Genomic DNA, 143,029 nt, shown 5'->3' with positions numbered 1-143,029 from the left:
GGAGCACTCCCCATATGTCTCCAATCAGTCACTGACCACTGGACATGTGGTGGTTAATTGAGCGGATTTCAAAGCACAGTCATGATGCTGTTGTCTTTCAGGAGCTGTTGGCCATGAGGACCCAGGGACATGTCAGGGGAAATGAGTGGGAAGGATAAAAATGACATAATCTGCTGCTTGCTTGTCCAGGTTCCTGGGACACAGGGAGCTCATAAAAGTGGGCAGAGCTGCAGAGAGACAGCTGTGCCCAGGAGCAGATCTCGTGCACAGCACAGCCTGCAGGTGACAGAAGGTGAGGAGAGAAATTGGAGAGAGCTTGCAGGATGTGTGTGGTGTGAGCGGGCTGTGAACTCACTGCAGGAGCATTGCTCACAGACCATGACAAGGTAAGTCTCACAGCTGACCATGAGCTGCTTTTAATTAAGGGGTAACTATAACTGGGACATCCCATAGGAGATCTGACTGCAGGCACTGCATGTTTCTTTACTGTGGAAAAAGCTTTCTGCTCCAGCTGAGACGGGTGCCCAGGGCTGTCCTGCAGAGCAGGGTCCCTGCTGTGCCCCAGGGGCTGTGTGCCGGGTATGGGACTCTGCCGCCTGCCAGGCTCAGCACTCAGCCTGCCCGGGGAGCTGCCCAGGGTGCTGCAGGGAGACGTGTGGGGTAAGGAGCCCCCGGCAGGGTTTGTGCTGCCACAGCTGCTGCCTGGGGCAGGGGATCACAGCTCCACTGCATAACTGAATGTTTCTGAGGGCACTTTGCAAGAGGAGAGCCAAGGCAGGGGGTTTCCATTTCCTGTTCTGAGGCAAAGAGGTTTGGAGTCAGAAATCTAAAAGGGGCAATAAGAGTTCTGAGAATTTTTCATCAATCAATTGCTTGTTTTGTGAACACTCACACATGATGTGCTTTCAGTCTCCCCTTTCTCGAAGGATGGAATTATCTTCATTTTCTGTAGGCATGAATAATTCACTTATCCTACAAACAGGCAGCATTTTCTAACTGAAACTGAATGCCACAGAAGCTCGGGTAGGGGGCTCTAAGAGCACTTGGGGTAAAGATATGAGACATGAAACAGATGAAAATATCCAGGGAGAAGGGATAAGATAATAAGAGGAAGGTTAGAGCTCCATATGCTGCTTCTGCTTAAGGAATGCTGATCTACATGAAATTAAATGCAAGTAATGGTGCTAAATGTACACTGTTGTAGGAGAATTAAAACATTTCATAGTATAGCAGGAGGAGTGTGTCTGAGAATGGTCTGGACTTGTCATTATCTTCTGCACTCTGAGCAGGACTCCAAGCCCAACAACAGCAGATGCCCAACAGCAGCTCCATCAGTGAGTTCCTCCTGCTGCCGTTGGCAGACACGCGGCAGCTGCAGCTCCTGCACTTCTGGCTCTTCCTGGGCATCTACCTGGCTGCCCTCCTGGGCAACGGCCTCATCAGCACAGCCGTAGCCTGCGACCGCCGCCTGCACACCCCCATGTACTTCTTCCTCCTCAACCTGGCCCTCCTCGACCTGGGCAGCATCTCCACCACTCTCCCCAAAGCCATGGCCAACGCCCTCTGGGACACCAGGGCCATCTCCTACACAGGATGTGCTGCACAGCTCTTTTTCTTTTCCTTCTTCATGTCAGCAGAGTATTCCCTTCTCACCATCATGTCCTATGACCGCTATGTTGCCATCTGCAAGCCCCTGCACTACGGGACCTTGATGGACAGCAGAGCTTGTGCCACCATGGCAGCAGCTGCCTGGGGCACTGGGGTTCTCAATTCCCTGCTGCACACTGCCAGTACTTTTTCACTGCCTCTCTGCCAAGGCAATGTTGTCAACCAGTTTTTCTGTGAAATTCCCCAGATCCTCAAGCTCTCCTGCTCAGAATCAAATCTCAGGGAAGTTGTGTTTCTCATTTTTACTATCAGTTTAGACGTAGGCTGCTATGTTTTCATAGTTGTGTCCTATGTGCAGATCTTCGTGGCTGTGCTGAGGATGCCCTCTGAGCAGGGACGGCGCAAAGCCTTCTCCACGTGCCTCCCTCACCTGGCCGTGGTCTCCCTGTTTCTCAGCACTGGTGCTTTTGCCTACCTGAAGCCCCCCTCCATTCCCTCCCCACTCCTGGATCTGACAGTGGCACTTCTGTACTCAGTGGTTCCTCCAACACTGAACCCTATTATCTACAGCATGAGGAACAGGGAGATCAAGCACGCTCTCAGGAAGGTGTTGCAATACTCACTATTCCCGCTTCAATAAAGTGCACATCTTCATCGCATGATTCCCAGTGATGGTTCTTCATCTTTTATGCATCTTTGATTGATTGATTATGTGAGATATAGCAACGTGCAAAAAAATGTTATTGAACTTATAAATAAAAATTTGTTTCACTTCTTTCACACCTACTATCCATTTTCTCACTCCAAGAGCTCATGTAAACATGGAACCAGATTCCCCGAATAGGTTAAGAGATAAATAAATAGCGTTCAAAATACGCTTTTCCTTAGCTCTTCTCTTATCCAACTTTGTCTGGATTTGGGGAAGGTACAGCCACAGATAGAAGCACAACTAGTTTTTTTCATTCCTCCTCTCTTTACACTGATACAGTGCACAGAGGATTCGAGTCCTCTCATTTCTACAGGTCTGAAGGTCTTGTGTGTCTCACAGCAGTCCCGTCGTCTCTACAGCAGCACTCAGTGGTTTGCTTAATTTTCTTATCTCAATACTTGGAACAGCTACAGGACCTGTAGCATAAGTGACCGCAGAGCTCCTTATGAGGGGTGGAGTGACAGTGGGATCTGTCCAGAGCTTGGAGCAACTGCAGGATGTGTAGCAAAAACTTGGAGCTATTGCAGGGACTGTGCCAGGAGTTGCAGAGGCTGCAGCAATGTCAGCAGATCCAGCTCTCTTCCCCTTGAAGATGCTGAATAGTGTTGAACACAGCTCAGTAGGTGTGGGCCAGGCCCTGGCACACTGCAGTCATTTGGGCCTTTTTAGGATTACCAGTGCCACAGCAGACCTGTCTCCAATATTCTACCAGTTTATCAGGATCCTGCAGTTGCTCGGAGATGAAGTTCCAAAGCCCTGGGGGTGCCCACCACTCCAGGCAGCTGCCCAGACTGTCCCACACCCCCTGCCATGCAGAGCCTTCTCACCTTGGGGCAGATCTCTCACTGATATTCCTGAATAATTGTTTAACCTCAATCCTAGAATCATAGAATCACCAAGGCTGGAAAAGGCCTGAAAGATCATCCAATCCAACCGTTCACCTATTACCAATAGCTCCCACTTAACCATGTCCCTCAACACAATATCCAGTCTCTCCTTGAATACCCCTGGTCTCCCAGAGACGACAGTGTAAAATGTGTAATTCCTAATCATACCAACAATATTACTTCCAAAACCCAAAGATGTCCAAAGAGCTGAATGTGCACAAAACTTCACTTTGCCAATTTTATCGTGGTACAAACCAAGGTCAAACAGCATAGCAAAATAAATACCCTAATCCAGCATCCAGAGTTGACAAATGATGCAGCAGGGAAAACAAGCAGCAAGCAAGGAGCTGTGAAATGCAGCTTCATGAGAAGACTCAGCAAGCTTCACAAATAGGGAAACTATCAGCACCATGGCCTGCACATCTCCAACTCCCACAAAGCCCTGTCCACTCTGGACAGATGTGCTGTTACCACAACCCTTGGAGCCTCACATCAGGCACCAAAATGACTGTGGTTGTTGAACCCAACATGTGGCTCAGCAGCTCACAGTGCTTTGTGCACTGCCCCATTCCCAGTGGGATGGGGATGAGAACTGGGAAAAAGAGTACAACTTCTGGGTTGTAACAAAGCAGTTTACTAAGAGAGATAAAAGGAGAGGAGTAATAGTAATCACTATATATCCGTTGATATAGAATCGTATGTAACAACTGATGCACAAGCACTTGCTCAGCACCACCAGACTGATGCTCAGCTGGGCCCTGAGCAGTGAAGAGACTGAGATGAACTCCCACCCCTTTCAATACAATTTCTGCTTGCTGTCAGCTGATAGAGAACGTCCCTTTGGCCACTATCAGTCAGCTGTCCTCACTCTGTTCCCTCCCAGCTCCATGTGCCCTCCACTGACCATGGCCTTGGCTCTGTACAACACTGCTTAGCAGCAGCTGTAAACATCAGAGTGTTATCAATGGTTTTCTCCTAGAACCAAAACACTGCACCACAGCAGACAGTCTGAAGAAAACAATTCCATCCCAGCTGTAACTCAGATTCCTGCCTGTCCCCTCTTCTTGTTCTTCCTGATCAGGAAGCAAGGAACAGAATCTGCCGCTCTCCTCTCTGAGCCCTTTCCATCAGTTCTCAGCTGGCTCCTCTGCCATCCCCAGGCAGAGCTCAGTGCCCTCTCATGGATGGCAGCAGCCTTTTCTCTTCTTCCTTGCCCATCCGTCATGCAGAATCTGTACCCCATTTGCTACAGTACAGAGCTGAGAATCAACCCACCGTGTCTCTGTGAACCAAACAAGACCCTAGGCCTGCAAAGGCACAGAGATTTGGAGTTCGCTGAGTGAATGTTTGTGGTCCTCTCATTAGTGTAAGGATTCTTCAGAAAGCATCCCCTTCCAGAAGCATGCTTTGATTTAGCCTGTCTGGGTCTTGCATCTACACTGTGGTACTGATGTTCAGGGCCTTGCTCAGAATCAGCAGCCTGCATGAAAGGAAAAGCTCTGTGGTTTTCTCTTGATTTGTCCCGTTTATTTCCCATGCTACCCGCACTGGTCTACAGGCACTTTAGGGCAGCAGTAGGTTGGGGTTACCCCCAGAGGGTACACAGTAAGATTTAGGACGGGGTATTGGCAACAAGACTTTCTCTGAGGAATCCTCACACAATCCTATAGAACAACTCAGAGGCTTTCCATTCAATCTCCAACAGCAACAATATCCCTCAGCCCTTCTCTGTCACATCCAATTTCCCACCCTTCCCCATTTGGACCTGGTTTAAAGCCCTATAATCAATCAGTGCAGGAGCATTTCAGATGGGGTCATGGAGGAGGCAGACTGCCATTCTTGGGGTGGCCATTTTCCCAGGAGGGCATGGTGGGAGGGCTTTGTCCCATCTGGTTCCACCAACACTTGCATCCACCCAGCAGAAGGCTGTGCCCTCTGTGTCCCACTTGAACTCTGCATGGAGCTTACAGTTGGCAGTGACATGGCTGAGAAGCTCTGGGCATGGATTAAGGGACAGGGAATTAATGTGCCTTCCTAACTTCCTCCCTGCATGCCTTAGCAACTTCCTTGTAATCTCCCCAAGTACCCAGCCCCTTCTTCCAGAGGACGGAGATTCTCTTTTTCTTCCTGAGTCTCAATAGTTTTTCCCAGTTCATCTGCACTGGTCTTCTTCCCCTATGGCTCACCTTATGGCATTCAGGGACAGCCTGATCTCGTGCCTTTAAGATTTCCATCTTGAGGAGTGTCCAGGCTTCCTGGACCCCTTTACCCGTAAGGAGCGACTCCCAAGGGACCTGTGCTACAAGTGTCCTGAACAGGTCAAAGTCCGCCCTCTAGAAGTTCAGGATAGTAGTTTTGCTAGTCACCCTTCTGACATCTCCAAGAATAGAGAATTCTACCATTTCATGGCCACTCTGCCCAAGACAGTCCCCAACCTTCTCAACTCCTACCAGTCCTTCACTGTTAGTGAAGAGCAGGTCTAGCAAGGAACCACCCCTGGTAGGACTTCATACCAGCTGTGTAAGGAAGCTGTCTTGCATGCAATCTATAAACCTCTTGGACTGATTCCTCTGCTATTTATTATATTCCCAGCATATATCAGAGAAGTTGTAGTCTCCCAAGAAAATGAGTGCTGGCAATCTTGCGACTTCAGTAAGCTGCTCATAGAATGCCTCACCCATCAATTAGGCGGTCTATAAGAAACCTTTAGCAAGATGTCACACTTACAGGCCTTTCCCCCGATCCTTACAAACATGCACTTCATTCTGAAGCCCAAGCTCTTCAACATCAAAACTCTCTTTAATATAAAGGGCCACACCACCACCCTTCCTTCCTCCTCTATCCCTTCTGAAGAGCTTGTAACCATCCATCACAGCACTCCAGTCATGGCAGTGGTCCCACCATGGGTCGGTAATAGCAACTAGGTCATGGTTTGTCAGATGCACAGTTGCTTCCAGCTCCTCTTGCTTGTTGACCAAGCTGCGTGCGTTGGTGTAGACGCACTTCAGCTGAGGCATCTGCCTCTCTCCCAGCTCAAACAGCATTTCCCTAGGCTTATCTCTGGTAAGCCCTGTTTTGTCCACTCCCCCATCGTAGCTAGTTTAAAGCTCTTTCGATAAGCCCCGCTACCGTCTATGCTAGGATTCACTTCCCCCTTTGAGACAGTTGGGTTCCATTCATGGATAACAGACCATGGGCCAAGTAAACTGTCCTGTGATCAAAGAACTCAAAGTTTCTGGCTCAGTACCAACCTCTGAGACAATTGTTCATTGCTTTGCTTTCCAAGCCTGCTCTGTGTCCCTCACTGCCACTGAAGGTATAGAACAAAAAATCACTTGATCTCCCACTTTGTGAACTAAATGGCCTAAATTCCTGAAATCTCTTTTTATAGTTTGTAGTCTTATCTAAGAAATTTCATCACTGCCCACCTAAACTATGAGTAGTGGAAAATAATCAGTGGACCTAGCCAGCATTGGGAGTTTCCTCATTATGTCCCTGACCTGAAACCAAGAAGGCAGCAGACTTACTGACAACTGGGGTCCAGTCTGCAAATGGGGCCCTCTATTCCTCTGAGAAGGGAGTCACCCACCACGGCCACCCTTCTTTCTTTCATGGCAGAGGAAGTCACAAGGCTTGGTAGTGACTGCCTTGCATTAGGTTTCCTCCTAGGCAGATCCTCCATTGCCTCCCCATTCTTATCTCCTTCAGATTTCAGAGTGTCAAACCTGTTGCTTAGATGGATCAGGGGTCGAGGGCTAGGCAGGCATGGGGGGGCTCCTGTGATGTTGAGTTGGGACTCTCTTCCAACCCTTCTCATCAGTCAGGTCTGTCTGACTGTGACAGGGCAGGGAGTCAACCACTTTTCTGGGGGTATCTGCCTGGCAGCCTTCCCTCGGGGATGCCAGCAAGTCACTCCACCAGCCCATCTCCCGATCACACTCCCTGATGGTAAACTGTGAGTAAAACCTTGAGTAAAGTGAGAGTTCACCTAGACAAAAGTATGAGTAGAAACATGGACTGACGTGAGGGTAAACCCAGAGTAAACCCAGGATCCCATCCATTGGGCATGCACAGCCTCTGAGGGCAACTTTTTCCAGTGTTGCTGTGTAAAAATATAGGTTCCTCACATCTAACCTATGTCTCCCCTTTTTAATTTAAATCCGTTTCCATTTGTCCTGTTATCAACAGACCATCCCATCCTTATTCTAGCGTTAGGCATCTCATCCTCAGATGGAAACCCTGGGGCTGAATTGGGATCAGTTTTTCAAAGAACCACAGGAGCTACAAGTTCACCTAGCTGAGTTCAGATGTGCACAGTGAGGTGTCTGTGTGTGAGTCCCTCATCTGAATCCTTGGTTTTTATTCCACAGGGACTGCACTACTCATACACAGTCTCTCAGTGATGCCCAAGGTGCCTTGGGTGATCCTAGTTTTGTGCTAGTGCTTGTAAACTGTGACGGAAAATCTATGAGATAGACACCTCCTTCTGGAGCATCAGCTGAGGGCCAGAAGGGAGGTATTCTTGGCCATCCTAAATACCACCTCAGCCACGTGCTTAGGGCACCCATTGTGTCTTTTGCACCTGACCCCATGGAGTATGTAGTGATATTCAGCTTATCAAAAGGATGAGCTCAGAACAGAAGAGGCAGATCTTCCTCTCTGCTCCATCTGTGGCATAGTCTGGATTTCAAGGCATTGCAAAGCTATGGCACATCTATGTTCTTGCACTGATGACACTTTAGCATGCTCTGGGCTCGCATTTCAATGGCATCTAATAAGTCTAGGGTCATACCTGTTGACAGGAAGCTGGCAAATGTTGTCTCATTGTAAGGAAGAGCAAGAAAGATGACACGGGCAACTATGGACCTGTCAGTCTCACTACAGTGCTTGGTAAAATTATGGAGAAAATGATGGTGGGAGTTATGGAAAAACAACTGAAGGACAGGTCACAGACAACACAAGATACAGAGGGGAAGGTCCTATTTAATTTCAGGTCTTTTTATGACACCTTTATCCATTGAGCTGAACAAGGGAAGGCAGTTGATGTAATCCTTGAGGATTTCAGTAGAGCTTTTGATACTATTTCTCCAGCACCCTTCTGGACAGAAATTCCTGCATACAGCTAGACAGAAACAGAACGTGGTGTGTTGTAATACAAGAAGAATTTTACAGAGCAGCAGCCATGGATTGAGATAAGGAGTTCACAGAGCAGCAGCTGCGGAGCAGGATAAACAGCATGAGAACAAAGGACATCTCTAGGAAAAGAATGAATGGCTCGTGGCTTTGAAGGGGGGTTCTAGGGTTGTTATTGCAGTAGCTTTCCTCCAATTAGCGTGTGTGATTTTTGGACACCCTTGTCTGTCTCCTATAAAAGTCTGGCTTTCGGGCAATAAATTGATGCAGCTATATGTAACTATATTGGTGTTTCTCTGTTTGACCCAGCACGCTGACATTTTGCCTTTCAGGTTCACCAGCAGTGGTGGGTGAGCAGTTGGCCAGTAGTTCTGTCCCAAAGGATTATAGTCAGTGGGTTCCATTGGGCTGGTAGATGGTCACTGTCAGAGCTCCCCAGGGTTCCATTTTAGGGCCATGAAATTTCCTTTCATGTTTATGCAGATGACTTGCATGCAGGACTAGAAGATGTTCTGAGCAAGTTTGCTGATGAGACCAGATGAGGAGGTGTTGTTGCCTCCACTGAGGGTGGAGAGGACTTGCAGAGAGATGTGGACAAGTCAGAGAAGTTGGTACCAGGTACTAAGCACCAAGTGCATAAAGTATAACAAGAACAAGTGCCTGATTGTGCACCTGGGTATGGGCAACCCTGGACATAAACACTGTCTGTATATGGGACACATGAGAGACGTCTGACTGAAAAGGATTGGGGGTCCTGCTCAACATAAAATTTTAAGTGAGTCAGCAGTGTGCCCAGCCAGCCAAGAAGGCCAACAGTCCCCTAAAGTGCATCAAGCAATTTATTGCCAGCTGGGTGGGAGAAAGGTTTGTCCCTCTTTGCTCTGCATTGCTACTGCCTCACCTGGAGCACTGGGTGCACTTCTGGGCAATGCAGAACATAAAGAACATCAAACTATGGGAGAGTGTGCACAGGAGGGCACTGGAACTGAGAGATCTGAAGTTCAGAGTTTCACTGGGATTGACTGCTTGTTCAGACTGGGCCCTTCTCACACCCCACATCCTGTGATGAGACACAGGGCACATGTGGGATATGAACTTTAACAGCATCCTTGCACCACATGCAAATGCTTTTCCCAGTGCTTCAGTGTTCCACCACCCATTGCTTTCAACATAGTTTTCAACACCCCATTGTATCTTTTAATTTTACCAGAAGCTGGTGCATGGTAGGGGATATGATAAATCCACTCAATGCCATGAACTTTGGCCCAAGTATTTATTAAGGGAATTTTTGAAATGTGTCCCATTATGAGACTCAGTTCTTTCTGAGGTGTCATGTCTCTATAGGACTTGTTTCTAACAACCCAATATTGTGTTTCTGGCAGTAGCATGGGGTACTGCGTATGTTTCAAGCCACCCAGTGGTTGCTTCCCCCATGGTAAGCACAAAACGCTTATCATTATGAGATCCTGGCAAGGTGACATCATTCACCTGTCACTCCTCCCCATATTTATACTTTTGCCTTGGCCTTCCCCCCAGAGAGGCTTCATATTCTTGGCTTGTTTAATTATGGCACATGATTCACAGTCATGAATAACCAGTGCAATAGCATCCATAGTTAAGTCCACCCCTCAGTCTCTAGCCCAATTATATGTTATGTCCATTCCTTGATGGCCTGAGGTCTCATGGAACCATCAAGCTTGAAATAATTCACTCTTGTTCTGCCAGTCCAAGTCTATTTGAGCCACCTCAATTCTGGCAGCTCGACCTACCTGATGGTTGTTTTGTTGTTCTGCAATAGCCCGACTCTTGGGCAAGTGTGCATCCACGTGACACACCTTTACAATCATATCTTTTTTTTGAGCAGTTATGTTTTTCTACAGTTCAGCAGCCCAAATAGGTTTACACCTCCGTTGCCAGTTATTTTGTTCCCACTGCTGTAACAACCCCCATAAGGCATTTGCCACCATCCATGAGTCAGTATAAAGATAAAGCATTGGCCACCTCTCCCGTTCAGCCACATCTAAGGTCAGCTGGACAGCTTTTACCTCTGCAAACTGACTTGATTCTCCTTTACCTTCAGTGGCCTCTGCGACCTGTCGTGTGGGGCTCCAAACAGCAGCTTTCCATCTCCGATGCTTCCCTACAATATGAAATGATCCATCAGTGAAAAGAGCATATTTCTTTTCATTTTCTGGTAGTTCGATGTATGGTGGGGCCGCTTTAGCACATGACACCTCTTCTCCTGGTGATGTTCCAAACTTTTTATCTTCAGTCCAGTTCATGATCACTTCTAAAATTCCTGGACGATTGAGGTTCCCCATCCGCGCTTGTTGTCTAATCAGTGCAATCCACTTGCTCCAGGTGGCATCGGTAGCATGATGGGTGGAGAGAACCTCCCCTTTCAACATCCGGTTCATCATTGACAGTCGAGGTGCCAGAAAGAGCTGCATTTCAGTACCAGCTACTTCGGAAGCAGCCCGAGCCCCCTCATACGCGGCTAAGATCTCCTTCTCAGTTGGAGTGTAGCACTCTTCAGACCCCTTGTACGCTCAGCTCCAGAATCCCAGGGGTCGGCCTTGGGTCCCTCCTGAGGCTCTTTGCCACAAACTCCAAGTGGGACCTTTCTCTCCAGCAGCAGTATAGAGGATGTTCTTTACATCCTGTCCAGTCCGTACTGGCCCCAGGTCCATGGCACAGGCTATCTCCTGTTTAATCTGTTCAAAAGCCTGCTGCTGCTCTGGGCCCTATGCAAAATCATTCTTCTTCTGCATCACCTGATAAAGGGGGCTTACAATGAGGCTGTAGTTTGGAATGTGCATCCTCCAAAAGCCCACTGCACCCAGGAAAGATTGTGTCTCTTTCTTGCTAGTTGGTGGAGACATGGCAGTGATTTTGTCAATCACTGTTGGGATGTGATGACATCCATCCTGCCACTTTATACCTAAGAACTGAATTTCCTGGGCAGGCCCTTTTACTTTGCTTCACTTAATAGCAAAACTGGCTCATAGAAGAATTTGAATTATTTGCTCTCCAGCACAGCAGCACTCAGTGGGGGTGTGACCTCATTCAGGCCACGGTAGTCTACTGTCAGCCTCCATTCTCCACTGGCTTTACGCACTGGCCATATGGAGCTGTTAAAAGGTGAGTGAGTTTTACTGATCACTCCCTGATTCTCCAACTGGCGAATCAAATCATGAATGGGGAGCAAGGAATCCCTGTTGGTGCGATACTGCCGTCTGTGCACTGTCTTTGTAGCAATCGGTACCTGCTGCTCTTTTATTTTTACTCGTAGCAGCCTCACAACAGACGGGTCCTCTGACAGGCCAGGCAAAACAGACAGCTGCTTAATGTTGTCCATATCTACAGCAGCGATTCCAAAGGCCCAGTGATACCCCTTAGTATCCTTGAAATGCCCTCTTCTGAGGTATCCTCAATACCAAGTATGAACGGAAACCCTGGACCACTCACATAGGATGTTTTTTCCAGTCTTTACCAGTGAGGCTTATTTCAGCCTCCAACACAGTCAATTCTTGAGAGATATCCAGAAATATGGATTGATTCTGTCCCTTCATGACTGGAGGGCATTAGGGTGCACTGTGCACCAGTATCCACCAGTGCCTTATATTTCTGTGGTTCTGATGTGCTAGGCCATCAAATCCACACAGTCCAATAAACTCTATTATCCCTTCCACTCCCTTGAATGAGGGCAGGGCCCCTCTATTGGTTACCTGTGATAACTGGAGCAGCCGTACTGGTGGTTGGACTGTTTTGTAGTTCCCTCACCCGTGCTCATAGTACAGGAGTAGGCTGGTCATGCCACTTCCTCGTGTCTTCTCTGTGGTCACGTAGGTAACACCACAAGGAAACACACAGTGCAATTTACTGTTGTTCCTTGCTCAATCTGGAAAGCGCTTGTGTCTAATAGCTGAGAATTTTAATGATACACATGAAGGCTTTATGGTCGTTAATTTCTTTACGATCTCTCGCCTTCAACTGAAGCAGCAGCTAGGCCAATTACCAAGTGACACCAAGGAGATGAAGTGGCAAAATGGCGATTTATTGAAACAGACACATCCTTATATAACCTACGCCTTTTTGTCTACACCCACTGTATTACACTAAGATTCTTCCAGAATATGGGGAAGGGCCTGTCACATCACAACAAGCTACCGTCCCAGCTGTCCCAACAGCGAAGCAACCAGGTAACAAGAGATTCATTCTGGTGCCGTGTGAACTCCTTTCTTACGCCTTCGATTTCAGTCATCTTCAGGGATCGACAAACAGTAACAGAGATTTCCTCCTCATCACTCTCTTCTTCATGACACTTTTCCTTTTTCCTTTCTCGGTACTTATCCAGACCTGTCACCTGGATCTTCTGTTGCCTCCTCCTCCACTTCTTTTTTCCGTTCTAGACGTGAGGACACCCATTTCCATTTCTTGCCTTCCACAAGGGCAACTGATATTGTTACTGGTGCCTCCTGTGACTGATCAAAATTGACTTGGGGATTTCCCTTTTTGGCTAGAACCTCAGCTCGGAAATTCTCTCTTTTCGGAACAGTGTTATATAGAGCACGGTAAGCACAAGCCAAGCCCCAAATAAGTCATACCCCCTTAGATCTATCTAGGCTGCGCCATCCCTGACTCAAATACTGGCTTAGTTTCTCGGGATCCCACAGGTGTTCAAGAGTTAAATCCCATGACATTGCGGGCCCCCATGTGTTGGCGAACCTGAAGGCAAAAGTCGGCGTTCTAGGACAAACAACCACACACCAATATAGTTAAATATAGCTGTGTCCATCTATTGCCTGAAGAGCCGTACTTTTATAGCAAACAAACAAGGGTGTTCAAAAATCACACGTACTAATTGGAAGAAAGCTTCTGCAATAAGAACCCTAAAACCCCGCTTCAAAGCCACGAGCCTTTCACTCTTTTGCTAGAGGTGTCCTTGGTTCTCATGCTGTTTATCCTGCTCTGCAGCTGCTGCTCTGTAAAGTGCTTATCTTGATCCATGGCTGCTGCTCTGTAAAATTCTTCTTGTATTACAACAGAATGGCAGTTCCCTGGGGTCTCCAGCACACCCCCAGCCAGCTGGCAAATGCCACTGAGGACCTTTAGGAAAGACATGCCCTGGGTAGTGACAATGTTCACTGGACAACTGTGAGCCCCACAATGGGTCTCGTACCTGTGTGCCATCTTCTGAACACCAGTAGCACGGTGTAGATGCAAGGCCCAGCCAGGCAAAATCAAAACATGCTTCTGGAAGGGGATCCTTTCTGAAGAGTCGTTACACTAATGAGAGGACCACAAACATTCACTCAGCGAACTCCAAATCTCTGTGCCTTTGCAGGCCTAGGGTCTTGTTTGGTTCACAGAGACATGGTGGGTTGATTCTCAGCTCTGTACTGTAGCAAATGGGGTACAGATTCTGCATGACGGATGGGCAAGGAAGAAGAGAAAAGGCTGCTGCCATCCATGAGAGGGCACTGAGCTCTGCCTGGGGATGGCAGAGGAGCCAGCTGAGAACTGATGGAAAGGGCTCAGAGAGGAGAGCGGCAGATTCTGTTCCTTGCTTCCTGATCAGGAAGAACAAGAAGAGGGGACAGGCAGGAATCTGAGTTACAGCTGGAATGGAATTGTTTTCTTCAGACTGTCTGCTGTGGTGCAGTGTTTTGGTTCTAGGAGAAAACCATTGATAACACTCTGATGTTTACAGCTGCTGCTAAGCAGTGTTGTACAGAGCCAAGGCCATGGTCAGTGGAGGGCACATGGAGCTGGGAGGGAACAGAGTGAGGACAGCTGACTGATAGTGGCCAAAGGGACGTTCTCTATCAGCTGACAGCAAGCAGAAATTGTATTGAAAGGGGTGGGAGTTCATCTCAGTCTCTTCACTGCCCAGGGTCCAGCTGAGCATCAGTCTGGTGGTGCTGAGCAAGTGCTTGTGCATCAGTTGTTACATACAATTCCATATCAACGGATATATAGTGATAACTATTACTCCACTTCTTTTATCTCTCTTAGTAAACTGCTTTGTTACATCCCAGAAGTTGTACTCTTTTTCCCAGTTCTCATCCCCATCCCACTGGGAATTGGGCAGTGCACAAAGCACTGTGTGCTGCTGAGCCACATGTTGGGTTCAACAACCACTGTCATTTTGGTGCCTGATGTGAGGCTCCAAGGGTTGAGATAGCAGCACATCTGTCCAGAGCGGACAGGGCTTTGTGGGAGCTGGAGAAGTGCAGGCCATGGTGCTGATATGTGTGGATGTGCTCCCTATGTGTGGAGCTTGTTGAGTCTTCTCATGAAGCTTCACTGCACAGCTCCTTACTTGGTGCTTGGATGCTGCATTAGGGTATTTATTTTGCTATGCTGTTTGACCTCAGTTTGTACCACGATAAAATTGGCAGCTGACAAAGTGAAGTTTTGTGCACATTCAGCTCTGCGGTCATCTTTGGGTTTTGGAAGTAATATTGTCCATATGATTAGGAATTACACAATTTACATTGTCGCCTCTGTGAGTCCGGGGGTGTACTGGATATTGTGTTGAGGGACATGGTTTAGTGGGAGCTATAGGTAATAGGTGAACGGTTGGACTGGATGATCTTTTAGGCCTTTTCCAACCTTGGTGATTCTATGAATCTATGATTGAGGTTAAACAATTATTCAGGAATATCAGTGAGAGATCTGCCCCAAGGTGAGAAGGCTCTGCATGGCAGAGGGTGTGGGACGGTCTGGGCAGCTGCCTGGAGTGGTGGGCACCCCCAGGGCTTTGGAACTTCATCTCCGAGCAACTGCAGGATCCTGATAAACTGGTAGAATATTGGGGGCAGGTCTGCTGTGGCACTGGTAACCCCCAAGAGGCACAAATGACTGCAGTGTGCCAGATCCAGAGAGCTGGATCTGCTGACAGTGCTGCAGCCTCTGCAACTCCTGGCACAGACCATGCAGCAGCTCCAAGGTTTTGCTACACGTCCTGCAGTTGCTCCAAGCTCTGGGCAGATCCCTCTGTCACTCCACCCCTCATAATGAGCTCTGCAGTTACTCCTGCTACGGGTCCTGTAGCTGTTCCAAGTATGGTAATAAGAAAATGGTACAAATTCCTCCCAAGGGAGGAAGTACAGCCCTGCGGTGGCTCCAACCCCTCCAATGAGCCCAGTGGCTGCTCCAACATAGTCACAGGTCCTGTGGTGGTTCCAGCTCTGGCAATGAACTCTGAGGTCACTTCAACTCCTGCAACAGCCCAACAGCCACTTCAGCTCCTACAGTGAACCCTGTGGCTGTTAAAACCCCTGCAACTAATCCTGGACTTGCAGACAGATGCGCATAGGGATTAGTTCATATATGTTTGCAACTGCATATGTTGTATATGTGTGAAAATACACTAAATATATTATATATGTATAAATACATTTGTCATAATTATTATCCTTTTCTTTTTCTCTTTGTCTCAACCCATAAACCTTAAACCACAGCACTGCCTTGAGATGCTTACGGATCTCCTTGGGACTATTCAATCTGATCTGGTCACACAGTGAAGAGCACCTGAAGATCTCAAGGTTTTCTCAGGGAGCAGCTCCTGAGGTATATTCCTTACACCAGCTTTGGAAGAGGCCTCCCTCCAGTTCTCTGGTCCTGCTCTAAAGGGGCCCTCTTGTTATGGCAGTGCCAGCAAGGAGACCAGCTCTGACAGACCTGTTCATATTGCCGGCTACTGACTGCAGCCCTGGATTGCTGCTGTAGAGGCAACAGGACTGTTGTGAGACACACAAGACCTTCAGGACTGCACAAATGAGAGGACTCAAGAGCACTGCAGCACTGGTAAGAGCACATGAATGAAAAGAGCACGTTGAGCTGCTGTCTGTGGCTGTACCTCCCCAAATCCAGGCAAAGTAGGAAGAAAGAAAATCTAAGTAAGTCTATTTTGAAAGCTTTTTAGGTATCTTATAACATATTCAGGGAATCTGGTTCCATGTTTACATGAGTTCTTGGAGTGAGAAAATGGAAATCAGGTAGGAAAGAATTTAAATACATTTTTATTTATAAGTTCAATAACATTTTTTTTTTGCACATTCCTATATCTCACATAATCAAACAGACAAAGATGCATAAAACATAAAGAACCACCACTGGGAATCCTATTGAGGAAGTTGTGCATTTTATTGTAGCTGGAATAGTGCTTATTGCAACACCTTCCTGAAAGCGTGCTTGATCTCCCTGTTCCTCATGCTGTAGATAATAGGGTTTAGTGTTGGAGGAACCACTGCATACAGAAGTGCCACTGTCAGATCCAGGAGTGGGGAGGAAATGGACGGGGGCTTCAGGTAGGCAAAAGCACCAGTGCTGAGAAACAGGGAGACCACAGCCAGGTGAGGGAGGCACATGGAGAAGGCTTTGTGCCGTCCCTGCTCAGAGGGCATCCTCAGCACAGCCATGAAGATGTGCACATAGGACACAACTCTGAAAACAAAGCAACCAAAGCCTAAACTGACACCAAAAAAGAGAAATACAAATTCCATGAGGTAGGAGCCAGAGCAGGAGAGCTTGAGGATCTGTGGGATTTCACAGAAAAACTGGTTGACAACATTGCCTTGGCAGAGAGGCAGTGAAAACGTACTGGCAGTGTGCAGCAGGGAATAGAGAACCCCAGTGCCCCAGGCAGCTGCTGCCATGGTGGCACAAGCTCTGCTGTCCATCAAGGTCCCGTAGTGCAGGGGCTTGCAGATGGCAACGTAGCGGTCATAGGACATGATGGTGAGAAGGGAATACTCTGCTGAGAGGAAGAAGGAAAAGAAAAAGAGCTGTGCAGCACATCCTGTGTAGGAGATGGCCCTGGTGTCCCAGAGGGCGTTGGCCATGGCTTTGGGGAGAGTGGTGGAGATGCAGCCCAGGTCGAGGAGGGCCAGGTTGAGGAGGAAGAAGTACATGGGGGTGTGCAGGCGGCGGTCGCAGGCTACGGCTGTGCTGATGAGGCCGTTGCCCAGGAGGGCAGCCAGGTAGATGCCCAGGAAGAGCCAGAAGTGCAGGAGCTGCAGCTGCCGCGTGTCTGCCAACGGCAGCAGGAGGAACTCGCTGATGGAGCTGCTGTTGGGCATCTGCTGTTGTTGGGCTTGGAGTCCTGCTCAGAGTGCAGAAGATAATGACAAGTCCAGACCATTCTCAGACACACTCCTCCTGCTATAATATGAAATGTTTTTATTCTCTTACAACAGTGTACATTTAGCACCATTACTTGCATTTAATTTCATGTATTTCAGCATTCCTTAAGCAGAAGCAGCATATGGAGCTCTAACCTTCCTTTTATTTTCTTATGCCTTCTCCCTGGATATTTTCATCTGTTTCATGTCTCATATCTTTACCCCAAGTGCTCTTAGAGCCCCCTACCCGAGCTTCTGTGGCATTCAGTTTCAGTTAGAAAATGCTGCCTGTTTGTAGGATAAGTGAATTATTCATGCCTACAGAAAATGATGATAATTCCATCCTTCGAGAAAGGGGAGACTGAAAGCACATCATGTGTGAGTGTTCACAAAACAAGCAATTGATTGATGAAAAATTCTCAGAACTCTTATTGCCCCTTTTAGATTTCTGACTCCAAACCTCTTTGCCTCAGAACAGGAAATGGAAACCCCCTGCCTTGGCTCTCCTCTTGCAAAGTGCCCTCAGAAACATTCCGTTGTGCAGTGGAGTTGTGATCCCCTGCCCCAGGCAGCAGCTGTGGCAGCACAAGCCCTGCCGGGGGGCTCCTTCCCCCCACCCGTCTCCCTGCAGCACCCTGGGCAGCTCCCCGGGCAGGCTGAGTGCTGAGCCTGGCAGGCGGCAGAGTCCCATACCCGGCACACAGCCCCTGGGGCACAGCAGGGACCCTGCTCTGCAGGACAGCCCTGGGCACCCGCCTGCAGCCCCGGCTGCACAGCCTGCAGCCGTGCTGGGACATGCAGCCCTCAGGGCTGTGATTTCATACTGCAGTATGGAAGCCCTCAGCTGGAGCAGAAGGCTTTTTCCACAGTAAAGAAACATGCAGTGCCTGCATCCAGATCTCCTATGGGATGTCCCAAATTAAGTTGACCCTCTATGAAAAGCAGCTCATGGTCTGCAGTGAGACTTACCCTGTCATGGTCTGTGAGCAATGCTCCTGCAGTGAGCTCACAGCCCGCTCACACCACACACATCCTGCAAGCTCTCTTCAGTTTCTCTCCTCTCCTTCTATCACCTGCAGGCTGTGCTGTGCACAAGAGCTGCTCCTGGGCACAGCTGTCTCTCTGCAGCCCTGCACACTTTTATGAGCTCCCTGTGTCCCAGGAGCCTGGACAGGCAAGCAGCAGATTATGTCATTTTTATCTTTCCGACTTGTCTCCCCTGACATGTCCCTGGGTCCTCATGGCCAACAGCTCCTGAAAGACAACAGCATCATGACTGTGCTTTGAAATTCGCTCAATTAACCACCACATGTCCAGTGGTCAGTGACTGATTGGAGACATATGGGGAGTGCTCCCAGAGATCGTTTGATGAAACAATAAGGGCAACCAGACAAGGAAGGCAAGGTTTGGACTTTCCCTGTGCAGGGCAGTGATCCAGCTGAGGCAGTGCAGGAGTCTCATCCCTTGACAGAAATCCTGGAGCTGAAATGGGATTCAGCTCCCTACACACCCACAGGAGCTGGGATTCCTCTGGTTCAGTTCAGAAGAGCACAAGGAGTTGCCTGCATGTGAGCTCCTGCTCTGAGTCCTCGGACCTTCAGCTGGGAGGCAGCTGCTCACACACAGACACTGGGTGATGCCCAAGGTGCCTGGGCTGCTCCTGATGTGTGCCAGTGCTTGTAAACCATGTGGGAAATCCCTGAGATAGACAGCTCCTTCCTGGGCATCAGCCGAGGGCCAGAGAGGGGATAGCACTGGCTGTCTGGTGAATTCACTCACAGCTGCAAGAGCAGCACAGGGCCTTCAGGAAAGCCATGCCCATGGTGTGACCATGTTGCTGTGTCAACTCCAAGGCCCACGATCAGTCTAATGTTTGTGTGCCACCTTCTGCACACTGATACCATAGATTAGCTATCCAGTCAGGCTATGTCCAGTGATGCTTTCCAATTAGGATGTTTACTTCTGTGGTTTTGCACTAATGCAAACACCAACACACAAGAAGCTAGAAATCTTGATAGAGCTGCAGGCCTGAGCTCCTGTTTGGATCATGGGGACACAGTTTAATGGCTTCCACAACTGCACTGTAGCACAAGGGGGATACCGAGTCTTTAGGATGGATGGGCGAGGAGATAAAGAAGGGTGAATGCCCTCTGTGAGAGTGCACTGAGCTCTGCCTGGGGATGGAAGAGCAGACAGGTCAGAGCTAATGGAAATGGCAAACAGAGGAGACCATCAGTGTCTTTTCCTGTCTTCCTGATCAGGGAGAGTAAATGGAAGGTGCCCTCTGCAGACAAATGGGAATCTGATGTTGTCTGTCCCTTGTCCCATTTGGTGGCCTTTGTCACTCCATTATCTGCGGCAGGGACAGCACAGCAGGGCATGTGGCATCCAGCAGATCCCTGGAGAGCACAGATGGCAGCTTCTTGACCAAGCAGTGGAGGAACCAAAGAGGAGAGGTGCTCTGCTGGATCTCATACTCTCCGGCATGGAAGGACTTGTGGGAACTGCGAAGGTGAAAGGGGCATCAGGCCACGTGCAAGATGCAAATGTATCTCTTTTTATTTATTTTGAGGCTGTAAGCTTAATAGTTGATCATAAATGTCAATAAAACTGAAACAAATAATTGAAGACAAAGATGGAAATCATTGAAATTGTGTTAACCCTTCTCAACATGAAAAATTCTCATGAGTCTTGTTCCATTTTAAGTTGTAAATATGAATCTTTGAGGTGATTTGATGTCTTTTTTTTTCTTTTACTGAAACTACAATGTTTTCCAGAACTGTGTTCGCTGGACACAAATGTCTTCAGATTCAGAGACACAGACAGCGGTGCCAGTGCCAATGCCCTGTGACTATAGCCCGGTGCCCAGCACTACTCTTCCCTGCTGCCTATTTGATGTGTCTCATCCTCCAAGTTTTTTCAGCTCTCCTAAAGAAATGGCCATGGTTAAGGGCATGTTTTCAGCATGCCATTTGGGCACAAACTACTCCCACTGCCCTCCAGATTTCTCCATCCCTTGCTCTTTGTTCAGTCAGATACCTCCCAATTATCTGTCTGATTTCTGACTTTCAGGGGGATTACTGGAATTTGTTCCATCTCCCCAATGTCTGAGAATCAGTGAGAATGTGTTAACCCGTCTCAATGTGTGAAATACTCACAAGTCCTGATCAATTTTAAGTTGATACCTCTCAACTACCTGGCTGATCTATCCCAGGGAGATTACTGGAATTTGCTCTATCTACCAGAGTCTGATGGCCTCTGTTGTCAACTACTTCACTGTGATTCAATCTATCCTATCCTACCTCAGAATAAATCATTTCTTTTAAAAGTATTCCATATGAAAGACAAACTTCAATAGATGCAGCTTGAACATGGCATGCAGTTGATCACTGTGTTTTACTGTTCATTCAATTGCATCACCTTTCTTTCCATTTGCTGGCCAGATAAAAAAGAGAAATCTTTCCTTTTCCATGTGTAGCTGGTTCTCTGAGGAAAGCCAGTGGGAGTTGGTGCAAAGCAGTTTTAACACTGAGCGGATGAATGCAGAGGAGAAGAGTGATGTGAAGAAAAGTGATGCAAGTCCCATAGGTCCATTGTGAGCAGAAATTGGGTGGGGAGGTTGAGAAGGACCTTTGTCAACACAGTAACAGTACAGAACTCATTGGGACATCCTGGATTGGTATCAGTTGCACAGTGCTGCTTTAATGTCTTCTTTAAACCCAACTATAAATAAATAGACAATAAATTTATACTGGATTCTTTAATCTCTCTCCAGATATCCCTCCTTTTTCCTGAACAAGTTCTGATAACCTGAAGAAGATAACAAGATGGCATAAGGCACAGGAGATTCTTTAGGTTATAATGGTCCCAGGGTGCATTTGATGCTGAGTTCATCAGCCTCTAGTGCAGAGAGAAGTTTGCACAAAGTGCTCAACAAGACAAAGTCAGAAGTAACAGTGAAGTTTCTTGGAGTATTAATGGGCCCGCTGAGGAACATTACCAAGTAAGCTTCCCAAGGGACTTGTTAGAGAAGATAACTGGAAGCCATGACTACAGGCAGGCAAAGGCACTGGCATGCTAAGAAACCTCTCCTTTGCCTTACAAAGCAGACAGGTCAAGCCCTGATTGCAAGACCAGTGGTAGAGAGGTCCTGTATGTCATGTTGGCTCTGGGCATTTCCTGGGGCAATGTGTTGGAATTTTGTATGATGTTAAATGAAAGACATGGGGACAGAAGATCCCAGGCTCTACATGTGGTGCAAGGACGCTGTGAGGTTCATGTCCCATATGAGACCTATGTTTCATTGCAGGATGTGAGCAGGGATGTGAGAAGGGCCCAGTCTGAACAAGCAGCCAATCCCTGTGAAACTCTGAACTTCAGATCTCTCGGTTTCAGTGCCCTCCTTTGCACATTCTCCCAGAGTTTGAAGTCCTTTATGTTCTGTGGTGCCCAGAACATAGTGAGGCAGTAGCAATGCAGAGCAGAGGGACAACCCTTTCCCTCACCCAGCTGGCAATAAGTTGCTTCATGCACTCCAGGGGACTGTTGTCTTTCCTGGCTGCCTTGGCACACTGCTGACTCACATTCAGTGTGATGCTGACCAGCACCCCAACCCTTTCCAGTCAGAATCCTCTCCAGTGTCCCATATCCAGTCAGTGTGTATGTCCAGCATTGCCCCTACCCAGGTGCACAATCAGGCACTTGTTTTTGTTATACTTTATGCACTTGGTGCTTAGTACCAACTGGTACCCACTTCTCTGACTTGTCCACATCTCTCTGCAAGTCCTCTCCACCCTCAGTGGAGGCAACAGCACCTCCTCATCTGGTCTCATCAGCAAACTTGCTCAGAACGTCTTCTAGTCCTGCATTCAAGTCATCTGCATAAACATGAAAGGAAAGTGGCCCCAAAATGGAACCCTGGGGACCCCGACAGTGACCATCTACCAGCCTGATGGAAAAAACTGACTATAATCCTTTGGGACTGACCTACTGGCCAACTGCTCACCCACCACATTGTGTTTCTGTCTAGCCATATGCAGAACATTCTGTCCAGAAGGTTGTTGTGAGAAACAGTATCAAAATCTCCACTGAAATCCTCAAGGATTACATCAACTGGCTTCCCTTGGTCAACTAAACGGATAACTGTGTCACAAAATGAGCTTAAATTAAACAGGACCTTTGCCTCACAAACTTGTGTTGGCTGCGACCAATGACAGAATTGTCCTTCAGCTGTTTTTCCACAACTCCCACCATCATTTTCTCCATAATTTTACCAGGCTCTAGACTGACAGGTCCATAATTGCCCATGTCATCTTTCTTGCTCTTCCTTACAATGAGACAACATTTGCCAGCTTCCTGTCAGCTGGCATGACCCTAGACTTCTTTAGATGCAATTGAAATGACAGCCCAGAGCACACTAAGTTTTCATCATTGAAAGAAAGTAGATGTGCCATAGCTTTGCAATGCCTTGAACTCCAGAGTATGCCACAGATGGAGCAGAGGGGAAGATTTGCCTCTTCTGTAGTGAACTCATTCTTTTGGTAAGCAGAATAACACTACCTGATACATGAGGACTGTGTCTCTGCTCTGCTCTGCTCAGCTCACTGGGCAGCAGTCTGGCAGGGTGTTGCTCTCATGTCAATGCAGGTAAACTCACTTTAATCCTTTTTCCTCTGTAAATGCTTCCTCTATTTCTATGCTCAGATACACTTCCACATTCCCTCAACTACACTTTCATATATCATTAACAATTACACTTTCTTATACCATCAAAACAGTTTGTCAAAACGTACAGTTCTTCAGTTCACATAAACTCCCTTAATACAGTCTGTATTCTTCAGTTATAAACACTGTGCCACAGAACCAGCACTGATTGAACCACCTCCCTCACACACTTCCTCGCAAGCAGTACATAGTATTACATAAATGGGTTGACACTCATTGGTCGGGTGGAATGTACACCTCTCCTCAGGACAATCTTACTAATCTACAGAGTACAAACTCCTGTCTTCTTACATACAAGCAGAAAGTACTTATGAGTGGACACACAACACAGTCTTTCACTTTGTCCGTGTCTGGCCATTTCCCTCACAGGAGGAAGGAAACATGGATCGGGACTCGGCACTCACCCTGCAGCTGTTCTGTGTCTCACTCACACCACTCTCACTCTGACATTTAGATCAAAAACCATGGTTTATTCATACTACACAATGCTGACAACGTTTTCTAGCTGGAATCTTAATAACACTCATACTCTGGTCGACCAGTTGCAAACGTTAATGTTTTTCCCAGAGTCGGCTTGACACACGGTACCAAACACTTAAAGCAGATGATAATATTGAACATACAACCTATAACCCCCGTGATTACAACTTGGAGAACCCAGGCTACCATTTGACAGGCTATCCACTATATCCCATACCCGTAGGAGAGACCAACCTAGGTCCCTCCTATTGTCACCCACACAATAGAGAGAGTACTTGTTCTTGTTTCCATTCATATGACATACAGTTCCCTTTCATAGGAACTCACCCAAGGAGTCTTCCTACCCAGCTGGCAACCAAAGCCATGAGCTCACCTCCCTGGGAGCAGCACGTATGGCTGTAAACTGTGTAGGATGTCTCCTCAAGACATATGGGCTCCACTTACCATACACATACCTGGTCCACCTATGGGTGGTCCTTGTCTGTCCCTGCAGTGATCAGGTGAGGAAGGGAGTCCTTCAGAGAAATCTCAGGGTGCGCCAAAAGTGTCTCCCTCTCAGCTGGTCCTGCAGCGAACAGAGCTGGTCCCACCTGGGCCGCCAAATTGACTACAGGAATTGAACTCTATAACCTCTATAACTGATACAGTCTCCCATGACATCCTTATAACAAAGCTGAGGAAGTATGGGATAGGTGATTGGACAGTGAAGTGGGTCGAGAATTGGCTGACTGGCAGAGTGCAGAGTGTTGTCGTTGGCGGTGCAGTGTCTGGCTGAGGGCCTGTAACTAGCGGCATCCCCCAGGGGTCTGTGCTCAGTCCGGTCTTGTTCAACATCTTCATCAATGACCACCCTCAGCAAGTTTGCTGATGACACGAAGTTGGGAGGATTGGCTGACACACCTGAAGGCTGTGCTGCCATTCAGCGAGACCTAGACAGGCTGGAGAGCCGGGCAGTAAGAAACCGGATGAGGTTTAACAAAAGCAAGTGTAGAGTCTTGCACCTAGGGAGAAATAATTGCATGCACCGGTACAGGCTGGGGGAAGAGCTGCTGGGGAGGAGCTCTGCTGAGAGGGACCTGGGCGTCCTGGTGGACGACAGATTAACCATGAGCCAGCAGTGTGCCCTTGTAGCCAAAAAAGCCAATGGCATCCTGGGGTGCATTAAAAAGAGCGTGTCCAGCAGGTCGAAGGAGGTGATCCTCCCCCTCTACTCTGCCCTGGTGAGGCCTCATCTGGAATATTGTGTCCAGTTCTGGGCTCCCCAGTAAAAAAAAGACAGGGATCTCTTAGAAAGAGTCCAGCAGAGGGCCACTAAGATGGTGAAGGGCCTGGAGCATCTCCCCAATGAGGAGAGACTGAGGGAACTGGGTCTGTTTAGCCTTGAGAAAAGAAGGCTGAGAGGGGACAGGATCCAGGTTCTATAAATATTTGAGGTGTGGGGGGCAAAGTGTTGAGGCCAGACTCTTTTCAGCAGTGTGTGGAGACGGGACAAGGGGAAACAGACAGAAACTGCACCATAGGAAGTTCTGCACTAATGTGTGCAATAACTTCTTTACGGTGAGAGTGACAGAGCACTGGAACAGGCTGCCTAGGGTGGTTGTGGAATCTCCTTCTCTGGAGATATTCAAGACCTGCCTGGATGCTGAGCTGTGCAACGTGGTGTAGGGAACCTGCTTTGGCAGGGGGCTGGACTCAGTGGTCTCTGGAGGTCCCTTCCAACCCCTACAATTCTGTGATTCTGTGAATATCATGGAGTTGTTTGGATGGGGAAAGACTACCCCTTTGAATGACCTTTTGTCAGGGCATGTCCTGGGATTCCTAGGATCCTCAAAATGCAGCACTGCTTCTGTCACTGAAAAATGGGGCCCTGTGTGGGACGGAGGGAGGGTCCATGAGTCCCTGGCCCACCTGACTGAGTATTTCCATGGTCTTAGCAAAGACATACTTACAACTTGAGAATGACAGTTAGCTGTGTTCATGGTGGCATGGTGTCATGGTTTTGTAATTTTGTAATTTTGCTATCAGTATTCCACATCATAACATCATGTCAAGTATGGATACTTCTGTTGAATGTGCAGTCCACAGAAGAAGACTACATATCCCAGAGAACAACAGGAGTAACAATAAGTCACGGGACCAGGACTCTATATAATCTCGTTCCCAGGCTGGAGTGCCCTCCTTCTTCTCTCGAACTTCTCGGAGAGTGGGAAGCATTCCAGCCGTGTCACCTAGAGTTCACAGTAGGCCTCTCGGTTTTCGGAGACTCTCTCTCTCTCTGTTTCGTTCGATTTTGTTAGCCTTAATTATATTATATTGTGTTATCTTGTATTTCGATATCATATTTAGTAAAATAAGTTTTTCCTCCTTAGATTGTCGCTGTTTTATCCCACTCCCCTTTTCCCCCTCCTTTCCGGGCCCCGGGGGGGGGGCGTGGGGTGGCTTCCCCTGTCACGGGCATAGGTAAAACTAAGTAACCCGTGACAGATTTTTTGGTGGAGAATGCGGGCATAGAGCTTTTTAGCTTTTAGAACAACTCTCTCTTTGCTCTTAAAGAGCTTCGTTACGGGAGTGTTGGGAGTGTTATCTTTCCGTAGCTGCTCACGGAGAACGTGACCTTGAAATACCAGACAAATTGTCAACATTAAGGGCTGCTGCACATTCTCAGCACTGCTATCTAACTTTTGTGTAGAAAACAAAGGGATTTCTTTCTCCCTTAGAGCAAAGCTAGCTAGCTCTGACTTTTACAGAGCCTGCCAGCTATGAATCCACTCTTCATCCCAGTTGCTCTGTTTAAGGGATTGAAAGCAATTATGATCTTCTTAAAGTATTGGTCAACTATTAACACCATAATTTGGTGTTGTGGAATTGTGCAGATATATAGCCTAATAAGGTGGATACTGATGGAGACACCTGCCTGGTACTTTTACGAGATGTGGTATGGTCAGAATTTTGGCATTTACACCCCAGATGGAATTGTGAATCTTACAAACACTTGCATCCCAGATGGAACAGGCAATTTTACAAATACTTGCATCCCAGATGGAACAGGCAATTTTACAAACACCACCATGTTTAATTCATTGTACAGGCTAAAAAGACCCTTTTTTATTTAGGTTGTACTCTCAGATTTCCACACGCTTTTCAATAACTGAGATAGGGTTCATGCTTGCATTCATGTTATCACTATCAATGCATGCATATATGTTCCTATGCATTCGTTCTATGCGGAAGTCTCCTCCAGAACCAGAGAATGATGACTGGCAGGGAATATGGAAAGGTTTAGGAAAAGTCTTAGAAGCATGGGGACCCGCAGTGTCATGGGATTTCACTCTTGAACACCTAAGGGACCCTAAGAAATTAAGTGAGTATTTGGGTCAGAGATCTAAGGAGGTAAACCTTATGTGGGGTTTGGCTTATGCATACCGTGCTTTGTATCATACTATTCTGGAGAGAGAGAGTTTCCGATCTGAGATTCAAGCCCAAGTTAATTCTGATCAGTCACAGGAGGCATCAGTAGCAATATCAGTTGCCCCTGTGGAAGGCAAGAAATGGAAACGGGTGTCCATGCGTCTAGAACGAAAAGAAGGAGAAGCACAGGGGGGGGCAGCAGAAGACCCAGGTGCCGGGCATGGAGCAGTACCGAAAAAAGCAAAGGCAAAAACCAAGAGGCATGAAGAAGAGACTGATGATGAGGAGGAAATCACCTATTGTCGACCTCTGAAGCTGACTGAAATCCAAGGCTCAAGAAAGGAGTTCACACGGCGTCAAGATGAAGGTATCCTTGCTTGGTTGCTTCGCTGCTGGGACAACGGGGCCAACAGCTTGTCTCTAGATGGTAATGAAGCTCGCCAACTAGGAAGCATTGCCCAAGATGCAGGTATCGACAGAGGGATTAGCAGATGTTCGGATGGAGCTGCTACTCTCTGGTTGCGGCTGTTAGAAGCCGTGAGAGAAAGGTACCCCTATAAGGATGCTTTGAAGCCTAAATTTGATAGTTGGAATACCGTCCAAAAAGGTATTCAACGCCTGAGGGAATTGGCCATGGCAAAAATGTTGTACAGCCCTGATCCAAGCGAACTTGACCCTGAGAGAGTGAGGGCCGATCCTGACATGTGGCAGAAAATCACAAGTACAGCACCAGAGAGAATTGCACAGTCATTGGTATCAGGATCTAAAGGGTTCGTGGACAGATGGCCCCGAGTTGTTGAGCTGATTATAATGCTTCAAACCACCGATCAGCAGCTCCCCCAACTGCATGCCGCAGTTTCTGCCATCTCACGGCTAGAAAACCGAGTAGATGAAATGTGCAAGAAATTGTTTCCATCAACTAATTGTAATGATCCCGTAATAGTATCAGAAACAACTGATGAAGGTCAATCCTCGTACGGGCCACCAGGTCTAATGAAGGATCTGATCAAACTAGTCCAGTCCTACTCCCCACCTGCATCATCAAAAGTCTCAGCTGTTAAACGCACACGCTTCCCAGCTCGAGCAAAGAACAACAGTACGATTGCACCGCGTGTTTCCATGTGGCACTACCTACGTGACCGTGGAGAAGACATGAGGAAGTGGCATGATCAGCCTACGTCTGCACTACGAGCACGGGTGAAAGAACTACTAGACATACCAACCACCAGTGGAGTTGCTCCAGTCATCACAGGTAACCAATAGAGGGGCCCTGCCCTCAGTCAGGGGAGGGAAAGGGATAATAGAGTTTATTGGACTGTGTGGATTCGATGGCCTGGCACATCAGAACCACAGGAATATAAGGCGCTGGTGGATACCGGTGCACAGTGCACCCTAATGCCCTCCAGTCATGAAGGGACAGAATCAATCCATATTTCTGGAGTGACTGGGGGCTCTCAAGAATTGACTGTGCTGGAGGCTGAAATAAGCCTCACTGGCAAAGACTGGCAAAAACATCCTATTGTGACTGGCCCAGGGGCTCCATGTATACTGGGTATTGATTACCTCAGAAGGGGGCATTTCAAGGATCCTAAGGGGTATCGATGGGCCTTTGGGATAGCTGCTGTAGATATGGACAACATTAAGCAGCTGTCTGTTTTGCCTGGCCTGTCAGAGGACCCGTCTGTTGTGGGGCTGCTACGAGTAAAAGAGCAGCAGGTACCGATTGCTACAAAGACAGTGCACAGACGGCAGTATCGCACCAACAGGGATTCCTTGCTCCCCATTCATGATTTGATTCGCCAGTTGGAGAATCAGGGAGTGATCAGTAAAACTCACTCACCTTTTAACAGTCCCATATGGCCAGTGCGTAAAGCCAGTGGAGAATGGAGGCTGACAGTAGACTACTGTGGCCTGAATGAGGTCACACCCCCATTGAGCGCTGCTGTGCCGGACATGTTGGAACTCCAGTACGAGCTGGAGTCAAAAGCAGCCAAATGGTATGCCACCATTGACATTGCCAATGCCTTCTTTTCTATTCCTTTGGCCGCAGAATGCAAGCCACAGTTTGCCTTCACCTGGAGGGGCATTCAGTATACTTGGAACCGTTTGCCCCAGGGGTGGAAACACAGCCCAACCATTTGCCATGGGTTGGTCCAAACTGTACTGGAACAGGGTGGTGCTCCTGAACACCTGCAGAACATTGATGACATTGTTGTGTGGGGCGATACAGCAGAAGAAGTTTTCACAAAAGGAGAGCAGATAATCCGGATTCTTCTACAAGCCGGCTTTGCTATTAAGCGAAGCAAAGTAAAAGGACCTGCCCAGGAAATTCAGTTCTTAGGTATAAAGTGGCAGGATGGACGTCGTCACATCCCAGCAGATGTGATCGACAAAATCACTGCCATGTCTCCACCAACTAGCAAGAAAGAGACACAATCTTTCCTGGGTGCAGTGGGCTTTTGGAGGATGCACATTCCAAACTACAGCCTCATTGTAAGCCCCCTTTATCAGGTAACGCGGAAGAAGAATGATTTTGCATGGGGCCCTGAGCAGCAGCAGGCTTTTGAACAGATTAAACAAGAGATAGCCCGTGCTGTAGCCCTGGGGCCAGTACGGACTGGACAGGATGTAAAGAACATCCTCTATACTGCTGCTGGAGAGAAAGGCCCCACTTGGAGTTTGTGGCAAAGAGCCTCAGGAGAGACCCGAGGCCGACCCCTGGGATTCTGGAGTCGATCATATAAGGGGTCTGAAGAGTGCTACACTCCAACTGAGAAGGAGATCTTAGCCGCGTATGAGGGGGTTCGGGCTGCTTCCGAAGTAGTCGGGACTGAAACACAGCTCCTTTTGGCACCTCGACTGCCAGTGCTGAACTGGATGTTCAAAGGACAGGTTCCCTCCACCCATCATGCTACCGATGTCACCTGGAGCAAGTGGATTACGCTGATTACACAGCGAGCGCGAATGGGAAACCTCAATCGTCCAGGAATCCTAGAGGTAATCATGGACTGGCCTGAAGATAAAAGGTTTGGAACATCACCAGCAGAAGAGGTATCACGTGCTAAAGAGGCCCCACCATACAACGAATTACCAGAAAATGAAAAGAAATATGCCCTATTCACTGACGGATCATGTCGCATTGTAGGGAAGCATCGCAAATGGAAAGCTGCTGTGTGGAGCCCCACACGACAGGTTGCAGAGGCCACTGAAGGTAAGGGAGAATCAAGTCAGTTTGCAGAGGTAAAAGCTGTCCAGCTGGCCTTAGATGTTGCTGAACGGGAGAGGTGGCCAATGCTGTATCTTTATACTGACTCATGGATGGTAGCAAATGCCTTATGGGGGTGGTTACAGCGGTGGGAACAAAATAACTGGCAACGGAGGAGAAAATCTGTTTGGGCCGCTGAACTATGGAAGGACATTGCTGCCCGAACAAAGAATATGGTTGTAAAGGTGCGTCATGTGGATGCACATGTGCCCAAAAGTCGGGCTACTGAAGAACAACAAAACAACCATCAGGTAGATAAAGCTGCTAGAATTGAGGTGGCTCAAATCGACTTGGATTGGCAGAATAAGGGCGAATTATTTCTAGCTCGATGGGCTCATGAGACCTCAGGCCATCAAGGAAGAGACGCAACATATAAGTGGGCCAGAGACCGAGGGGTGGACTTAACCATGGACGCTATTGCGCAGATTATTCATGATTGTGAAACATGTGCCATAATTAAACAAGCCAGAAGGATGAAACCTCTCTGGGAGGAAGGGCGATGGCAAAAGTATAAATATGGGGAGGCGTGGCAGGTTGATTATATCACCTTGCCACGATCTCGCAGTGGTAAGTGTTATGTACTCACTATGGTAGAGGCAACCACTGGGTGGCTTGAAACATACGCAGTACCCCATGCAACTGCTCGAAACACCATATTAGGTCTTGAGAAACAAGTCCTGTGGCGACATGGCACCCCAGAAAGAATTGAATCTGATAATGGGACACATTTCAAAAATTCTCTTATAAATACTTGGGCCAAAGATCATGGCATTGAGTGGATTTATCATATTCCCTACCATGCACCAGCTTCTGGTAAAATTGAACGATATAATGGGTTGTTGAAAACTATGTTGAAAGCAATGGGTGGTGGAACATTTAAGCACTGGGAGAAGAATCTGGCAGAAGCCACTTGGTTGGTCAATACTAGAGGATCTGTCAATCGTGATGGTCCTAGTCAATCTAGCCCCCTACACACTGTAGAAGGAGATAAGGTCCCTGTTATACATGTAAAGAACATGTTGGGAAAAGCTGTTTGGGTCCTTCCAGCTTCTGGAAAGGGCAAACCTATCCGTGGAACTGTCTTTGCCCAGGGACCTGGGTGCACTTGGTGGGTAATGCAGAAGGATGGGGATGTTCAATGTGTGCCACAAGGGAATTTAATGCTGGGGGAGTGCAGTCAATAATTTTATGTATCTATATATATATATATGTTTGCATGTGTAGTGTATTTTAGTTATTATAGTTGTACATTTAGTTATGTTACATGCAATTCTACTATTTAGCTATCACAATTTTACATACGTGTATATATATGTATATATATGTATATATTAACCATGATGTAATAATGTAGAATAAGGGGTGGAATGTCATGGTTTTGTAATTTTGTAATTTTGCTATCAGTATTCCACATCATAACATCATGTCAAGTATGGATACTTCTGTTGAATGTGCAGTCCACAGAAGAAGACTACATATCCCAGAGAACAACAGGAGTAACAATAAGTCACGGGACCAGGACTCTATATAATCTCGTTCCCAGGCTGGAGTGCCCTCCTTCTTCTCTCGAACTTCTCGGAGAGTGGGAAGCATTCCAGCCGTGTCACCTAGAGTTCACAGTAGGCCTCTCGGTTTTCGGAGACTCTCTCTCTCTCTGTTTCGTTCGATTTTGTTAGCCTTAATTATATTATATTGTGTTATCTTGTATTTCGATATCATATTTAGTAAAATAAGTTTTTCCTCCTTAGATTGTCGCTGTTTTATCCCACTCCCCTTTTCCCCCTCCTTTCCGGGCCCCGGGGGGGGGGCGTGGGGTGGCTTCCCCTGTCACGGGCATAGGTAAAACTAAGTAACCCGTGACACATGGCCACTTTTAATGGCCTTGAACTGTCTGAACATAACTGAAGAGGCTCAGGCTGATGCAAATCAGCTATTGAATGATAGTGTTGAAAAACTGGAAAGACAGGTGGCAGTTTTGATGGGGAAAAAACCTAATTCAATCATTCTCCTATGGAAGATCAGGAACATCTCTCTGGAAGACCATGGGGACCCTGTACAAGGGAATCTGTATAAAATGGACTCTGTAAATGAAGGCACTAAAAGGTCAGATTTTGAGGTTCCATTTGGACTAGATCTATTTGAGATCTGACTGATTGTAACCCAAAAATGAAAAAAAAAAAAAAAAAAATGCAGGATAGGCTGGTGGGAGTGCCCTGACCAGTATCCAACCCCCCAAACCCTGCTGCCCATAATACAGCAGCTGAACTGATGGATATAGTACAGTGGTTTAGACAGAAACCAAGAGAGCATGCCAGCATAGCTGCTCTGGTTATGGGACATGGAGGCAGAAAGCGCTGTGGTGAATGGACTGGAAATTTCAAAACTGACATCCATTACTACTCACCCTGCCCTCAGGCAAAGACTGTATGCTCTGTCCAACATAATGAGGATAGCCATTTGATCAGTGAATGATTTATGGCTGTGTGTCATATAACATGGCCAAATAAGAATGACATACCATTAAATATCAGCCTGTGGTCCTCTATGGAGGACTAACAAAATTATATTAGAGAATTAGGCATGAAAGAGGCAATCTATGAAGATGATTTTGAGAGCCCAGTCAATAAATTTTTCATCAGGAACGAGGGATCTCATCCTACAGCCATCACCTTTACATCAGTATGGGTCTATGTTATCCATACTGAACCCCCCAGTGGCCCTCAGGTGCTGTAATACAACAGGCTGCCCAATTGATGGGGAGACAAGAGTGCCTACGGCCAGATGCAGGCTCTGAATGGTGGTGGAAAGGTCTGAGAAAGGCAGAGAACCATCTGCTGCCATGACTTAGGCGTCCAGCCCCTAAGGTAATCCAGTCTGGACCCATTAGGGTCTTGAGACAACAAATGTTTAAAGACCAGATTAGAGCAGGAGTTCAGTTTAAAAAGATCGATGGACAGCATAATCAGGAAAAAATATCTGTTAAACAGGCCCAAGCACTGAGTATTTATAGTCCAACCTTTTCAGCCAAACTAGATGTGAATGTAACTCAAGAAGGGTCTGGATGGGGGCTCTGGCAGAGCCAGAGTTCTTTGTGAACCCCTATGAGGTTTTGGCCACAGGTTTGGCATGGAGCAGAATAAAGATACATCACAGTTGAAAAGCATTTATTGGCTACCTATTCTACACTACAGGTGGTAGAACCAGTAGCTCAGATTTCAGAGGTTATCGTTAAACAACAAGGCCAGTCCAGGGGTGGGTAAAAGATCTAACACACATCTCTATGATGGGGGTGGCCCAATCACAAGCAGTGGTGCGCTCAGTTGTTCTGCTTGCCTGCTCCTCAAGGAGTTAAGAGAAATCTATGCCTGTTGCGTGTTCGAGTGCATGCGCAATGCCATGTGGAGGGCTTATCACAATAAAGATTGGCGGATTTGCTGCGTAGACCGGTCAGAACTCAGATCTGCGTTGTGCTTCCTGTGGCACCAAACGCCCAACAGTGGCAGTTCCGTGTATTGGCCAGCAGGTGGCAGCAGAGACCACGGAAAGAACGTCTGCAGGACAGACCCTGGGGATCCGTTCTCTTTTGATTATAGGGGAAGAACACAAAGATGGAAGAGGAGGGAAGGGGGAAAAAAAAAAGAAAAAAAGAAAAAACCAAACCACAGCAAACAAATAAAAACTTCTCCAAACGTAGCAAACTTGAATGTCTGTCAATAAATAAATGAGTAATTGAATTGATGTCCGTTTCAGACAGTCCCCTGTAGAATCAGGGTAAGGGTTAAGATTAGAGTTACATTGCAGGTTAATGCTGTTATCTTTACAGCTCCTGTGAGGGTTGGGGTCTGGGTCAGGTGTTTAAAAAATGAAATGAAAAAAGAATTAAAAAAATATATTGAAAGCTTCAGATTTCCTTAATCTTTGTGGGAATCATATAATGTGCAACTCAGATCTACCTCTTCGTACCTCTTTTGTGGTGTAGGGAACCTGCTTTGGCAGGGGGACTGGACTCAGTGGTCTCTGGAGGTCCCTTCCAACCCCTACAATTCTGTGATTCTGTGAATATCATGGAGTTGTTTGGATGGGGAAAGACTACCCCTTTGAATGACCTTTTGTCAGGGCATGTCCTGGGATTCCTAGGATCCTCAAAATGCAGCACTGCTTCAGTCACTGAAAAATGGGGCCCTGTGTGGGACGGAGGGAGGGTCCATGAGTCCCTGGCCCACCTGACTGAGTATTTCCATGGTCTTAGCAAAGACATACTTACAACTTGAGAATGACAGTTAGCTGTGTTCTTGGTGGCATGGCCACTTTTAATGGCCTTGAACTGTCTGAACATAACTGAAGAGGCTCAGGCTGATGCAAATCAGCTATTGAATGATAGTGTTGAAAAATTGGAAAGACAGGTGGCAGTTTTGATGGGAAAAAACCTAATTCAATCATTCTCCTATGGAAGATCAGTAACAACTGTCTGGAGGACCATGGGGGCCCTGTACAAGGGAATCTGTATAAAATGGACTCTGTAAATGAAGGCACTAAAAGGTCAGATTTTGAGCTTCCATTTGGACTAGATCTATTTGAGATCTGACTGATTGTAACCCAAAAATGAAAAAAAAAATAAAAAAAAAATGCAGGATAGGCTGGTGGGAGTGCCCTGACCAGTGTCCACCCCCCAAACCCTGCTGCCCATAATACAGCAGCTGAACTGATGGATATAGTACAGTGGTTTAGACAGAAACCAAGAGAGCATGCCAGCATAGCTGCTCTGGTTATGGGATATGGAGGCAGAAAGTGCTATGGTGAATGGACTGGAAATTTCAAAACTGACATCCATTACTACTAACCCTGCCCTCAGGCAAAGACTTTATGCTCTTGTCTGGAGGGCTTATCGCAATAAAGATTGGCGGATTTGCTGCGTAGACCGGTCAGAACTCAGATCTGCGTTGTGCTTCCTGCGGCACCAAACGCCCAACAGTGGCAGTTCCGCTTATTGGCCAGCAGGTGGCAGCAGAGACCACGGAAAGAACGTCTGCGGGACAAACCCTGGGGATCCGTTCTTTTGATTATAGGGGAAGAACACAAAGATGGAAGAGGAGGGAAGGGGGAAAAAAAAAAGAAAAAAAAAAAATCAAACCACAGCAAACAAATAAAAACTTCTCCAAACGTAGCAAACGTGAATGTCTGTCAATAAATTAATGAGTAATTAAATTGATATCCCTTTCCCGCCCCCCCCCCCCCCCCCCCCAACTTCTGAGATGAAAAAAAAACACTTCTTTTAGAAGAAAACAGAGTAGTAACAACTTCTGTACCTACATTCACCACTCTGAGATCCTGTCTGGGTCTCCCAAGGCTTGTAAATAACCACTGGGTCGGTTCTGATGTCGCGTGATTTGTTGTCAGTTCTCTCATGGTTCTCCGGTCAGTTCTCCGGTGCCAGGATCTGCCACAGGGCATTCTGACCACGGGCATCATGTTTCTACGCTGCCGCCTGCATTGAACAGGCAATGGGACTGCCCAGCATGTGCAAGGCAGCACCTCTTTCACACCACCAGAATGTTTAAGGCTGTTGGGATTGTTGTTAGCGTCCCATTAACACTGAGGCTAGAGATACCCTTAGGATTGACATTACTATTAGCATTACTTTGATGGTGCCCTATCTGGGTCATTTCCAGGGGATGTCAGGAGTAAGGCACAGTGTCAGGAGAAAAAGAACAGACTCTGTTACTTTATAAACGTGATAATAGAGAGAGTTCATTGGAAAAAATACAACTCTTAAATAATGCAAAGCATGCTTCTGATTGGATGCAGGCATCATCTGGGCTCTGATTAATATTACTCTTAAGGTAAAGATTATTGTTACCATAATGATTTTTTTTTTGGATTATGATCAGGGTTAAGGTTCCTTTTGCTACAAACTTCTAGCATCATTTTTGTTGTTGCATTTGGAGTTAGGGACGATTTTAGAATCAGGGTAAGGGTTAGGATTAGAGTTACATTGCTGGTTAATGCTGTTATCTTTACAGCTCCTGTGAGGGTTGGGGTCTGGGTCAGGTGTTTAAAAATGAAATGAAAAAAGAATTAAAAAAATATATTGAAAGCTTCAGATTTCCTTAATCTTTGTGGGAATCATATAATGTGCAACTCAGATCTACCTCTTCGTGCAGTGACTGCCTGTAAATTTGCTGGAGCCTAATATAATATGGCCTTGTGCTTTCCACTAACTCACCTTCATTTCATTTTCATTACATTTGCTTGGTAGTCAGATTTTGGTGTGTGGATATTTTAAAACAATCTAACTGACATTAGCAAAAAATTAAAAATAAAATTAAAAAAAATGCACAACAGCATCGTATCAATTTTTATAGATAAGATAAAGAAGAGCAGTTTCCCTTAGTTTTCTGTGCCTCTTTACTTTCTTACCCTCTCCCCTTGTGTGAGAAACTCTCAAAGTCAAAGATTTCTAGTTAGGCAAAGATGGCAGCGATAGCAGCAGTGCTTATTCATTATTGCAATACTGCGCGCACATCCCCTATTGGCAAGGGAGAAACTGCACACCAGTCAGTGAAATCAATTCTGTTCTGTGCCCTAAACCCACTGCAGGTGATGCTCTCATGGCTCTCATTGGTTGAGCATCTCAGGCTCACAGACTCCTCGAGACTGTGGCTAGGATTCATTTCCATAGAAGGTCAATTACCAACCTCTTGTTTTTAGGTCTGCCTTGTACTTTTCTGCGGACAGAGAAGGGCAATGTTTCCAAAAGTCAGTACATTCATTCTGTCCTGTGCTGGGCTCTACCCACCCTGTATTTATCTTGTGCTTGTCTCAATTCTCCCCATGTCAGAATGCCCCCAGTCTGAACTTAATTCTGTTCAGCAACTTTCTTGGTGGAAAAACTACTTATACAGCTGTTTTACAAGAGGGTTATACATTCAGTTAGGGCCTACACTATGTACTGAAAATACTGGAAACTTCCACTGCAAAAACACAATCTACCTCTCCCATCTGTGCAGCCTTGCAGACCCAGAGCATGCCAGGTTATTTCTGCTTTCATAGCATTTGCATGCTGTAGGGTGAGCAAAAGGTTCTGCTGCTTGATTCTTCTGCAAGAGCTGCCTACCGGCAAATGGTTGCAGGGATGGAGGATGTGACAGAAAGCATTTGTCTCCACAAGAGCAGAGTTACATTCAGTGCAGAGTGTGAGAGTCAGGTTGGTGTGGAAAAGCACTGACACGCTGGGGATGATGCAGTGCTCACATGTCTAACACTCACAGACATTACTGTCAGAAGGATGGTGCTGTGTTGTGCTTCTACCTTAGGCAGCCCCTGGAGAAATGCTGTGGCACACAGAACACCTTTGTATTGCACTGACTGCTGCCATGCAGCATGGATTTAACACACCAAATCCAGAGGAGCACGACTGCATCTAACTGCCCTGAGAAAAACTACTGTAGCTGAAGAGATGAGGAGGCAGCTGCTCATCTGCAGAACAAGCAGTACTGCCAGACACTGGGCCAGGTGAGCACCTCCTGCTGCAGCGTGATGATGACAGGGCTGGAGATGATCTGCAAAGCCAGCTTAAAAGTGGGAGACGTGAGTCAACATGGCAGGAGGACAGAGGTGTTAGGGAGCAGCCAAGGCATCAAAGAGTATCAGAAGGCTTTGAAAAGTATCACAAAGCAACAGCCAGGAAGACAGGGATTATCATGAGCAGCAACCTGGATGCTAGAGATTATTTGCTCCCATACAAAATGGTAGAGATCTTGCTGCAGACATCCCAAAGCCAGGCAAAATGGGAACCCAGAGCTCTGCCTGCACGAACCCCACAGCCATAGCATTGCAAGCTGAGCTGCCTTGCTGTTTGTTGCATTCATCCCAATCCCTGTGAATGAAGACTCAGAATGCAGTCGAGGCGATGACTGAGCATGAGAGTGACTTTATTCAATAAAAGACAGGAGGGCTTGAGAGGTCAAGGGTGAAGATGGGACTCCTCTTGTCAAGATGAGAGTGGCTCAGAGCTGGTGCTGCTGCCTGGTGCCTGGGACTGGCAGCCTGACTCTAAGTCCCCATCTAAGATGCTCAGCTTCACCTCACTGATGCTGCCCTGCTCCTGCATGGTGGTGCTGCTGCTGGGACACTCGGGCTGTGCTTGGGATGGGCAGCACTGCAAAGGCGCTGGGTCACAATCCAGGCAGGTGACTGCTGTGTCTGGCAGGCTCAGGTCAGGAGCTTCAGCAGAGCCAGGAGATATGAGAGCATGAACGTGGATGAGCCCCTTGTGTCCATCACTGTTACCATGTGGAAGGCTGTCATCCGAATTGCAGCGATTTGTGCTTAAGAAGAACTCTCCATTGATGGAAACACACTGCACATCACTACTTGGTTTGGATCTTTGGGGTTGACAAGGGCTCGAATCACCTAGGAAGGCATAGAAACACAAGGGTTAGTGTCAAACGTTTGCAAGTTGAATCATGAAAGAGGTTGTTGATACTTGGTAATAGAGTGGCGGCAGGAAGAAGCAAATAGGCTTGAAGCAACAGAGCCACTGTCTTGAAAGTGATCCTCATGCAGGTCCAGCTCGTGTGTTGTTTCACTGTAATCCGCTTCTTTGGGTCTACCTAGTGGGCAGCAGCACTCGAGCTGTTACTGATATCATTGAAAAGAACTGGAGACAATTGTTCTATTCCTAAGAGCTTCAAGATGCCTAGAAGCACAAATAGAAACCAGCAGTATTTCATCACTTCACCAAAAGGAAGGTCAAACACCTGAGCTGTGAAGAGCAGTTACAGAACCTATGCATAAGATCACACCAGACATACTTTGTTCTAACAACAGTTATGGCACATAGTCCATTTCCTTCAATATTCCCAAAATGAAATGATGTGGAGCATTACAGGGAAAGAAACACTGCACACAGACACTATGACCCTGATTATACTCAAGCAGCAGACTTAAAACAAGTCAGAGTTTTAGATTCCAGGATATTGCAGGACCTATCGTGTGAAATTCAGTTACACAACAGTGCCTAGGTGCCTGCGTTTCAAGCAACTTTCAGATCACAGCCATGTAAAATAAAAACAAATTCAGTGCAGAAATAGCAATCCTGTACCTTAATACTCATGAGATTATCCATTTTTTACAGCACTCTGACTAAGTTCTAAAACTTGCTCATCCCAGTTCACTTCAACAAGTTCCACCAGTTCAAGCAACGCAGTTCTGAGGTCCTATGTATGTTATGCAGATAGAATTGAACAGTGCAGAAATAATCTCTGACAGCTTTAAGAGCTCCATTCTGCTTACAAACTCTCAGTCCAAAATTATTCGCAGTTTTAAGGAAATGAACACCTGAAGCAGTTGGATCATCTGCCATTTGCCGCATTCTGCTTCTTGGCATCATGATTAGCACAAAGGGTTTTCTGCTGTCCTGCAGAGATGGACAAAGTCCTGCTTACAAATGGACCAAGTTCCAGTGTACAGCAGAGATTTTACCAGACTAAAAAGCCACGTCATTCAATTCATTTGCTCAGGTTGTTATGCACTCAGAAAGGAAACAGAACTAACTGTTGAATTCTGAAGGTAATCTGTGGGGTCCTGTAGAGAGTGTTTTTTACAGCTAGTTAGCTGAGAAGGGTCGTAAACACGGTGCGGTTAATCAAGCAGCCATAACACCTGCAAGGACAGTGAGAACATCAGTATGCCTTATGATGGTGAGAAACTAGCCATGGTTCTGGGAACTCAGCAAGGGAGTATCTTTCAGTTGATAACAACAAGCTGTTAAGATACTCGGGGATGGTATGTAATTGGGAACCAATGATGAGCTCCACTTTTGCAATATGTATGAGCTAATTATCCGTATTATAAAGGTACACGCAGCCAAGGAATAAACGAGATTCACTGATCATGTCAATGACAGGTGTGGTCGTCTGCTTTTCTCCCGCCGTTCTGCAACATCGTTGTTGTTTAGTGTCACTGGGTTCGTTAAACTGCTGTTCATTCTCAGATCATTGGTTTTTTTCATTTTTTCCCTCCTAGACCCACTCGCAATCTTACTTCCCTTCCCCTCTCAGCCGCGCCGCGCCGCGCTGTTAGAGAGGGGAGGTTCTTTGTTCCTTCTCTCCCTGGGTTTGTTCCCACTGTCACCGAGTGAGCTCTAGAGAGAACTCCGTGACACAAACTCATTGCAAAGTCTAAGCTAGAAGAAGCGTCACCTCAGTGTATCCCAGAAAAAGAACAGCGTTGAGATTTTAATTGGTTTTGGTTTTTTGTTTTATTGGGGGTGGGTTGTTTTTTGTTGGTTTTTTAGGGTTTTTTTTTTTTTTTTTGTCTTTTTTTTGGGGGGGAGGGGGGTTGGGGGGGGGAGGGGTATAGGGGTGCGAGGGGAAGGGAGAGGGAGGGGACAGTTGTTTGGTTGTTTTTAATATACAATAAAGTTATGCAGTTCTGCTGTCAGTCGCCTCAGAGAGTTCCCGAAGGAGCTCAACCACGTTCTGCTCAACATCGAGTTGTTCCATTGAGTGGAGCAGTGGTAGTCTTGCAGATGGAGCAATGCAGGAATTCTGACAGGATCTCCAGGTGTATCCAGTTCATCATCTGAAAGCTCCGCAACCAAATTGGAAGGGACCAGTCCTCTTGTGCCATCTGTCAGCTCTCCCTGAAACCAGCCATTCTCACCCACATCTCCAAAGACATTACGTTTTGTCCGGCAGTCAGAGGATGCTCGTTTTCTGGGTCCTCATTAGGACCCTCAACAGGAATGTAGCTGTGTCGAGCTAAGAATCTTCAAACTGCTGGTGATACCTGTCCTGGAGTATGCAGGATGAAGGACAAAAGCTCTGCTCTCACATTCAGGGCCATCCTCTGACAGAAGGCAGCACTCAGGACTGTTCCCAAGGATCTCTTTCATGACTTTGAGTTCAAGCTCCTGGTTTTCCAGATGACCTTGAAGACTTCGGGCCTCTTCAATGGCAGAATGGAACGGACTGGAGCTATTACGGAGATTCTTGTTTGACTGGGTCAGAGTCTGTCTCGTTGCCTTCCCCAGCTCCATCTGCTGCTTCTGCTGCTCTCTTTTCCCTCTTGCGTGCTCTGTGAGAATGAGTTTCAGAAAGCACTACTCACTGACAGGAAATAAGGGGAAACTTGAAAGACTTTGCAACCTAAGTCCTGGCAGTGTACTGCCAGCGGCTGATTTGGCCATCCAGGATCCTGGCACCACAAATGCTTCATTGCCAAATGCAGCAATAAGGTGTTCTGGGGAAAGGCCAACTCACAGGTAGTTTTTGAGCACCCATATCACAGTACCAACAGCCAGCACCAGCGCAGGCAGCAGCATCACTGAGACCGTCATCGGAATGCGGCGCTTCCGCACAGATCTGTGAGCAGCATCCTCTGTGCTTTTGCCTGTGTTCATCCCTGGAAGAAATGAGACAATGTCCCACGTTACCTTCAGCTGCGCTACAGATAATCTCTCAGTGTGCTTCATGGACCCAAGAGGTCATTTTGTCAGTGGGTGCCTCCGTCTCTGGTGCCGAAGCACCGGAGGACAAGAAGGATTGCTTCCACCTCTCGTTGGGTATGGAGAGGCTGCACAGGCACTACCCGTGTCCTCCTCTGGGCCGAGAGCTGGGGCTGTACTCTGGGGTCTGGGCTTGGTCCGTGGGGAGAGCTACAGAGCAGAATCCCTCACACTTTTCCCGGCATGTGTGTCCTGAGCTCCCCCTGTGGGACGCCCCCCAGGCTGAAGGTCAGGCTTCAGCCAGCACAGGGCACATCCAGAGCCATCCCAGGGGAGAAACACTCCTGCAGGCTCCTACCACACAAGACCCTGCTCATCACCCTCAGGTGGCTTCGTTCCAAAAGGGCAAACTCTGCGATCTGGGAGCGGTGGGAACTGAGCAGGGTCACAGAGGTCTGCAAGTACCTTCCCTGGCACATTGCTGGAACAACTCTCCACACCCCACGAAGGCCAGCCATTTTCAGAGAGCCACCCCTGGCTTCTTTTACATGTGCTCTATGCTCACATGCTCAGGTCTGGCTGCTGACCTGGTGTGCAAGAGCTGGCAGCAAGAGCCTGCAGGCACGCAGTGACTCTGGTTCGTGACACCGTATGATCATAGGACAGAAATTACCTGGCATGCCGGTTGGTGCTGCCTGCATTCCTCTGTCCGGGACGGGCAGTGTGGGATATCCGCCTTCCTGCAGCACATCCGGGACGGGCAGTGTAGGATATCCGCCTTCCTGGAGTGCATCCCTCTCACTTTGTTGGTCCGTTCCTTTAGAAAGAAAGCAGGGCAGTAGGATTGGGATGTCACGTGCCCTCATCGAAAACTGAGCTTCTCCAATCCCGAGCTCAGGTAAAGTCCAGGCCCCCCCCCAAGTACACTGTGAGCCCCTCTGTTACCCAAGGGCATTTGGGCCCTCCCAGCTATTGGACAATGCTGACTCCCTCACACCTCTTGAGAAATCAGCTCCTGTGCAAGGCCCTCACATACTGTGCTGTCACCAGCCCGTCACAGCCAGGTAGCTGCAGGCTGAAATCCAAGATCTAACACACAGTCCAAGCCTTCAGAATTAGCATCTCCACCTCATTTCCAGCATTAGCAAAGGCAGCCAACCCTGCTTAGGACGCTCCTCCTGCCTTGAACTTGCTCAGCTGCACGGAGGGCTTTGGATGAACAGAAGCACAGCGCTTGCCACTTTGCCACTTGCTGCCATCTGGGTGCCAATGACTGCACAAAGCAGCTCTGACAAGTAATGGTTGTGCTGGGGGAGCAGCTGCCTCTGGGTCTTGGCTGGATGCAGACCATCTGGCAGCAGACCAGCTCTGGTGCTTGACAGCACCTGCAAGGTGATACATGGAACACGGCTGCAGCACGGCTCTGACCCATCCCTTCCTGCTGTGCAGGCTACAGCCTGCCCACACCTCTATATCACACCTCAGCTTCCCAGGTCCCACAGTGAACAGACTGAAGTATACCCACCACGCTCTGCCTTCTCCATTTCCTTCAGCAGTCGCTTCAGGAGACGGGATGAGCCCTGAGAGTATTTTCCTCGATTGGATTCATCCTCTTCTCTTTCCGGACCTTAACAGAATGTATGAAGTTAAATATCATGTGCATGAAGATCTGAAGATCAGCGGCGAGTCAGCCAAGTCAGTGAAGACAGAGTACTCACTGCTGGGATTCCAGCTGGGCTCCAGCACAGGAGGAAACCGATGACCGGGCAAGGCCCACACTGGGGGCACTTCTGCAACCAAAGACCCATGAAAAGTTTTAGTCACACACTACAGCATCAACTGAGTAGCAGAGCATACAGGGGACAGGGCCTGCAGACACAAGTGTGATCAGACACAGGTGAGGAGAGCTTCCGGCACATGTGGGGGCCTCCTTTTCCCTGAGTGACCTGTAGGGTCTGGCGGTGGTTGGGGAATGCCACAGCCCAAATACAAAGGTCTGGGCTCCCTCAGCTGCAGAGGGGCAGCGGTAACCTTCCCACTGAAATGTTGCAGCTCTCCGAGAGAAAAAATACTCATGGCTCATCTGTGCAAACCCTTCCGGGCACAAACAGGCTTGGAAGACCTGGAGAGGATCTCCAGTAAAATTGCACCCAGGTAAACCATGAGAGCATGAACGTTTCAGCCTCCAAGGAAACAGACACTCACAACTTACCCCTGGGTTGTCCCCCAGGCACAGGCATGAAGTCCGGATCCAAAGGAGCATCCGGAAAGGGAGCACGAAGCTCATCATCTAGAATCAAGAACAGATGAGAGAAGTTCCCACTTATATGCACTATATGGTGTGATCTCCTTCTCCCTCAGTAACTGGATGTGGAGAATAACTCAGGTCATGATTTCCAAAGTTGCAGGGTGGACGGGATGACCCGTAGGCTGGCACCTGGCAGCGTATGCAGTGCTCTCTCCGGGCCACGTGCCACATCTCTCACAGATTACGTGGAAGAAGATGCCCATCACCCCCTACCCAGCAACACCCCCATGGAAGGCAGGCCCCAGGCAAGTGTACTACAGGGCCGTGGGGACACAGCCTGACTTCTTGCTCCCAGCGCTGCTCAGTTTGGGTCCCATCTCTACCCACTCACCTGCTCCCCGTGCTCGCCACGGAGCAGCACAGCTCTCCTGAAAACTCATGGCCACCAATAGGAGGAAGAGGACAAGGCGGGCAGGGTCCATGGCCGCCCCCACACTTGCACCACGCTTCCAACACCACCGCTGCAGCCACAGTGAGTGTCGCACTGAGCCAAGCCTGCGGCCAGGCCTTGTGAGCTCATGACGGAGCTCAGCACAGTCATAGGATGGGGCATTGTGACCTCACATCTCTGTGATTCCGGGTGGCGGCTCCCCGCAGGCTGCTGCTCTTGTGATGCACTGCACCAGGGCTGTGTGGGGCTGGTGCTTACATCATAGAAATGCAGAATCATAGAATGGCTTGGCTTGCAAGGGACAGTGAAGAACTCAGAACCCCAGCCCCACTGCCTCGGGCAGAGATGCCACCCACAGAGTCTTGCTGCCCAGAGCTCCATCCAGCCTGGCCTTGAACACCTCCAGGGATGGAGCATCCACAACTTTGCTTGGCAAACTTTTGCAGAGCTTCAACAACCCCAAGAAGGCATTATTTCCAGCCTGGTGCACCACCTCAGGCCACAGAGGTAGTGACGCAATATGCACAGGTTATCCACGCGTGTGAAACGTGCTGCAATTAAGCAAGCCAAGCGGATAAATCCTCTCCAGTGTGGAGGATGATGGCTGAAATACAAACACGGAGAAGCTGACCTTCCCACAGACCCGCCAAGTCAAGTGTCACGTGCTTACATTTTTGTTGATAGATCTGCAGTTTCATCTTTTTTTTGATGGCTAAGGAAATCCCCTTTCCTGCACCAAGTGTATTTCCCACGTGTAACGTGCTTCCAAGTCTGATTTTAGTAGCAGATATTGAAGGCTTGCTAGTTGGCACCTCCCATCCCCAAAGTCCCAGTGAACTCACCCACTGCTGGCAACTGGATGCTTGGTGGCGAGAGAACCATCACCTATAGGATCCCACCTGGGTTTCCAGAAACTGTTGCACCTTTGGATACATGGCGATAAATACTGTGTCCATACAACACCCTCATTGAATCAGAGCCTGCCACCTTCCCTACAACCAGGCAAAGGGCGCAAAGGAAGCTGAACTGCTGAACCAGGCACCAATGGGGCTTACGTGTTTGCATCAAAAGACAAAATACCAAGCAGAGAGCATGGGAATCAGATGTTGTTTCTGGAGCAGAATTAAGATTAAAAAAATTGATTTCACAGTCTGACATCAACCCTCCTCCACCCCTCCCATTCCCCCCCCCAGCGCACCCCTCCCTTCCTTCCCTCTTTGTTTAACAAAGACTTTGAATAAAATCATCATATCAATACTACAATTGCTGGCCTGGGATTATTATCACCTCTTTCGGGTTCCTGGACAGGAGAGGTGCACCCCACTGATTTCAGCGGTCCTGCCTGGGTGGTGAGGTGACTTCACAGAATCACAGAATCACAGAATCACAGAATCACAGAATTGTAGGGGTTGGAAGGGACCTCTAGAGATCATCGAGTCCAACCCCCCTGCCAAAGCAGGCTCCCTACACCACGTTGCACAGCTCGGCATCCAGGCGGGTCTTAAATATCTCCAGAGAAGGAGACTCCACCACCTCCCTGGGCAGCCTGTTCCAGTGCTCTGTCACCCTCACTGTAAAGAAGTTCTTGTACACATTCGTGTGGAACTTCCTATGCTGTACTTTCATCCCATTACCCCTAGTCCTATCCCCACGCACTACTGAAAAGAGACCAGCCTCACCACTATGGCTCCCACACCTCAAATATTTATAGACCTGGATCAAGTCCCCTCTCAGCCTTCTTTTTTCAAGGCTAAACAGACCCAGTTCCCTAAGTCTCTCCTCATAGGGGAGATGCTCCAGGCCCTTCACCATCTTAGTGGCCCTCCGCCGGACTCTTTCCAAGAGATCCCTGTCTTTTTTGTACTGGGGAGCCATGAACTGGACACAATATTCCAGATGAGGCCTCACCAGGGCAGAGTAGAGGGGGAGGATCACCTCCTTTGACCTGCTGGACACGCTCTTTTTAATGCACCCCAGGATGCCATTGGCTTTTTTGGCCACAAGGGCACACTGCTGGCTCATGGTCAATCTGTCGTCCACCAGGACGCTCAGGTCCCTCTCTGCAGAGCTCCTCTCCAGCAGGTCTTCCCCCAGCCTGTACTGGTGCATGCAATTATTTCTACCCAGGTGCAAGACTCTACACTTGCTTTTGTTAAACCTCATCCGGTTTCTTACTGCCCAGCTCTCCAGCCTGTCCAGGTCTCGCTGAATGGCATCACAGCCTTCAGGTGTATCAGCCAATCCTCCCAACTTCGTGTCATCAGCAAACTTGCTGAGGGTGGTCACTATCCCCTCATCAAGGTCGTTGATGAAGATGTTGAACAAGACCGGACCCAGCACAGACCCCTGGGGGACGCCGCTAGTTACAGGCCTCCAGCCAGACACCGCACCACCAACGACAACCCTCTGCACTCTGCCAGTCAGCCAATTCTCGACCCACTTCACCGTCCACTCATCTATCCCATACTTCCTCAGCTTTGTTATAAGGATGTCATGGGGGACAGTATCAAAAGCCTTACTGAAATCAAGGTAGACTACATCTACCGCCCCGCCCCCTGTCCACCCAGCTAGTGACATCTTCATAAAAGGCCACCAGGTTGGTCGAGCATGACCTCCCCTTGGTGAACCCATGCTGAGGACTGCTGATAACCTCCTTATCACCCAGTTGTCTGGAGATGGCATCCAGAACAAGCTGTTCCATCACCTTCCCTGGGACAGAGGTGAGGCTGACCGGCCTATAGTTACCCGGGTCTTCCTTCTTGCCCTTTTTGAAGACTGGACTGACACTGGCCGTCCTCCAGTCTTCAGGCACCTCCCCAGTTCTCCAAGACCTCTGATAGATTACAGAGAGCGGCTCAGCAACGACCTCCGCCAGCTCTCTCAGCACCCGCGGATGCACCCCATCAGGTCCCATGGATTTATGGACCTTAATGTTTCCTAGGCACTCACAGACCACCTCTTCCCCGACTAAAGGGAAATCTCCCATTCCCCGGACTCTCTCATCAACCTCCAGGGTCTGGGATTGCTGAGGGAGAGTCCTTTCACTAAAGACAGAAGCAGATGACCCTGCGGGGTAAAAGCCCACAAAAGGCAAACCACAATTAGTACCGAGACCCTGTTGCTTTTGTTGTAGAAAATACAGCGGTTTAAATGTGATAATGATCCAGATTAGAGAAACAATAGGGTTGTGTTACCTCCGCTTTAACATGTTAACTTTACAAAATTTGTTTTTGAACATTTGCTCCCCCTCCTCGTGTGTGTAGGAACATAAGGGAAAGAGATACCTAAGAAAATCTCTTAGGATGTACATTGGCATATCAGAGGGATATTGCTGGGGAACCGGGAGGGACTCTAAGCAAGAACACCCTCATCTAATAATGTAATCATTGGTGGTTAGTATATAAGTTGGAGGACGGGTTAAAATGATCCCAAAACCAGGAAAAAGGATAGGGAAAAGATGTTTAAATATTGTGTTAGATATGGCCTAGAGATCCACTACAGGGAAAATCAATATTTGGCCAAAATATGGATCTGATGAAGGTTGGGTTTGTCAGATCTCGAATTTATATGTAAAGAACAAAACCCCTTTTCAAAGGAGGAATCAGAATATGCTGCCTGTTGGATACAAGAAATCAGCCTGTTATTAGTAAAAAGAAAAAGGCCCGGACCAGGAAGGAGAGGAATTAGAAAAAGGAACTAATCAATGGGACCCTCCTGAGAATCTCCCCCCCATATAACCCCAATGTAGCACAAAGGGAGACAGGCACTGCCCCAGTAAGAGGAAATGGTAAAGCACACAGGGACATTTCACAGAAAAGAGGGGCATGCTGGGCTCAGGAGAGAATTAAAACAATGTAAAAGGGACATAAAAATTTCTCCTTTCCCAGACACTAGCTGTACCAGCACCTCAGTGTACCCCTTATGGGAGGTCCCATTGGGACAAGGACAAATATGCTATGTAAACTCCCCACTCACTAGTGGAGAAATTAGAAATTTTAAGAAGGAAATGAAATCTTTAATTGAAGATTCTATAAGAGTAGCAGAACAATTAGATCAATTTCTGGGGCTTTCAAAACTTTGGTCCCATCAGGACCCCCTGGTAAATATAAAAGTGGGACCTGAGGGGGAAGAAGTTGTGGTTTTAGTTGATACTGGGACAGCTCGTTCATCACTGGCCCGTAAGGTGTCAGGACTCAAATTAACAAATGAGGCCTTAAAGATAACAGGGGTAGAGAGAACTGGGATGACAGTACCACTTTTTGAGAATACTGTATTAAAACTAGGGGATAAAGATGAAATTGGGAATCAAGAAAAACATGAAATAAGGCCATAAAGATAAGGGTGGAACAGCCCAAGGAACTGAATGATATGGATTGCTAAGGGAAAGTTATATGGTATTAAGGGTGTTTGTGGAAACTGAAAAATTGTACTGTTTGATCTGTGGGTTTTGAAGGGAATGGGACAAACTGCTTTGATGGTATAAGAAAGTGTAATTGCTATTGGTATACAGAAAGTATAATTGAGGGTGTGTCAAAGTGTAACTGAAGGTACAAATAGTGAAATTGTGTACAAAGGAAAAAGGGTTAAAGAGAAAGTGAGTTTATGTGTGCTGGTATGAGAGCAACCCCCTGTATTGTTTCCCCCCCCGCCCCTTGCAAGAACTCTTGGAGTGAGAGAGAGCCGGGTACAGAGACTGTTGCTGTAAGCAGCAAAGGGGGGAGGTGGGGAGGAGGGGGCAATGGAAGTGAGAATAGCCTTCATGTGCAGAGATGTAGGAAACCTGAAATCCCAGTGTTAGCACTGGACACCTGGAGAGAAGGAGGTGAAACTGAAATAGGATGTTAGTAGTTTTTGTAATGATGAGAGTTTGGAAAGTGAGAAAGTTTGGGACAGACACAGGCTGGAGGAGTAAGGACTGGCAAGGTATAACAGGGATGTCAGGACTGAAAAGAGGTGAACGATATGAAAACAAAACAAAACTGATTGACAAACAGATAGTAAGGGAATTGGTGATAATAACAGCTGTTACTGTTGTGGTGCCAGAATAGGGCCGTAGGACCCAGAGATCCCCTCAGGGAGAGGTGGGGGGAGTGGGGGCTTGAAGTGCCCAGGGAGGGCTCCGCCCCACTGAAAGGAAAGCAGTGTGCAAACTGCAACGGGAAATTGCATCTAGGGAAGCAGGATAAAGAGATTTATTTTCTGGTGGATATGGGTGCTTCTTACTACTCATAGATGGCTTTGTAACAGTAATAGAAGCTACTGCCCAACAAGAAAAGGTTTACGGTTTTTTTTGGATTAATTAAATATAAACTAAGTAGGAATACAGAAATTCTTGTACCTGCCAGGTTGCTCTGGCAAGAAATTTAATAAAACTGGAGCTAAGGGTCCAACAATATTGACTGTTTAAAAACTGTAAGTCTGGCATTAGCACAAATGGGGAAAAACAATGTTGTACCCCAGGAGTCACAGCAATATCAAACATGATGCACTTAGGGGTGTGGGCATCAGGGCCAAACATGAAGCCCTGAATAGAAGTTAAAAGCAAGAGATTGCCCAGTCAGGGTAAAGTGGTACCCTATAAGGATACATAACTGTAGAAGGATAGAAGACTTTCTGGAGTTTGGACTCCAATTTTGCAAAAATTTTTGATAGCAAGTGCTGTAGTTTGGTACAACACTTGAAGGCAAGTAATAGAATTGTTGAATGCATACACTCAGTGGTGGCAAATCCATGCACTTTATTAACCCAGTTAAGGAATGAATAGGTGGAGTTTACCTTCTGGATTTGAAGGATGTTTCTTCTGCCTGCTTTCTGTATCATGGCTTTACAAGTCGGTGTGCAGGTTTGGAGGAGCTCTCCCCCTTGCACCCGGCGCTGCGCAACGCTGGAATAAACATACCTGCTTTACAACCCATCTCTGGATTATAGAGTTTGATTCCGCAAGTCACCTAAACATTTGTGGTTGGTTTTTCTTTTCCCTAAACAAAGCAACCTGTTTTCTGCACTTGCTGTGCCTTATGAAAATGCACAGGAATTAGGCAAGCCTGAGACTCACCAAACACCACATGTGACATTTTGTAAAAGGTCAGTTTTGCAGCAGAGAACCACATATAATTATACCAAGTGTGCAACTACTTTTCCCATGCAGCAGCAGGCAGCAATGAGGCTGTTCTCATAATAAAAATACCATTTGAAAAGTAGTGTAATTAAGTGTATATCATGATGTACCCAGTAGCAACGAGAGCTCTGTTAACAGCTTCTGGAACAAGTAGATCACTCCCATCCCCTGCAATGACTTTGCCTCCAATATCGCATGGCTGATAAATTGCAGTCTTCTGGATATGAAATATTTGCAAGTAATTTGCAAACTGCAGCTAATCAGAACCGTCTTCCATATTGTCACCAACCACTTCAGGCAGCATTGTTCCATTTTGACATCTGGCTATGAGGCATTCATGCACGGCATTCACATACATAGGTCAATAAATAGGAGGGAGGGTGATTTCAAGTACTTATGCTTCCATCAGTTTCTTCTGTGTACCTGTGCAGTAGCTGCCCATCTCACCTGGTAGGTACGAATGCTGTTTTCTACTCCAGGTCAATAAAAGCCTCCATGTTGACATCCACATGCAGATTTGTCCAGCTAACACCATGGAGAAAAGCTTCTAAAAGTCAGTTCAAGTTTTTAATGAGATTGCTGAGCATAAAACGACATGATTCCCATGATTTTTCACAGATTGTTTTCTGCAAACCTGGATCTCACAAGCCTACAAGCAAGGAGAAAGCTTATCGGCACAGCAACAAATAGTACGATTGTGGGTTTTTTTAAATACAATCAGTATATTGTTCTATCACCAGCTGCTTTTAAGGCAATTCACTCCCATCAGTATTTGGGATATTAGAATTCCCCCCAAATGTATTGGGTTTATTTTTCTAAGTTTATTAATTTAAAGCTGAATTTGCACAAGTGAGGGAAAGCACCTTTCTTCCACACTGAGGAATTGGCACCATCTTCTCTCCAAAGAAAATTCTTTAAAAAGGCCCAAAAATTAAGTATACATAAATATTAATGTGTATTCATGCTCTTCTCTCTGCCAGAGTTCTGCTAAGTACACCAGTCACGTGGAAAAAGCAAGCCAGGCCATCCTGAACAAGTATAGTTATTACTGCACAATGGGTAAATAGCAATCAGTCCTAGAGATACTGTTCCTATACAGGGGAGGCAAGACAAAAATAAATAAACCCTTAACCACAATAAAATCCAAACCCAGTTTAAGAAAGCTTGTATTTATTTCAGCCTCAGTGGAGTCAGTTTGAAACTGTCAGAGAGACACTGTACACCTATATACAAATTTAAGAACACAACGGAGTAACTGTTACTGTTTATTAACAACCAGTTTTAATAATACGATAAAAGTATGTCCTGAGAAAGGGGAACAAACATGCTTCTTCAAGGTTTTTTAGCTGTTCTGGATCTCAGCCGTCGCTTGATGATCAGATGATCACTTTCCTTCTTTTGTTCCTCAGATTCCTGAAGAAAACATTTCAAAAGTTACTCATCTTTTCACACAAGACTGACAAGCTCTTCTTGACCCACGCAAACATATTTCTTCCCCTAAATGGATTTCAGAATGGAATTTGCTTATTATATTTTATTCAGAAAACTATGGGATACCGAGATCATTTTAATGCAGCTTAATCACAAGGAACAAATATGGAGAATGTACAAAATCCTGTTTATCTTAAAAAAGCACACACATCTGAGGAAAGCCTGAAGGCAGCTTTCATTTTGAAATACTTGTTTTCAAAAGAGTATTATAATACTTGTTTTGTGAAACATGAAGCGTTCAGAAAACATTTTTAGCCTCAATCCCTGTAGCTATGACTTGCCCAGAATTTCAGTTCTCGGTTCAGTTCCATGTTCTCAGAACTACAGTGAGAGAAGAAATTGTCTCATCTTCTTCATCCTCTAACAAAAAAAATAACATTTTGGTTTCTGCCCCTATCATTCGTCAAATCATCAAAAAATTCAGAGGGATATTACAGTATGGGCAAATGATCACTATGCTGAACAGAAAAAGGACTCTAATATAATTAAAAGATGCAGTTCCAACAGAGCAAGAATGTTCTTAGCACAATAGCTGCCGACAGAGTCATGAAACTGGCACATCAGATCCTTGCAAGTTGGCTTAGACAGGAGATCATAGTTTAAGCATACCTAAAAAGCTGTCTAAGTTGTGCTCTAGAAAAGCGTGTAGTAGAATAATCCCACTTCGACACACTGAAATTATCTATGACTCCAAATTAGAAGACATCTCCGTGATTGCTACATCACCTACTTAGTAAACTGTAAGCCAGCCAAACACAGAGATCTTTGAGGACAAAATAAAACAGAACAGCAGGAAGACCAACAAGAATGACTTGGTAGAATAAAGAAATACCTCAGTACTTTCAACCTCCTCCTGCAAATAGATGAAACCTCCAGTCTGTTTGGACTCCTTAGTAGTTTATTTTAAGCCAAGACTACAGTATAATCGGTTACCGAAGAAGCAGGTATATCTAGAGGGCCAGAAACGACAGTGGAATACAGCTTCCTTTTGGATCGTTTTGGCTTGGTCTCTCCTTCTTCGAGACTTTCAGGTTCGTTTGATTTAGGAGAACTTACTGCTGACATCAGCTTCTTGGCTAGAAGAAATTTTTTTTGATACGTAAACCAATCAACTTACTGGTTTTGTGAGTCTTTAAATCACTGAATGCAAAAAAAGCTTCGTAACAAACTTGGTTTATAAATGACACATAAAATTTAAGTGAAAATACTCAGAAATTGTATTTGTTCATCGAGGTTCTTTATTGCTTCTATAGCTGAAACTGTTTATAGGTTCAGGTACGGCAGATTAAAGCACGCATTAAAATGGAGTATGAAAGACAATCATGGCTCAGAAGTCGCTGGAAGTCAGAAACTTCAGCAGGAGTTAAACAACAGGCCTAACTTTTGTGCTGACAGAAGCACAAGACAGAACCAACTTTCTCTGTATACTTGTAGGTTTTCACAAATGTAATAATGAATCTCTGAAGAGACGAATAAATGCATTTACTTCATAAATCAAAGGACAACATAACATGGCAGACAAGTTCTCTAAGAACACATACATTAATAGCCTACAGCAGAAACAAGCCATTCTACAATGTCTAGAAAACATGGAATAAAACTTATTCTACACCAACCTTTAGAGTGTATAATAGAAGGAGAGCTTTGAATAAAATCTCCAACTTTTTGCAGTGTTTCATCCTTCTTTTTAGTCAGTCTTGAAGCATGTACTCGCTTTCTCAGGAAGTAGTCTTTTCCGGATTTCTGTTCAACAGAGATGTGAACATCTGAAACAAGAGCATTGTTTAAACTTCATTTTAGTTCAACGTTATTTTAAGTTGACATTTTGAGCTTTACTACTGACACCTCTGTTCATTATGCTGATGATACCACAACGGCAAGTAATGTAGACAATTTTACACCCTTTAGGGAGTTGTCAAAATCTCAGCTATTTCAATGCATACGTTCCTTAAAGTTTCTTAATAAGGCAGTAGTTTCTTTAAAAGTAGCTCCCAAGCTGTGGAGTTGTTTCTTACATAAGCTGTTCTAATTACATAAAATAAACAAACATACAAAACAGAAGACAACAGATGGGAAAAATCTACTACTCATACTCTGACCATGCCAAGGATACTGCTATCACATGTGAACATCTGTTTTTAATAACTGCCATGCATATTAATGATATGAACCTTAGTTTAATACAAGGGCTTCACTTACAAAAGCACACGATAATACACTAAAGCTTCTCTTCTCAACTATTCAATGTGCAATATCCTTCCCTCCAAATCATTACACAGTACAGCCATTACACGCTCTGGGGACAGACTGACTTGCCCTTTGGTTAGCTTATGGAATTTAATAGGAAGAGCTCATAAGCATGTAAGATTCCCATTCAGGTATACACATAAGGATAAGACACTGCTTCTTTTGTGTGACCACACAATTACAGGAAGTCCCAAGCTAGCTTCAAAACTAGAACAAAAACCAACCATTTTCTCATCACTTGCAGAGGGTGAATTAAAAGCCATGACAGATTTTGTATTTTTCGTGTTCTCACTTTTCACAAAATCCTGGGAAAATAAGACAAGTTTCAGCCATGATTCTTTTGGAAAGAACAATTGATGTCACAAAAGTGAACACTTTAAACACTTTTGCTAATAGTAGGGAAGTATTTGCTAGTGGTAACTATTCCACTGTAAATCAAATAATAAATAAGCATTCAATTATAAAAACAGGACATTAATATATCAGTATTAGACATCTCATGATGTCTAAAAAGCTGATTTATGTCTACAGGTTTCAAAGAAAATACACAATGAAGTTAAGAGAAATTCCCTTCTCTTAAACCATTATCACTGAGCTTGGCTATTAGTTTTGTTCATTAAAGCAGTTCATTGATTAAATTCTTCAACTACTTTACTGAGGTAGAAATAGCATTTTTTTAATGCTTAAATGAGAATGGTAAAAAGGCATCAGATATTTTGTTTTCTGTTGGGTCTAGGTCATACCTCATCCATGTCATCACTTCTTTTCTTTTTTGCCTTAGGCATTTTCACTCCTAAAGGTATCATGCTGCCGTGCTGCTTTATCTCCATCTTATCAGGTTGCAGAGGTGTCAGTGGGATTTCCAGCTCCGGTTTTGGGAACCGACTAGTTTTGCCATTTTCTGCGGACACTCCAGAAGAGTCGAGGACAGTTTCCAAATGCTCCTGATAGCACAGAAGAATTTTAAGTGCAAGTGTTAAGGTAGCCATGAGATTAAAAAGCTATAAAGCATCTGGAAAAGGATATGTAAGCATTCAATTTTCCTGCTGTAAGAACACTTGTAACAGGAGTCTATTTCAGTTACAGCAGAGTTTTACCCCTCTTTCCTAGAACTTGTTACATTTAAAATTATTTCCAATCTATGATCACAAAAAAAGTTCTCCATGTTAAACTGAGCCTGATACTTTACAAGTCATTTTTTCTCAAGGGCACAGACAACTACACTTTTTTTTTAATAGAGAATGGTGGTAGAACTGACACGATTTTCTTCATCTCAACTCTGCTGCATCAGAACTGGGCAGGAACAGGAGCATTTGATTCAAGTGTTCGATTAACTTCCAGCTTAATCTTAGGGAATTTGCCCTTCCTCTTCTACACTAGAGATGTTATTTACATAAGTAAGGTCCAGCTGGCAAGGTGCAAGCCCAGTACAAGTCATTAAAGAACTCCATTGCTATCTTTTCCCTGGAGAGAATACAGACATTCAAGCAATGACACCGTACTTAAGCTGAAGGCTATCATGTACCTGCTCATGGTCAAATGGCAGCAAATGCACAGCTAAGTGACAGGGAAATGTCAGTATGCATTTCCCCAGCAGCACTTACTGTCCACAATCCACCCAATCCTGTTTTTCTCAACAGGAACAACAAAGTCAGAACTGAGATCACCTGGACTCCTCCTTCTCTATGGCAGGAATTCAGCTAGCATATCAAAAATGAGTTCAGATGCTGGTTGAACACATGGAAGACAGGCTGCTGGGGACATCAGAAAATGGTAGATGGCTGCTTCTACTGCTGCTAGTAACTAGCAAACTCCAGTGTCCCAAACACAGACTAGCAGCTTTTACTACTTACACTGTTCCGACCCCCTGAGGGGAGTCTTCTTCCTCTCAAAAAGTTACCAAAGATTGTAGAAAGACAAAAAGTAGTCAGAGCCACTTTATCAGGCTCTGCTAAGAATCTGAATGGAGTATCACCACCCACTGTATTTCCAAGAATTAAGTTGGTTAATAAATACTTTGTTTTTAAAATATATGTAACTGCTATTTTATGAAAGTTAGCAATTAAAAACTTATATAGGAATGATTAACATCATCTGCTAACAAAACAATATCCAGAAATCCTGCAGAGGAAGAAAATAAGTTCAATTTGCTGTGCCCGTTTCAGTGGCTCCATGAATTTTTTCCAAGTAACTTATCTAATCATGAGCCACTTCATAAGCATTAACATGAGGAGAGTTTTCAACAGCACCTGACAAAAATTCATCACACAATTGTTTCAACAGCTTTTATTCCTATCAAAGGCTATAAAAACAGGTGATCAGATCACCTTGAAAGGGATAAATAAATTAAAACTTGGGAATTGTTTAGAGAACATGAGATCTTTTCCTACTCATTCCTTATCAAAAGCAATACAATCACAACATTTTCAGATCTGAAGTTTCATACTAACCTCAGATTCATTTAATGAAGTGAGGCTCCTAGTACATCGATGTGAAAAATAATTGTCTTCAGCTTTGCATCTTAATGGAATACTTTCTCCAGTTTTAGTTTTGCTTTGTTGTTTCCTAGGCTGTAAATATTTAAAAGGAGTAAAGATTAGGCTATGCATTAGACTTCCAAAATATCTCGAGTTTTCTAAAGTTACAGTGTAAAACCTCAAGCTCAGACGCCACATGAACACGTAAGCTGAAACACAGCACAAGTGTGGGAAGGTAGTAACATCTATTCATTGTGTGATCTTCAGATACACCCTACTGGATCTCACTAACAGTCTCAGGCAGTATTCTGCCTCCAAAAGAGAGAAAGCGAGACATTATTTAGGGACAAAATCTGTAACGCTGGTCGTTTTGTCATCCATTCCCCCCATACTCTGCACGCTCACAGCTGCTATGTTAGAACACCAAAGGCTAAACCTCTGCCTAATCTTCAGCATCCACATACGAATACATGGAAAACTGCATGGAAAAGTTCCATAATGTACACAGAGAGATGGTGTTCTAGTAAATAAAATATTTTTGAGAAGATGAGAGCTCATGTTTGAGTGGAAGACAAAAAGAACCAACAAGTACTCATCACTGAATATGTAGTTAAAGGACTATATGCTAAGAAAAATGATTCCAGCTCCAGTATCTCCTAGGAAAACAGAAGAACAAAAAGGGGTTAACAAGATGTTAAGTACTGACTTTCTTTAAATATAATCATACCTTTTCATTTAAACAGTCATTCCTTCTACTTTGTCTTTCTTCAAGTAAAGGTATTTCTGGCAAACACTGAGGGCTACTGTGGTTAATGCGCTGTTTTAATTCCTTTATAAAGTCATCTTTGTCAGCCAGTTCTTTTCTTAACTCTTCTATCACAGTTGCATTATCCTAATAAACAGTAAAAACTGCTGAGTTGTGGGATTGGCAAAAGGAATTAACACACACAAGCAGTATTGCAATTACTTAGTAGCATCAGTTTTAGAATTGCAGGCTAGAACACTTAACTATTCAAGAACAGTAACATTTCACGGATTTGTACGGTCACTGTTACAAGTGCAGTAGTCACAGAATTGCCTGGGAAGTTGTAATACAATATATTTTGATTCTTCTATTTTACTTATGTGCTTCAGCCTTCATCTCTCTTAAGATATAATAACCCGAGCTTTTATTTGTTCCCAAATCCTCGGTACTGTGAGAAAGTCGGCAGTTGTAGGGGAAGTTTTGCTATGAGAACATCTTTCTTCTCAGAGAAAGTGAATCCAAACATTCTCAAAAGAGCACAACTCATTTAGTCTTCTGTTTAGCTTCTGAAATTCTATGCTACGGCTTAGATTGGCTATCCTGATTAAAAGCTGGATGTTGAAATAAGAAATGCAACTTCCAGAGATCATCCCCCCTCTGCTTTTTGATGCTTCCCTTAATCTCTCTCCACATCCCCTTCTGTCTTTTCATGCCATTGTAGATACTACCTCAGAGAAAGCAAAGAAAGTAAGAAACCTGAGACAGAACTACTGTCTGAGTATTGAGCCTAGCCTGGGATCCGGAAATGCTGTGAATTATCAGAAAAAGCTACAGATGTCCAGTATGATTGTAGGATCATAAGCATCAAACTGACATCTGCTTATCTGAAATACTGAAAAATTTGAAATTTTAGTAATTAACAGAAATTCTGTTTCTGAAGAACAAAAATAAAAGCTGGTGCTTTTTTTGGTTAGTTGCACATGATGTCAATACGACAGTGTTCAAGAACAGAACCACACCCAGAATACAAAGAGCAGGTACAGGAGTCTTACAGAATTTATGGGTAGCTAATCAGGTAGGAGGAAAGGAGAGCTGACCTTGCTTGAATCCTTTAAGGCAGATTGTCTCAGTTCTGCTATTTCTGTCTCTTTTTGTATGGCATTAGAAGCCAAAGTTTTGAGCTGTTCTTCCAAATCTTCTACTAACTGATCTCTCTCCTCACGCCACTTTTGAAGATTATGGTCCTTTTCCTCCAGCTCCTATATTTCATGTTGAAAGAAAAGCATACACAGTAGAAACAAGCAGAATCTTTAAGACAGACTAGAATTAATAAGTTTTTCATATAGCGTAAATAAGGATTCAAGCTGATAAAAAGAGTTTATGGTAAGACATTTCAATTAACATATCGTGATGTCACTCAACAAGATCAGGTTATATGCATGTATTATATATGTATTTACTATGCAGATTATTGTATTTAAAGCAATCTGCCAGTGCTCTGTAGTAACTAATTATTTGAATATCTTTCATGGTCTACCACTAATTTCAGTTGGCCACTTTCATTTTGCTCCAATTTTTTTTTTTTTTGACCTTTTTCCTGTTGCTTGGAAAAGGTGCTCTTAATTTTTATTAAATGAATGATGCAAGAAAAATACCTGTTTAAGTTGTTGGATAGTATAGTCTTTATAATCCAGCTCATCCTTAAACTGGTTATTAATCCTTTCAAGTTCTTCCATCTTGTTCCTGAGGGATTCCTCCACAGAACGCATCGTGGACACCTGTAATGTAAGCACAGCTCACGGTTCATTAAAAGACTTCTGTAATCCAACCTGGCCAAATACTTCTTTGTTAAATAAAGAGGAATTCACAAACAAGTGCTGAGTAGGAAAACGACAGCAAGTGCAAGGTTACCAAGGAAGACATGAATTCATTTTTAAGCTTCAATTTTCCACCCCAAGCACACCCAATAAACTTTCAGACTAAGATCCTGCAAAATGGGTTTTAAAATATCTACTTGTTTAATAATTAAATTTTAACTATTAACATCACTGAAGCTGAAATTGAAGAAAAAAAATATACATGCTTATATTAAAGAGCCTCTGGAAATTAGTCTATTTCTCTTCAAGTAAATAGCATTCTTCTTCCCAGTTATCAGCGTTTTTTCACAAGACTTAGGTTTTAGGCTTTGGAGTTACCACGGATACCAATGGCAAGTCACCAGTAACTTAGAGATAATAACAAGTCCCCTCCAGAGGCAGATTAGCTATTCTCTTCACAAACCTTATTCCAGACTACCAACCAACTTTACTTTCCTCTGTTCATTATCTATGCGAAACCATGTTTTAACTTGTGGTCCCCTCTAGAGCTTCAATGGCAACTTTACCTAAGATTTGCTGCTAGTCACACTAGTGTGAAATTTCCAGCTTCATAGTTAAAGTTTGAGAAGTTTTAACAGCAGAAAGCCAAGCATAATCTTACAGAAAAAAATAGCTCAGTTGACTACAAACCTCGCTTTGTACTTGCTGAATTTGTTTCTCGGCATCAGAATGTTTGCCTTTTAGATCTGCATACTCTTCTTCTTTCCTCTGCAAATCTTTTTTCAAATTCAGTACAAGGGCAGAACTCTCAGAAAGAATATTTTCTAGCCTTATGATAAAAATAAAGAGACAAAGAACATTACTGTTACACATCTCATGGAAACAGCAATTACAGCTTAATCCATGCCCTGCCTGTTGGTTTCTATTTGTAAATAGACTCTTAAATCTATCTAGACCAGTGACAAGATTTAAACAATTACTTTTGAATTTCAGCTTGCTTCTCATAATCAGATGCTGAAGCAATAAATTATTCAGATGCTATTCTGAGGGATGTACAACAAAACCACCAGAAATCCCCATATTATTCTTTATTTCCTTGCACACTCCTGTTTTCCCTTGGAACTCAAGTAGCATACCAAAGCATCCTAAAGTAGTAGTTTGGCCATTGATAAGCATGCAAATGCATTAAGTCGAAGGGATGTTCCCATTAACTATTTTTAACTCTAGTTCATTCTCAAAGGGCTCTAAGTTAACTCAGTGGTTACTTACGATTCTATACGTTGCACTTTCTCCATTTCACTCTTTTCCTTTTCCCGAAGAGAATGTTTCATCTGCTCCAAGCTGTTTTTCAGCTGCATAACTTCTTGAATCAGATTTGCTTCATTGATACTTAACTCTTCAACCTTTTTGTCTGCATTAGCAGACTTCTCCTGCAGAGTTGCTGTAACTGTCTCTAGATTAACAATAATAGATTCTTTTTCTTTAAGTAATTCATTGAGTTTTGACACATTGTCTTCCATTGTCTTGGAAACCTCCAGGCGATATTCAAGCTCTCTTATTTTTACCTCACAGTTGGCAACTTCCTCCTGAAATTGTGCAATCACTCTCTGATCTTCTGCAGTCTTTTCTTCAAAGTCCTGAGTTTTCTTTTCTATTTGCTCATGTAACTGATTCACAAGATCATCTTCCTGACTAGTGTGAGTTGTAATCTCACATAGCTTCGTTACAAGTTGACGATTATGATTTTCAGCATTATTCAGTCCCGCCTTTAGGTTTTCATTGTCTTGAAGCAGTGCTTTGATGTGCTGACTTTTTTGTGAGGAAACATCAACAATATTTCTGCATACTTCCCAAATCCTTTCAAGACTATAGTTAAAGGAGAGGTCCTGCACAAGATCTGAGATGGAAGAAGTCTGTGACTGAATGCATGCAGAACTAATTTGAGATGTCCCTGGCTCATCTTTTTCTGAGTCTGAGGAATCCTTTACACTGACAAAGTCAGTACCGATGGCATGAAACTCTAAGTGACATTTGTATAATTCATCTAATTTGGTCCGCATTTTTTTTACTTGTGACACTTTATCAATTATATATTCTTTGGCAACTTCTATGTTGTTAGTTAGTTGGGCATTTTTGTTTTCAAGTGTCATATTTATAGATTTCTGTTCATCCAGTTTAGAAGCAATTCCCCGATAGTCAGCTTGACCCTGCAGAATTTGTTCACGGAGGGCATCAGCTGTTTCTTCAGAAAAAGAAAGCTCAATACACAGGCTTGTTACCTGCTTACTGAAATCTTCTTTTTTATTTTGTTCTCTGCTGCATTGTTCTTCAAGCAGAGCTAAATGACGTTCCAAGATTTCAGTTCTTTCCCTCAGTGCTAGTACTTCCTTTCGGTACGTGGAGCACTTTTGTTTCATGTGTTCAATTTTCTTTTGCTCTACAGTGTTCTTTTTCTTTCTCTCATTTACAACTACTGTAAAACAAACAAACAAACAAACAAAAAAGGGAAAAGGAATGTAGCTCAGATTGATTAAAATCATTATTACATAGCAGTTCACAACACCAAGTAGCAACTTCTAAGTGAAACACTGTCGTAATATGCAAGCCATGCCCTCACATCACATAGTATTTGATACTAGTGAAGGAATTAAAGTCCTCTGAACACGTAATCAGGTGCCTCAGATTTCTATACAGAATTAACAGCAAAAGGTTTTCAGTCTGGAAGAACACTTTTACCATGGCACTACTCAAACCTTCCACTCCACACCAGTAGAAAATCTAATTAGATTTAAGAAACATGGGAACGAGATAGATAATTCACAGCTATATTCTTTCTATCTTCCGTGCTTCAGCAATCCCTATAAAGCAGCCAGGAATCACTCCATCTACATCTAAATGGTAGATAAACAGTTCTCTAAGAAATTTCATTCCAACTCACAGTCCTCTTACTTTCAAAAGAAAGATAAAACCCTGGACAAGTTGATCACTTAAGTGTTGATATCTGTCTCTCTTATTCAGTTGATCTCTAAACAAAATATGAGGATTCCTACTTCTGTCCACACTTACTCTTTTGCATATAAAGTTCACTCATAAAGTTGTACAAATTTGCAGATTCAAGTTTCCATAAATATTCCATTAGCTTGGGGCTGTTTTTTTCTTTAACTGGTGAGCAATTAGCTAAAATCACATGCATTTTTATTCTATCAAAAGCGACTTCTGCTGTATTTCATCATTGCTTTAGAATCCAGTTACGTCCATTCCATAATATGCATACTTTAAGTATTAAAAAAAATAAATATAAGTCAAGACTTACTAGGGATTGGGTCACCACAACAATATATTCAATGGTGATTCTTGTACAGTGCTTTTATTACTACAACTACAGAAATGCAGAATTTTATAGCGCCCACGTGCAGCCTGCATTACATACAGATTCACATGTACTGCATGGAAACAGCCTCTTAACTCATCTAAGGAGTTTTATATACAGCCCTCAACTGATTTAAAAGTCATACTGAAGAAACAGCAGTGGCGTATTCCACCCCAAACCAGGTTTTGGTTTTGACTGCTGCTCCCAGCAACACTAGTGAAGGGAAAATGATTTATAAGTAATCTAAACACTTTATGCTGAAAACAACAAGCAAGCACTAAAGCAAGATAAATAAGACTAGGGAGAAGATGTGTAATGTTCAGTCTAGAAGCTCCTTACACAGGAAGTAGGGAAAAAGCATTATTACAGAGCATAGGAAACAAGACATAAAAGCTCAGAGAATGGTGTAAATACCCTGAACTTTAAGCTGAGATAACCTAGCATCTCCTAAAACACTTTTGCTCGTGCTACTTATATAACTAATTCTACAAAAGAACCAGCACAACATACCTGTGCTCATTGTTCTACTGTGTATATTTAACATAGCTAAAGAATATATATTAAGCGGTTTTTGAAATTGGACGCTATTAATACTCACAAATAGAAGAAAATTTTAACATGATTGAATACTCAGTACATCTTAACAGAAAACTTCATGCTGACATTGTGACTATCAGCTACCCATTTTAATTCCTATGTGGAGCATTGCTGTCATTAATTGTTAAATGAGAGCTTTGGTCATATGATTAGAACAAACCCACTACTATTTGGAGTATGGAGGAGTCCACATCCCTCCCTCAGTCTCTGGTAAGATGCTTATATGTGATGCCATTCAGTGGTCACATTAGGATTCAATATTTATGCCAAATAAAGGCAGCAGGGACAAATGTGTTCCCCGGTGGCGCAAGTGGTAGGAATTCCGCATTGCAACACTGGAGGCCCTGGGTTCGAATCCCCCCTGTGGCGCAAGTGGTAGAAGTGCCGCTCTGCTACACAGAGGCTCGAATCCCGGGGGCTGGACTCGATGATCTCTAAGGTCCCTTCCAACCCGCACGAAACTAAGAAACTATGAAATCTGCAAGTGCATCAACAGATGAGGAAAAAGCAGCAAAAAGGAAAAAAATAGTGCAAAAAACTTTTATTCCTAAGCATTCAAAAATGAACAGCATAGGACCTTCTGAAAAAGGGATATTTACATAACAGTTACTTCTATTTACAGTTTAACACAGTGGCTTTTCTCCTTATACCATAAGGTACGCGCTTCACAGCCTTTTGCTTCCTATCCGGAATAGGAAGCAATTTATTGTTTTGGAAGACACCCTGTTCAACGATGGAAGAAACTGTACCTTTCTTTGGAGGTGGCTCTTCCACAGTAGGCTTATCCTCGTCAGTACTGTGCTTTCTTCCCACTTCCAACTCAGTTTTCTCTTGTTTCAGTGCTTTAACTGAAAGCACTGAAAATTGGCTGCTTTCAGTTCCTTTATTAGTGTTCTCTTCTGCCGGTTCTGCTTTAATGGTAGTTAAATGGTAGGTAGTCTTTTCCTGTATTGATATAAGATCAGTTACATTGAAGCTTAACAAAAGGAGCACTTAAGTCTCAGTAATCTTCTGTAGGCAAATATTTACACAAAACCATACAGCTAAAATATTTACCCGGTGACTCTATAGACATCAGTTACAAATCTCAATAGCAGACAGAACAAGTACACCTTCAGATAATGACAAGTGCAATACTCGGTAGAGTATACAAGGGAAAGCAAGAGCCTAGCAGGTTACAAAGTAAAAGACTTGCACACAATCAAGAGTTTACCAGTTTATCAAAGAATTTCCTGTTTCCAAGAAGTCAACAAAATTACAAACATGGTCAAAGAGCAAATGGTCAGCTCTCATACAAGTTCATCACATCACACTTCTGCTAAGCTGCTAAAATCACTTTCATCGTGACAGATATAATCCAACCTTAAAGCTTAGTCAGCTCTGTCACGCATATTTTAGATTGTGTCCTTGACCACAAGTGAAGCTTCCTTACTTACAAGATGACGATTGTTAAGCCATGCTGGCACTGCCAAGGACTGATTATTCATCTTTAGTAGCTTATGAAAAGAAAAGCCTCAGAAGTGTTCAGGCCACACAATCTCATAGTGTGAGTTGGAGCCTTGTTCTTGGAAGAAGTAATAGGTGAGGACATGACTACTCATCACAGTCAGCTTTAATACCATGGAAATACTAAGTTGCAGTGATGCAGACAGTCAAAGATTTAGAAGGGTCAAGTTGCTAAGCTTACAAGGTTAGAGATCTGAGTGACAGAATTAACTATAAATGTTTTCAGAGCTACTTCAGGCTACCAAACATCAAAAAATGAACAAAAACCACCAGAAGTGGTATGCACACATACTTAATCAAGCTAGTCTTCACATATTCAGTAGCTCGCAGTACATTAGTCAGGATAAAGTTTTATGGACTGCATAGAACGTGGAGATATCCTGACCATTCATACTTGTACTTCCAACTCTACTCAACATACTTTTACTGTTGCTCTTCCTCTGATGTAGGAGTGTGAGGCAGGAGTTAGTGGAACACGCTGATATTTTTGTTGTTTGTGTTAACAACAACTACCTTCAGATAAATTTGAATTGTTTACAATTTCAAGCGAGTACCAGCTACATACAGAAAATCAGTTTTCCAAAAATGTGTTGATTACAAGCATAGAATTAGTGTTTTTCTTTTTTTGTATAAGGATACGGAGATGTGTAAAACTCACATAATCTTTTACTTTTTCTTCTAAATGAGATTTTAAGTCTTGTAGCTCTGTAATAATGTCATCTTTCTGCACCTTGATTGAGATTGGAAATAAAAAATAAAAAAAATTCAGTCATCAGTTTCTAATGTAGTGTTAAGTAGCTGAATTACACAATGCATTAAAGGCAAATTCAGTTAAGCTAAGCTCGGTAAGAAATCTATTAATTGAGCCTACTGGAATAGCATTTTAAGCTACCACAAGTTGCTATTAATTAATTAATTAATTAAAACAATTTTACACAACATCTTGATAAAGTTACCTCAGTTGCTTCTTTAAGTTGCTCAACAGACTCATCTAATTTAATCATCTGCATTTCAAAGTCTGTAACACACAGAAAAGGTTGTATTACATAAGTAGCCAATAGATAATTTATTAAGTAATCAATTTTTCCAGATATTCTAATGTTTAGGTAGCTTTTGAACAGATTAATTAATTTGCATGTGGTCTTCACTTATTGGGAGTGATTCAAAAGTTTTCTATATTTCTTGGAATGAAAACATTGCATCAACAAGACATAAAGAAGAGTAGAGATTACAATATAAAAGTAAAAATCAAGATTTAGACATTTAACCCCATACTTACGAAAGCGTAAAGCTGCTAGTTGCAGTTTAAAGGAGAGGGGGAAAAAAGAAAAGAAATAACCAAAAACCGTGGAATTGCTGAACCTGAATATACACAAGGAACAAACTATCATTTATCTACAGGCTATGGTTCCAAAGGTAGAACATCTCCTCTAATTCCTACTCAAACTGGTTATTTCTATTTTATATTAATGAACTATTTCTGTCTTCTACCTTTCACATCGCATAACTCACCTTTGTTCTTCTGCATCAGCTCTTCTTCAGTTTTAAGTAGTTTGGTGTTTTTCTCTGTTAGCTCTTCTTTGGTCTCCATCAGTTCAAAGTTAGTTTTCTCCAGCTGCTTTTCAAACCAGCCAGTATCTTCCTTTGGGTCCCCCAGGGATACAATGGAACTATGTGCTGCCTCAGCTTGCTCTTTAATATCCATGACATCATAATGCACAGAATCAAGAATGCCCTCAGGATCAACACAGGTGTCAGGCACTATGCTATGTTTTCCACCCTGAAACGTAATTTATAATCAGTTAAAACTGGTGAATAGCTGACTACATAATAGCTGTTATTTCTACAGATAGTCTGGATAGCCACTATGAAGACAGCCATACAAGAAGTTTTTAATTTCAGCTTCAAAACCCACCTCACAAATTCACATACAACATGACAGTGATTCATATGGGGGGAAGATAAGTGGCATTCTAGTAACAGCTAATATATTTTATAGTATTTGATGTTTGGTCACTACTTAAACCAGTTTTCAAGAAAGTACAAAAGAGTTATTGCAGACTCCAATCCTGCTTTTAACCTCAAGAGTTTCACTAGGCAAACAATGTACAAGAACTGCCACTTCATGCAGCCATAGATTTCTGCTTTTTTTATGTTTTGACTTTCCAGTTGCATTCAGTGCAACTGATCATCATCTTTTCAGTTCTTTGTCTTGCAGCGCCACATCACCCTCATAGGCTGCTCCCTCTACTTTCACACTTAACCTCTTTCAGATAAGGCCACAATCCAAGGGCACACATCCATCAATTGTGCTTCAAACACAAACTCTCAGCACTTCAAAGTTTTCCATCAAGACTGTAGCACTGATCTGACAGCTTAACTTCTTCAGTGTTATATCATAGCACTCACTCCTACCCATTCCGCTTAACCCCCACTTTCCCACTGAAGCATCTGATGGCCATAACACAGCTTTTCAAACTCTTTACTGCTCCACTTCTTTTGTCAACACTTGAACTGGACAATATTCAAAATTACAACAGCAGCAACATATGGGGTAGCTGGATTTGCTTTCCTACATGGGATCATATTTTGAGAAGAGAGAAAAATTAAGTAAATAGCATAAAATCTCCTCCAGATGTAACAAGTTGCTTCTTGTTAGGTTGAATACTTTTTAGGAATGAGATTTTCAGAAGATGCTTCTGCCCTCACACCCCAAAGAAACACAAAGACCCCAGTAGAGATTTTTAGAAAACTCTGTAGGAAAATTAAGCTCAACTAAAACAATAAATTAAAAAACCTGACTGCTGTATGGAGACAAACACCCAGATTCACTACAGATACTACACAAATAGATTCATATTCTTAGAAGAACAGAATTTTTTCTTTAAATGCAAATCATAAGTACTGATCAACAAAATAGACTACAACATACTCACTTTTTGTGCAATAGCTGAGAATCTTAGCACATTGAGTGTTTCTTCATAGGTTGAAGCACACTGGCTGATGTTTGCTAACATGTGTATCTTCCCTTTTCCACTGAAGAATCCCTGAAGAAAGTGTGTTAACTTACTTTCACTAAACGGTATGTGCTGCTGCACCCTTTGAAGACAAAAACCACAACAAATCCCATTAGCAGAAGTTAACAGCTTCATTTCAATGTGAGAGCTATCCAAGTGGAAGACAACACATTAATAACTGCACTAGTCTTTAAATCATTTTGAGTTGTGGGTTGTTTTGAATTTAATCTTTTTGCTAGTTTGCAGTCAGGTTGTATGATTGTTCCAGCTACTATGCAGCCATTATCTTCTTAGACAACCCACGAGAACATTTAAAACAAAAAGTACATTCAACATCCAGCCTAAGATAGGTCATACAGCCTCACGTTAGCTTAAATTCTCTCTCACCTTTCTCTTTCCCTTACCACATCTGGCAAACTGACCTATCTACTTCTAAGAAAACAGTACCCAACAAAATCAGAGATAACCACTCTCTCAGTATATTGTCTCTAGGAAAGGACAATAGTAAATACTTTGGAAATAAAGAAGCATATACTTATCACAACATCTCTGGTGTTTCCTAAACCAAGGTTAAGCCACTGAATCAAACAGCTGGTGATGTACAGAAAATTAGGAGAGAACTCCTAAAGCGTGACTAAACACACTGTTCTCTAGTGAGGTTACCTGCTGGACTCTTTACAGCTACTGAATTCTGCCAACAGAGCTAAAAGCTTCACATAGCTACGCTCCTGTCACAACACACGTGACCCATAAGTAGCTTTAGTGCAGGAGTGGTAAATGAGTTCTTATTTTAAAGAAAATTACTATCAAAGTCATCACTACATTTCCCCCATATTGTTAAAATTTCAAGTGATCAGGACCAACAAATAAAACAGTTCTGAATAAATCAAAGCACTTTAAGCAGCAGCTAATTTTAAGGAATCCTTCTTCCCTAGAAAGGACAGACAGATAAGAGACTAATCCAGTAGCAAGGCCTATTTTCATCTACTTTTAAGCATAACAGAATTTGAATAGGCTACCAGGCACAGTGTGGCATTTCATGAACACAGAGCTCACCTAATCTTTGGGACAGAAAGACACCTTCAAATGAGAATCAGCAGAGAATTCTGCAATTATATCCAGCTGTGACTGTAAATAAATACTACATTGTTTAAAATACAGAAAGCTCTGTCTGCACTCATTTAGAGCACAACCTCAGACAGAAGTAGCAAGCAGGCTTTCTTCTCTCTGAATTTGGTTAGCTAGATCAGAAAGAATGATGAAGTTGCATCAAGGTTTGGAAAAAAATATATATATATATGTATATATGTAATTATATATATCTATATGTATATATGTAATTATATATATCTATATATAATTTTTCTTTTCCAAATTATATATATATAATATATATATTCTGACCATGTCTCTTGGCTAGGACAAAGCACAGCAATATCCCTGAGGAAAACTGTTACAGCAGAACTAAATGATAAATGCAACTAACTAACAAAGGAGGAAAAGGTCTAACACTTCACACATTTAAAGTGAAAATAGTGAAAACAAATTTTATAATCTCCCCCAGGACTTGTTTGAGAAGGCAAGGCCAGAAAAAAAAAAATAAATCCACAACGCTAATTTGCTTAAGTCTATGATAACACATTCAGAAATTTAGAACTAGAATGGTTTTATTTGAAAAAACAAACAAACAAACAAAAACAACAACAAAAAGAAGGCAAGTTTATAGATCACTTTCTTAGATCATTAAGTCTTCACACATCTGCAGAAGCCTACAGATAGTTTTCACTCATAACATAGTTTCGTACTCTGCATTTTAAACAATAGTTTAAACATTGTACATGATATCTGAAATCTACAACTAGTTTACAGTTTGTACAAGGACTTACTTTGACTGCTGACTGATCTTGAGTGCACTAATACACTTGCTTAGAGTTAGGAGAGATGCATTGATATTTCCACTCTTTCAGTCTGTCACCTTCATTGCACATCTTGGTATTCCTTTCTGAACTAGCAAGATCACACAGTGATAATCTGAAGGCAGATAGGAAAATTAAGTTTTCTTGCCTTTGAATGTACATTGATTATTTATCATTTCCAACACAACCACTCCTCCTAGAGGAACAATTTCTTGAACCCTTTCATGCTTTTTAATGTTGCTTTCCTAGTGAAGTTGCACACTACTTCCTGCCAAACTCTTTTCCAACACAGCTTCCATTTTTCTGCCATATTCTTCCTTCTGAGGATTTAGTTCAGAAGTTGAGTGAGAAGGATAAAGGAACACTGTGTGGAACAGTGGGCACAAGATATAGAACAGCATTACAACTTGATGGTTTAGTACTGCATAATGACAGGAAATGGGGAACCACCACTCATACAGGAGGCTGTATCAGGGAACCTAGTGTCCGTAGCCCAATATCAATACATCAATACTGAAAGTAACTGACAATTTCATCCTAAAAGAAGAAGGGAACTCTGCTCTGAACTTACTCATTGACTCGTGTCACTCGTGGCATTTCAAGGTCTTCAATTCTTAGTACCTTAATTGTAAATATACTGTGGCTAAAAGGAGAAATGAAGCAAGGTCAATAGCCAGAAATACACACATTTTCTAAAATCTGTAACATCTGTTCAAAACACTGCTGGATTTATTCCAGATTCAATTAACAATAATTCTACTAGATGCATTAAACCTTTTAAAGAGACATTCCGTCTTGGTTTATTTTGCTTTTCTTCCCCCTCATGAACCACCATTACTTACATGGAAGAAGGCTTAGTTGTTTTGTTGAGAGTTTTTGATAAAACACTTAGCTTTTGTATGCACTTATCTGCTTGAAGGACTAATCCTTCTAGTTCAAAGCACTAGAATCACAAACTGTCACAAAATATCACATGGAACACTAGATATCAAGCCTTTTTAAAGCCTCTTCCCCGAAAAAAAGCCATAAACAATATTTTCATTCATCCCTCTTCCCCACACTATGTTACACCCAATGTTAGTGAAAGTTTCCCACCTTCAGCTGGAGCAAGTATTTAGCTTTGTGCTTGCAAAACTCTGGTGTTTCTGTCCCAGTTTAAAAAGTCTGAAAGCTTCTTTAGAATCAGAAATCTGAACCCACTGCAAACCTTTCAAAAGAAGGAAAAGTGATTTTTGCAAGCTTTGCTAGCAAAAGAGAAAGTGAACAAGAAATAAGGTATACAAACTAAGAACATTTAGTTAAGACAATAAAATACTTCATTAACTCTGCCTCAAACATACGACAAGCTGATGGCAGATAAGACTAAGATTCTTCCTCCCACAGAAAAGGGCAAGGTATAGTATAGCACAACAGTTTATCCTACCAGTATACTAAAGTATGTTCCATCCAAATTAAGCAAGCAGCCTTAGTACTGAAAGTACAAAAGCTAAGTTCTTAAACTACAGAAGCCGAAAGTTTGTATTCATTGGTGCAGAAGTCAATCTGAGAAGTTTTTTGTTTTAGCTTGTAGTTTTTATTGGGGATGGGTTATCTGGATTCTGTCTGCATTATAACGACTGTATGGCTCTCATTTTCAAGGATGATGAAGGCAGTGGAGTTCACACAGGCTTTATGGGCAAAGTACAGGAATAAGGAGAATACTGTTGAAGATGCAGATACGTACATGTAGCTTGTTGCCTTCACATTCAAGCAGACACTTCTAGAGCTACACTGAACACATTTAAGAGTTTTCTATCTCAGAAGAAACATGTTACACTATTCCATGACAAGCTTGGCAGTTTGCAAAGTATTCTAGTTACCTTTTACGTAAGAATATCCCTTGATGTCTTGAGCAAGGCGAAGTGTCCTTTTTTTTCTGTCATTTGATAAAGGAGCCAGTAAATCATAAAAACATTCATTGTAAATCTCAAAAAATGAAACCCAGAGAACTTCACAAAATCATCTATAGATAATCTGCTAAGTTGGTCTGATCCTTCTGAGAGATTTTCTGCACCTGCAAAGTAGAAAATATTACAAGTCAATGTAGAGACAGTAAAACTAGCTGCATTTAAAAATAAGTAATAGTTAAGCTTACAGCTTAAAACTTTTCCCAGAACATAAACACAGAGAATCCCCACCTCTCATACAAACACCAAGTATCTGGAAGTCAAGACGCGTGCCCTACACATTTGCAAAGACACGCCTGCTATAAAGCTTGCTTTTTCACTTCCAAAACCCAATCTAACATCTATAGTTGGGTTAGAAATATTCAGAACTCTTCAGTCTTTACAATATAGAGAACTGAACTAGTAAGGACACTTTGTTCTGACTTTTTAGGGAAAAAAAAGTATTTAGTGAGTTCTTAAGTGCCCTAAAGGCCTGTCGGAAAACCACTAGGGATCTTATCACAAATCATACTCTTTTTCTTTGTTTTACTTTCACCTCATAAAACCAGGTTATGATAGATGTCCCAGTAGTCTCCTAGCCATTTTATTCCTTCTGTTTTCTGCCCAGATGTCCTGCCCATTATTCCGTTCTGTTACAAATAAAAGCTAAATAATCCTTTTATTATCAGCATTAGCCAAAAAAGCCAGTCGTTGACCTTACAGAAGCTTTTCTAATTGCTACTGTTTAATATAAAACATACCCTTAGAATCAGATGGGGATTTGTCATTAGTGCTGTTGTGATGGTCTACCTACGAAAGAAAACAGAGACTTTAGGATTTATTATTGATGTACAGCACCAATACACCACTGGTTGCTTTTATTTATTTATTTATTTATTTATTTTAAAAGCAGCTGTATTGCTCTACCAGAAAACAATACAGTATAGTTCCAAGGTGCCAACACAAAAATCCTGGCTACACATTTTGACTGGTTTCACCTTACTACTCATTTCTGACAATTCCTTTACTATAAGATCTGATGCATTTCAGCTTCCTGATTCAGAAAGAAAAAGAACAAATAGGGAGAGAATCCCCAACAGGAAAAGGAGTTATTTAATAAGATGATTTTCAATAGCCCATTTATAATCTGCATTTTACCCTTCATGAATCTTGGACTCCTGAAATATTTTTCTTATTGGGATTTTCTTAATTCGGGACTTCCATATCCTATGGCTTATTAGGTCAACTCTCAGAAAAGGAAGTTAAGGTAGAATACTTGATCACTTAATGTAGATAAGCAGCTTATTATTTCTTAACTCAGGCTATCAAAGTGTTACACAAATGAAGTTATGACTAAATTTTGTAAATATAATATTTTTAAGTAGTTTGGTCATAGAAAATACAGAATAGCTCCCAACATGTAGATCTCATGATGTTCATAGATGTATACTCAGTTCCCAGGCTTCAGGTTGTGTTGCTTTTTTATAGAGCACAAAAGTAGAAAGAAATTCTCATCTACTGAAGAGGAGTAATCTCACCTACCAGATACAGTATGCTTAGAAGTAAAACTTTTAACATAGAAGTTTTCATCTACATGACACTCACCCAGATCTGGCTTTGTATAGTCAGCAAAGCTTGTACCTACTTAGCTTATAAGGTCAAGTATTTTACCTAGGAACACGGGTCTTGAAACTAGAGGAGGCACCTATATCACACGACCACATCTTAACTCTCTAATGGAGTAGGATGAGATCAGCATATAGCTGTTCACTGCATTTTCTTTCCACATACTCACTAAACCTAGAACAGTTTTACACATCTTTGGTTCATGTAGAAGACAGGTGTTGTTTTTCCCCGAAATACTTAAAGATCATTGGAGCCAGACTTCATACTCAGCTGTGCTCTTGAAATAATTCAGAAGGAATTTTACTGCCACCTGCCTTTCACACTGTGAAGTCCACACTTAACCACCTCATCAGTAAGATCAAGTTAACATACTCCACAACTAAAATACCCCAGTGTGGTGTAGCACACCACTAATAAGATGCTTCATTCTTTTTCAGCAAGAACAGAAAGACAAATAGAAAACTGTGTGTAAATACAGAACCCTCTTTCATTACAGAATGGAAAGGATAACACTGAACTATCACAAGATGCATGTACTCATCATTTCTTTATAAAGTAGTTTCCTACCTCTTTTGTCAGATGAAGCAACAAATTTTTAAGAGCAATTTCTTCTCTCACTTTGTCATTAGTCAGTTTTACGTAATCTCTCCACCGAATAGGTTTCAGATCCATTTTTGTGTATAGCCTTCCTCCAACAGTTTTAAACAACATATCCATCGTCCTTGGCAAAATACCAACATCATCTTCTGTCCCTGTAAGCAATACACAAAAGAAGGGCCAGGTTACTATTGTAAGCAACATATAAACATAAATGAAGACAAAGATAACTGATTCTAATCTCAAAGTATACACAAAGAATTTAGAGGCCAGTTACAGTCTGAAGCAATGTTTGCAGTGTTACTAGACTGTTCCCTGAAAAATACTGGCTTTAAGCAACAGCTCACATCCCATTCCTTAGACATTACAGGGCATCACTTTAAAACAGCCAGAATATTCTGCATAAGCTTAGCCTTAAGAAGAAAAAATAACCCACAGCAAACTCCCACATTTAACAGACGTGCAGATTTTCAACTGTTTACCAGGCTCCCTTCCCGCTCTGAAACAACCCTGAAATAACAACCAGAGTGATGTCTCTGCTACAACATCCCATTCGTCCCACAAACCCTATTTAGAAATATCTACAAGTCTCATAAAAACTGTTAAAGTAACTCAGCTCCTTTCCCATTGCCTTTTCTTGGAGCACACAACTACCTCCACATCTTGCCTACTTCACGCCTTAGTTTTTCCACTGTCACTAAATACCAAGCAAGCTTCAGTGTTTTAAAGTCAGTCATGAACACAAGAGAGGACAATACGCAGAAGAATTTCTATAGTGCTGTATGGAAGGTGCATAGAAAGATAATTTTTGAACATACTACCCTGTTGATTCTTAATATTTAAGTCCTAAAAAGGTATTACTATGGGAAAGTCTTCAGCTCCACGCATATAAAACTATTGGAAATACATAGTAACAGAACACTAAATAACAGAAATAAGGGGAATTTGTTTCCTGTGAACCCAATCGTTTCATTTGTTATGACAATATTAAACATAAAAAACAACTGCTCCCAGCCAGAAAGGAGATTGATGTATTATTTCTGTACTACTAAAGCTCAGGGAACACAATCTTCTATGCTGCTGTTATTACTAAAATCAGAAATTTGAAAAAAGATTGAAATACCTTGATCAAATGTTTCAGAATGTTTAATTTCTGCCTACAATAAATCAAACAAACTCAGACATACTTTGCCTTCAAATAAAGAACAGCATTTAAGATGCACGCATTTATAGTAGGAACAAAAACCAAAGTTACTGTAGTGTATGCTGTCTTACACACTTGTAAATTTAGTAATATTTGTTATGGAAGAAGACGACTTTTCAAGGCTACTAGTATTCAAAAGAAGGCAACGTACAAGGCCTGTTGAGTAACTAGGTAAGAAGTCATAACATCTCTCTCTTCTAGAAGTAGTTCTCACTTTAAGAAATTAATTCAAGGAAAAAGCATTTCTGCTCATACCTTGGAATGTGTAAGTTTTCCCAGCATTTGTAACGCCATACGTAAAAACAAGGCAATTACATCCTTCTAAGAACTCTTTCACTGGTTGCTTCACAGTACCTTCAAAGAATTCTTCTTGAGTTGCTTCAGGTCCAAACACCTGAATGTTACCAAGAAGCTGGTTAATCTCTTTATTTTGTTTAAGCAATATTTAGGTACTTGTAAGGAGTCAGATACACGTCGATAATTCTAAAGACAGTTAAGAAAAACTTGTTTGCTTTATATGAAGTAACAGAAGACAAGCAACTTTTTCCACAAATAACTTAATATCATTTAAAGACAATTAATTTACCCGTGAAAAGGTGAACTTCTGTGTTGTCTGTCCTAAAGTTTTATTGCTCATTCTTCCCAATGAGCTCTTAGGGGACTTCAGTATGATGCTTGTTGAGTCCTCAAGTGAAACACATCCCTATTACAAGGAAGCACAAGTAATGCAGGCATGAAAAAAGTTTTAAAAGGTCATCTTACAGGAAAGAAAACATATATACTTTAAGGGTTGTTTTTTTGTTTATGATTAAATAAATGCCTTACCTGCGATCCATTTGCTCTCTCCCGTGCCGTAAAGGGTTTAATACGCAGGCAAACTTGTATGCGTCCCCTAGGCTCCAAACTAGACCTCTAAAATTAAAGAGCTGGAAGTTAGAAATCTGACTAGATCCTCTGTTTGATGATTAGCACATTAAAGCAGTATTATTTTCATCATCCTATTGTAACAGACTCATTTGTTAACACAGGAAGTAATAATATTTTACTGTTTTCACAAGTGCTTTGGACCCTGCTAAACTTCTTTGTCAGAGCCTAGAATTTCAGAACAAGTACTACTGCAACACACTCCTGTACTGCATTCAGGCCAACTATGAACAAAAGTACTCCATTATTGTGCTTCTGAGACAATGTTAGCTTCATCCACTGATACCGGTGCTCCTCATAAGGTATCAAAGCAACACCACACATCTTGGTCTAGTCTATGTACAGTCTAAAAGCATAGTGAAGATGATTTTCATCTCCTCTGTAAGATTCTAATGCTTCTTATAAAGAAAAGAATTAAGTTTATTTATTTTTGGAGAAACAAGCTGCCTTTGTGGTCCTGAGGGCCCCTTTTTGTCACCTGTTGGGCATAGCAAGAGAGCTTTTCTTGTACAAATCTATGCCCCGTGTACCTTTCTCCATCCCAAAACCTAGAGTTGTGGTGCAGACACTGGATGCTGACCAGAGCAGTAAAAGAACAGAAGAGGGGAAAAGCAGATACAGGTAAGACACCTAAAAGAAAGGAAAAGAGCAGAAGAGAAGGAAGGATACGGTTAAGAACAAAGGACAGAAGATGGAAAGTGCTATAGAGGATTGGACTGGACATGAGCAGATCAGAGCTACACCAAGGTGTGGCTTCTCCCTGTGTCCCTGTCCACCACTGGCAACATCCCCCAATGACAGGGATGATGCTGCCCCAGCAGCTGATGGGGTTGTGGTCTGGGGTTACGTTCTATGCAGAGCCTCCAGAACCTGCTACAGACCTCCAGTTCCCTGCCACTTCTTTTTTTCAGGTGTCTGCACACAAGGAACAGGTGTTCTCTATGCCCTGCATGCTGGTAATTAGTGTGGGCAATTACTGTGTGGGAATTGGGGGAAGGAAATTCAGGGGTGGGATAGTGAGGAGGAATTGGAGGGGGCTGGGAAATTGTTTGGGTGGGATTGTAGAGATCAGGCATGACTGCTAGGATGGGGGATATTTGGTTGGAAATATTGTCATTTCTATTACTCATTGCTTTGTATAAGTTATTAAATGCTTTATGTTCCCTCTGCTACATCTCTGCTTGCAGTCATTTGTGCAGTGACAAAGGTCCTCAGCTCTACATGCCCACCTCCAAGGTAGGATGGAGCACCACAGATGGCAGTGTTCCACAGCTGCCACCAGCAGCCCCAGCTCATCCCTCCACACCTGAGGTGTGAGTGGCTGTGAGAGGAATGTCTCTGTGGAAGTGCAGCTCATTCCTCCCCTCTGATGGGGGCAGAAGGCATCTGCATTTCCCTCATGGCTCTTATTTCCTGTGTTACTGTGGGAAATGAGCTGAGCCACTGTGCCTCCCTACTATGGCAAGCTCTACAGCTCTGCCACTGTCTTTATACTCAGGTGTTCCTGTGTGTAAAGCTCCACACTTGGACCCTGCAGAGCCCAAAGGCCTCCTTGGCTGCTGTTACTCACCTGGACATTGAGGGTGCTGTGTCTCCAGTCTGTACCTGCTTCCAGGTGTCACTTGCAAGACACTGCGAGTCCACCTGGTTGGAACTGCAGTCAACAAACACAAATGTGAAAGAAATAAGAAAGGATTCTTTCATTTCACAGGCTTTCATCTCCATTGAAAGATGTTCTGCTGTGCATCACAGCTGGGAGCATTTCATATGTGCAAAAAAGGGGGATAGGCCCTGGCTGTGCCCGGCCCCCTTCCGGCCCAGGCCCCAAAGCAGCCCCGACTGTGCTGGGTTCCCCTCTCACCTGGGCCCTGCAGTGGCCTCAGCTGTGCCTGGTCCCCCTCTGCTCTGGGCCCTGAGCTGGCCCCAGCTGTGCCTGGTCCTCCTCCATCCTGGGCCCCAAGGCCCTGCCTCTGCCTGCTCCCCCTCTGCTCTGGGCCCTGAGCTGGCCCTAACTGTGCCAGGCCCCCCTCTGGCACAGGCCCTGCCTCAAGCCCCGCCCCCTGTGGGCAGCAGTGCTAGTGCCTGTTGGTTTTGCTCTCTTCCCTCTTCTTTCCCTGTTCTCTTCACAAATGCTTTCAGATCCCCCAGGATGACGTGCACTGACACTGCTGCCTTCTTCCTGCACAAACTTTCTGGGCAGCTCAGCTTTTTCTACAGAGCAGCGTGCCTTTGGAAGTGCTTGGAGGATGTAAACTAACAGCAAGAGAACACTGAGCTCTTCTGGGTCTTTCTAGGAATGGCAAAGAGACAGGAGAATGTGCTCAGGCTCGAGTGGTTGCTTGTATGCAGAAATCACAGTTGTCAACATCTGTGCTGTTTTGCTGTAGGCAGTAGTGTGTGACAAGAAGCCTACAATTATCAATTTAGTGAACGTAATTAATTGTAACAGTTCCCCTTTCTTCTTCCCTTGACACTTGGGTTATGGAGTTCTCCTATGCTATGTGCCGGTGTAATACCTCTGAGCCACAGCACTGTTGCGTTTAGCAAAGCTCATGGCAACAGGCTTTGGCCAACCTCAGAGCTACATAGATGATGATAAGATATCCGATGATAGGAGGGAAAATGAACAAGCTCCAAGGTAAGTGTTGTTTTTTCCTTCTAGTCAGCACGCCATCGCTAAATCTTCCATGCTGTGACTTTTATCGTGACAGTGATGATCCCTTAACCTCACACCTTTAGCGCAGCACTTTCTGTGGAGATTCCCACCAGTGACAAAGTATTAGTGCCACTTTTCTGCCTGTTTCTTTTTTGTCTGTATTTTCCAGAATGTGGGTATTTCTTTCATTGCCCACAAACACTGCCCAGTGCAGGAGGAGGCAGGGACAAGAGTCAGGAGGAAGGGCAGAATAGTTTCTCTGTTACTGAATGGAATGCCAGTGTTTTCTGCATATGGACTTGCCATAGTGCTTCTTACAAGGCCTAACAGTGGGATGAAATGTGCCCTGAAGCAGGTGTGCTTGCAGGAAGGCAAAAGAGAATTGCAAATATTGCTAAGGGGGGCCAGTAAGATGATCAGAGGGCTGGAGCACCTTTCCTATGAGGACAGGTTGAGGGAACTGGGCTTGTGCTTGGAGAAGAGAAGGTTCCAGGGAAACCTCACTGTGGCCTTCTAGTATTTGAAAGGAGCATATAAACAGGCAGGGGAATGGCTGTTTACAAGGGTGGACAGTGATAGGACAAGGGGAATGGTTTTAAAGTGATACGGGGAAGTTTAGGTTGGATATTAGGTTGATGTTTTTCACACAGAGGGTGGTGACGCACTGGAACAGGTTGCCCAGGGAGGTTGTGGATGCTCCATCCCTGGAGGCATTTCAGGCCAGGCTGGATGTGGCTCTGGGCAGCCTGGTCTGCTGGTTGGAAACCCTGCACACTGTGGTCCTTTTCAACCCAGGCTATTCTATGAGTCTATGGCTGTTTTTAACACCAAAATGCAACTTGGCTTGTAATTGTTTCTAAAATGATCTGGTTCGTCCTGTTTTGAATGCTTTATTTTGGGGGGTTTGCGATGGCTTCGGTGTGGAAACGGCTGCAGCGTGTGGGGAAACGGGCGGCCAAAGTGCGATTCAAAGCGGAGCTGGAGGAAGTGCTGCTCGGGGGGGTGGGGGGGGGGAGTGGTGAGTGAAGACCCCCACCCCCCCATTAAATAACATCAACATATACACAAAAGAAGGGTGGGGGGTTATGGGGGGTGTATAACCCTATATTGTGCTACAGGTGACCACCCCTGTCAGACACTTGTGAACTCCCTGACTCCAGCCCTGCTGCATGCAGGCACCACCTCCCCAATATCCAACAGGGTTGTGAGCCCCAAAACCTTGGGGGGACACTTGGGGTTCTATGGGGACATGAGACCCCAAATCCTTGTGGACACATTGGGGACACCCGGTGGGGATGTGGACCCCAAAACCTTGGGGTGAAGCTGAGGATGTGGACCCCAAAAACCTCACGGGGTGAAGCTGAGGATGTTGGGGATGTGGGCATAGGACCATCCTCCTACAGGACCAGCAGCAGCAGCTCCATTGTGTGACCTGCAGGGAGCTGGAATGGGATGGGGTTGGGGGGGTCACAGGGGTTATGGGATGGGGTTGGGGGGGAGGGGCTCACAGGGGATGTGAGCAGACCCCCGTCCCATAATCAACAACAACCCCCAACCCAAAGCGGGACTGCCCCCGCCATGAGCCCTAAAGGGGCTTTCATCTGACCTGATCCCCCTTTTCCCTACAGACCGCCGCAGACACAGCAAAGGGGCTGCAGCAACAACATCAACAGATTGGACACGTCTGAACAGATTGAACAGATTGGATACGTCCACCCATCCTGTTGGGCCCAGCTCTTCTTGGCTCTCTGTTCCCTCCTGGCCTTGCAGCTGGCAGCTCATCGGCTGCTTTGGGGCTTCAAGCACAGCCCCGATGGGTGGCAGAAGACTGAAAGGACAGAGCGGGAGGGGTCTGCCTGAGTGGCTGATGGCTTTGGGGCCGCATCCCGCCAGCCTGAGCCAGGAGCCTGGGCTGTAATGCAGCCTTCCCCACAGACAGCTGATGGGCTGTCCCATGGCTCTCTGGAGACGTGGAGAGGGACCAGCCCTGTGAACTGGGGGGCTCCTGGCCTCCCCATCCCTCTCTCAGGCAGCCACAAACAAGCAGCGACCCTTTGGCGTTAGGGAATGGGCTCTCGTTGGGTCACCCCCATGCACATCCCAGCCCACAGCCTCCAGCCTCACCTGTAGGCAATGCTCTCCCTCTGCAGAGAGCTCCGTCTCCTTCGCAACTGCCCGCTGTCAACACTTGCAGTGCTCAGGCTTCTGGTGTAGGTTGGAGTCATGTCAAATCTCACTGCAGTTGGGAAGGAAGAGGAGATTCGCCATCAAGCCTTTGGCTCGCTCACTAGCAGCAATCAGGCCTGTTCCCAGAGCCAGCCCTGAAACCATCTCTGTCCCCACTCCTGAGGGTGGATAGTGATAGGACCAGGCCAGGGAGGATGTGACTCTGAGCAGCCTGGTCTGGTGGTTTATGACCCTGCACGCTGTGGTCCTTTTCAACCCAGGCTATTCTATGAATCTATGACTGTATCAGATGAGTCTATGATTGTATCAGACCTCAGGGAAGTCACATGGAAGAGGCAAGCCTTTGAAATTAAGCTTGATTTGCTTTGCCCCTCATACACCTGATCACTGCATCCCTTACTTGGCAAATGGTCTTTCTGTGGGGTGTAGATGAGGAAAGGGAAAGAGGAAAATAAAGCAGCTGCTTTGTCCTAGAGCTCTTGTTTCACTGGGGTGTGGCCCTATTTTCTGAAACTAAAAGACGATGTGTGAAAGAAGGACGGGAAAGGTGCAAGGAGGTTTTGGTTTTGGTGCTGACTCCAGCCTGGTGCTTGCTGCTGGGAAAGGCACACTTGGCTCCAAGGAAGGATGCATGGGTGGAAAGCCAGTGGCCAGGGGTCAGGGATCCCCAGCAATAGAGGGCAACAGCCCAACCAAGAGCTGGGGTGATTTGCTTTTAAACTGCATCCAGTGAAGTCCTGTCCCATTGGTTCTGACATACGTCTCCCCATTCCCTTCCAGTTTGTGCAGAGGTGGCATGAAACAGAGGGCATTGCTTTCTGCCAGACTGCAGGAGCAGAAGCATTTCAGGTGCCTAAATGGTTTGCTTTCCACATTGTGGTTGAAAGGAGTACATATAGAAGGAGGACTTCCATTCTTGGGGTGGATATGCACATGGGAGGCTGCACAGGGAAGGCTCCATCCTGGCCAGTTCAGCCAGCAGCTGTATCCAACTGGCAGAAGCCCCACTCAGTGAGGCCAGCAATGGTCCAAGGGCCTCAAACCCCAGCCCATGAGGCCGGCACTGGCCCTGGGCCATAAAGCCACAGTAAGGGAAGTCAACATCGGCTCTGGAGCCTAAAGCCACAATCAGAGAGGTGAGCACCAGCCTCGGGGCATACAGATGTGCACCCCTATTCCTTCCCACGATCTCCCCTGGGACTCCATTGAGCACTATGAGGCCACATTAGTCTTGACTGGTTTTTAATGAAAATTACAAAACCATGACAGCTGCGCAAGAGTCACCTTCACTTCCCTGTTGTTTGACTTCAGATCACCCCATGGGCTGACCCTGGCGTTGGTTTCCTTAAATTCGGATCTAGGAGGCGTCCACTTCCATTATGATGAAAGCGCAGAAGTCATGCGAGCATTGCTGAGGTCTCAATGGTTGGCACGGTGGGAGGAGCACGTGTCCCACAGGTGGTGAGCAGAGCTGGTGCTCTGGCAAGCGTGCTGCACGCGGAGACTGAGCTCTGTGCATTTCGTGGAACAGATCACCCTGGCAGAGCCTGTCCGAAGGACTGCTGTGCTGTGTTGGTGAGCTGAGCGCAGCTTAGGCTGAACAGGCCCAACAGGTGAGCTGGGTTTGGTGCTGGCTGGCTGCTGGGAGGTGTCTCTACAGACATGAAATGCTAGGCCGGGGAGAAGTCCCCAGCTCCAGCAGTGCCCCTCCACATGGCTGTTCCCAGGGGAAAGAGGTTCTTGTGGAGATTCCAACCCGTGTTTTGGTGAGGATGATGAAACACCATTCATAAGGAAACAGAGCGCAACTTGTGCCTCACTACCACACGGATGGCTGGGTGCAGAGCTCCTGAGGAGATGGAGAAGAGCACTTGCTGACACAAGCCATGGCAGTCAGACACAAGCTGCAGCTAGCGTTGGGACGTTCTTGCAGCCAGCTGATTCCCAGACCTTTTCCTCCACAAGAGACTCAATTGCATGGCAGAACAAAGCTGGGAATATACTTCTCCCATTGACTTTTCTCTTGTGGATGATTTCTGCAGGGTTCCTGTTTGCAGGGAGATTTGGAGGATCGAGGCAGTCTTAGGAAGAGTGAAGCCAGCTCTTTCCAAGAGCAGGGAAAGTTCCTGTGGAGAGAGCTTGTGAGAGAACTTGTGCTTCCTCTGACACTTGAGTGATCATGTCTCAGCAAGGAGACAAGTGCGGATCCAATGCCTGCTCTGTGAGCGGAAAGGTATGGCTGGGTTCCTTTGGCTTGACTTTTCTTCTTTGTTCCCATTTGTAAAGGGAAGGAGTGGAGCAGGGGGAGCCCTGCTGGTCCTTTGGGACCTCAGTAAGCGGTTGGATCCTGAGCTCACTGCTGACAGCCTGGGCTAATGGCACGGGCAGGGCTCAGGCTGTATTTTCCCTTAGAGATCAATGATGTCTCAGCACTCTGATATCCCATCTCTGGCACGATCTGGAAGCTCTCAGCTGCCCGTTCCGACCTGAGTTTCTTCCTTTCTCTCTTCAGAGGCGGCGCAGCTGCCAGACATCCAGCTGCACCTTTCAGCGCGCAGAGGGACACAATGGGGATGGACTGTCTTTACTGCCACGCAAAAGTGAGTTTCTCTTCTGTCTGTAAAACAGGGTCTTTCTTTAGTGGGGGGTGGACACGGGCTAACAGGACAATACTGCTACTGTCATCTGTGAAATCAACACACGATCTCTTCTTTTAGGGACAGAGCCCGTGCGTCCATGCAATGGTGCTGGGCAAGGTGGGAAACGGAAAGCCCATGCAGGTAAGAGCTGTGGTGTGGGTACCTGCCACTAAATAGGGCTGCATGAAGGGGTGCATGTGTGATGGAAGAGTGAAGAAAGCCCACTGCAGATCTGTGCTGACTGCAGAAATGGCACCATGCTGTAGCAGCAAAAAGGAAAATGGTAGGAACTACACTTGGAGAGTTGAAGTTGGTGGTTGGCTGTGCTCAAATCTTCCTCCCAAGAGATGCTCTTCAAGTATTTCTTGTTTCTTTCTGCCAGAAGATGACGCAAGCGGCCTTCCAGCAAAGCGCAGCCTTGCGGCAGGTCTGGGTAGGACTGCAGCCTGTGACGTGGCACCCAAGAGAGGTACAGAGGCACAACAGGCATCGGGGTTTGATTCAATGTCGTTCTAGTCAGGCTTTCTGTCTGTTCTTTCCTGGGAGTGTTGTTGCTGCATGTTGCTTGAGGTCTTTGTCCCTGGGATTTACAAGTACCTTCCCTGTCCAGATTTGAAATGCAAACCCACACTTCACCCAAGATCTGCTGCTGTGAACACTCAAGATGAGATTTCCTAGTATTGTGGCCCATTCTGCAGACTGAAAGTAGCCTTGGGCTCCCTTGAAGTCTAACTGCTTCTCCTTTCTTGATTATAACAGATGTACAATGTGAGCCAAATGGAATGATCTACGTGAAAGCAGTGCAGGAAGTGCTTTCTGGGAGAGATCATCTCCAGGCTGGAGGGCTTCCAGTAACAGCAGGTCCCAGCTCAGGGAGAAGACCTTCCCTGGCTGTGTGCCCCCGCTCTGTCTCCAAGACCCTGGCTGGAGGGAAACGCAAGGGCTTGGACGAAGAGCAACAGGCAGCAGCGCAGTTGCCTGCTAACAAAAGAGCCAGGGGCCAGAGCACCGGCAGTGTGCCGGCCCCAACCCCACCACGGAGCTCCAAGCAAAGAGGTAAGAAGGTGCTGTGGCACCGTCCCGGTGAAGTGCTGTCCTTATCAAACACATTGAGTTTGCTTAGGGCTTGCTTTACCTTTTCCTTCTCTGTGGAGGGGAAAGGAGTTGAAGGCTACAAAGTCCAAAGGCAGCGAGGTGCCAGAATACCTAAACGCATCTCTTTCCATTAACATCATTATGCTCTTCCGTATTTCCCCCTGGAAATGTTACTCACTGAGAGGCTTCCTAGTCCCATTTGCTTTGTCTTTGGACTGCCATTTGTTTTCTCGGCACCCATATTTCTGCAGCTTTGCTGTAGACAAAATGAATTCATTGGTATTCTTGCTTTCCAGCAAGAAGACAACAACAAAAAGAAAGGAAAAGGGAAATGAGAAAGGCTTCTTTGAGAGCTGCACGTGCAGAGGTGAGTCCTTGGTGAACACAGACACGCATTCTCTTGTTGGTCTCAGTGCCTACATCTGTCAGACATAAAAGAGATGGCAAAATCCTGAGAGAAGCGATGGAATAGAAAAATTGTGTGTTTGAGGAAATGACACTGTCAGTGAGAGCTGCCATGGGGAGCTTGGACGCCTTCCTCTGGCTTGAGAACAATGTGGTTGGTAACAGCCAGAAGGTTTTGCTGTGATAAAGAAGCTTGCCATGTTGGGCACTGCAACCTTTGAAACGACCTTCCCATGACAGAGCATGAATCTTACCATAGACAACGTGTCATGGGAAGTAGTGTCAGTGACCTGAATGAAAGGAACATGCTGTTCCACACGGGGCCATTCTGGATGTTTACTGGTCAGGCTTTCTTCATGAGATCTCCCTAGATTGTTTCTGTCCTACTTCTACGCTTGCGTTGTTTCTTTCCAGTTCTTCGCAGAGATGAACAGCCTTGCAGAGATGATGCAGAAGGTGCACATGAAGGACTGAGAGGAAAAGCGTCACAAGGCAGCGGCTGCAGTGCACAGCATTTCAGTTGCAGCCCAACTCAGCATTCCATGTTTTACTACATTCTGGGATTTCTTTTATTTATTTATTTATTTATTTATTTATTTATTTATATTTTTTTATTTTTTTTTCCTTTTTTTTTTTCTTTAATGCATTCAATCAATAAACTATCATAATTACATATTCACAAAGACTGCACAGCCTGATTTGTCCAGTGGCATTCCATGAGCAGCTGCCCGACATTTGGTCCAGAGTAGCATCTACGCATCTTCGGTCCACTATGCATCTTCGGCGCCCACCACAGCCCATCCCAGCACCGTCCTTCCAGGCAGTGCTCCAAGTGCTCCTGCTGTTGCTAGCACTCATAGAGGTTTCCCATGGAGCTCCATGGCACACAGGACCTGGCCCCCGCACACAGCTGTACAACCCCACTCCATTGCACAGCCCTGCACACAAACATGGGCAGCTCCTCTCTTGCACACAGCCACATGCCTGCTCATACTTGTATGACCCCAGCCATTTGAATAACACTGTGCACACACATTGATGTGCAACCCTGTCCTTCTGTCTACCCATGTGCATGGGCATCTATGTGTGCCACCATGCCTCCTTTGCACACCCAGGTGCCCACACAACATTCCATGCCCTTGTACTGATACTTGCTGCTACTCCTTCCCAGGCTGAAGATTCTGCACTTGCTTTTGTTAAACCTCTTCACGTTTATTGGTGCCCAGCTCTCCAGTCTGTCCAGGTCTTGCTGAATGGCAGCACAGACTTCAGGTGTGCCAGCCATTCTTCCCAGCTTTGTATCATAGGCGTACTTACAGAGCATGGACACTATCCCCTCCTCAAGGTCATCAGTGAAGATACTGAACAAGATCAGACACAGCACCAAGCCCTGGGGAACACTGCAGGCCACAGGTCTCCAAATGGACTCTGTGCTGTGATGCCATTATAGAAGGCTGCAGGGTTGGTTGAGCATGACTTTTCCTCGGTGAATCCAAGCTGCATACTGCTGATAAACTTCTTCCTTTCCAATTGCTCGCAGAAGGCATCCAGACCAAACTGTTCCAGCACCTTTCCAGGGACAGAGGTGAAACTGACTGCCGTGCAGTTTACCAGATCCTCCTCCTGCTCCTTTCTGAAGACTGCAGAGTCACAGGCTCTCCTCCAGCTTTCAGGCACTTCTCTTCTCCAAGACCTGTCAAAGATGACAGAGTTTGGCAATTACCTCTGCCAGCTCCCTCCGCACATGTGGATGCATCCCATCAGAGTCTATGGATTTGTGCACACTGATCCCACCCAGATGCTCCCAGATCACCCCGTCCTCACCCAGAGGAAAGCTCTCCATTTCCCAGGCTTTCTCTCTTCCCTCCAGGGTCCAGGAGTCCCAAGGGGCAGTCTTTGAAGTGAAAACCAAAGTAAAGAAGGCGTTCAGCATCTCCACCATCTCAGCATCACCCATTTCCAGGACACCCCCCTTCCCTATTTCCTACCTTTAGGGATGAACCAATCCTGAGCTCCAAAGAAGCGCTATTTAAATACTGCCCAGCTCTCATGGCTAGGAATGGATTTCAAGTAAGACTCATAGTCATAACGTGGTGTTGAGTGACCTGCAGTAAGCATTGTTACTGCTAGAAATGACCTGCAGTCTCAAGGAAAGGTAAACAAACCCATGCTAGGTATTACACTGAATCGCATCAGTGCAAAGGGCTTTATGACAGATTGCTTTTGTGTCAGCATCTATCAGATATCAGATGGGTCCCTTGGCTCATTTCCCACTTTGTTAGGAATTTGGAAGCACCGTGGAGGAGCTACATGCAAATCACAGTCAGTTTGACTAAATGGGGTGACAGAAGAGATGGTGTCACTGTGCAGGGAGCACCAGAAAGCCAGGATGACCTGAAAAAACTCTGAACGCAATTGTGAAGTGTAACAGATCCAAGGACTGATATCAGTCACAACCCACAGCTGCAACAAACCATATAGATGTTCTGCTTCTGCCTTTGTAGCTCTACGGACAGACAGACCGTACAAATGTGTGGTGCTCACGGGTACGTCTCAGAAAACCAGTGGTGGAGGAGCACATTTGGCTGCAACATCCATCCTGCTTCCCTCGAGATGTCGGTCTCCAGCAGGCGGCGCTGTGATTCAACTTTTGCCACCTTTTTCCTGGGTGCTTTACTTTAATGTGCTCCAAGTGATCAGTGCTATTCCAAGAGACTGAGAGAGATTTCTCATCAGGAAATTAAGGACTGGTTAGATTGGTTCCCTTGATCCACAGTCTTTGCACCATTCAGTGCACTGCAGAACTAATGAATGGCTGCATGAAGTAGATGCAGTGAAAGCTAAATTACAGCTTTAGATGGAAAAGAATGGGAGTAGCTGCTGTCCCCAAAGTTGTGGCCCTTATTCAAGTGCATGAGCCCTTTTCTCCTTTAATAACAGAGGCTTCCCAGATGTTGAAGCCTATGTGATCTGAAACGACCTGGTAGTCGAGCAGTAGTCATTTTGAGATGCTAGATGCCTTGGTTTGAAAGGATTGATACATTGTGAAAGGTTCACATTTTGTCCTGTTGCATTTCATAGAGGATCCTCCTTGGGGAAGGAGCAGTGATGCTTAACTGAACTGACATAGGGCTGGGAACTGATTTCTCTGCAGGTGGAGGTAAGGCTTCCTGCAGTGCTTTTCTCTTTGTTAGAATCAATTGCCCATACAGAAGTCACTGTCTGCTTCTGTTCTGTAGCACTAACTGACCAAAGTATCAGACAGTTCAGACAAAACATACCTCTAAGTGCTAGACATAAAGTGGACTGCAAACCTACAGCATGCTTTCTGTCACTCTGTCTCCTTAGTTGCAGACTGTGGTCTCTGGGGAATTATTGATGGGCAGGCAGGTGTTCATTCTCTGTGCATCCCACCACTGATGTATGGCCATCTGCCTCCTGCTGTGGTGCTGGCAGCAATGTGCAGCAACAGGGCAAAATCTCCAGAGAGCCCTCTCCATCCTACTTGCCAGTCCCTGTGACCAAGTCACAAGCCTGGAAATCAAAATACATACTGTCTGCCACTCAACTTCAAATGTGTTGGGCTTGAATCGCCCAGCAGAGACCTCACCTCACAAAATCCCCCCTGAGTGCCACCAGCCAAGCAGGACAGTGAAGAGGCACATGCACAGAGCTCTGAGTCCATCTACTGCTGACTTTGGCCAAAAATGAGGCAGGCACTCTGGACACTGGCAAGGTAGGCCTGCTGGTTCCTCCCAGCAAATGAAATGACAGATCCCTCCTGGCTGAGTCCCACAGCTTCTTTTCAGCATCCAGGTCACGGGGACAGGAGCCCAAGTGGCTCTCTGCTCGAGTGAGGATGCCAGTCAGGAAGTCAGCCATTCCATCTGAAGCAAGATGAAACAAACAGTCGGGTTGTGTGGCACAAAACTCTCTAAAATAATTGCAGATGGACCTCAGTGTTCACATTAAGCTGATACTGCACCGAGTTCTGTCAAATGAAAGAGAAATGTGATGGTTTCTCCCAAAGAATTGCTTGCTTCCCCAGGCAGGCGCACTGGAAGACCCAGAACACTGAACTTTATTTTAAGTACCCAAGCACGAAGCTTACTTCTCTCCTCTGCCAAGGGAACAACCACTTCAAAGCACCTCTGGAGAGATCACTCAGGTCAACCAGTACTGGCAGCAAGGTTATCACTTGTGATTTCAGCACGTGTTTGTTTCTTTGTTTAATAGGTACAAAGTGTAAAAGGAAGATTTCTGCCTTTACCTGGAAATGGTTGGGAATATTGTCATTTCTTTACTGTTTAGACTGTTAATGTGTTAAATGTTTGGTGCTCACTTGGGTACATCTCTGCCTGCAGTCATTCCTGCAGCACCAAAGGCCACCCAGACCTCCATGCCCACCTCTGGGGATGCTGGAGTGGTTGCAGTGAACCAAGAGCTGCAGCTCCTCCAGACTGAATGTCTCCAGCACCATCGTTGCTGTCAACGTCTCTGTGGCCTTGTGTTGTTCTCGTGGAAGGAGATGGTCATGTACTGTACAATGGCTGTGTTAACTGGGGGCACTGGGCAGTACTGGTGCCACTGGGAGGCTATTGAAGGACGCAGACAGCACTGTGGTGGCTCCAGGCAGTACTGGGGGATACAGAGTTTGCACAAAGAGAGTCTAGACAATACTGGGAAGCAATGGGAGCTTACTGGGGAACTGCAAGGAGCACGAGCGGACACTGGAGAGCTCTGGACAGCACTTGTGGTGTTGGAGGACGTTCAGGAAGTACCCAGGTGGCACATATTAAGCTCATTCATTTCCTGTTCTCCAGCATCTCACGCAAGGTATTAAATGACCCACTTTTTTCACGGGGGAGACTTTCCCCTTGGGGCTGACTTCCCCCCACCCCAGCGCTGCTCTGCTCTCCCCTGGCTCTATGTTGATGCATTCCCACCTGATGCTGTCACTCAGTGACACACTGGCCACCAACAGACTCACTGTGGGTCCTGAGGATGGCTGGGGGTGGCACCACTGCACGTCGCACGAGGGGAAACAGAGGCAACAAGGTGAGCCAAGCGCTGCAGGGCAGAAGTTTGGCAGGATGTCACAGCGGGCACGGGGATGGCTTTTGCTCTGAGTGCTGCTGAGTCAAAGCCAAGCGTTTCTTTCCTGGAATGAAAGGCTTTTTGTCAAACTCAAAGTGTCCTCATTTCCCCCCTCATCTTCCACTTCTCCCTCTCCTTTCCTCCCCCTCCAGCTTCTGGGGGCAGACAGCTGAGGGGGTCCCACTCTGCAACCCTTTAGCCCCTTTTCTTACCCCAAATGGGGACAGGAGCAAAGGCCTCCCATGCCCCTCCCACACTTCCCAAGCTTCTGCTTTTTGCTGCCTTTTTAGCCCCAAATGAGTCACTCGGGGATTTTTTTTTTTGGGGGGGGGGGGGCTATTTCTTCACTGAGCAAGTAGAGGGGGTCTCCTATGTGATGCTGAGGGGTTGGATGCACATGGGTGCTGCAGCAGCCCCCAGTCCTGCTGCTGTCCCTATTATCCCTTATTTACAGGTGATTCCATACGGGTGGACCCCAGCCAAGCTGAGGACAGGGGACAGACCCTAGAAACTGGTTCTCATCAGCAGAGTGATGCTGGGTACTCAGGACAATCCCCAGGCCTACAAGGCGGGGAGACACCAGTGGCTCTGTCCCTATTTGTCCTAAAGAGTCACCAGGAAGAGGATGGAACAAGGCATCAAGCTAGGGATCAATTCTAGGGATGGCAGCGGTGGGGGGTAAAGGGACAGCAATGAACTGAGACCCACCAGCAGCCAGGGCACAGCAACATGGTGGCAGTAATGTCCCCAAAGCCCTGGGGGCTCTGGAAAACTCAGCACAGTCATTCAGTGCTGTGCCTCAAAACTCCTGTGTGTTCCGGTAAGGAAAGAGTCCATGGCACACGCATGAGACCAGCCACACACAGCACTTCCCTTGAGTGGGGATGAGTCATCCTCAGCCTTCATCCCCAGCCCAGTAACACTGCACAGCACTGCACTCTTCCTTCCGGGGCCTCCACAAGACCTGAGTTTGGGTTGCGGAAAAGCAGGAATTGTCCCTGCATCCCAGTGGCATCCCGCTGCATCATGTCAGTGCTCCCACAGCCCAGGGCTACTGAGCAGTGCTGCATCCAAAAAGCCATAGCCAAATGAATGCATTTCATCCTGACTTGCGGAATAAAACTCTATAATCCAGAGATGGGTTATAAAGCAGGTATGTTTATTCCAGTGCCGGGTGCAAGGGGGATAGCTCCACCAAACTTGCACACCAACTTGTAAAATCGTGACACAGATATAGGTACATCTAATACATAGTCAATGATTTCTCAGAATTCTAATACATAGTCAGTAGTTCTCGGAATTCTGATACATATTCATTAGGTCTTTAGCATGAAGACCCCCTCTTGTTCTTATCAGGGGGATGAAACTCCTCTTCTGGTAGTTTACAAGTAGTTATTCTCCTCCTTGCCTGATGTCGTCCGTGAGGTCTCACTCCTTAGCTGCATCCTCTTTGCTCTCCTATGCCCCTTGTTTCTTTTACTTGTAAAATTTAACTATCCTTTACTTGTTTCTATAAACTAGCTTTAAGTTTCCCTCTTTTAGTCCCCCTTTATTCCATATTCCAACAGAGCATCAGTTTCCTGCTTCACTGTACAATCCCCACTTGGTATGTTATTCCTTATTTTGCATGGCAGAGTTCCTTCTTATTTCCCCTGATGGAGGTGGGACCTTCCTCCGTCAGCTCCACCAAAGAGCTCCCTGGCTCCAAGGAGCTTTGAAACCTCCCCAGCCACTGCATTGACAAGGAGGGAAGGTTTGGACCTGGCTGCTCCTCACGCAACCTGTGAAACCCCACTTATTGTATGCCATAGAGAGGCTATGTGAAAGCAGGGGGAAGGCAGCCTTGTTCCCAATTCAGTCAATAGCCATTTCAGCACAGACCACAGTGGGATAAGGACATGGGTCACTGCAGTTAAATTCTTCTTTCCTTTTTGAAGGTTGGGCTGCAATTTATTTAACAAGGAGAACCAGAGAAAGAAGCAGAAGAGGCAGGACAGCAGCAGAAGAATCAGGGCAAGCTGGAAAGGGACGAGGAAAGCAGAGATGCTCTTATCTAACTACATGTCTACAAGACGAACTGCAAATGCAAGCAGTAGGAAAGGCTCCAAGGAAGTGACGGGGGAGTAAGACGGGAAGCAGTTTGTTTTCCCCAACCAAAATCAAACCCCGTGCATTTAGTACAGATGTTTTCAGAGTATCTTGTAGAAAAGGAACCACTCCTTTTCCCTAGCAACAACAAAGATGCAACATGAGGAGGTGTAACCCCAGGCTGACTGGTTCCAAACCTGAACGTGACACGGGGAAAAGAACTGCAGGCTATAAATTAGGCTAAGTGTTAACGAGATAAAATTCAGAGATTAAGAGAAATGAAAAAAACAGCATAAGTAAAAAACAACAACAACAAAATAACAATTCAACAACAACTGAAACAAACAAAGGAATACAGATCAAACAAAGGATAAGGAAAAGAATGCACTCCCATGGTGATGCAGAGATGACAACAGAGCCAGAAAAAGGCTAAGATATCACCAACAATACAAGGGAAGAGGAATAGGTAGCTACAGGGCATGCTGCTACCTCCACCAGAGAAGGTAAGGCTAGATACTGGGAAATGAATCTCAGAAGTGACAAGAGGAAAAGAAAAAGAAAAGAGAGAAAGAAAGAAAGATAAAAAAAAAACAGACTGGAAGGAGAGGAACACAGGCAGGAAACATAAAGTAGCAGGACACAAGCACTGGCAGGAGACACGAACTGACCGGAGGCATACACTGGCAGGTAACAAACACAAACAAAAAAAAAAAGAAAAAATAAAATAAAAAAAACACAACAGTACGGAAAAACAATAAGCAACAACACTAAGAAAAATCAATGAGGAAAAACTCTGAGGAAATGTACGAAGGGAAAGCACTAGGGAAAAGTAGTATCAAAGACAGAATGCAGACATGCAAACAGAGTCTCGAGGACACAAAAAGTAATACATCCATGCCAGGGAGGAGGAATGGGTAGCTACAGGGCATGCTGCTGCCTCAACCAGAGATGCTACATCAGGGTGACAAGCCCAGATTGGGTCTCCGGATGACATTTAGAACAAAACATATCTTTGTAGGAATGCAAAGCATCTGCAGTCATGCCAAGAAGGAGGTAAGGGATGGATTTAAGCAGCCATGAGAGTAAACAGAGAAGTATTATAAGACAGAAAGAAAAAACACACTGGCAGGAGACAAACACGCAATAGCAGGAAACACATACTGGCAGGAGACAGAATGGCAGGACACACAAAGAGGAAACGAAAGAAAAACAATATCAAAAATCACTAAGGAAAATAAAGGAACAGGAAAGACAAAGAGGCAACAATAATGAAACAAGGACCATGGAAAGTAAAGTAAAAGGAGCACTATAAAAAATCAAACAGGGGAAAACGAAACATGGAAGGAAAACAGAGCAAAGCAAAAAAAGGTCTAGAAATGCAAGAGTAAAGCAAATCACCTGAACACAAGATCATGTCAAAGCAAAGAGTCCATATCAAAGAAACAATAAAAAAGCTCACCAGTGCTGAGCACTGGAAAGAAACAAAGAACACTCAAAAACAAGGGCAGGTAAAGATTCAAAAGAAAAACTAAAGAGCAAAGATAAAACAAAAAAGAGAAATGAAAGCTGAAGAACTAAGAAGCCAAGGTAAAGAAAGCAAAATGGCTTGAAATACTGAGTAACAAAAAGGAATACCGCATAGTGAAGGATAAAAGAATGCCAAGACTGGAAAAGGAAAAAAAAATAAAGGAATCCACAGATATGAAAAAAAAAACCCAAAACTCAAAAGCAATCCATGGCAACATAGACGGAGCAGCAAAGCAAGACATGAAAAATAAAAAGGGCAAAAGGCAACGGTAAAGGCAATGGCAAAACAAAATGGCATAGGACACAAGGCAAAGGCAAAGGCAAAAGCAAAAGCAAACTGCCAAAGGCAAAGGCAACAGGCAAATGCAACAGGCCAAAGCAAATGGCAGAGGGAAAAGACAAAATGCAACGGCAAAGCTATAAGGCAAGGGCAAAAGAAAAAGGCAACGGGCAAACGGAAGGTCAAAAGCCAAGGGCTGAGGCAAAAGGCAAAGGGAAAATACAAAACACAAGGGCAGATGCACCCACCAAGGCCAACGGGAAAATGTAATATGTATGCAAAAGGCAAAGACAAATGTAAAATGCAATAGGTAAAAGGCAATAAACAAAAGGAAAATGGTACGTGGCATAGATCAAAAGGCCAAGGCAATAGGGAAATGAAAAAGGAAAATTGAAAGAGTAAAGGAAAAGGCAAATTGCATACGACAGAAGGCAACGGGAAATGACAAAATAAAAACTGAAAATGCAAAGACAACGGGTAAAAGCTAATGGAAAGAGCAAAAGACAAAGCATAAAGGAAAAGGCGAAAGGCAAAAGAAAAATGCACAGACAAAAGGTAAGTGGCAGATTCCAAAAGGCAAAGGCAAAAGCTAAGTGGGACAGTTAGTACAAAAGGCAAAGGCAAAAGGGAACTGAAAATGGCAAAATGACAAAGCAAAGGAAAAAGGCAAATGGCACAGGAGAGAAGGCAAAGGCAAAAGCCAAAAGGAAAACTGAAAATGCAAAGGCAACTTGTCAATGCAAATGGCTATGGCTAAAGACAGTGCATAACAACAAAGGCAAAAGAAAAAGCAAAAGGCAAAGGCAAAAGGAAAATTGCAGAGGACAAAAGACAAAGGCAAAAGGGAAATGCAAAAGGTAAAGTGAAAAAGCTAATGCCAAAGGTAAAGGAAAACGGCAAATGACATAGGACAAAAGGAAAACACCAAAAGCAAAATGCAAAATTCAAAGGCAAAGGGCAAAAGCAAATGGCAGTGCGAAAAGCAAAAACCTGAGGGCAAATTCAACAGAGGAAAGGCAAAAGGTAAGTGACATAGAAGAAAAGGCAAAGGTAAAAGGGGTATGCAAAAGGTATCATCAAAATCATTTTGATGGGGTGCTCAGAGACAAAGTGTAGTGGAGGGCTGTTAGAGTTAGGCTAGTACGGTTAGGTTGTGGGTGGACTTGATGATCCTTAATGCCTTTTCCAACCTGAGCAATTCTATGATTCTATGAGATTTAACACCACAGTCCTTGTGGCAGCTGTGATTGAACTTGCAGTGTCTCTGGCTTCCCCACAATCACTTTCTCCAGGCAGATTCTTAGGCCCTGCAACTTCTTGAAAACCAAGTACACACCTCTGTCCAGCTTCCGCACCAGCTCCTGCAGTGACATCTCTGACAGCTTGCTCCTCAAAGGAAAAACCAAGCAGGTGGTTGAGTCACCACCCCTGCATGTGTTTAAGAACCATTTAGATGTGGTGCTCAGGGACATGATTTGGCAGCAGGTTGTCAGGTTTAGGGTACGTTTGGTCAGGTTATGGTTGGACTTGACCATCTTTAAGGTCTTTTCCAACCTGAGCAATTCTATGACTCTATGATCCCTATCAAAGCTGACCTTCTGCAGTTTCTATAATCACTCTGCACTCTGCAAAATGTTACTCTCTGCATCCTTCTGCCTTCCAAGGCTAAGTACAGAAGCCTATCTGCCAACCAGTAGTCTTTGCTGGGCTGGTTGCTGAAATTACCCACCAACAATGAAGAGCCAAAAATACAAAGAGAAGTACATCAGCTGAATTAGTCACACTTTAGACTACCAGATGCTACTAAGATCTAAACTACCTGAGCCGCCACGGGAACACTTCTTCAAGCTACACTATCATCTACTGCAGCTAGGAATTATGCTCTGTGTTCCTAAGCCTATTGCTTCAGCTGATTGGAAAGAATGCTTTAATCACCAGCACAATATCAAGAGCTTGGTGTTCCAGTTACGTGTAGTAAAACTCACTCTTAACAGAGACATCTTGAACTATTCTGGAAGCCACCCATTGGTTCCTGTCGTCAGGAAAGATCAAATGAAATCCAATAAGCCTGCACTCTCAGCCTGTGCTTTCAAGTCACATGACAGGATCCACTAAAGTGGGATGCGAGAATGACACGAGTCCTCCGGCAGTCAGAAGCTTCATTTTAAAAATAACCACATTTCTCTGAGGCTGTAACAGCAAGTGAAATGGGCTCCCCCCCACGCCCCTGCTCACACAAGTAACCTGCTGCTGGTCGGGGTCCTGATTGGCAGGGAGCTGCAAAAAGTGCTGCCCCACACCACTCCGAGGCTGCCTTCATCAGCACAGGGCAGCACTAAGCCCAGCACCAGGCAGGGCAACTTGCACAGCACGCACCAGGCTGTGGCTGGCTCAGCTTCCATGCCGCTGTGCCTGCAGTCCCACTGACCCCAGGCTGCAGCGGGCGCTGTGTCATCACAAGACTGAGTGACACAGAGGCATATTCCCTGTGGGCTCTGCCCCATAAATGCCATCACACAACCTGGTACTCTGAAGTTTACATGGGTTAATACCTTGGGAGCCCTCTCTTCAAAGAGCTAGTTCTACAAGTCTGAGTCCCACAAAAGGTGGGCGACGATGACAATCAGCAGTGTGGAAGATACCCTATCCTAAGCACGATCATTCCCCTAAGACGTTCAAATTAGTGCTGCACAACCCTACTTAATTTTCTGTATTCATCTCTGTATTGATCTCACGTGAGTCAAGATAACACAGTGAGCACCTGCAACGAGTCTAGACCGAGCAAAACTTTTGATGGAGGGAGCAAAGAGGTCAAGACAAGATGATGTAGTGCGATGCATTCAAAGCAGCTGGCCAAGCAAAAGCTATGTGCATGCATTTCCAAGCTGAGCACGCACCTGGAGTTGGGACACTATCACTCATTGTCAGAAAAGAATTCCTGAGTACCCTCCTAAAGAAAGCTATACACCGACATGACTGGAGTCTGTTTACATTAATTAGCCCTCTTTACATTTTGATATGCACCATTTACTACTCCAAAGTTGCACATCCCTTTGCCTTTCCATCTGAAGGGCTTTGAAAAAGTCTCTGAAATAGAAATTCCATGACTGCTGTAATACACTTGGGCAGGTACCTGGACTTCCATCCTGAGACATCCAATGCCTTTTACGGAAATAACGATTACTCAAGGACTTACCCCACTAAATTCACACTCAGTTTTACACCACTGGTTTTTAGTCTGATAGGTAGGAGGCAGCAAAAGGCAGCGAGAGGCAGCTATTCAGCAATCCCAGGAAGTCAGCTGGGCTCTAGGGAGACAAGAAGGGCAGTAAGGTGACAAACAACCATTGCCATTCATCCTTCTTCACAGATCTTAACATCTTTATTTCCTCCTCTCCTTCACACTCTCCCTTTGTCCAGAGGCCAGCAAGTCCTCTCTGATGGCCTGAACTGCTCAGCAAAATGGAAATCAGACAAACTGTTCTCTACTCTGGGAGAGTTCCAAATCTTTTAATCTGGGGCGAAACACGGGTGCTTCACAATATTTTTCCAACCCTTAAAACCACTATCATTCTTTATGTGTGTATTACCCATCTTTACGTTTATCAACAGTTCCTGAAGATCCTAGAGAAAAGAACCAAGAGACATTCCTCCTTATTTCTCCTATCTCCTGGCCACTACTTTGTGCTCCTCCATAACAATCAAACACTACTGGCATATTCATTATCCTTTCTATTCTTAAAATAACAAGTACTTCTACTTGAGGGTTTTGGTTTTTATCTTCATTTCCCCATGCAATTCATTTGAAAATTAGCGATGGACAATCCTCAAGCTTTTGAGAGGTTTGAGCTGGTTATGAGAAGCATCCAGAAGCTCAGAGGCTTAGCCAAAGCTAATCTGGGCATTTCCAAAGCACAAAGCTCCACACAGAGGCACAGAAACTAGGTGGCTCAGGACTCCTACCACCACTTGGCTCGCCCCTCTCAACACTGCTCCCTCACCAAACATCCAGGACTGGTTTTTATTACGTCCTTGCCAAAGAGAACACAAGATACTCAAGCACACCTTGTGCCATATATACTCCGCAAAGCTATAAACATGTTTTTAAGTCCTACAGGAAACAGAGAAACTTAAAACATATGCCTGAGGCCCCTGTTAAGCAGTAACTGTTTGCTGAATTTGGGCTCACAATAGGATTCCAACTTATCACATCCAAAGCCTTAACGTCCCTACCAAAAAGCATCTACTTCATCAAACACAGAAGGAGGAAGGTCGCAGCAACATACCACACACCAGCCATGCTCGTAAGGACAGGTAACTCTTCTGTGACAGATTCATCAAAACCTTACTGGATTAGCCTTGCTATCACCTGCAACTAGTTCTAAACACTGTTTTGAGGGGTCAGTTCCCAAACTCTGCCAAAAGGCCACATACCATCATGAGATCAGGTACACCTGAGGCAACCACGCCACTAAGGCTCCTCTGCTAAACTGAAGCAGTCCCCAGTGATGGTTAAGAAAAAAATAAAAATAAAAAAATGCAGAGTTCCAAACACAAACACTTCTCTCAGTATCCCAACACCTCTGCCTTGTCCATCACTGGCCTGCAGGACTAAAGTCAAAGCAGTGCAAACCACAATCCCAGTGAAGTAGCTGGATGCTCTGTTTCATCTTCTCACAAGGTTAGCAGATCAGAGATCAACGAATGCAGGCTAAGCACAAGTTGCTCACAGAGAACAGGGGCTCTGCTATCACCAGCACCCGCTATACATCAAGAAGGAATGTGTACTGTGGCATTCATTTTCCTTGACACAACTAGGAGTTCCCCATGACTGTCAGCACTGGAAGGAAAGCAGGCTGAAGAGAAAAACAAATAAATACAGACAGGACAGAAAAGCAGGGAGAACAAAGGACGGGGACTGATCTTGAACTAAATAAATTAGAGAACAGCCTCAAAAGGAATAATGGACAAGTCTGAAATGGTGATTGCTATAGAAAATTCCAGAGTATTCCTCTTGGTTTTTGTTGTTGTTGTTGCTGATTTTTTGTTTGTTTGTTTGTTTTTAAAAAGGACAACACGTAAAGAAATCAGGATGGATATGATTTGAAAACTCTTTTCAAGTGGCCTGGCATCTAAGGGCAAACTGAAGACTACACAGAACACCAATAGAAAAAGAGAGAACTAACAGCCTAGGGGGGTGCCACAGAGAAACTGGGAAGCGACCAAGTCTCTGCTCAGAGAACAACTGCTGGGTGAGGTAGAAAGCTGATGGTGATACCTTCTGCCAAGGAGGAGGAGAAGGATGAGGAAGGATGGCATCTGCAGCACAGGCACACACACCAGCGGTATAGCCTAGCTCAGAGCTACAATGCCAAAGTAATTAGAAGGTTTTATTTAACAGCTCTGTAAGGGACGATTCAACTACTTCAAGCTCCAGCAAGCTGCTAGTGACTGATAAACCAAGACTTCTCAGCGACCTCAAAAGCTGACAGCCTTTCAAAAAATAAACTGATTGTATGCTTTTTGAGATGGTTTGTTCAATCTACAGAAATTAATCCAGCAGGCAGCCCAATGGTCAAATTCTGTGCTGCCAATAGAGCCTTTTCATGAGCATTAGGACCATCCCCGGTTACAGAGCTAGCACAGCACTGGCAGAAAATACAGTCACCTAGGAGAATAGAAAAAAAAAGAAGCAGCTTACCCTAACCTTATCTAACTCCTCTCCCAAATTTAGTAGCTATGAGTGCCATTAAAAATGCCATTAAAAAATTGGGGGAAAATTCATCAGGTAATTCCACGAAGGGCCACCCAAAAGCAAACAGCCTTTAAGCTGCAGCAGCTCAGGGCCAGGCCAGAAGTAAGAATTTTGTTTATATTGTTCATGACATAAGAAACTTTTGCCTGGTGGTAACAACAGTCCATTCCCATTGTGTCCCTCTGTGTTATGAATACTGCAATTGGCCTTCTGAAAGCCTCCTGGATGAATCCACCAAAAGCAAGGAAGCACCCTGCACTTACTCTGAAGACAGAAAGAAAGCAAGGTTCATGGAAACAGGCACACAAGGCTCGCAACCAGACACTGTGCTCCAAATCATGACAGAGATAGGACTACCACAGTGCCAGAACATGATTTACCACTAAAGGAAACATCCGGGAGCACATTCACAACTTCAGCTCAAGCTGTAACGGCTCAGCATGTTTAGCTTTCTTATCTTTCAGCTGGAAAACAAGATACTCCCAAACATCAGCCAGCAAGAACTTGGATGAGCCTGCCCTCTGGTTTTTACGATGACAGACATCATTACTGCCGCCTCTGACACCTTACCAGGAGATGCTTCCATTTATTAGCCTGGACTTGATTCCTTCCACCAGCAGCTGCTCCTAAACTGACCTCGATTCATACAGTGATGCCATCAACTTCTAGCATGAGCTGACCTGCCAGAGAGAAGAGAAAGCAGGATAGAAACAAACACTGACATAGTATGTTCTAAAATTCTTGAACAAGCACAAGAGACAAAACAGGAGATAAACGCATCCGCAGCAACACCCCAGTTCATAAAGAAATGGAAATCTAGCCTGGCCTCAGCAGCCCTTATATATTTCTTACACATTTGATGAAGCCGACTGCAGTTTGAACCAGGAGAATTCACAGTCTCTTGCAAATGTCACCATAAAGAAGAACATGACACAGCAAATTAAGGAAAAAAAAAAAAAAAAAAAAAAAGCAATACAAAGAAAAATAAAGAAAAAAGCAAGCCAAAGACCAGGGAATCTAAGTATAAAAAAACCCAGAAAAAAAAAAAAAAACCCAGAAAAAACAACCACATACTATCTGTAGCAGCAGAAAGACTAGCACAATATTACAAAGGCAAGGAAAGAATGGCTCACCCACCTCTGAGGATGGAAGTGCACAGAACAAACTCCACAGAGGAGAAATCAACAGAAAAAAATCCCACCCAAGGGCAGTCAGCCCCCTGAAATGAGCTGTAAGAGAGGTGCAGCCAGGCTCCACCCCTTCAAGTCAAAAGAAGGAAAGACAAGAAAAAAATTATAAAAATAAATAAATGAATAAGACATAGAAAACACCAAATAGGAAAGAAAACCACAGCACTGCAACGCAAAAAAATATCACAGCACAGCAAAGCACAGATGACAAAAAAAAAACAAGGAAAACGCACCTCCCTGACATGACATCTTGCCTCCTAAGCAGGTCACGGTGTCCCTCACTCAGGTGCAGAGCAGGAAGGAAGCTGAGACCCTGTTGGATCATTGCTGTGCACTCCCATCTAAAAGGTCCATATGCTCCTTGGGAAGCACAATGCCACCTGTGGAAAAGAGAAAGCAGGAACATGACATGCAGGTGGCTATCATCCAGCAGAAGGCCAGATCCTTCCATCTGTTATCCACTCCTCTTTTAGTCCTAACAAAGCTTTGAGAAAACAGAAACAGTAGAGCTTAGCAGAAGGTCTTAGGGAAACATCAGTAGAAACTGTCAGGAGGACAACTGGCATCGCGTGGACACAAACAGGCTGTTGGTGCAAGGAAGGAAATGGCACCTGAGCATTTCACCAGACAGGTTCCCTCCTCTCTGTCTTCCTGCAAAGATACAAGGATAAAAGCCTCATTTCCTCTGAGCAACAATTGGGAACAAATCAGAAAATTATTCATTCAAAGGCACTTCCAGGAGATATACAACAGAATCCTTCCCAGTTACACGAGCTTACGCTGTGGCCTTTGGGAAAAAAAGCTGCCTTTGTGGTCCTGGGTCCTGAGGGCTCCTTTTCATCACCTGTTGGGCACAGCACGAGAGCTCTTCTTGTACAAATCTATGCCCTGTGAACCTTTCTCCATCCCAACACAAAGTCCAACCTAGAGCTGTGGTGCAGACACCGGATGCAGACCAGAGCAGTAAAACAACAGAAGAGGGGAAAAGCAGATACAGGTAAAACAACTTAAGAAGAGGAAAAGAGCAGAAAAGAAGAAAGGATAAAGGTAAGAAAGAAGGACAGAAGATTGAAAGTGCAATAGATGAAAGGACTGGACATGAGCAGGAAAGGAGCAGATGCAGAGCTACATCAAGGTGTGGCTTCACTCTGTCCCTGTCCACCACTGGCGACATCCCCCACTGACAAGGATGCTGCTGCCCCAGCAGCTGATGGGTTGTGTCCTGGGGCTGTGTTCCATGCAGAGCCTCTAAAGCCTGCTACAGAACCCCAGTTCCCTGCCACTTCTTTGGAAATACTGTCATTTCTATTACTCATTGCTTTGTTTGATAAGCTATTAAATGCTTTGTGTTCCCTCTGCTACATCTCTGCTTGCAGTCATTTGCACAGTGTCAAAGGTAGGATGGGGCACCACAGATGGCAGTGTTCCACAGCTGCCACCAGCAGCCCCAGCTAGCTCCTCCACACCTGAGGTGTGAGTGGCTGTGAGGGGAATGTCTCTGTGGAAGTGCAGCTCATTCCTCCCCTCTGATGGGGGCAGAAGGCATGAGACAAAAGAGGAAGGCAGAAAGCATCTGCATTTCCCTCATGGCTCTTTTTTTCTGTGTTACTGCAGGAAATTAACTGAGCCACTGTGGCTCTCTGTTATGGCTAGCTCTACAGCTCTGCCACTGTCTTTATACTCAGGTGTTCCTGTGTGTAATGCTCCACACTTGGACCCTGCAGAGCCCAAAGGCCTCCTTGGCTGCTGTTACTCACCTGGAGATTGAGGGTGCTGGGTCTCCACTCTGTACCTGCTTTCAGGTGTCACTTGCAAGACACTGCGAGTCCACCTGGTTGGAACTGAAGTCAATGAACACAAATGTGAAAGAAATAGGAATGGATTCTTTCATTTCACAGGCTTTAATCTTCATTGAAAGATATTCTGCTGTGGAGCACAGCTGGAAGCACTTCATATGTGCAAAAAAGGGGGAGAGCCTGGTTGCTGCCCTCCCTAATCTCATGTTAGAGCTGGCTGTCTAAGAGAAAGAGTCTCTATTTGGAGATCTGCTCCATAGCAACATTTTGTGAATCCTGTTCTTCAGAAAAGTGTATTTGGGATTTTTTGTTTAGATTTGTGTTGGGTTTTTTTTTCAGAAATTCCTTTTTTTGGATACTAGCTCGAGTCCTTCACCATTCTTTGGAAAATTAAAACAGAGTAAAGCAGCTGTATCAGCTCCTGCCTTCCACTACAGTTACCATTTGAGGTTATGGTTAACGGTTGAACTGGAGAGTCTGAGTGCTGCCACAAGGCCCTGGCTGTGCCCGGCCCCTTTCCAGCCTGGGCCCCAAAGCAGCCCCGACTGTGCTGGGTTCCCCTCTCACCTGGGCCCTGCAGTGGCCTCAACTGTGCTGGGTCCCTCTCCAGTCTGGGCCCTGAGCTGGCCCCAGCTGTGCCTGGTCCTCCTCCATCCTGGGCCCCAAGGCCCTGCCTCTGCCTGCTCCCCCTCTGCTCTGGGCCCTGAGCTGGCCCTAACTGTGCCAGGCCCCCCTCTGGCACAGGCCCTGCCTCAAGCCCCGCCCCCTGTGGGCAGCACTGCTAGTGCCTGTTGGTTTTGCTCTCTTCCCTCTTCTTTCCCTGTTCTCTTCACAAATGCTTTCAGATCCCCCAGGATGACGTGCACTGACACTGCTGCATTCTTCCTGAACAAACTTTCTGGACAGCTCAGCTTTTTCTACAGAGCAGCGTGCCTTTGGAAGTGCTTGGAGGATGTAAACTAACAGCAAGAGAACACTGAGCTCTTCTGGGTCTTTCTAGGAATGGCAAAGAGACAGGAGAGTGTGCCCAGCCTCGTGTGGTTGCTTGTATGCAGAAATCCCTGTCATGGTTGTCAACATCTGTGGTGTTCTGCTTTAAGGCAGGAGTGTGTGACAAGAAGCCTACAGTTACCAATTTAGAGGAGGTAATTAATTGTAACAGTTCCCCTTTCTTCTTCCCTCTACACTTGGGTTATGGAGTTCTCCTTTGCGATGTGCCAGTGTAATACCTCTGAGCCACAGCACTGCTGCGTTTAGCAAAGCTCATGGCAACAGGCTTTGGACAACCTCAGAGCTTTGTAGATGAGGATAAGATATCCGATGATAAGAGAGAGAAAATAAATAAGGTACAAGGTTTATTCCTTCTAGTCAGCACGCCATCCCTAAATCTTCCATGCTATGACTTTTATCTTGAGAGTGATGATCCCTTAACCTCACACCTTCAGCACAACACATTCTGTGGAGATTCCCACCAGTGACAAAGTATTAGTGCCGCTTTTCTGCCTATTTCTTATTTGTCTTTATTTTCTGGAATATGGGGATTTCTTTCATTGCCCACAAACACTGCCCAGTTCAGGAGGAAACAGGGACGAGAGTCATGAGCAAGGGCAGAATGGTTTCTCTGTTACTGAATGGAATGACAGTGTTTTCTGCATGTGGACTTGCCATAGTGCTTCTTACAAGGCCAAACAGTGGGATGAAATGTGCCCGGAAGCAGGTGTGTTTTTTAGGAAGGCAAAAGAGAAATGCAAATAATGCTAAGGGCGGCAACGAAGATGATCAGAGGGCTGGAGCACCTTTCCTACGAGGACAGGTTGAGGGAACTGGGCTTGTTTTGCTTGGAGAAAAGAAGGCTTCAGGGAGACCTCACTGCGGCCTTGTAGTATTTGAAGGGAGCATATGAACAGGAGGGCCTCCTTTCTGCAGCTCAGCTCTGTTTTGGGGCTGCAGGAGGGACGTTGGCTATGGGAAAGAGGACCTGGCTGGTGACAAGAAGGCAGCAGAATGACTTTTGGGGTCCCTGCCCTTCCACTGGGGGAGGGCAGGGCCTGAGATCCCCACATCCTCCTGCCATAGCCAGGGATGGGGGTACGTCACACCCAGCACTTCCCTTTTGGACAGGCCAACCATTATCTAAGGGGAAGAAGCCATGCTGAGCCGGCAGGAAGGTTTGAAACAAGTGAGAGCCCTGGGATGATGGTCAGCAAGAGACTGCCCACCTCCAGTTGGTTGCCTGTGCCGTGGAAAGGAGCTGGAAGCCACTTTACCTTTCCTGCCCTTGGAAAGAGGTGGCAAAGTCTCATCTTTTTTTGGCTTCCGTGCCCCAGAGAAGCTCCCGGAGGACTTGCGGTGTATCAGGGGCGGCAGTTTGGGGACCAATTCCATTTGAAACCTGTAAGGGAGGAGAGGGCAGTGAGCGGCGTGACGCAGTGCAACAGCAATCCTTGCTGCTCTCTCTGCTTGTTTGCTCACAGGCACGTTTTCATGCTGCATGAAGGCTTTCTAAAGCTGTTAGCAGGGTCACTTGGGATAGGAGGAGGGGAAACAGTTTCAGGCAGAAAGAGGGAAGATTGGCTTTGGATGGTGTCACGGGTTACTTAGATTTACCTATGCCTGTGACAGGGGAAGCCACCCCGTGGGCCCCCCCCCCCGGGGCCCGGAAAGGAGGGGGAAAAGGGGAATGGGATAAAACAGCGGCAATCTAAGGAGGAAAAACTTACTTTACTAAATATGATATCGAAATACAAGATAACACAATATAATATAATTGAGGCCAACAAATCGAACGAAACAGAGATATGTTGCAATATGTATGAGCTAATTATCCGTATTATAAAGGTACACGCAGCCAAGGAATAAATGAGATTCGCTGATCATATGTCAATGACAGGTGTGGTCGTCTGCTTTTCTCCCGCCGTTCTGCAACAAACACCTATATACAAATTTAAGAACACAACGGAGTAACTGTTACTGTTTATTAACAACCAGTTTTAATAATACGATAAAAGTATGTCCTGAGAAAGGGGAACAAACATGCTTCTTCAAGGTTTTTTAGCTGTTCTGGATCTCAGCCGTCGCTTGATGATCAGATGATCACTTTCCTTCTTTTGTTCCTCAGATTCCTGAAGAAAACATATCAAAAGTTACTCATCTTTTCACACAAGACTGACAAGCTCTTCTTGACCCACGCAAACATATTTCTTCCCCTAAATGGATTTCAGAATGGCATTTGCTTATTATATTTTATTCAGAAAACTATGGGATACCGAGATCATTTTAATGCAGCTTAATCACAAGGAACAAATATGGAGAATGTACAAAATCCTGTTTATCTTAAAAAAGCACACACATCTGAGGAAAGCCTGAAGGCAGCTTTCATTTTGAAATACTTGTTTTCAAAAGAGTATTATAATACTTGTTTTGTGAAACATGAAGCGTTCAGAAAACATTTTTAGCCTCAATCCCTGTAGCTATGACTTGCCCAGAATTTCAGTTCTCGGTTCAGTTCCATGTTCTCAGAACTACAGTGAGAGAAGAAATTGTCTCATCTTCTTCATCCTCTAACAAAAAAAAATAACATTTTTTCTGCCCCTATCATTCGTCAAATCATCAAAAAATTCAGAGGGATATTACAGTATGGGCAAATGATCACTATGCTGAACAGAAAAAGGACTCTAATATAATTAAAAGATGCAGTTCCAACAGAGCAAGAATGTTCTTAGCACAATAGCTGCTGACAGAGTCATGAAACTGGCACATCAGATCCTTGCAAGTTGGCTTAGACAGGAGATCATAGTTTAAGCATACCTAAAAAGCTGTCTAAGTTGTGCTCTAGAAAAGCGTGTAGTAGAATAATCCCACTTCGACACACTGAAATTATCTATGATTCCAAATTAGAAGACATCTCCGTGATTGCTACATCACCTACTTAGTAAACTGTAAGCCAGCCAAACACAGAGATCTTTGAGGACAAAATAAAACAGAACAGCAGGAAGACCAACAAGAATGACTTGGTAGAATAAAGAAATACCTCAGTACTTTCAACCTCCTCCTGCAAATAGATGAAACCTCCAGTCTGTTTGGACTCCTTAGTAGTTTATTTTAAGCCAAGACTACAGTATAATCGCTTACCGAAGAAGCAGGTATATCTAGAGGGCCAGAAACGACAGTGGAATACAGCTTCCTTTTGGATCGTTTTGGCTTGGTCTCTCCTTCTTCGAGACTTTCAGGTTCGTTTGATTTAGGAGAACTTACTGCTGACATCAGCTTCTTGGCTAGAAGAAATTTGTTTTGATACGTAAACCAATCAACTTACTGGTTTTGTGAGTCTTTAAATCACTGAATGCAAAAAAAGCTTCGTAACAAACTTGGTTTATAAATGACACATAAAATTTAAGTGAAAATACTCAGAAATTGTATTTGTTCATCGAGGTTCTTTATTGCTTCTATAGCTGAAACTGTATATAGCTTCAGGTATGGCAGCTTAAAGCACGCATTAAAATGGAGTATGAAAGACAATCATGGCTCAGAAGTCGTTGGAAGTCAGAAACTTCAGCAGGAGTTAAACAACAGGCCTAACTTTCGTGCTGACAGAAGCACAAGACAGAACCAACTTTCTCTGTATACTTGTAGGTTTTCACAAATGTAATAATGAATCTCTGAAGAGACGAATAAATGCATTTACTTCATAAATCAAAGGACAACTTAACATGGCAGACAAGTCTAAGAACACATACATTAATAGCCTACAGCAGAAACAAGCCATTCTACAATGTCTAGAAAACATGGAATAAAACTTATTCTACACCAACCTTTAGAGTGTATAATAGAAGGAGAGCTTGGAATAAAATCTCCAACTTTTTGCAGTGTTTCATCCTTCTTTTTAGTCAGTCTTGAAGCATGTACTCGCTTTCTCAGGAAGTAGTCTTTTCCGGATTTCTGTTCAACAGAGATGTGAACATGTGAAACAAGAGCATTGTTTAAACTTCATTTTAGTTCAACGTTATTTTAAGTTGACATTTTGAGCTTTACTACTGACACCTCTGTTCATTATGCTGATGATACCACAACGGCAAGTAATGTAGACAATTTTATACCCTTTAGGGAGTTGTCAAAATCTCAGCTATTTCAAGGCATACGTTTCTTACAGTTTCTTAATAAGGCAGTAGTTTCTTTAAAAGTAGCTCCCAAGCGGTGGAGTTGTTTCTTACATAAGCTGTTCTAATTACATAAAACAAACAAACATACAAAACAGAAGACAACAGATGGGAAAAATCTACTACTCATACTCTGACCATGCCAAGGATACTGCTATCACATGTGAACATCTGTTTTTAATAACTGCCATGCATATTAATGATATGAACCTTAGTTTAATACAAGGGCTTCACTTACAAAAGCACACGATAATACACTAAAGCTTCTCTTCTCAACTATTCAATGTGCAATATCCTTCCCTCCAAATCATTACACAGTACAGCCATGACACGCTCTGGGGACAGACTGACTTGCCCTTTGGTTAGCTTATGGAATTTAATAGGAAGAGCTCATAAGCATGTAAGATTCCCATTCAGGTATACACATAAGGATAAGACACTGCTTCTTTCGTGTGACCACACAATTACAGGAAGTCCCAAGCTAGCTTCAAAACTAGAACAAAAACCAACCATTTTCTCGTCACTTGCAGAGGGTGAATTAAAAGCCATGACAGATTTTGTATTTTTCGTGTTCTCACTTTTCACAAAATCCTGGGAAAATAAGACAAGTTTCAGCCATGATTCTTTTGGAAAGAACAATTGATGTCACAAGAGTGAACACTTTAAACACTTTTGCTAATAGTAGGGAAGTATCTGCTAGTGGTAACTATTCCACTGTAAATCAGATAATAAATAAGCATTCAATTATAAAAACAGGACATTAAGATATCAGTATTAGACATCTCATGATGTCTAAAAAGCTGATTTATGTCTACAGGTTTCAAAGAAAATACACAATGGAGTTAAGAGAAATTCCCTTCTCTTAAACCATTATCACTGAGCTTGGCTATTAGTTTTGTTCATTAAAGCAGTTCATTGATTAAATTCTTCAACTACTTTACTGAGGTAGAAATAGCATTTTTTTAATGCTTAAATGAGAATGGTAAAAAGGCATCAGATATTTTGTTTTCTGTTGGGTCTAGGTCATACCTCATCCATGTCATCACTTCTTTTCTTTTTTGCCTTAGGCATTTTCACTCCTAAAGGTATCATGCTGCCGTGCTGCTTTATCTCCATCTTATCAGGTTGCAGAGGTGTCAGTGGGATTTCCAGCTCCGGTTTTGGGAACCGACTAGTTTTGCCATTTTCTGCGGACACTCCAGAAGAGTCGAGGACAGTTTCCAAATGCTCCTGATAGCACAGAAGAATTTTAAGTGCAAGTGTTAAGGTAGCCATGAGATTAAAAAGCTATAAAGCATCTGGAAAAGGATATGTAAGCATTCAATTTTCCTGCTGTAAGAACACTTGTAACAGAAGGAGTCTATTTCAGTTACAGCAGAGTTTTACCCTTCTTTCCTAGAACTTGTTACATTTAAAATTATTTCCAATCTATGATCACAAAAAAAGTTCTCCATGTTAAACTGAGCCTGATACTTTACAAGTCATTTTTTCTCAAGGGCACAGACAACTACACTTTTTTTTAATAGAGAATGGTGGTAGAACTGACACGATTTTCTTCATCTCAACTCTGCTGTGTCAGAACTGGGCAGGAACAGGAGCATTTGATTCAAGTGTTCGATTAACTTCCTGGCTTAATCTTAGGGAATTTGCCCTTCCTCTTCTACACTAGAGATTTTATTTACATAAGTAAGGTCCAGCTGGCAAGGTGCAAGCCCAGTACAAGTCATTAAAGAACTCCATTGCTATCTTTTCCCTGGAGAGAATACAGACATTCAAGCAATGACACCGTACTTAAGCTGAAGGCTATCATGTACCTGCTCATGGTCAAATGGCAGCAAATGCACAGCTAAGTGACAGGGAAATGTCAGTATGCATTTCCCCAGTAGCACTTACTGTCCACAATCCACCCAATCCTGTTTTACTCAACAGGAACAACAAAGTCAGAACTGAGATCACCTGGACTCCTCCTTCTCTATGGCAGGAATTCAGCTAGCATATCAAAAATGAGTTCAGATGCTGGTTGAACACATGGAAGACAGGCTGCTGGGGACATCAGAAAATGGTAGATGGCTGCTTCTACTGCTGCTAGTAACTAGCAAACTCCAGTGTCCCAAACACAGACTAGCAGCTTTTACTACTTACACTGTTCCGACCCCCTGAGGGGAGTCTTCTTCCTCTCAAAAAGTTACCAAAGATTGTAGAAAGACAAAAAGTAGTCAGAGCCACTTTATCAGGCTCTGCTAAGAATCTGAATGGAGTATCACCACCCAGTGTATTTCCAAGAATTAAGTTGGTTAATAAATACTTTGTTTTTAAAATATATGTAACTGCTATTTTATGAAAGTTAGCAATTAAAAACTTATATAGGAATGATTAACATCAACTGCTAACAAAACAATATCCAGAAATCCTGCAGAGGAAGAAAATAAGTTCAATTTGCTGTGCCCGTTTCAGTGGCTCCATGAATTTTTTCCAAGTAACTTATCTAATCATGAGCCACTTCATAAGCATTAACATGAGGAGAGTTTTCAACAGCACCTGACAAAAATTCATCACACAATTGTTTCAACAGCTTTTATTCCTATCAAAGGCTATAAAAACAGGTGATCTGATCACCTTGAAAGGGATAAATAAATTAAAACTTGGGAATTGTTTAGAGAACATGAGATCTTTTCCTACTCATTCCTTATCAAAAGCAATACAATCACAACATTTTCAGATCTGAAGTTTCATACTAACCTCAGATTCATTTAATGAAGTGAGGCTCCTAGTACATGGAGGTGACAAATAATTGTCTTCAGCTTTGCATCTTAATGGAATACTTTCTCCAGTTTTAGTTTTGCTTTGTTGTTTCCTAGGCTGTAAATATTTAAAAGGAGTAAAGATTAGGCTATGCATTAGACCTCCAAAATATCTCGAGTTTTCTGAAGTTACAGTGTAAAACCTCAAGCTCAGACGCCACATGAACAGGTAAGCTGAAACACAGCACAAGTGTGGGAAGGTAGTAACATCTATTCATTGTGTGATCTTCAGATACACCCTACTGGGTCTCACTAACAGTCTCAGGCAGTATTCTGCCTCCAAAAGAGAGAAAGCGAGACATTATTTAGGGACAAAATCTGTAACGCTGGTCGTTTTGTCATCCATTCCCCCCATACTCTGCACGCTCACAGCTGCTATGTTAGAACACCAAAGGCTAAACCTCTGCCTAATCTTCAGCATCCACATACGAATACATGGAAAACTGCATGGAAAAGTTCCATAATGTACACAGAGAGATGGTGTTCTAGTAAATAAAATATTTTTGAGAAGATGAGAGCTCATGTTTGAGTGGAAGACAAAAAGAACCAACAAGTACTCATCACTGAATATGTAGTTAAAGGACTATATGCTAAGAAAAATGATTCCAGCTCCAGTATCTCCTAGGAAAACAGAAGAACAAAAAGGGGTTAACAAGATGTTAAGTACTGACTTTCTCTAAATATAATCATACCTTTTCATTTACAGAGTCATTCCTTCTACTTTGTCTTTCTTCAAGTAAAGGTATTTCTGGCAAACACTGAGGGCTACTGTGGTTAATGCGTTGTTTTAATTCCTTTATAAACTCATCTTTGTCAGCCAGTTCTTTTCTTAACACTTCTATCACAGTTGCATTATCCTAATAAACAGTAAAAACTGCTGAGTTGTGGGATTGGCAAAAGGAATTAACACACACAAGCAGTATTGCAATTACTTAGTAGCATCAGTTTTAGAATTGCAGGCTAGAACACTTAACTATTCAAGAACAGTAACATTTCACGGATTTGTACGGTCACTGTTACAAGTGCAGTAGTCACAGAATTGCCTGGGAAGTTGTAATACAATATATTTTGATTCTTCTATTTTACTTATGTGCTTCAGCCTTCATCTCCCTTAAGATATAATAACCTGAGCATTTATTTGTTCCCAAATCTTCAGTACTGTGAGAAAGTCGGCAGTTGTAGGGGAAGTTTTGCTATGAGAACATCTTTCTTCTCAGAGAAAGTGAATCCAAACATTCTCAAAAGAGCACAACTCATTTAGTCTTCTGTTTAGCTTCTGAAATTCTATGCTACGGCTTAGATTGGCTATCCTGATTAAAAGCTGGATGTTGAAATAAGAAATGCAACTTCCAGAGATCATCCCCCCTCTGCTTTTTGATGCTTCCCTTAATCTCTCTCCACGTCCCCTTCTGTCTTTTCATGCCATTGTAGATACTACCTCAGAGAAAGCAAAGAAAGTAAGAAACCTGAGACAGAACTACTGTCTGAGTATTGAGCCTAGCTTGGGATCCGGAAATGCTGTGAATTATCAGAAAAAGCTACAGATGTCCAGTCTGACTGTAGGATCATAAGCATCAAACTGACATCTGCTTATCTGAACTACTGAAAAAATTGAAATTTTAGTAATTAACAGAAATTCTGTTTCTGAAGAACAAAAATAAAAGCTGGTGCTTTTTTTGGTTAGTTGCACATGATGTCAATACGACAGTGTTCAAGAACAGAAGCACACCCAGAATACAAAGAGAAGGTACAGGAGTTTTACAGAATTTATGGGTAGCTAATCAGGTAGGAGGAAAGGAGAGCTGACCTTGCTTGAATCCTTTAAGGCAGATTGTCTCAGTTCTGCTATTTCTGTCTCTTTTTGTATGACATTAGAAGCCAAAGTTTTGAGCTGTTCTTCCAAATCTTCTACTAACTGATCTCTCTCCTCACGCCACTTTTGAAGATTATGGTCCTTTTCCTCCAGCTCCTATATTTCATGTTGAAAGAAAAGCATACACAGTAGAAACAAGCAGAATCTTTAAGACAGACTAGAATTAATAAGTTTTTCATATAGCGTAAATAAGGATTCAAGCTGATAAAAAGAGTTTATGGTAAGACATTTCAATTAACATATCGTGATGTCACTCAACAAGATCAGGTTATATGCATGTATTATATATGTATTTACTATGCAGATTATTGTATTTAAAGCAATCTGCCAGTGCTCTGTAGTGACTAATTATTTGAATATCTTTCATGGTCTACCGCTAATTTCAGTTGGCCACTTTCATTTTGCTCCAATTTTTTTTTTTTTTGACCTTTTTCCTGTTGCTTGGAAAAGGTGCTCTTAATTTTTATTAAATGAATGATGCAAGAAAAATACCTGTTTAAGTTGTTGGATAGTATAGTCTTTATAATCCAGCTCATCCTTAAACTGGTTATTAATCCTTTCAAGTTCATCCATCCTGTTCCTGAGGGATTCCTCCACAGAACGCATCGTGGACACCTGTAATTTAAGCACAGCTCACGGTTCATTAAAAGACTTCTGTAATCCAACCTGGCCAAATACTTCTTTGTTAAATAAAGAGGAATTCACAAACAAGTGCTGAGTAGGAAAACGACAGCAAGTGCAAGGTTACCAAGGAAGACATGAATTCATTTTTAAGCTTCAATTTTCCACCCCAAGCACACCCAATAAACTTTCAGACTAAGATCCTGCAAAATGGGTTTTAAAATATCTACTTGTTTAATAATTAAATTTTAACTATTAACATCACTGAAGCTGAAATTGAAGAAAAAAAATATACATGCTTATATTAAAGAGCCTCTGGAAATTAGTCTATTTCTCTTCAAGTAAATAGCATTCTTCTTCCCAGTTATCAGCGTTTTTTCACAAGACTTAGGTTTTAGGCTTTGGAGTTACCACGGATACCAATGGCAAGTCACCAGTAACTTAGAGATAATAACAAGTCCCCTCCAGAGGCAGATTAGCTATTCTCTTCACAAACCTTATTCCAGACTACTAACCAACTTTACTTTCCTCTGTTCATTATCTATGCGAAACCATGTTTTAACTTCTGGTCCCCTCTAGAGCTTCAATGGCAACTTTACCTAAGATTTGCTGCTAGCCACACTAGTGTGAAATTTCCAGCTTCATAGTTAAAGTTTGAGAAGTTTTAACAGCAGAAAGCCAAGCATAATCTTACAGAAAAAAATAGCTCAGTTGACTACAAACCTCGCTTTGTACTTGCTGAATTTGTTTCTCGGCATCAGAATGTTTGCCTTTTAGATCTGCATACTCTTCTTCTTTCCTCTGCAAATCTTTTTTCAAATTCAGTACAAGGGCAGAACTCTCAGAAAGAATATTTTCTAGCCTTATGTTAAAAATAAAGAGACAAAGAACATTACTGTTACACATCTCATGGAAACAGCAATTACAGCTTAATCCATGCCCTGCCTGTTGGTTTCTATTTGTAAATAGACTCTTAAATCTATCTAGACCAGTGACAAGATTTAAACAATTACTTTTGAATTTCAGCTTGCTTCTCATAATCAGATTCTGAAGCAATAAATTATTCAGATGCTATTCTGAGGGATGGACAACAAAACCACCAGAAATCCCCATATTATTCTTTATTTCCTTGCACACTCCTGTTTTCCCTTGGAACTCAAGTAGCATACCAAAGCATCCTAAAGTAGTAGTTTGGCCATTGATAAGCATGCAAATGCATTAAGTCGAAGGGATGTTCCCATTAACTATTTTTAACTCTAGTTCATTCTCAAAGGGCTCTAAGTTAACTCAGTGGTTACTTACGATTCTATACGTTGCACTTTCTCCATTTCACTCTTTTCCTTTTCCCGAAGAGAATGTTTCATCTGCTCCAAGCTGTTTTTCAGCTGCATAACTTCTTGAATCAGATTTGCTTTTTTGCTACTTAACTCTTCAAACTTTTTGTCTGCATTTGCAGACTTCTCCTGCAGAGTTGCTGTAACTGTCTCCAGATTAACAATAATAGATTCTTTTTCTTTAAGTAATTCATTGAGTTTTGACACATTGTCTTCCATTGTCTTGGAAGCCTCCAGGCGATATTCAAGCTCTCTTATTTTTACCTCACAGTTGGCAACTTCCTCCTGAAATTGTGCAATCACTCTCTGATCTTCTGCAGTCTTTTCTTCAAACTCCTGAGTTTTCTTTTCTATTTGCTCATGTAACTGATTCACAAGATCATCTTCCTGACTAGTGTGAGTTGTAATCTCACATAGCTTCATTACAAGTTGACGATTACGATTTTCAGCATTATTCAGTCCCGCCTTTAGGTTTTCATTGTCTTGAAGCAGTGCTTTGATGTGCTGACATTTTTGTGAGGAAACATCAACAATACTTCTGCATACTTCCCAAATCCTTTCAAGACTATAGTTAAAGGAGAGGTCCTGCACAAGATCTGAGATGGAAGAAGTCTGTGACTGAATGCATGCAGAACTAATTTGAGATGTCCCTGGCTCATCTTTTTCAGAGTCTGAGGAATCCTTTACACTGACAAAGTCAGTACCGATGGCGTGAAACTCTAAGTGACATTTGTATAATTCATCTAATTTGGTCCGCATTTCTTTTACTTGTGACACTTTATCAATTATATATTCTTTGGCAACTTCTATGTTGTTAGTTAGTTGGGCATTTTTGTTTTCAAGTGTCATATTTATAGATTTCTGTTCATCCAGTTCAGAAGCAATTTCCCGATAGTCAGCTTGACCCTGCAGAATTTGTTCACGGAGGGCATCAGCTGTTTCTTCAGAAAAAGAAAGCTGAATACGCAGGCTTGTTACCTGCTTACTGAAATCTTCTTTTTTATTTTTTTCTCTTCTGCATTGTTCTTCAAGCACAGTTAAATGATGTTCCAAGATTTCAGTTCTTTCCCTCAGTGCTAGTACTTCCTTTCGGTACGCGGAGCACTTTTGTTTCATGTGTTCAATTGTCCTTTGCTCTACAGTGTTCTTTTTCTTTCTCTCATTTACAATTACTGTAAAACAAACAAACAAACAAACCAAAAAAAAAAGGGGAAAAGGAATGTAGCTCAGATTGATTAAAATCATTATTACATAGCAGTTCACAACACCAAGTAGCAACTTCTAAGTGAAACACTGTCGTAATATGCAAGCCATACCCTCACATCACATAGTATTTGATACTAGTGAAGGAATTCAAGTCCTCTGAACACGTAATCAGGTGCCTCAGATTTCTATACAGAATTAAGAGCAAAAGGTTTTCAGGCTGGAAGAACACGTTTACCATGGCACTACTCAAACCTTCCACTCCACACCAGTAGAAAATCTAATTAGATTTAAGAAACATGGGAACGAGATAGATAATTCACAGCTATATTCTTTCTATCTTCCGTGCTTCAGCAATCCCTATAAAGCAGCCAGGAATCACTCCATCTACATCTAAATGGTAGATAAACAGTTCTCTAAGAAATTTCATTCCAACTCACAGTCCTCTTACTTTCAAAAGAAAGATAAAACCCTGGACAAGTTGATCACTTAAGTGTTGATATCTGTCTCTCTTATTCAGTTCATCTCTAAACAAAATATGAGGATTCCTACTTCTGTCCACACTTACTCTTTTGCATATAAAGTTCACTCATAAAGTTGTACAAATTTGCAGATTCAAGTTTCCATAAATATTCCATTAGCTTGGGGCTGTTTTTTTCTTTAACTGGTGAGCAATTAGCTAAAATCACATGCATTTTCTTTCTATCAAAAGCGACTTCTGCTGTATTTCATCATTGCTTTAGAATCCAGTTACGTCCATTCCATAATATGCATACTTTAAGTATTAAAAAAAATAAATATAAGTCAAGACTTACTAGGGATTGGGTCACCACAACAATATATTCAATGGTGATTCTTGTACAGTCCTTTTATTACTACAACTACAGAAATGCAGAATTTTATAGCGCCCACGTGCAGCCTGCATTACATACAGATTCACATGTACTGCATGGAAACAGCCTCTTAACTCATCTAAGGAGTTTTATATACAGCCCTCAACTGATTTAAAAGTCATACTGAAGAAACAGCAGTGGCATATTCCACCCCAAACCAGGTTTTGGGTTTTGACTGCTGCTCCCAGCAACACTAGTGAGGGGAATATGATTTATAAGTAATCTAAACACTTTATGCTGAAAACAACAAGCAAGCACTAAAGCAAGATAAATAAGACTAGGGAGAAGATGTGTAATGTTCAGTCTAGAAGCTCCTTACACAGGAAGTAGGGAAAAAGCATTATTACAGAGCATAGGAAACAAGACATAAAAGCTCAGAGAATGGTGTAAATACCCTGAACTTTAAGCTGAGATAACCTAGCATCTCCTAAAACACTTTTGCTCGTGCTACTTATATAACTAATTCTACAAAAGAACCAGCACAACATACCTGTGCTCATTGTTCTACTGTGTATATTTAACATAGCTAAAGAATATATATTAAGAGTTTTTTGAAATTGGACGCTATTAATACTCACAAATAGAAGAAAATTTTAAAATGATTGAATACTCAGTACTTCTTAACCGAAAACTTCATGCTGACATTGTGACTATCAGCTACCCATTTTAATTCCTATGTGGAGCATTGCTGTCATTAATTTTTAAATGAGAGCTTTGGTCATATGATTAGAACAAACCCACTACTATTTGGAGTATGGAGGAGTCCACATCCCTCCCTCAGTCTCTGGTAAGATGCTTATATGTGATGCCATTCAGTGGTCACATTAGGATTCAATATTTATGCCAAATAAAGGCAGCAGGGACAAATCATCCAAGAACAGCATCTCATCCAAAGAAGGCCTTGACTTTCTCCCTTGCACATATTTTGCAAGAGGAATACAAGAAAGGAAGGGACTACAGCTAAGTTTTAGATTTTCCCTTCTACATTGTATATGCCTTCCGTAATTCTAGGAACACTGATGCTCAGCTGTGCCCAGAAGTGAAGTTAAATGCATCAGAGCTTATCCAAACCATTTTGCTCAAATATTGCCCATGAGCGAGCAATTAGCAGGTCGTCAACAATTTTGATAGTTGCTTCAGGAAAAACAAAACAAACAAACAAAAAAAAGCACTTGAGCAGCTGATGCTACTCAGAAGATCAGCAACAGCAGTTGAAACAATCCTAAAGAAACTGCTTTAAAACTATTACCAAATCTGCAAGTGCATCAACAGATGAGGAAAAAGCAGCAAAAAGGAAAAAAATAGTGCAAAAAACTTTTATTCCTAAGCATTCAAAAATGAACAGCATAGGACCTTCTGAAAAAGGGATATTTACATAACAGTTACTTCTATTTACAGTTTAACACAGTGGCTTTTCTCCTTATACCATAAGGTACGCGCTTCACAGCCTTTTGCTTCCTATCCGGAATAGGAAGCAATTTATTGTTTTGGAAGACACCCTGTTCAACGATGGAAGAAACTGTACCTTTCTTTGGAGGTGGCTCTTCCACAGTAGGCTTATCCTCGTCAGTACTGTGCTTTCTTCCCACTTCCAACTCAGTTTTCTCTTGTTTCAGTGCTTTAACTGAAAGCACTGAAAATTGGCTGCTTTCAGTTCCTTTATTAGTGTTCTCTTCTGCCGGTTCTGCTTTAATGGTAGTTAAATGGTAGGTAGTCTTTTCCTGTATTGATATAAGATCAGTTACATTGAAGCTTAACAAAAGGAGCACTTAAGTCTCAGTAATCTTCTGTAGGCAAATATTTACACAAAACCATACAGCTAAAATATTTACCCGGTGACTCTATAGACATCAGTTACAAATCTCAATAGCAGACAGAACAAGTACACCTTCAGATAATGACAAGTGCAATACTCGGTAGAGTATACAAGGGAAAGCAAGAGCCTAGCAGGTTACAAAGTAAAAGACTTGCACACAATCAAGAGTTTACCAGTTTATCAAAGAATTTCCTGTTTCCAAGAAGTCAACAAAATTACAAACATGGTCAAAGAGCAAATGGTCAGCTCTCATACAAGTTCATCACATCACACTTCTGCTAAGCTGCTAAAATCACTTTCATCGTGACAGATATAATCCAACCTTAAAGCTTAGTCAGCTCTGTCACGCATATTTTAGATTGTGTCCTTGACCACAAGTGAAGCTTCCTTACTTACAAGATGACGATTGTTAAGCCATGCTGGCACTGCCAAGGACTGATTATTCATCTTTAGTAGCTTATGAAAAGAAAAGCCTCAGAAGTGTTCAGGCCACACAATCTCATAGTGTGAGTTGGAGCCTTGTTCTTGGAAGAAGTAATAGGTGAGGACATGACTACTCATCACAGTCAGCTTTAATACCATGGAAATACTAAGTTGCAGTGATGCAGACAGTCAAAGATTTAGAAGGGTCAAGTTGCTAAGCTTACAAGGTTAGAGATCTGAGTGACAGAATTAACTATAAATGTTTTCAGAGCTACTTCAGGCTACCAAACATCAAAAAATGAACAAAAACCACCAGAAGTGGTATGCACACATACTTAATCAAGCTAGTCTTCACATATTCAGTAGCTCGCAGTACATTAGTCAGGATAAAGTTTTATGGACTGCATAGAACGTGGAGATATCCTGACCATTCATACTTGTACTTCCAACTCTACTCAACATACTTTTACTGTTGCTCTTCCTCTGATGTAGGAGTGTGAGGCAGGAGTTAGTGGAACACGCTGATATTTTTGTTGTTTGTGTTAACAACAACTACCTTCAGATAAATTTGAATTGTTTACAATTTCAAGCGAGTACCAGCTACATACAGAAAATCAGTTTTCCAAAAATGTGTTGATTACAAGCATAGAATTAGTGTTTTTCTTTTTTTGTATAAGGATACGGAGATGTGTAAAACTCACATAATCTTTTACTTTTTCTTCTAAATGAGATTTTAAGTCTTGTAGCTCTGTAATAATGTCATCTTTCTGCACCACGATGTCCATTAGCTCTCGAACCCTTTCATTTTGTGCATTCATTTTCTTAGAAATAAAAAATAAAAAAAATTCAGTCATCAGATTCTAATGGAGTGTTAAGTAGCTGAATTACACAATGCATTAAAGGCAAATTCAGTTAAGCTAAGCTCGGTAAGAAATCTATTAATGGAGCCTACTGGAATAGCATTTTAAGCTACCACAAGTTGGTATTAAAACAATTTTACACAACATCTTCTTGATAAAGTTACCTCAGTTGCTTCTTTAAGTTGCTCAACAGACTCATCCAATTTAATCATCTGCATTTCAAAGTCTGTAACACACAGAAAAGGTTGTATTACATAAGTAGCCAATAGATAGTTTATTAAGTAATCAATTTTTCCAGATATTCTAATGTTTAGGTAGCTTTTGAACAGATTAATTAATTTGCATGTGGTCTTCACTTATTGGGAGTGATTCAAAAGTTTTCTATATTTCTTGGAATGAAAACATTGCATCAACAAGACATAAAGAAGAGTAGAGATTACAATATAAAAGTAAAAATCAAGATATAGACATTTAACCCCATACTTACGAAAGCGTAAAGCTGCTAGTTGCAGTTTAAAGGAGAGGGAGGAAAAAAGAAAAGAAATAACCAAAAACCGTGGAATTGCTGAACCTGAATATACACAAGGAACAAACTATCACTTATCTACAGGCTATGGTTCCAAAGGTAGAACATCTCCTCTAATTCCTACTCAAACTGGTTATTTCTATTTTATATTAATGAACTATTTCTGTCTTCTACCTTTCACATCGCATAACTCACCTTTGTTCTTCTGCATTAGCTCTTCTTCAGTTTTAAGTAGTTTGGTGTTTTTCTCTGTTAGCTCTTCTTTGGTCTCCATCAGTTCAAAGTTAGTTTTCTCCAGCTGCTTTTCAAACCAGCCAGTATCTTCCTTCGGGTCCCCCAGGGATACAATGGAACTATGTGCTGCCTCAGCTTGCTCTTTAATATCCATGACATCATAATGCACAGAATCAAGAATGCCCTCAGGATCAACACAGGTGTCAGGCACTATGCTATGTTCTCCACCCTGAAACGTAATTTATAATCAGTTAAAACTGGTGAATAGCTGACTACATAATAGCTGTTATTTCTTCAGATAGTCTGGATAGCCACTATGAAGACAGCCATACAAGAAGTTTTTAATTTCAGCTTCAAAACCCACCTCACAAATTCACATACAACATGACAGTGATTCGTATGGGGGGAAGATAAGTGGCATTCTAGTAACAGCTAATATATTTTATAGTATTTGATGACCACGCTCCCTTTTTTTTTTTTTTTTTTTTTTTTTTTAAAATATTACCCCAGATTGTTCTCCTTCAAATTTAACGTACAAGTTCGGACTCCCCTTTTCTTTGTATACAGCGTAAATTTTCATTTTGTGTTGCAGAAACAAGGAAAACGCCCAAATTCCCAAAGCTTTCTGAAACTGTTCTTAAGGCTCAGCAACTATTCCTGCTAGATGAAGAATAGATGTATCTTGCTCATCATACAGCAACACAGCATGCACTTCTTTGTAAACAGCCTTGTGTTTCTACAAGATGTGCCCATAACATTTAAATAGTAAAAAGGAAAATATTTAAGAAAAAAAAAAGGAAAATATTTAAGAAAAAAAAAAAGAAAAATACCAGGGTGTCATGGTTTAATAATTTTGTAATTTTGCTATCAGTATTCCACATCATAACATCATATAAAGCATGAATAATTTTACTGCTCCCGAACACTTGCAGTATATTGATGATATTGTCGTGTGGGGCCATACAGCAGCAGAGATTTTCAAGAAAAGAAAACAGATAATCCAAATTCTTTTGCAAGCTGGTTTTGCCATTAAGCACAGCAAGGTGAAGGGGCCTGCCCAGGAAATCCAGTTCTTAGGTGTAAAATGGCAAGATGGGCATCGACACATCCCAGCAGATGTGATTGAAAAAATCACTGCTATGTCTCCTCCCACCAACAAGACAGAGACCCAATCTTTTCTGGGAGTAGTGGGCTTTTGGAGAATGCATGTCCCAAACTACAGCCACATAGTGAGCCCCCTCTATCAGGTAACACGGAAGAAGAATAATTTCTCATGGGGTCCTGAGCAGCAGCAGGCTTTTGAGCAGAGAAAACAAGAGATAGCCCGTGCCGTGGCCTTGGGGCCAGTACGGACAGGACAGGATGTAAAGAACATCCTCTACACTGCTGCTGGAGAGAAAGGTCCCACTTGGAGTTTGTGGCAAAGAGCTTTAGGAGAAACCCAAGGCCAACCCCCGGGACTTTGGAGTCGAGCATATAAAGGGTCTGAGGAGTGCTACACTCCAACTGAGAAGGAGATCTTAGCTGTGTACGAGGGGGTTTGGGCTGCTTCTGAAGTAGTTGGGACAGAGGTTCAGCTCCTTCTAGCACCTCGCTTGCCTGTGGCCCCCCTGTCACGGACACAGGTAGATTTTTGTTTAAACCGTGACAACTACCCAGAATGCAGCATAAGGGAATTTTTGCCTAGAACTCTGGAGGACTATTTGTAACTCAGAAAGGTCAGAGATAGAAAGTTCACACTGATTTCTGGGTCACCAGCCTCACCGTACATCAGCATTTTTGGTTTTTAAATGATACATAAAGTTCTCAATGGCACTGCTCTAGTCGGTAGTTCTTTCCCTTTCCGTGCAGCTTGCTCTGTGCATGGCTTGTGAACCGCTATTCAGGCCAGACAGCTGCAGCCCCAAAGACCTGCCATAAATGTACAAATTCTACCAGGATAATGTCTTGGTAGTGGAGAAACAGGATGCGCAGTCATATGGCTCTCACACATACCTTGTACAACCAGCTTGGCTCTGGACTGGGCATCACCAATGTCACAGGTGTACACGTCACTGTCACTTTTCTCCAGATTTTTTATGCACAGCTGCAGGTCTCGTCCTTTCTGTGCCCTCTTGTATTTCCTGCCAGGCCTGAGCTCAGCAATGCCTTTCCTCCATATGACGAAGGATGCGGCTTTCTCGCTCTGACATGTAAAAAGTGCACTTCCACTTTCTTCAATTTTCACATCTGAAAGTTCCTTGATAAAGTAATTAGGTTTTTCTGGAAGGAAAAAAAAAAGGATGAGGGTGTAGGACAAAGGGATTTGTTACCCCAACAAGTCCCAAGCATACAGAGGTGTCCTGAATCTCCTTTGCCCTCATTTCAGAATATCACATAGAGATGCAAAGAGTCTAAGAAGACCACAGAGTCCACCCATTTACATAGGTTTGATAATTCCAGTAGATATCTGGAAAGTTCAATACCATTATACATGCGCTGGTAGGATCTCATCTGATAAACTGCATATAGTTTTGATTACACATATTCAATATAGACTAATTCAGATTGCCATCTTTTCTTGGCTCACTAACACCCAAGATCATAGAATCATAGAATGATCACAGAATCATAGAGTGGCCTGAGTAGAAAAGGACCTCAAAGATCATCTAGTTTCAAACCCCCTCCAAGGGGTCACCAACCACCAGACCAGGCTGCCCAGATCCACATCACACTGGAGAATCATTCGGTTTCCAGATTATTTTAAGGAAAAGATTTTAATCCATCATATTTTCTGAAAACTAAGAATTTATCCTGCTCAAGGAAACAGAAGAGAAAAACATCACCCACAGGCTGCAGATATTTACCTCGACTTCTCTACATGCCATCCCCAGTGTGCTTTTCAACTCACCTTGCACAGTGACCCTGGCTTTTGTTATGGAGTCCTCTGTCTCACAGGGGTACTCCCCACTGTCCTTGGCAGTAGAGTCATGGATGATCAGAATGGCCCCAGTTCCCTCCTGCTGCAAGTCGTACTTCTGGCTTTTTCTGATTGCTTTGCCATCCTTGTACCACCTGATGTTCAAATCCGGTTTTGACAGCTCACAGCTCAGGCTGATGTCCTGCCCTGCTGCTGCTGTCTTATCCTCCAGCTGTTTTGAAACCTCAGTAGGTTTTCCTGGAAGAAAACATTGCTTTTTGAGTAACATACTCTTAGGGTAGGATGCCTCTCTCAAAATACACGCATCTACATGCTGGAGATAAGTTAGAGAGGCACTTGCAACAGACGCCATCCTACAGCCAGCAGTAATCTGCAAAGTACAGACAATAGAATTCTAGGCAGCATTTATTCTCTCTTAAATCTACCCAATTGAGGATGATGAACCATGTCTGAAAACTGCCTCTTTCTTCTCTCCACTCATCACACTGGGAGCCTCGGAAGATGCTCTCAGATGCACATGTTCTAGATAGGAATTTGTTGTACAGCTAGATGATGTGAAGGCCATCCCTTCAGCTTATACTTAGAGGATATTTGCTCCCACAGTTCCCTCAACAGAGCATTCCTGATTTACTGTTAATGGAACAAGCTGTAGTGAGATGCCCATTTCCAACACTACCCCAGTGCTTTGGGTAGTTCTCACATTTGTGTAAAATGTTTCCTCCTTTTACTTATTTTTAAGAGAAATTCTCAGTGCTTTGAGGTTCAAGTAGAAGGTTGCTATTCACTTTAACCATATTATGAGTTAGCTCTCACAACAATCTTATCAGAAGACAGTTGAAGGAATCAGACCCCAGAATCTCTCCCATCTCATTACCTTTCACAGACAGAGAGGCTTTGGAGGTTAGACCACGGGCAGTAAAAACGACTTCCCCAGCGTCAGTAGGAGTCACACTTTTGATAATGAGAGTATATTTCGGACCCACGTTAGAAGCTTTAAATCGCCCACCACTTTCCACTCTGCTTCCATTCAGTGTCCACTTGAACTCATCAATGCTTTCATGCGACAGAATGCATTCAAAAGTACAATCTTCTCCCTCCTGGATTTCAGTGTTTTTCAGCCGTTTGGTAATGCCACTATTCAGCTCTGGAAGATAAGAGATAGGTTAGTATGAGGTTTATATGGAGAAAAGGCATTTGTGACATATGTGAGTAGCAGTACTGGTGTTTTAACTCAGGATTTGCAGTACATGGCTGTGTTCCTTATTGATGTATTCTCTAAGACATTCTCCACTCAGAATTACCAGAAAGCTATAAAAAAAAAGAGACGTGAATCTCTTGTCTTTGCTCTGGAAGAACTACAATTAGAGCAGCTCAGTCCATGGAGCAGAATGAAGATTCAATGAGCTACAGAGGGAACAACCTAACAGAGAGGACAACTCTAGGATGCTGCGTGAGAAAAAGGGTTTTGCCTATGACAAGAAATTAAATGTTTCTATTAGCTAATTTCTTACCATCCTACCCCTACTGGTGTACAAACCATTTCTCCATTTTAGGGATGTTTAGAAAGGAAATATTTCCAGGACATTCTTGATGTGTTTGGTGATTTTCATGGCAAAATGAGATACATTTACATCAAAAGCAATGGGAATTTTCCAGACATCACTGTGCTAAATTGCAGTAATACACTTCTATTGTAGAAACTATTAAGGCTCGTGGGGGAATAGGTGTAAGACATAGTGACCACACTGAATGTGCTTTCAGCACTCCTTTACTTTCCACAGTACTTACCCTGAAGGCTGACCTTTGATTTGGCAACATCACTGCCAATATCACAGGTATAGAAACCTGCATCTGACTTCTCGAGGTCATGGATAAGGAGACATAGGGTCTTCCCAGACTGTACCAGCTCATACTTGTTGCCAGAAGTGAGCACAACACCGTCTTTCTTCCACACTGGTTTGACCTTCTCTTTAGAGACTTCGCATTCCAATTTAATCACACCCTGCTCCTCACCAAAAACATCATCCAAGGACTTCATGAAGACAGCAGGCTTCTCTGCAATTAAAAAGGCAAAACAGAACAATGTGATACAGAAGTTGAGACATTTCCAGTTGCTTTCAGATTTTTAAAGAGGGATAAATAAATCTTTACCAGCACTGAAGACACCAATATAGAACCTAAAGCGGTTTCATGTGTGTTGACTGAATGCACTTTATGGAATTCTGAACTAATCAGTAGGAGAATACAGGGAACAGGAGGGACAGCCTGCATTGCCTTGGGTGGGACTGATATCATATGAAGTAATTGGGATGCAGCTCTTCTAAAGCTGGAGAGCTGGCATTGCCCTCACATGGAGCAGAGCTCATACAGCAGGCCACAGGATTAAGAGGATAAGCTGCTGAACACTTTTGATTTTCCTGTTTTATTGACTCCTTTTATCTATCTTCTATTTCACACATCAGATGTTTATACTGGGGAAAAAACTTCCACCAAATGCAAAAGAAAGGAGAAAGAGGAAATCCTTCAAACTCTGAGCGCATAGAGTAAAAGAGCTTAATTGCTGGGGAGAGCAGATTAGAATCACAGTACCCTTAGAATTGGAAGAGACCCTTCAAGGCCATCTAGCCCAGCTCCCCTGCAATAAAAAGGGACATTCACAGCTAGATCAGGTTGCTCACAGCCTGGTCATTAGTCATTCCAGAGGCAAAACACACACTGAATGATCTCTCCCTGCAGTCATAAATCCTTGGAGACAACAGCATTGACACTGCATGTTACTGAAGCAGTAAAAGAAACTGCTCTTGTAACTCTCCTTGTGCTAAATAAAATGATGATAAAAAGCAATGGAATGCTTTGGCAGGACACCAAAACCATCCTCCTTCGTTGATATCTGCTGCAATGGAACCTTCCACTGGAAGAAAGCCTCTGATGACTTGTCACCCCAGAGAGGTCAGCTTTAGAAGCAGGACTGATGCACAATAGAATGAACTGGAGCTCCTTAGCATCTCTTACATCCAGGAGGGGTGTGATCAGACCCACCTATCACCTTCAGGTGCGCTTTCTGACACCTTGTCTGACTTCACTGTCACTGTGCCAGCATCCTCAGGCTTAACCTGCTTTATTGTCAGTGTGCAGCAATTGCCAACGTTCTTGATGTCATTGTAATTGTTGTTGTAAAGGAGGTTGCCATTCAGGAACCATTCCACGTCCTCGTCATTATGGGACAGCTCGCAGGAGAAGACAGCAGAGCTCTCTTCTTCAATTTCCACATCCTGCAGGTGCTTCGTTACTTCTATATTGCGGGCTGTGGGGAAACAAGGTGAACTGTTACCACTGTTACTATAAATCATACTGGGATGTGGTAGAATGGTTGGACTAGATGATCTTTGTGTAATCTTCTCAGTGAAGATTATACATTTATAAAGTTAGCAGGAGAGAACGGCAGAAATCAACCCCAAGAAGAGAAATCTGAGGTGAAATAGGACATGGAAGAGGCCACCCTCCCTGCTCATACCTTCAGCTGTCAGCGTGGCCTCAGTCTCTGCAATTCCTGCCTTGCACTTGTACACACCAGCATCATCGGGCTTCAGCTTCAGAATCTTGAGCTCTGCTGAATGCTTATCCCTCTTGATCTTGTACTTCTCAGAGGGCTTGATGAGTGTGTGGCCTTTGAACCATTTCACAACCTTTGGAGAAGGCCTGAAGTCACAGGACAGGATGACAGAATGATGTTCCAAAGCTGTCTTGTCCTCCAACTTCCTGGTGATTTCTATATGGTAATCTGCAAAGCAGGGGTGGAAGAGAAGAAAGGATGAGGACAATTGGAAGAAGAGGAAAGTCTCTTGCGTGTATTCCATTCCAATTAATGTCATGTTCACAATGGTTCTTTGAACGACTCTAAAGATAAAACAAACGATTGTCTATAGGGAATGCCATTGACTACATTTCTATAAAGTAATACTGTATATTATCTACCAAATGCAAGGTCCAGCTCTTGTTCTGTGCTTATTAAATTGCTCCCAGTTGAGGCTTTTATTCAAATAAGAGTGAGTTGAAAATATAACAAGTACTTTAGGATGTGAATGGAGACTCTTATGCTGGGGACAACAGCAGATAAAAAGCCTGCAAGTTTCTTTCAGATGAAATCAATGACAAACTGCATAAAATTTAGGTGCTACCAAACTTAACCTTGTCTAGTTCAGAAATACAATTAATTTCACCTGATTTGACTTCTTTGGTATAGCCAAGGACAAAACCTCAGCTCTGTAGATCTGAATAGTAAGCACATCACAGCTATTCAAACAGATCTTTGCACAGTGCAGTGTTTTCAAAGCCTGGATATGTTACCTCTGACAAGCAGATTGGCTGTGGATTTGGATTTGCCAATTGAGAACTGAATGGTGCTTGTCATATCAGTGGTGGTTTTCGGTATGGTCAGCTGGTGGATGGTGCCTTCTTGCTGCATAATCAAGTTTCTGCCAGCCTGTTAGACTTCCCCACGTAGATACCACTTGGGAGGTTTCACAGAAGGAATGGATATCTCGCATTCAAATTTGGCTTCTTCAGGCTCAGTCACATCCTCATCACACAGCTCCTTTACTAGATTAATGGATTGCTCTTTAAGAAGGTTGGAACAAGAGAAAGCAGAGATTTAGAAGGAATGTAAAAAACCCTTACATTATCACCCCACTTACTCATGTCAGCATTACTGCACATGAACACTACACCTATCAGCTCAAAATGCCTTAAAACATCATTAAAAAATAATATAAAGAAAGGAATGTTGTTAAGAAGTCAGACAATAAGATTGACAATCGGAAGAGAGCCCAGATCTTCTGATTCCCAGTCCAACATCTAAATCAAACCATGACCTTCCCATCCCAATATCAAACTCCTCGCATTACGAAATGAAACACGGACATTGACAATTACTTTGGTTAAATACAGCAACATAGCTCTGAACAACAAGTTTTCACCTAGTAAAGGTCTCTGTAGCTCAAATGTAATGACTCTACTTAGGAGAAATTCATTTTCCAGGAAGTTCTTGCCCTTATAATTGTAACAGTGGCAAAGCTGGGGACTGAACTCTTGAGTAGTGTGCTAACTCAAATGTCTCCCTTTTCTTTATCACACTTAACATCATATATATACCCTAACATTGTATATATTAAAAAAAAAACAAAAAAACCCTGTGCTCTTTCAAACAGCAAGAGAAAATGAAGAAAAAGTCAAGCTATGTTTTTTATCCCTCAACGTTCAAACACAAATCTGAAGTCTAAACGTAGAAAATCAACCTCCTAAGAAAATAATCCGTCTTACTTTGCAAAAATAAATTCCAAAAGAGAAGCTGGATATTTTGTGGGCAGAAAGGTAGGTAGGTAGGAGTTTTTATTTCTGTGAAAGGTCCTGGTGGTGTTTAACTTCCTTGACATTAAATCAAAGGATGTTAGCTCGTTTATAACATAATTTAATCAAAATTGTCATCAGAAGCATAATTACCTTTAACTGTAAGATGGGCACAAGATTCACGAGATTCTGCCTTTTCTGCTACAGATTTTATTTCTGCTGCATCCTTGACTTGGACACGTGTGTAAGTCAGCGAGTAGCTCTTTCCTGAAGCAGAGAACCACAGAGTCACTAAGGCTGGAAAAGACCACTAAGGTCATCTAGTCCAACCGCCAGCTCATCCCTACCAAACTGGGCTCTTGAGAGCAACCCCACAACTACACTTGGCTTCCTTGAGCAAAGAGCTCTGAGGCACATGGCCAGGCTGAGCATCATCCATCTGGTTTCACAGCATCACTGCCTGTTCTCTCATGTCAATGAAACCACCCATTCCCCCACGTCCACATCCCCACCAAAGTGTAATCTAAACTATGGCTTCTACAAGGACTGACCAAATGTGGCTGTCGTCACCTTCAAAGTACCTGATACAGAAGGATCACACTCACTGTCAGACAAAACCTCTTTGGAGAGGTGAACTGACTGCCCTGTTCACCCCCACTTTGGAAATAACTGCACTCATTTCCTACCTGCTCCCAGCAGTGTGGGATGGTGGGATAGCATCACGCTGCCCACACTAAGCATCCCACCATGTCACTTGTTCCACCCTAACCTCAGTCCCAAAACAAAAGGGGAACTCCCTTCTGAACCCTCTTCACTTCATTTCAGATGTCTTATATGCTTGATCTCCAACCCACCCCCCACTCAGGAGAAAGATCCCCCTCTTACACCCTACCATCTTGCCGCATTCTGATGTTGTCATCAGCCTTCAGCTTGTTGTCATCTTTGTACCACTGGCTCTGAACCTCATCGTGTGAAATCTCACAGACAAAAGATGCACTCCCATATTCATTCACTTCCACATCTTCCAGTGCTTTAACAATCTTGATATCTCCAGCTGTGAAACAGTAGAGATATATTTGTCAGGATATTTCCAGAACTGAGTGCAGCATCTTTTCCTTACACATATTTGCATAGAAAATAAGTAGGATTATGTTTTATTCTAAACCATCATCCATTCCTGAGTCATTTCTCTCTTCAACACAGTCAATGCATTATTGCCCTTGAACTTAAAGATAGACTTACTAGCTACAATGGAGCTCCCTGCAAACAGTTTTCATGGAAACCAGAATCTCATTTATTCTAAAACCTTTCAAGCAAAATTAAGGGTAGAAAAACAATAGAACTGACTGAATCTTTAAGGTCATTTAGTTCTAATCCCTCTGCTATAGGCAGGGACACCTCCCTCCACACCAACTCTTCTCCTCAGGGTCAAGGCTTCTCTCAAATCATTCTCCTCTAAGCCTGTGCCTGTGCTTGGGATTGCCCTGACCCAGGTGCAGGGCCTTGTACTTGGCCACACTCAAGTTCATGAGGCTGCCAAGGGCCCACCTCTCCAGCCTGTCCAGGTCCCTCTGAGTAGCATCCCTTCCCTCTAGCACATCAACAGCACCGCTCAGCTTGGTGTCATCTGCAAACTTGCTGAGGGTTCATTTGATTCCACTGTCCATGTTGCCTACAAAAATGTTAAATAACACTGTTCCCAACACCACCCTCCACCTGGACACTGAGCTATTGACTGCAGCTCTCTGAGTGTGACCATCCAGACAGTTCCCTATCCTGCAACTGGTCCATCCATCAAAACCATTTTTCTCCAGTTTGGTGACCAGGATGTCATGCAGGACGGGATCAAATGCTCTGCACAAGTCCAAGTAGATGATGTCAGTTGCTCTCCCATTATCCACTGATGCTGTTACTCCATCATGAAAGGCCACCAAGTCTGTCAGGCATGGCTTGAATTTGAGGAAGCCATATTGGTTACCACCAATCACCTCATCTTTATTTTCCAAACTATGCCAAGGAGAACTAGACAGAACTCTACAATGTCGTGTCACTACAAACCTGTCTGAATGATTGGCTTCTCTGCATGCTCATCACTAGTCTCTCCTTAGCTTGTGTGCCCACAGTGTATGGGGAATGTCAGCCACAAATCTTACCTAGGGGACATCTTTGATTCAAAGTCCCTTGAACATCACACAATCCTTTTTAACTGTCCAGGTCTGCACTTCTTTATGTCAGAATCAGACCATATTTCTGTGCTGCTATTTCCCTTTCCTTCTGAAGGGCCTGGATACAACTTGGATTAACCTCAGGAGCAGAGTTCCTGCATAAAACAGCCTGTACTGAAACAGCAACCCAACCTGGTTGCAGACTGAGAGAGAAAATGAGAGTTCACCGCCTGTGAATAATGAGACTTCTCTTATTTCCCTGGGAAGTAATGCCCACTTTTTTACTTTGACTGAGCTCCTTCCCATCCTAGAAGGGAAAATATCAAGTCAAATCTACATTAGTCCTTCCATCTCTGCACTGAGCAAAGGGAGCCTTCAGATCTATGCTTAATTCACCCACTCCCCTAGAATTAATGGAACTGTACTTACTGGCACATATGCTGAAGCTTAAGCACAGTGCAGTGTTTTCAACATGTAGGAATGGCTATAGAACATGCATAAATTCTGGCTGACCTATGACAGCTTAAAGCACTGCAGAGGACTGTTAACAAGCCCGTTTGGACATCACCTTGAATAAATGACGTTATCCCCAAGTAAGGGAAGGAACAGCTGAGCACCGGGGAGGTACACAAAGGGCCAGAGCAAATTCTCACACTGTCAGGTGCAAAGAAAACTGAGATTTCACCCTAAAACCCAGTTCACAACAAGGCTACAAAATCCTGGCTGAGAATTTCTGAATGCTCACCAGTTGTTTCCAGCTCGAAGGTCATCTTCTGGCCAGCAGCCTCGCAGATGTATTCTCCAGCATCTTTCTTCTCCAGCTGCTCCACAACCAGACGCCGTGTTTTGCCCACAGATTCCATTCTGAACTTTCTGGAGGAGGCAAGCAGTCTTCCATCCTTGAACCATTTTACTCCAGTTGGATCCTGTGCTACTTCACAGCTGAGGGAGGCACTTGCTGCCAGGGCAGCACTCACCTCTTTCTGCACCTGCTCCTGGTTTATAAACACAGGTTTTGGCTCTGAGGGAAGAAAAGAAAAACAGAAGGACTGAAATGAGACCATCTTGCAGGTTTTTATGTACAGGTTGGAACAGGTTTAGGTTACCACTTGTGCCCAAACTAATAGCCTTCATAGAGAATATCAGCTCTTCTGTTGAAACAAAGTGTCAAATCTAGGCAAGAAAGAACCTAGGAACTGAAGGAACCAAGAGGGTCCTTGAACACCAGTCCCATGGTTGCAAGTCACTATGCAAACATATTGAACCCAAAAGAACATCTGTCCTGCAGGCAACCAAAACCTGAGTTCCTTTTACTTAAGACCCACTGTGAAACATCAAAACACATAAACATGCGATAGTCAAACCACTGGCTGCCTTTTCATGACCCAGAACAGTACTCCTGGCTTCCTGAACAGACTCCTCATGGCCTCTACCATTGCCACAACTGTGACTGTCAAAGGCACAAAGGAAATATGCTCACCAACGCAGTCCTTTGTTCTTTGTGTGTGATTTGCAGATATCTATCTTACTTTGAGCTCTGGGAATAGTCAGCTCTACCAGGTCTCTTACTGTGAGTAGCAGACTCACCTATCCAGATGCAGCCTCCAACATAAAGGCATAGTAAAAAGGCAGTGTACTACTAGGAGAAGTTCCTGCTTCTCCTGCCATGTCACTATTTCCCATCCCATCCTGAGAAAAGCCAAGCTTATCTCACATTCTTAGAATCATAGAATCATAGAATTACCCAGGTTGGAAAAGACCTTGAAGATCATCAAGTCCAACCGCAGCCTAACCATAGTACCCTAACACTAAAAACCCTCTATTGCATCCAAATGGTGGAATATCCTCATCCTACTGGAGGCACATTAGTCAGGTCACTTGGGAGGCAGAGTAGGTCAGAAAACAAAACTGTTTTTCCTACTCTCGAGCCACAACATGGCAATGAATCTTGGATGACTCGCCACACCACTTTCTTCCCCTTGCTGCCAACTACTTGATGCCCCAGAAACATTAATCTACATAAAACTTTTCAGTTATATCTTCCCCATAGCATGGGACAAGACCTTCCAAGATGAATAAAAAGTGATCAGACATTGGGCTTACACCCAAATGCTCACCGTGATGCCCCCCTTCTAAATCATTCCGAGAATCAGCTGACCTTCACAGTTCTCCAGTTGTACCAGTGTGTGGGGATAGACAGGCACAAGTACAACCTTCTTGTATATGGATCTGCTCCCACAGCAATGGATAAATCTGGACTTTTTAAAGTATGGAGCTGACTGTCCTAAGGACTTCCTAAAGCTTTATGGAGGAGATACAAAGCGAAATATATTCAGAACGCTTTTCTCCATTTTCCCAGCAGACCTGAACAATACCAGTCACGGTTTCCAAAAACATGACACCCAATAGGAAACATTCTTATAAAAGAATAATCATTTTTCTAAATATTCTAGAAATTATTCTAGAAATAGAAAGGTCAAAGAGTGCCCTTTCTCACCTGTTACATCGATCTTGAAGGTGAGTTTCTGGCCAGCAGCCTCGCAGCTGTACTCCCCTGCATCTTTCTTCTCCACCTGGCTCACCACCAGCCGACGCTGTTTGCCCTCTGACTCCACCCTGAACTTCTTGCACCAGGTGATCAGTTTCCCCTCCTTGTACCACTTCACCTCCATCTTCTCCTGGGCCACCTCGCAGCTCAGCGTGGCATTTTGAGTCAGTACAGCCTTCACCTCCTTCTGCACCTTCTGCTTGTTGATAAAGGCATCCTCTGCTTCTGGAACTGGAAAACACTGGGTAAAATATACATTACATATGAACAACTTGTGACTGGAAGACATTAAAAGTTGCTTCTATGTTGTATTGGACCATTTCCTGGAGCAACACTGCTTCACAGTGTTTATCACACATTATAATGCATCTCAGCACAGTCCCTATGGTCATCCCATCCCTCTGGGTAGTCTTTACTATCAGCTAGGACTCCTAATTTTCAGATTTCTTTTAATGAAGACAATGACAGATCTTCATCTGTGTGTCTTTTTGATATTGCTCCACTCTACGCTGGAGAGCAGCCAAATACAGCTCAATTATGAAGACCTCAAAATCAGGAAACCATAGAAATTTAAGAGCAGAAAACCATCTTTTGACTCTACCATATGGCAGTGATATAGCCCTTAATATTGTGAATACTTGGCCTACATTAGATTTTGTAGCTCGGTTTTATGCATAAAGCATGGTTTTCTACTCTCAGCAACCCCTGATTCTTCAGAGAACTGGCTGAGGTCATCTCCTCTTAATACCTAACACATATAGAATAAAGTGTTTAAAGCCCACCTTACCCTTTGTGTCAACAAATAGAGTTAGCATCAGAAAGATAGCAAGTATAATTAGTTAGGCATACACACTTCAGTTAAGGGGATTCAGTTAATCACTTTGCTAAGTGGGATCGATTGATACATTGAATCTTTTATTGATTACTTTAATGACTGTTTTATCTGATTCTCCTTTTACCAACAACTGGTCGCTGAGAGCGTTCATGCTAGCTCCTATTTGAGGCGTGGGAGAACAGATAAACCCTAAATAAATGGGCTTCCATTTCTATTCCATGGTTTGCCCTACAAAAGGCTGTAGAAGTGCAGAATATTTATGATGCACTTACATCATGGACTTCTCTAGTGCTAGCCAGCTTCTAACAGCAGAGCAATTTTGAATAAGCTTCCTATGCTTGTTTGGGTCCCAGGAAAGATCCCAGGGTCCTGATATTGATACCAAGACAGAGGCTCCAAGCATGAATGCAGGACTAGCAGGTGTGAGGGGGATTGACATTGCCTTTTATTTGCAGTGGAGACATGGAAGACCACTCATTCAGATCATTCATGCAAGCATATTCAGGCATACCCAGCTCAGGTGACCGGGAAGGCTCCTGCTCCCCAGCAGTCATGGCAAACCCTTCCATGACCTGTCCCCTATCTCCTTCCTCCCCGCTGTCACTCTGTGAAGCCTTCTGCTGCCATCCCTTTCCCTTCCTTCATGACTTTCTCCTCTGCATGCTGTCTGAATTCTGAGTGGCAGCAGCTGCCCAGGAGGGTAAGTTCAGCTCAAGTTCCTGTGCTGCTGACCGTTGCAGTACGTGCAATCCCAGGATTCACACCACAGCTCTACCACCAGCACTGCAGTCCACTGAAGGCGAGGGAGCAGGGCAGCAAGCCAATGCAAGAATGCAGTTGATACACTCTACATTTGACCTCCCTGCTTGTATTGACTGCAGAAGCATCATTCTCTCCGCCCATCTTCAACAGCCCCTGTTCTGACTGATGATTTTCAGGGAAGGTTCAAGTTGGATGTTAAGAAAAACTTCTTCTGAAGAGGAATGGTGATGTGGTGGCACAGCTTTGCAGGGAGGTGGTGGGGTCACCATCCCTGGGAGTGTTCAATAACCATGGAGATGTGGCACTGAGGGACGTGGGCAGTGTGCATGGTGGGATGGGTTGAGGCTGGATGTGGGGATCTTTGTGGTCTTTTCCAACCACAATGATTTGATGAAGATCAGAAGGCTTGCTTATTAGCAAGACAACAAACATGGCCTGGACCAACCAGGTGATGCAAAACTTCTCACAAATGCAATGGAGCTTTGGCCCACTTCAAATAAGGATTTCAGCGTGCACCACAAATACTGAGATAATGAGATGGCAGAATCAGCCCTTTTTACTCTAGTTTTCTATAGGTTTCCAAGGTGTGCAGCACTTGTTTCTTTTAAGCAAGAAGGTCTAATCTGCATCCCATAACGCTCAACACTGAGCACCTAACATTCAACATGTACTTAAAATGGGATTGTTCTGTGCTTCCAGTGGAACCCTGGGGTAGAGGAACCCTGAAAAGCTTTCTGAGTGCAATGGTAAGAGGACAAATTAAGACTCAGAAAGCCATTGCACTTTGGGAGAAGCTAGTAAGATGAGGATTTCTGTAGTGAAAGAGCCAACCACTTCAAGAGTACTCATAATCCCTCCTGACTTTCACACCACATCATTTTGCAGTGAGGGCTGGACTTGCACGTCATGTTACAGTGGTAAATATGAGAAATACAGCAACGGTAGCTAGGCAAGCACTCTCCACATATGGCAGAGGAGGAGGTATTACATTACCCTGTGCAGCCATGAGCTCATCCGGTCTGAAAGAGAACAGAAAACCTTTGGTTTCTGAGGCAAACAGCTAATAATAGCCCTCAGCTAGCAAAATTCAAGTGTAAAAGCACTACATTGCTGGGTTTTCTCCCTACGCCTCTGCAATAAGATGTGGGCTGGCTTTGGCTGCTGAGGATTAACTTGGTTGATTCCAGCTGTTGCCATAGTCTTTCTGTAATCGTTCATATTTCATTTTCTCTGACAGATACCTCCCAAATCTACCCTTTCTGTAATCCACTCTTTGCTGAAACTGCCAGTTTCCTGAGCCAAAAGCATGAGCTACACAACTCACGGAACAGATCCAAAGGCCCCAGAATCACATCCACGTGGTGTGGGAAACGTAAAAGCTGATAGTTTAGAGTCTACACCACAGGCAGCAGCAAAACTGTCTACTACAGGAGCAGAGATATATTGCACACCAGGGACTGAAGGAGCAGAATGCCCCAAGATGGAGAGAGCAAAGACTGCAACCTTTACAAGGGAACAGAACGCAAGCTATGCCCTGCAAGGACACCAGGTCTGTGTGAGCAGAAAGGCAGTAGACTCCCAGTACAGTTGCTCCTCCACATAGCTGATCAAATGCCAAACCTTGACCAGGATTAAGCTCCAATGTGTTCACTGCCATAAGAAAGAAGAGGAGAAAACAGATTCCCTGTCCTGATCAGCTCAGAATACAAGACGAGAACTGTAAAGTTAACAGAGAACAAGTTGACTTATGAGCAAAAACCAGTAGAGTGCAGCTACAAATAAAACAGAAGACAAACCCTCGTCATCAGCCAGCTCACTAATGGTCACTCAGAATGCAGCTGATGTGCCCATGGCTATCTGGAGTCTAAGTTAAAATTTACCGGATCATGTGCAAAATATACTGACACCAGAGCAATCTCTACTGCAGCTGGAGTGAGAGATCTGCCTCTGTTCTAAACCCTCAGACTAATGAGAAACGTACAATTAGAAAGGTATCAATGGATTCATGACTGGTCATTACATTTACAGAACATGGAACGAATGGTTGTCAACGTGGGATTCAACAAACCAAAGGCAAGTGCAATGCCTCTGACTAAAAGTTCTTAGGACACCAACAACCAAACCTTCTCAGCGCAGCCACAGTAGAGATCTGTAACTACTACTGTTGAAATATCAACTGGAAGAGCAGTGTTGCACATTGTACAGATCACAGTTGGACATCCATGGACAGCTGATGATAAAGTAGTTGTAGGGGAAGAGCTGGATGAAACACTGTTAAAAACAAATAATCATTTTAGCTGCACGTTTGTAAGCATTTCTTTTCATCCTCCCCAAAACAGTTTCATGGCAGAATCAAGACACATTCACACAGACGTTTCCACAGCCAGACTATGGATATCAAAGAATATCAACCAAAATGTGTTTCCTACCAGTTACATGAATCTTGAAGGTGAGTTTCTGGCCAGCAGCCTCGCAGCTGTACTCCCCTGCACCTTTCTTCTCCACCTGGCTCACCACCAGCCGACGCTGTTTGCCCTCTGACTGCACCTTGAACTTCTTGCTCGAGGTGATCAGTTTCCCCTCCTTGTACCACTTCACCTCCGTCTTCTCCTGGGCCACCTCGCAGCTCAGCGTGGCATTTTGAGTCAGTACAGCCTTCACCTCCTTTTGTACCTTGTCCTTGTTTGTAAACACGTCTTCTTTCTCTGCAGGGACATCACAACAGTCACACCGTTTTGCTGTAGTCTGCTGCAGAGCTTACTCCAGTTCCCCGTTTTCACTATACTTGCCCTTCACAGGGAGCATCGTGATGCCTCATTAAGACAGGAAAATACTTTCCCCTCTATTTTGCCTTGGGAAATGATAAGCATATCATTTAATTTCATATCATATCACATCATATCACAAAGCTAAACATTTCGCAGTCTGATAGCAGATTTGGACATGAGATTTAGAACACCTGCATGCACTGCTGAACCTCCTCCCTTATCTTTTTTTCTTCTCATGTCTCTCTACATTTCCAGTAAATCAGAAGGGAACGGCCCTCTAGAACAGGTTGCCCAAGGAGACTGTGGATGCTCCATCCCTGCAGGCATTCAAGGCCAGGCTGGATGTGGTTCTGGGCAACCTGGGCAGCTGGTTGGCAACCCTGCACATAGGAGGGGTTTGGAACTGGATGAGCACTGTGGGGCTTTGCAACCCAGGCCATTTATGAGTCTGATTATTTGCATTTTCCACCTCATTGTGTCACTCAAATTTTGTAACCAGATCTCTTCAAACACCTCCCCTTTTCTCACTCCTTGCATGCCTGGTGTGCTCTTGCACTGTAACCCTGCAGACACCAGATGACTACAAGAGCTGCACAAGTTACCCTCCTTGCCTATTGTTTGTTGCAGTAATTCATTCCTGGATGTAAAAGCACATGTAGAAAAGTGTTGCTATGATACTAGATGACAAAGAAAGTCCTATAGCCAAAGTGTTTTGCACCAGAGAGGCTGTCAGTTGATCCTCCAAATGCAAGACACACAAAATGAAGTGTTCCTTTATCTCTGGGATTCCAAGCATTTTCTCACCTCTGACTTTCACTTGGAATGTTGCTTTGTCATCTTTTGTTTCACAGCTGTAGCTCCCTTGGTCTTTCAGGGTCACATTTTTGACCATGAGCTTGCGGTGCGTCCCCTGGGAGCTGATGGTTGTCCTCTGGTCCTGCTTCACCTCTGTTTGATCTTTCTTCCATATGAAAGCTCCGCTTGCAGCTGACACCTCACACACCAGCTCCAGGTCTTCAGAAGGACTGACTGATATTTCTGGAGTTGTTTTGGGCTTGTTGACAAAATTAATGGCTTCATCTGAAGAAAAAAAGAGAAAGTGGTTTACATCCTGACTCAGGCTTATTCAGCACAGCATGAAGATACAGTTAGAACTGATTGTAATGTCTCTGCTCATTACATTTGGGTGATCGAGTTTCACCTCTGGAGGTACTCACATACAAACGTGTGCTTGATTCTCCTGTGTAAGGAAAGAGTAAGTTCTATGCAGACAGTTCTTATTTCTTTTAATCAATTCTGTATTCTGCACATGTTCTTCTGAAGCTAGAATGAAGGCAGCTAAGTAACATGTTTGCAATACATGAACAAACCTATTTAACACCTTGTCTCTAAGCTAACAAGCAGCGTTTGATGAGCACATCAGTATTTCATGCCCTTCATTCCATCCAGACAGAACCTGCCTGAGGAGCAAGCTGATGGCTGTCAGCTACAGGCAGACCTAGCTTAGTATTGCATTTCTTAGAGCAACAACTGTTGCTTTCAGTCACTGAATATGAATCCATGGGACCTGATGGGGTGCATCCATAGGTGCTGAGGGAGCTGCTGGAGGTCGTTGCTGAGCCGCTCTCAGTAATCTGTCAGAGGTCTTGGAGAACTGGGGAGGTGCCTGAAGACTGGAGGACGGCCAGTGTCACTCCTGTCTTCAAAATGGCAAGAAGGAAGACCCGGGTAATTATAGGCCGGTCAGCCTCACCTCTGTCCCAGGGAAGGTGATGGAACAGCTTGTGCTGGATGCCATCTCCAGACAACTGGGAGAAAAGGAGGTTATCAGGAGTATTCAGCATGGGTTCACCAAGGGGAGGTCGTGCTCGACCAACCTGTAGGCCTTTTATGAAGATGTCACTAGCTGGGTGGACAGGGGGAGAGCGGTAGATGTAGTCTACCTTGATTTCTGTAAGGCTTTTGATGCTGTCCCCCTTGACATCCTTATAACAAAGCTGAGGAAGTATGGGATAGATGAGTGGACGGTGAAGTGGGTCGAGAATTGGCTGACTGGCCGAGTGCAGAGGGTTGTCGTTGGTGGTGCGGAATCTGGCTGGAGGCCTGTAACTAGCGGCGTCCCCCAGGGGTCTGTGCTGGGTCCGGTCTTGTTCAACATCTTCATCAGCGACCTTGATGAGGGGATAGTGACCACCCTCAGCAAGTTTGCTGATGCCACGAAGTTGGGAGGATTGGCTGACACACCTGAAGGCTGTGCTGCCATTCAGAGAGACCTGGACAGCCTGGAGAGCTGAGCAGTAAGAAACCAGATGAGGTTTAACAAAAGCAAGTGTAGAGTCTTGCATCTAGGGAGAAATAATTGCATGCACCAGTACAGGCTGGGGGAAGAGCTGCTGGAGAGGGGCTCTGCTGAGTGGGACCTGGGCGTCCTGGTGGACGACAGATTGACCATGAGCCAGCAGTGTGCCCTTGTGGCCAAGAAGGCCAATGGCATCCTGGGGTGTATTAAAAAGAGCATGGCCAGTGGGTCGAGGGAGGTGATCCTCCTCCTCTACTCTGCCCCGGTGGGGCCTCCTCTGGAGTACTTTGTCCAGTTCTGGGCTCCCCAGTACAAAAAAGACAGGGATCTCTTGGAAAGAGTCCAGCAGAGGGCCACTAAGATGGTGGAGGGCCTGGAGCATTTCCCCTATGAGGAGAGATTTAGCAAACTGGGTCTGTTTAGCCTTGAGAAAGGAAGGCTGAGAGGGGATTTGATCCAGGTTTATAAATACCTGAGGTGTGGGTGCCATAGTGGCGTGGCTGGTCTCTTTTCAGTAATGTGTAGGGACAGGACTAGGGGTAATGGGATGAAACTTCAGCATTGGAAGTTCTGCACGAAGATGCAGAAGAACTTCTTTACGGTGAGGGTGACGTAGCACTGGAACGGGCTGCCCAGGGAGGTGGTGGAGTCTCCTTCTGTGGAGATATTCAAGATCCGACTGGACGCCGAGCTGTTCGACGTGGTGTAGGGAGCCTGCTTTCCAGGAGGGTTGGACTCGATGATCTCTAGAGGTCCCTTCCAACCCCTGCAATTCTGTGATTCTGTGAGGCAACCACAGCCTCACTGGGAAGACTGTTCCAGTGTTTCACCACCCTCACAGTAAAGTTCTTCCTGGTATGTATTCTAAATCTACCCTCTTCCAGTTTAAAACCATTTCCCTTCATCCTGTCAGTACATGCATTTATAAAAAGTCCCTCCCAAGCTTTCCTATGCACTCCCTTCAGATACTGGGAGGTTGCTATAAGGTCCCCCTGGAGCCTTCTCTTCTCCAGGCTGAAGAGCCCCAGCTCTCTCAGCCTGTCCTTCTAGGGGAGGTGCTCCAGCCCTCTGATCATCTCCATTTCCCTCATCTGGACCTGCTCCAACAGCACAGTGTCCTTGTGTTGGGGTCCCCAGAGCTGGACGCAGTACTCCATGTGGGGTCTTACGGGAGCAGCACGGAGGGGCAGAGTCGCCTCCTCGACTCGCTGGTCACACTTCTCTTGATGAAACCTGGGATATATTTGGCCTTCCAGGCCGCAAGCGTACACTGCCACCTCGTGCTGAATCATCTGAGACCCCCAAATCCTTCTCCTCGGTGCTGCTCTCAAGCCATTCTCCACCCAACCTTTATCTGTGCTTGAGATTTCCCCAACTCAGGGCACTTGTCCTTGTTGAACTTCATGAAGTTGACATGGGCCACCAAGTTTGTCACGTCTGACTTGCCCATGGTGAAACCATTTTGATTACCACCAGCCACCTTGTCTTTATTTTTCCGTGTGGTGCAGTAGGGCCTTCAGTTGGATCTACCCCGCGATCTTACCAAGCACAGAGGTGAGACTGACTGGCCTGTAGTTCCCTGGATCTTCTTTTTTCCCGATCCGGAATAGGGGGGTTATGTTTCCCCTTTTCTGATCAGTGGGAACTTCACCAGACTGCCATGACCTTTCAAATACGATGCACAGCGGCTTGGCAAGTTCATCCACCAGTTCCCTCAGAACCTGCGGATGGATCCCTTGGACTTGTGCAGCTTCAGATTCTTTCGATGGTCTAGAACCTCATCTTCACTTACAGCACTTACAGATCCACCTTCTCCAAGTTTTACTGTTGCTTTCTGCAGTTTGGGCTCTGGGCCTAGAGCACTTGCCAGTGAGGCCTGAAGCAAAGAAGTCATTGAGCACCTCAGCTCTCTCTGTATTCCTCATGACCAGGCCTCTAGTTGCCTTCCAGAGAGGGCCCACATCCTCGCTTACCTTCATTTTAATCACTGATATACCTGTTCCCCTTTCTGTCCCCAGCTAGATTTAGTTCTGCCTGGGTTTTAGCTTTCCTAACCTGATCTTTGAGGTTCCCATACTACTTGGAAGAGGAAGTTATCATCAGCACATTCCAGAAACCTCTTTGATTTCTGGTGCAATGCTGTGTTGTCCCTCCCACAGATATCAGGGTGGTTGAAGTCCCCTGTGAGGACCTCATCCTCCATGTCCTTCTTGTAGTGAGGAGCCCAAAACTGAACACAGTACTTGAGATGCGGCCTCACCAGAGCTGAGTACAGAGGGATGATCACCTCTCTGCTCCTGCTGGCCACACTGTTTCTTATACAGGCCAGGATGCCCTTGGCCTTCTTGGCCACCTGGGCACACTGTGGGCTCATGTTGAGCAGAGCATCGACCAACAGCCCCAGGTCCCTTTCCTCTTCACAGTCATCCAGCCATTCTGTGCCAAGCCTGTAACACTGCATGTACCCCCAGCAGAGAACAACTACATCCCCCAGAGGATTGCTTGCTGCTCTGTCACCCTTTATGTTCAGTGCAAAAGATAAAAGCCATCCGTATATCACTTGATCTCCCCTTTCCTTTTTGATCCCAGCAGCACGAGAACTCCCTGGGTTGTCTCACCTCGGCTTTAGAATAAGGACTTCAGTTTTCGGACACACTTTGTAATGTTATTTTTTTAATTTTTTTTATTGGTTTTAATTCTAATTCTGATACTAATTATGATATATTGTACTGTAGTGTGTTATCTTGCATTCTGGTATCATCTTTGGTCAATTAATTAAACAAATTAAAACGAATTAAACAAATTAAAATTAATTAAGCCAATTAAAACTAATTTGTTGCCACTGTTTTGGTTTTTGGCCA

The 143,029-nt window shown here is 44.1% G+C and overlaps 5 protein-coding genes and 1 pseudogene across 10 annotated transcripts; 1 reads left to right on the top strand and 5 right to left on the bottom strand.

The window, feature by feature from the left end:
- Positions 1-40,711: 40,711 nt before the first annotated feature.
- On the bottom strand, positions 40,712-46,247 carry LOC146755638 (uncharacterized). Its single transcript, XM_085525336.1, has 5 exons — positions 43,513-46,247; positions 43,320-43,421; positions 42,468-42,611; positions 41,610-41,751; positions 40,712-41,424 (listed from the first exon to the last, which is right to left on the bottom strand). Exons 2-5 carry the CDS (start codon positions 43,336-43,338, stop codon positions 41,328-41,330), a joined length of 402 nt encoding a protein of 133 aa, XP_085381462.1. The 5' UTR covers positions 43,339-43,421; positions 43,513-46,247; the 3' UTR covers positions 40,712-41,327.
- A 5,517-nt stretch (positions 46,248-51,764) lies between these two features.
- LOC146755637 (kinesin-like protein KIF20B) lies at positions 51,765-82,119 on the bottom strand (annotated as a pseudogene). The gene is made up of 28 exons (XR_014937961.1): positions 82,074-82,119; positions 81,922-82,029; positions 80,851-80,962; positions 80,367-80,554; positions 77,641-77,675; positions 75,972-76,058; positions 75,733-75,849; positions 75,402-75,540; positions 73,913-74,097; positions 72,481-72,529; positions 71,654-71,847; positions 70,890-71,001; positions 70,366-70,437; positions 69,765-69,909; positions 67,798-67,960; positions 66,374-66,641; positions 65,818-65,879; positions 64,105-64,300; positions 60,658-61,861; positions 60,079-60,217; positions 59,227-59,349; positions 58,669-58,830; positions 57,554-57,718; positions 56,800-56,919; positions 55,093-55,293; positions 54,574-54,654; positions 53,719-53,845; positions 51,765-53,178 (listed from the first exon to the last, which is right to left on the bottom strand). The product of XR_014937961.1 is annotated as a kinesin-like protein KIF20B (transcript).
- Positions 78,273-85,735, top strand: LOC146755636 (zinc finger CCCH domain-containing protein 11A-like). 5 transcript variants are annotated; one of them, XM_085525399.1, is made up of 8 exons: positions 78,273-81,762; positions 82,225-83,146; positions 83,426-83,513; positions 83,631-83,693; positions 83,935-84,021; positions 84,312-84,608; positions 84,944-85,014; positions 85,467-85,735. In XM_085525399.1, exons 2-8 carry the CDS (start codon positions 83,093-83,095, stop codon positions 85,524-85,526), a joined length of 720 nt encoding a protein of 239 aa, XP_085381525.1. In that variant the 5' UTR covers positions 78,273-81,762; positions 82,225-83,092; the 3' UTR covers positions 85,527-85,735. The 5 variants fall into 5 exon arrangements, with proteins under 5 accessions (XP_085381525.1, XP_085381524.1, XP_085381527.1 ...); XM_085525398.1 differs by having other exon boundaries at positions 78,273-82,049; XM_085525401.1 differs by having other exon boundaries at positions 78,273-82,526; positions 82,956-83,146.
- A 5,552-nt stretch (positions 85,736-91,287) lies between these two features.
- LOC146755635 (uncharacterized) lies at positions 91,288-105,170 on the bottom strand. The gene is made up of 6 exons (XM_085525346.1): positions 105,053-105,170; positions 103,353-103,532; positions 102,747-102,830; positions 101,223-101,369; positions 100,370-100,479; positions 91,288-97,352 (listed from the first exon to the last, which is right to left on the bottom strand). Exons 1-4 carry the CDS (start codon positions 105,168-105,170, stop codon positions 101,311-101,313), a joined length of 441 nt encoding a protein of 146 aa, XP_085381472.1. The 3' UTR covers positions 91,288-97,352; positions 100,370-100,479; positions 101,223-101,310.
- Positions 105,171-106,886: 1,716 nt separating this feature from the next.
- On the bottom strand, positions 106,887-115,733 carry LOC146755634 (uncharacterized). Its single transcript, XM_085525345.1, has 8 exons — positions 114,539-115,733; positions 113,960-114,098; positions 113,108-113,230; positions 112,550-112,711; positions 111,435-111,599; positions 110,681-110,800; positions 107,597-107,723; positions 106,887-107,059 (listed from the first exon to the last, which is right to left on the bottom strand). The coding sequence occupies exons 1-8, from the start codon at positions 115,684-115,686 to the stop codon at positions 106,887-106,889; spliced, it is 2,157 nt and encodes a 718-aa protein (XP_085381471.1). The 5' UTR covers positions 115,687-115,733.
- A 15,921-nt stretch (positions 115,734-131,654) lies between these two features.
- On the bottom strand, positions 131,655-134,278 carry LOC146755633 (obscurin-like protein 1). Its single transcript, XM_085525344.1, has 2 exons — positions 133,454-134,278; positions 131,655-131,977 (listed from the first exon to the last, which is right to left on the bottom strand). The coding sequence occupies exons 1-2, from the start codon at positions 133,791-133,793 to the stop codon at positions 131,655-131,657; spliced, it is 663 nt and encodes a 220-aa protein (XP_085381470.1). The 5' UTR covers positions 133,794-134,278.
- Positions 134,279-143,029: the final 8,751 nt, after the last annotated feature.

This window comes from Coturnix japonica, chromosome 31, assembly GCF_054131305.1.
Source record: "Coturnix japonica strain WE chromosome 31, WE-NBRP24, whole genome shotgun sequence".
NCBI classification, from domain to species: domain Eukaryota; kingdom Metazoa; phylum Chordata; class Aves; order Galliformes; family Phasianidae; genus Coturnix; species Coturnix japonica.
This window is presented reverse-complemented; position numbering and strand designations above follow the sequence as displayed.

Excerpts from the sequence above, each read along its gene's own strand:
- LOC146755634 (XM_085525345.1), bottom strand. The coding sequence starts at position 115,686 with ATGAAACAAAAGTGCTCCGCGTACCGAAAGGAAGTACTAGCACTGAGG. Across the intron at positions 113,231-113,959 it reads TTCAGCAAGTACAAAGCGAG|GTGTCCACGATGCGTTCTGT; the intron begins GTTTGTAGTCAA and ends CTTAAATTACAG. Across the intron at positions 112,712-113,107 it reads CTATCCAACAACTTAAACAG|GAGCTGGAGGAAAAGGACCA; the intron begins GTATTTTTCTTG and ends CATGAAATATAG.
- LOC146755635 (XM_085525346.1), bottom strand. The coding sequence starts at position 105,170 with ATGGAATTGGTCCCCAAACTGCCGCCCCTGATACACCGCAAGTCCTCC. Across the intron at positions 103,533-105,052 it reads TCTTTCCAAGGGCAGGAAAG|GGCCTGTGCCAGAGGGGGGC; the intron begins GTAAAGTGGCTT and ends GGCTTGAGGCAG. Across the intron at positions 102,831-103,352 it reads GAGGCCACTGCAGGGCCCAG|TTCCAACCAGGTGGACTCGC; the intron begins GTGAGAGGGGAA and ends CATTGACTTCAG.
- LOC146755636 (XM_085525399.1), top strand. The coding sequence starts at position 83,093 with ATGTCTCAGCAAGGAGACAAGTGCGGATCCAATGCCTGCTCTGTGAGC. Across the intron at positions 83,147-83,425 it reads CCTGCTCTGTGAGCGGAAAG|AGGCGGCGCAGCTGCCAGAC; the intron begins GTATGGCTGGGT and ends TTCTCTCTTCAG. Across the intron at positions 83,694-83,934 it reads GAAACGGAAAGCCCATGCAG|AAGATGACGCAAGCGGCCTT; the intron begins GTAAGAGCTGTG and ends TCTTTCTGCCAG.
- LOC146755633 (XM_085525344.1), bottom strand. The coding sequence starts at position 133,793 with ATGTCTTCCAGTCACAAGTTGTTCATATGTAATGTATATTTTACCCAG. Across the intron at positions 131,978-133,453 it reads CTTCAAGATCGATGTAACAG|AGCCAAAACCTGTGTTTATA; the intron begins GTGAGAAAGGGC and ends TTCTTCCCTCAG.
- LOC146755638 (XM_085525336.1), bottom strand. Across the intron at positions 41,752-42,467 it reads AGCACCAACCGGCATGCCAG|GGATGAACACAGGCAAAAGC; the intron begins GTAATTTCTGTC and ends CATTTCTTCCAG. Across the intron at positions 41,425-41,609 it reads TGGGTGCTCAAAAACTACCT|AGCACGCAAGAGGGAAAAGA; the intron begins GTGAGTTGGCCT and ends TCATTCTCACAG.